The sequence below is a fragment of the Cyprinus carpio genome, chromosome B18 (genome assembly GCF_018340385.1).
Source record: "Cyprinus carpio isolate SPL01 chromosome B18, ASM1834038v1, whole genome shotgun sequence".
In the NCBI taxonomy this organism is placed as follows: domain Eukaryota; kingdom Metazoa; phylum Chordata; class Actinopteri; order Cypriniformes; family Cyprinidae; genus Cyprinus; species Cyprinus carpio.
Window position 1 is genome coordinate 11151450 of NC_056614.1, and position 121896 is coordinate 11273345.

General features: G+C 37.6%; 2 protein-coding genes across 7 annotated transcripts; one reads left to right on the top strand and one right to left on the bottom strand.

The window, feature by feature from the left end:
* The first annotated feature begins 16250 nt into the window (after positions 1 to 16250).
* Positions 16251 to 20493, top strand: LOC109057105 (extracellular calcium-sensing receptor-like). The gene is made up of 6 exons (XM_042743811.1): positions 16251 to 16574; positions 16744 to 17035; positions 17285 to 18112; positions 18256 to 18483; positions 18667 to 18790; positions 19255 to 20493. Exons 1-6 carry the CDS (start codon positions 16354 to 16356, stop codon positions 20166 to 20168), a joined length of 2607 nt encoding a protein of 868 aa, XP_042599745.1. The 5' UTR covers positions 16251 to 16353; the 3' UTR covers positions 20169 to 20493.
* Positions 20494 to 34158: 13665 nt separating this feature from the next.
* Positions 34159 to 120646, bottom strand: LOC109109131 (phospholipase C, eta 1). 6 transcript variants are annotated; one of them, XR_006157043.1, is made up of 26 exons: positions 120452 to 120646; positions 113626 to 113737; positions 82016 to 82162; positions 77363 to 77606; positions 72203 to 72332; positions 71059 to 71229; positions 69929 to 70022; positions 67924 to 68127; positions 67703 to 67823; positions 65406 to 65577; positions 62259 to 62366; positions 58917 to 59078; positions 56282 to 56344; positions 54208 to 54293; positions 52732 to 52829; positions 52355 to 52534; positions 50488 to 50595; positions 50222 to 50346; positions 50046 to 50130; positions 49792 to 49938; positions 49240 to 49319; positions 45221 to 45280; positions 43994 to 44351; positions 38931 to 43004; positions 36788 to 36997; positions 34159 to 36712 (listed from the first exon to the last, which is right to left on the bottom strand). XR_006157043.1 is itself a non-coding variant. In XM_042743804.1 (25 exons), exons 2-24 carry the CDS (start codon positions 113702 to 113704, stop codon positions 43378 to 43380), a joined length of 3030 nt encoding a protein of 1009 aa, XP_042599738.1. In that variant the 5' UTR covers positions 113705 to 113737; positions 120452 to 120645; the 3' UTR covers positions 42864 to 43004; positions 43360 to 43377. The 6 variants fall into 6 exon arrangements, 3 of the variants coding, with proteins under 3 accessions (XP_042599736.1, XP_042599738.1, XP_042599737.1); XR_006157045.1 differs by lacking the exon at positions 45221 to 45280 and having other exon boundaries at positions 120452 to 120645; XR_006157044.1 differs by lacking the exons at positions 113626 to 113737; positions 120452 to 120646 and adding an exon at positions 109312 to 111120.
* Between the last annotated feature and the right edge of the window lie 1250 nt (positions 120647 to 121896).

Sequence of the window (121896 nt, forward strand, 5' to 3'; positions counted from 1 at the left end):
CGTTTACAGACCCCGACAACCTCCGTAGTTACATTTAGCCACTTGTTAGCAACTGCCTTTTTAAAGAAAAGAAAAATTGTTAAATAATAACAAGGGTATATTACTGATGTGTTTCATGCCATAGAATGCTGATGTGCTGACTCAAACTTAACCTTCTCAGCTTGAGCTGGACCAGGACTGAATGAGCTGGTTTCCACTACAACACCGTTACCTGTTAGTACTGTACAGTATGTTTTTGCTAGGACAGATTTCTGTTTTAAATGCTCAGCAAAACTCAAATACATGACTGACATCTAGAGGACATACATATTAATTATTGCATTAATATTTATTAGTACATTAAAATTCTCTCAGAATACAAAATAAAATAAGATACAAAAGAAACAAAAATATATTACATTTATTTTACTAGAAAATTTTTACATTTCAGGTGTTCAGTCACTTTTGACCGCAAAGACTCAAACTGTGACTCCCAAATGAGGAACACCAGAGGGTTAATGTACTGATGGAGTGCATACTTTGGCTAATTGTTTAGGGCTCTTCTTTCCCTGCCCTATTGTTTTCAGAAAACAAGCCTGTTAGATAAATCAGAAAACATAACCCCATTGTTGAAAGGTTTTTACACTTACGCACACTTTTACACCAACCAGGGCAGCTTTTCACGTGGGACATCTGGATGCGCTTGCCTAGCAAGAAGGTAAGTCCCAGATTACATAGTGGCTTTAAGAAAAGAGAGAGAGCAGTGAAAAATCCGATTTCCACCATCAGGGCAATAATTAAGAAGTTCCAATCAACAGAAAATGTTATGAATCTGCCTGGAAGAGGACATCTGTGTATTTCGTCCTAATGCACGTTGAGAAGGAGAGTTTGAGTGGCCAAAGACTCTTCAAGGATCACAGCTGGAGAATTGCAGAAAAACGTTGAGTTTCGTGGTCAGAAAAGCTTTTTAAAAATTATCAAACAGCACCTACCATATGTTGTTTGGGAGGGCTTCAAGAAAAAAAAAAATAACATTCACAAAAAATACGTCACGATGTGAATGTTCGGAAATGAAATAAACGTCAACGGATTTCCCATACTTAGGGAGTAGGGAGCAATGAACACGGTGCAGGGATCGGAACTCAGTTCATGGACGTAGCTCTCTTCTAACAAGCTGGTTATATGAATCAGGTGTGTTAACTAAGAGAGACAAGCAAAATATGCAGAGCAGGGGGGTTCGAGCACTGGGATTGGGAACCGCTGTGGTAAGGGGCAGTGACATTTCCGTCACATGCTGGAGGCATTAAACCAATCACTACACACTGGATAGCTGGTCAATCATTGTACACCTCGCTTTTCAGAACGATGAGCTTTGTAAAAATCGGCGGGGCATAGAGGAGCATAAACACATTGCATTACACCAAATACACAAAATAATGTTCTTTTTAGCAATGATTTTTAAAAATCACATAGAATCAATAATTATACTTATATAAAACATAATAAAACAAAGCTTTCAATATCAGGGCACACAAGACAGAGATACAGAAAACAAACAGGAGTACCAGGTTAGGGAACAAAGAAGGCCAAGGAATAAAAATGAGTTTTTAACCTGGATTTGAATGCAGCAATGGAGGGGGCATATCTAATATCCTGGTGGAGCTGGTTCCACAAATGTGGGGCAGCAACTGCAAATGCTCTATCACCCCTCTGTTTAAGCCGTGAGAGCGGCACAAGCAGGAGCCCTTTGTTTGAGGATCTCAGTGACCTTTGAACTGAGTATGGCTGTACAAGTTCGGTGATATAGGTTGGGGCAAGCACATTTAGTGCCTTAAACACAAACAATAAAACTTTAAACTGAATCCTAAAAGGAACTGGGAGCCAATGCAAGGCTTATGCCCTGGCACATATACTTCATTACCTGATGCAGTGTGAGGAGGGGAGAGGACCATTCAGTGGGAACAGATGTGCCAGTATAACAAACCTGAAACCATGGTAGTTAGGAACCACAAGAGCTGATTGTGGGGAAAAAAAGAAAAAAATGTGCTCTATATTAATTCTAATTTCACATAAACATGTAATACCTATCTTGCCTACAAACTGTACAGCTAGTTCACTACCTACAGAAAGTGAACTTCACCACAGGCTTTGGGGATCATGTGTCATTTGATAAGAATGGAGATGCTCTGGCCATCTATGATGTGCTGAACTGGCAGCCGAACTCTGATGAATCAATAAGGATCTACACAGTCTGTGTAGTAAATGAAGTGACAGAAACAGGGATGGTGCTTACACTGGATGAGGATGCAATATACTGGAACTTTCAAACCAAAAAAGTAATAAACTTTGCATGTCAATGTCATCTTTATTGTCAATATATAGTGTAAACATGAGTCAAATCTATAATAAGACAAATGAGAATTAAACAATAGAAAGATCAGGTTTATCATTATGTACATGTTTGTCATTATCACACATGATGGGAAAACATGACTAATAACAGCTGATGTCTCTTTCAGCCCCCACACTCTGTGTGCAGTGAGAGCTGCCCCTCAGGTACCAGACGAGCCACACGGAAAGGCTTTCCTGTCTGCTGTTTTTACTGCCTGCCATGTGGAGATGGCGAGATTTCTAATACAACAGGTATGGTGATTATTGTTGGCAATTTTACATCTTAAATATAATATTTTTGTAATTATACCTTGGTCTGTATGAATACTCGATTCTGATATCTAAATAAAACGGCTAAAACCGTTTAATGCACAGATAGTTCCAAATCAGCTAAATCACTGTTTAATATTAATGTGCTGCATTAATTGATGCAAGCAAACACCTGGTGTCCCATGGCTTTTATTAATAAAATAGTCTAGATACTACATACTACTGTTAAAATGTACAGTGTGTCCAAATGATTTCTGGTCCAATATGGATAAAGATAAGTGTGTCCCCAAAGATGTAGAGTTTCCATCCTATTAGGACCCCTTGGGCATCTCTCTGACCACTGCATCTCTGCTTGGCGCCTGCTTCTGTGCTCTTGTTTTGGTCGTCTTTGCGCATCACCGTAACACCCCCATAGTACGTGCCAATAATTCAGAGCTCAGCTTCATGCTGCTGGTGTCACTTAAACTGTGTTTCCTGTGTGTGCTACTGTTCATTGGCCAGCCACAACTGTGGACTTGTCAGTTAAGACATGCTGTGTTTGGCATAAGCTTTGTCCTGTGCATCTCCATTATCCTGGTCAAGACTATGGTGGCAATAGCTGTGTTCAAGTCATCTCGGCCAGAGGGCAAAGGAGCGATAAAATGGTTTGGAGCAGCACAACAAAGATGCACAGTTTTGGTCCTAACAGCTCTTCAGGTTGTTATATGTGCAGTCTGGCTATCAACTGCCTCTCCAACAACACATAAAAACAACCAGTATATCTGCTCTAAAATAGTATATGAATGTGCCATCGGCTCAGTGGCTGGTTTTTCCATGTTATTTGGCTATATTGGTCTTTTAGCAGCAGTAAGTTTTCTGTTAGCCTTCCTGGCGAGAAACCTTCCAGATAATTTTAATGTTTGCCTTTTCTGCTGATCATCTGCACCCCACACTTTCAGAACCAATGGTTTAGGGTACATTTTCATCAAGCAAATATGACATTTTCTGCAATGCCTTCTTTTTGTTTTGTATTTATTAACATACATTCAAATGCTTTAAAATGACACTGTTTATTAAACTTCCTTTACTTGCTCATCCTTGTAAAATTGCTTGATAAAATTGTCTTAATAAATGAATTAGGAGAAAAGACTTTTATCAGAACAGCTTGATTTTAGAGACAAATCAAAAACTTTCAAACACGATTTATTTAAAACGTGTCCTTCCTATTAGAAATGCATTTGAATTATTAACATTAGTCATGTTCGTCACCTTGGAATTATAAGGTTCTTTCTGCATTCTGAGCAGTTTTGAGATACTGAGCTTTAAAGTTGTTGCATTCCATATACTTTGTAGATAGAACCTTTTTGTTTTCTAAATAAAATGTCCCAAAATGTATACAACTTTTAAAATAACACATATTGTAAATAGGTTGTCACAGAATAAGAATAACTCAATTTTGACAAAATATCAGATAGAACCTTATAATTCCAAGGTGACGTTGTAGTAACATTAAATATTTCAGTGCTTTTGGCAGTATATGCTACCAGCAGTACACAGAGCTAAAGGTGCGTTATGTTCATTTGAAGGAGACTGTATTTATTATCAGAGATGGAGTCTTGATCTTGTGTGCTTGGACATCTTGAGATAATATTAATCCAGTCTTGTTCTACTGAGAAGATGCAAAGGAGAAGATATATGTCCACAAGAGGTCCTCGATGTACAAAGATAAAAAGTCAAATCAGGTTCGTTTGCAAATAAAATGTTTGTTCAAAAGAAAAAAGAAAAAAAAAGATGAGAAGGCTCATCCTTTCTATAAACTTTTGCCTAGCATCTTGTTATCACTCTGCCAGGCTAAATCACATTATAGTTCTTCATAAAGAACATATTCAGATATGAGCCTTTACTGTTAAAATTATAGGCCAATGGTAATGTTTTTAGACGACTTAAACAATGGCTAAAAACAAAACAGCAGTGCTTACATAAATAGTTTTCTACCAGGTTATTGTTTGCTCCAAAGCTTATGTAAATAATTCTGAATGTTTTTTTTTTTTAAATCAATTGTTGAGCAAGTACATAACCAATCAGTGTTTAAAACTGTTTTAATCTCCTTACCTTAGCCCAATTTACAATAGTAAGCTTGTAATAATGTTTTCTAATTTGAGTGGTCTGGGTCGTTTGTATTTTCATCATCTGTATACATAAAGAAGAGTCCGGCTAGTGGGCTATATTGTGTGTGTGGATGCTGCAGGTGACGGATCATTTGTAGCCTCTGTAGATCATTTGTACAGCAGCTAACTAAATGGTGCACGATGGCAATTAAAGTCAAGTCAAGTCAAATCACCTTCTATCTATATACAGTAGGTGGCCAACCAGAATGAGCTTTTTGCCGCCACGAGAGCCGTCGCCGCCACGTCTGCAATGTGCATTTGCAACTTTTGACTGCTGAGTGGCACTTTAACCACAAGTTATCAAACAAGCGCATCAATGCACATTTTCGCAAATAGCCGTCAGCTTTGCCTAGCCGATGTGTTACATTTGACTCCTGTAGTCAGGGAAAATGAAATAAAAACACTGTAGTTAAAATATTTAAAATTCACAGATGAAAGTTTAGTACTTATGAAGTTATGTGCGTTTCTTAGAATGAATTCAAGCAGGATAAATGTCAAGCCTATGAGCCTGTGCTTATATTTTCTCTAAGCTACACAGTATTACACCATATTTTAGATTTGAAACATTTAATACGTGTGCAGTATTATTTATATAATATGAATTATTTGTTATATTATCCTAAAGAAATGGTGGTTTACTTTGCATCTGAGCATTAAAAGTGGTAGCCTATTTTAGTGAGCTAGGCTACATGGATTTATATGCAAAATGTCAATATTCCCACATATTAGGCCTATATTTGTCATAAATACATTTTTAATTTATATTTAAAAATTCCTTTAATAAAACAACACACATTTTTGTCATGCACATACTTTGTTATTTGTTACCTGTCCTTTATTTTGACAAATAACTTCTTGGCAAAAGACATCTGTCTGTACACTGATTATGAAATTGTTGTGTGTTTTATAAATTATTTCCTTTATTTTAGTAAAACGTGATGCACTGTATAATTTCGCTCCCATTATTTAGGCCTAATTAAAACAAGAAACTAATAAATTAAACCTGCACAATCTAGCTAAATCATTGAAACTCTAAAGAATGGACGGATTAATAGACGTTTAAACTCAAGTTCTGTCATTATAATCAACAAAGTGCACACGATGTAAAAAAGAACTTAATTAATTGGCAACTTGATTGATTTTAAAGGGAGCCTTCTTGCTTTCATACAATTTAAGTAAAGTAAAAAAAAAAGGCAGCCGCATTTAAATGCAGGAGTGTATCATATTCCTCAAAATATCAGAGTGCAAGATTTGCGTGGCGCGCATGATGCTGAGTGCGACGCGCAGCATTTATTCTTATTTGTCTACATATTTTATCCTATTTTTTTTATTTATTTTGGATAATTGCATGTAAAAAATGATTTACTTTGTAATGCATATGCAAAATGTGAAACTGCAATCTTATTCGCAGTCTATAGCATTTTATAATTATTTGTACAATAATATTGAACTTAACCTGCTTTGAATCTTTATTATTTAATGCAAAAGAGATTTATTAAAACAAGTTTATAAGAGGCATGCATCCGTTAAATCTTGAACAAGAACAATGAATGATCAATGATTTGGAGCGGCATAGGCCGTTAGATCATGTTAAAACGTCAAATAGCCTTCAATTTACAGGTTAAAACTGCATCTGTCTCGGGTTGTAGACTTATGAGGATTTATTTTTTAATGCAGATCCCATACTGTAACCTAAGAGAAATGTGCTTTATTATCATTCATATTCAAGTGTTTGTGCAAAAATGATTAATGCGCATGCATGACAGGGAGGTGCCCTCTCGATCACTTGATTTTTTTCCTGATAATAAAATAACTTAAAATTGGGGTGTCTCACATACATGAGAAATATATCTACAGAAAGTTTGAAATGTCTTCTTTTAAATGATTATATGGATTATAGATGTTCATTTAATATAAACGTGCGATTAGTTGAATATTGACTTAAATGAGCGACTACTAGTAACTAGAAAAATCTTACGTGGGAGGCAGACCTATTAAATACCCTCTAGATATCTCTGTTAAAGTTTTTAAAGCATTTTATATGCATTTGTATAAATTCTGCTTTCAGAACGGTCCAAAATGGAGAGATGCCTTAACATTGATTTTTCCTCTGAAACACAAAAATGAAAATTTAAATAAAATTTATATTTTATGTTTTGAGAATGGTCAACCCTTCTCCATTCTGCAGATATTGTTGCTTCTGGTTTGTGCATTGAAAGTCTACAAAATATGTTGTCTCCCAAAACCTTGGGTCTTTTTGTCATGTCCATAACGCACGTGTATTTCCCAAATAAAAAAAAATAGCCTTTAAAACACGTACATAGACGGAAACTTTTCTGATTTCTGGACTCTGTTTGGGATTTAGAAAAACATAAAGAGATGGTTCAGTATATTGGTAATGAATACATTCTGTGAGAATTTATATTTCAGGTTTTGACTGCGAATGTCACATCAGTACACTGCAAAAAGTTTTTCAAGCAGTACTTCATCCAGTACTTCATCCAATTAATAATTTTTCTTTCAATTTAATTCCTGAGATAAAACAAAAACATATTATATTGTATGTAATACTCTTTAGGCCTATGCAGTTGCAAAAGCCAAACCAAACAAGGCATGAAAACACTTTGTCTAAACCTGCTCTGCAAGTTTGAAACCCTCATAAGACACTGTCCACATGAATGAGCAAGAGATTCACATCTTTATTTCAACCCCCACAAGCTATACAGAACTACCCCCAAACCCCAACCCTCTCCAGCTAGACTGGATTCAGTAGCTACTGGTTGCTTAGTGTAAAATGGACACACTCTATCTAAAAATAAAATAAAAAAAATGGTGTAACATAAATAGGGTTGGGAATCATTAGACATTTTCCGGTTCCGGTTCTGGTTCTGCCTAACGGTTCCGGTTCCGATTCCGGTTCCATTAAAATCATAAAACAGCTATTAAAAAAAATAGTGGTAAGGGTAAGGAAAAATGCACAATAATCAAATACTCAATGCTCAATACTGTTTATTACTTACTGTCAACTTAATTTAAAGGTTGTCAATGTCAAAATTCAACATATATATTACAGTATACAAATTTCCTGGTTCCGATTCCATTTAAATAAACTATTATTATTGTTTTGTTTTTTTTACTATTTTACCTTCATTGAATGTAGTGTTGCTGGAAGGTAGTAAGTAATGTTGATCTGCTAGTCCATCAATCAGTACGTGCTTCAAAGTTGATGTTTTTTACACTATCAATAACATTTTGCTTTTCAAGCATGAAAAAGGTTGGCCAAATAGTCCCTTGAGGGCTAAGACACTTCTTCATTTCCCTAAATTAATGAAATATAAACTGTTATACTTATAACCATGTATACACACACTCCATAAAGCCCCTATTTTACAAATAATAATGCAGTCAGGAGATGATGTGATGCAATGAGTGGTTTCCACATTTTTAAACATTTAAAATGCATGAAAATAAATATTTTCTATCACTTTGTTTATCACTTTTGAAATTACCTGTATAGGGCTGTGACGGTGGCCGTGACAACCGCGTCACCGCGGTGGCAGCCGACCACTGCCACCGGCGGTAGTGCACGTGACGTCATGCATTCTATAACAAGCATAATACAAACTTTTGTATAAAAGTGTAACAACAGTAATAGTTGCAAACTGTTTTATTTAGACTAGGTTTGAGCGCAGAAAAAAAATACAGTTTATGCATTCAGCCATTTTAATTTTGTGTTGGGCAACCAAATATTACATTGCCGATCTGGAGCCATCTCCATTCATGTCACCCATCCGCGTTTGTACAAGTTCCCGTGATCGCAAACGCCTGGCTGGTCAGGTTTGGTGAGGGTTTCTCCAAACTGGCCAAATACAAACAACGAGACTGTGATAAATGAAAGATGTTAACAAGAAATGTGGCAACGATTCCTATTTCAAAGAGAGCGCGTGCAGAGTTAATGCGCCCCTTGCTTGGCAGCGGAACAGTGAACCGTGTCTACACCGGACGCGACACCGCCGCATCGCAAAAGGTTGAGTCTGTCTAGTGTCTACACAGGACATTTGAACTCTGTGTCAGTAACTCATAAATAGAAAGAGGCAGTTTACTGTCGGGGATTTCTCATGTCGCATCGTGCCCGTCGTGCCGCATCCAGTGTAGCATCACTGATTTTTGTTTAAAAAAAATGCTTTGTTGACTGACATTTCACAAACCTTCAGCTTTATATATATATATATATATATATATATATATATACATATATATATATATATATATATATACTTGATTTAACTTGAATCTCAATACTATTAAACTGACTTAGACAAGGAGTCTAAGTTGAAACGGGTGAAAATGTCAGAGTGCTTGTTAAATAGCTTAACCTTTTCAGTGGTGAGTTTAAAATATTCTAGCGGTCCCCCCAGAGTGAGTTTTTTTAAGACGACCATTATTTTAGAACGTTCCCCTTACTGTTTCCATGGCGACACGTCAGGCTTGTCACGTGACACACCGCGTCTACGATAACACTGTATGACAGATGGATCGCTTTTATTTCGTTTTTTTCCTTTTTTTAATTTCAAATATTCACAAACTTGCATACCATGTCATGAACAATCTGATATTCCGATTCATAAATATGTGTAAATGAGTGTGTTTGGTCGTTTAAAAACCTTTCTAAATGATCTTGATCATGATCTGTAATGTGAGACGGGCGCCGCTATGTTTGTTCGCGCTGCAGTTCAGAGAGTCCTGTCAGTCGGATTTACAGCATGTGAATTCATTAATTTCTCCCGAAATACAGGTAATAAGTGTCCGGTGAACTGGGTGAAGAATAAAGTGATCTTTATAGTTACTTACAATATGTGTATCTGATATGAATAAAAAACATCTGCAAATTAAATTTGAATGGATTATCATTGTTGCTTCCATAGACATATGCGTGTATTTTTCAAACTCTAAATGTTTTGTTTTACTAGTATTTATTTGTATTTAAATGTCTGAAACTTAAAATATGCATTATGTGGTTAATAATACTGCATAGTTGTGATAATATGACAAGAGCAGTGCAGGTCTGTCTCTGGCTCAGCGCCAGCCAGCGAGCGAAAACGCAGTTTGAATTTGGCAGTTATGCGACGTCACCGAACGTTCTAAATCCCATATGTGGGACCATACCCCCAGGGGCACGGAAATAAGAATCCCATATGTGGGACCGTACCGCTCAAAAGGTTAAATTATCTTGTATCTTGTATAGTATCCGAAGACCTTGATTGCATGTTACCATGAAACTAACAATATAATTTGATTGTTTTTAAAATGAACAATTCTTGTATAAAATGGGACAGCAACCTTTATAGCAAACATTTTTAAATTGTCCACAAATTAGCAATGCGGGAGGCAGGTTCTGCGCCAGAGCGCACAAAGTGAATGGGCATGCACAATTTTTTTGTTTCTTAAAGTAATTTTCAGATGCAATGAAAAAAAAAAAACCCCAGGATAAACACAAACACAAAACTTGTAAATAGTTAACAACATAGCCTAGATTAACCCACAGTAACAAAATTTAACTGATGAATTTGTTATCCCAAAGTAACAAATTTTAACCGATTAATCACCTATTACCCATTCAGGTTGTCCACCTACTGAAAAATGTTTTTCATTATTTCATTTCATTTCATTATTTCTCTGTTATCAGGATGAGCTCTGCAATTAGCAGAAACAATTTGGTGGTCCAGCAACCTAATCATTGGATTATTTAATTAACCATTTCTGTGAGGTATTTGATCATTCCACTGACTTCTCATCTGTGAGTGAAAAACTCTATCACCTTAAACAAGGCAAAATGTCTATTCAAGATTACTCTCTGAAATTTCGTACTCTAGCAGCTGCTTGTGGCTGGAACGAGCGCTCTCTCCTGACCACATACTGTCAAGATTTGAATCCCCAACTGCGGCTGCATCTCGCCACCTATAGTGACACCATTGGATTAGAGAGATTCATCCAGACTGCCAACCAAGTATCCAATAGAATACGACATTGTAATGAAGAACTCCAGGTTACTCTTCACCACCAGCCAGAGTGGGAGAGTGCTCCAGAACCCATGCAAATTGGCAACCACCCGACTTCCGTTCACGAAGAGGCAGAGGAGGCTGGCCCAGGGTCTCTGTTTATACTGTGGAACAGCTGGACATGCTATCCTTTCATGTCCAATTTGCCCCCCACGATCTGTGGTAAGTGTTATCCAGGAACCTTTTGTTGATAAAGTTCCACGCACTACTTCTACATATTTCAGTCTCTGATAATTCCCTCTCTCTCTCTCAGCACTCCTCGACTCTGGGTCAGCTGGAAACTTCATCTCCAGAAACCTCTGCCACCAGCTAAGGCTTCAAAAACCACCAACCAAAACCACTACCAGGTTCTATCAATAATCGGTAAACCCCTTTGTCAACGTGATATAAGATTCAAAGTGGGACACGTGCTGCTTCGAGTTGGGACTTGTCATCAGGAACGTATTCACTTATTTGTTCTGGAGCACTCCACCACAGACATCATACTGGGTCACCCTTGGCTCAACCAACACCAGCCTGAAATATACTGGAAGACTGGAGAGATCCTGAAGTGGGGCGATCAATGCTTTACGGAATGTTTCCCTATGCTACCCCTCAACTGTCCATCAAGGTTCCTCTAGAGAAACAGTCCGTGAACATACCCACCTGCTATGCCCCCTTCAGTGACACGTTCTGTCCCAAAAGGGTGACCCAGCTACCACCACATCAGCCAGGGGACTGTGTGATTGACCTCATCCCAGGTGAGCCAGTGCCCCATGGTATAATCTATCCACTCTCCATACCTGAGCAGAAGGCCATGGAGGAGTACATTGAGGAGGCTCTCCACCAGGGTTATATTTGACCATCCAAGTCCCTTGCTGCTTCAAGCTTCTTCGTAGCCAAGAAGGACTGAGGCTTGTGGCCATGCATAGATTATAGAATCCTAAACAGCAGTACAGTCAAGTTCCGTTACCCACTTCCCCTTGTCCCAGCTGCTTTGGAACAACTGTGTGGAGCCACCGTGTTCACCAAGTTGGACCTCCGCACCACCTACAACCTCATACAGATACGTGAGGGGGGCGAGTGGAAGACCGCCTTCATGACTGCCACCCAGAGGCGGACAGTAGTGAAGTATTTTTACTTTACTCAAATAAATTTTAAAAATTATCTGTAGTTTATCTTTTTTTTTAGTTGTTAACTTTACTTCACTACATTCCAAAGCATAATGTCACACTTTTTACTGCACTACATTTCATAAAAGTTGTTGTTTGTTTTTACCTTTAGTACTTGAGTATAAAAATTGAATACTTTCTTGTACTCAAGTAAATCTTTGAATTACTTTTTCTTGAGTAAAAGTAAGAAAGTAATAGATTTCTAATGTAATTAAGTATTAAATGATATTTAATATGAATTGTAGTGCAGTAAAAAGTACAATATTATGCTTTGGAATGTGGTGAAGTTTTTCTAAAGAAAAAACTCTGATAAAGTACAGATGGAACACAAGATTGAGGAGATGGGGCGCTTCCTCCGGACCTTCAGTCACAGCCACCAGAACTCCTGGAGCCAGTTTTTAGGCTGGGCCGAGTATGCCCAGAACTCACTACAACAACCAACCACTGGACTTACCCCATTCCAGTTCATACTTGGATACCAGCCACCACTGTTTCCATGGTATGGGGAACCCACGGATGTACCATCTCTCGACCACTGATTCCGGGAGAGCGGAAGTGTCTGGGACGAATCTCATCATCACCTACAGAGGGCAGTGCGAGAACAAAGATTCCAGGCGGATGCTCGACGGGCCAACACTCCCAAATACCAACCAGGACAGTTGGCTTGGCTTTCCACGTGGGACATCTGTATTCATCCAACATTCCATGTGTCACTCCTTAAGCCATTTCACTCACCTCAGTCTACTTCCTCCACAGAGCCTGGCCAGACAGTGGAACCCCCTCCTCCGGTGGATGTGGAGGATGGCACCATATACTCGGTTCAGGAGATTCTGGACTCCCATTGCCGTGGTGGACATTTGGAATACTTAGTGGATTGGCAGAGCTACAGACCTAAGGAATGGTCCTGGATTCCACGAGATGACATCCTTGATCCAGCTATCCTCACTGAATTCTACAAATCTCATCCTGACTAACCAGCGCCCCGAGGAAGAGGGTCAGAATTGTTGGTACCCTTGATATGATCAAAGGCTGTGAAAATAAATCTGCATTGTTAATCCTTTTGACCTTTTATTTAAAAAAATCCTAGAAATCTAACCTTTCATTGAAGAATAAGAATTTAAAATGGGGGAAAGTATTATTATTATTTTTATTTTTTATTTATTTTTCTCAAATACATGTTGGACACAATTACAATTTTGAACACACCAGGGTGATTATGAACATGATATTATCCAGCCATGGCTTCCTTTTTCACAGAAATATAAATAGGAGGAAAAACAAAGGCCAAAATCCAAATTAATCACCCATCACAATGAGAAAAAAAAAAGAAAAAAAAATATTTCTGATGTGCAGCAAAAGATAACTGACCTTCCCAAATTATTCCCATTTCCACCATCAGGGCAATAATTAAAAAGCCTTTTAAAAAATCATCAAACAGCACCTACATCGCCATATGTTGTTTGGGAGGGCTTCAAGGAAAAAATCAAGAAAAGAACATTCTTTCACCAAAAAAAAACAATCTCCAGAATATTCGGTTGTCAGACATGACTGAAACTTCAAATGGGACTAGCTTCTATGATCAGATGTAACTAAAAAAATAAGCTTTTTAGCAGCAAACCCTCAAGATGGGTTTGGTGAACACTGGGATAAAAAAGTACCCCATGTGTACAATGAATTATACTGCTGTGTTTTTAAAGGGGTCATATGATCCGATTTCAATTGTTCCTTTCTCTTTGGAGTGTTACAAGCTCTTGGTGCATAAAGAAGATCTGTAAAGTTGCAAAGACTAAAGTCTCAAATAAAAAGAAATATTCTTTATAAAAGTTAAGACTTGTCCACGCCCTCCTAAAATGGCTCATTCTAACACACCCCCACATGTCTACGTCACAATGTGGGAAGATTTGCATAACAGCACCCAAATGTTCACACAAAGAAAGAAGGCATAACTTTTATTCTCACTGTTGCCGCTGCCATGCTGTGGAGACACTGTGTGTTTTGTTGTGAAAGCGAAACTACTTTGTTTGGCCTTCCAGAAGAGGACACAACTAGAAATCAGTGGTTAAGTTGTATTTACAACACTGTTGTATTCATCCCAAATATTCAGATGAAAGCAGCGCATTTTACGGAGGATGAGGATTGTTTCCTGTGAGAGTAGCCTACAATGGTGGTGTCTGTTTCTATAAAGTGAGGCAGTTCCAACTTTGCAAGGACAGTCTGCCGCTTCTGACTCACAGTCTGTAAGTACATTTACATATTTAAAGAATTTGCCACAGATGATTCAAACAAGTGTTTTCAGCATTGTAAAGTACCTAGATCTTGTTGTTTGTTGTTTCTCCGATCACAAATGCAGATATGGTTTCATGTTTACGCAGCACAATACACAATGTGTAAAAAGACAGTACAAGTCATTATAATCAGTAATTATTTCCCCATTGGATGCAACAAATGCCTTATTTATAATGGGTTATATTGTTTTTGTCTTGTCACGCTGGGACACGGCATCACAGTATGGTAAGGCAGCATTTGCCAATCCCAGTCCTCTTATCACGTGCAACGTTTGTTCTATTCGACCGTAAGTGCCCTGCGAAGTGGACATCACCAGATATTCCACCATGATTCCAGTTCGAGACGAGTGTATATGTTCTATTCAAAGGGCACTAAAGTGTGCGAGACATGAATTTAAATTGTATTTATTTACAGATGTCACACTTGTCTGTATGTGAAGACGCTGGAGGCAGCAGCGCAAATCCATGAATGAATGTCCATTTCCCTGCTTAGGGAGTAGGGAGCAATGAACACGGTGCCGGGATCATAACAATTGGAACGCAGTTCATGGACGTAGCTGTCTTCTAACGAGCTGGTTATATGAATCAGGCGTGTTAACTAAGAAGAGACATGCAAAATATGCAGAGCAAGGGGGGCTCGAGCACTGGGTTGGGAACCGCTGTGGTAAGGGGCAGTGACATTTCCGTCACACGCTGGAGGCATTAAACCAATCACAATGCACTGGATAGCTGGCCAATCAGTGTACACCTCGCTTTTCAGAACGACGAGCTTTGTAAAAATCGGCGGGGCATAGAGGAGCAGCAATAATGTACATTATATGGAAAATAATGTGTTTTTTAACCTTAAACCGCATTAACATATTGCATTACACCAAATACACAAAATAATGTTCTTTTTAGCAACGTCATATGACCCCTTTAATATTGGGGCTTTAATGTGGGCCTATATTTCTGAGAAATAGAGGTTTCCCCAGCAACGGCTGTACACAAAACAGCAATGAGCTCACAAATACTGCTTTATCAGACATTACATGCAAGATGAAATGAAAATGACATAAAACATTTCTAAAGATAGCCTTCCTTCAGAAATATGGTGATATAAAAACACCCGCGCCTCGTTTTGATTTTTAAACGTGCCGTACGTGCTCATGTTTATTCAGCGAAGCCTTTTGGAAAATCAGTCATTATTGATATTGTGGCGCCACAAATAAATAAATGTATGGGAAACATATCACACAGCACAACCACCTGAGCCCAACATCAGTATACTCATCACTTTAACTTTCACTCTTGCGATTGTAGCAAGCACTAGCCAGACTGATAAACAATCACAGACCAGAAGTTAACTTCAGGCCAGGCGCATGCGCCTGATGAAACCATCTATAGAAAATTAGTGGGGTGAACTGAAGAGGAGAAGCACCATCATATTTTTAATAAAAGATCAAAAGGATTAACAATGCAGGTTTTTTTTCTCAGACTTCTTTGATCATATTTACCAAGGGTACCAACAATTCTGACCACGTGTATGTACAGTATATATGAATGTGTGTGTGTGTGTGTGTGTGTGTGTGTGTGTGTGTGTGTGTGTGTGTGTGTGTGAATGTGTTAATTATTCAGTTTGATAAATGACATTATTCATCCCTTATTTTTGCCATCTAATAGCATAGGTGTATCATGGTACAGCCATAGTACATTTTTTGTTAAGGCAGGTCTCTCTTTTTATTGCTTGGCAGAAGTTGAATGCATAACTGACATTCAGAGAAAATTCTTAGCGGAACACTGTTAAGCAGAAGATTTAGACCATTTAGCTGAAAAAAATAAAATAAAATGTTTCTAAACAGTATATTTAAATAAGCCAATTCCCATCCAATTTCATAGCAATTAAATGTGCATGCATACATTACCATTATTCTATTAGTACTGTTTTCTTGTCTATGTTGGGAGGGATGGGAGGGTGACGTCCTGATTTCAAGGCATGCCCACTTGGCACTTGCTCGCTTAGAGCAACACCCCACACAACCTTCATAATAAATTAATCAGCTGTGTGGGTGACTGGCTCAGAAATAGAGAGATGTGGCTCACTCTGTGTATTTTTCTATACGTGTCATTTAACTGTATATCAGCAGCTTCAGACCTCAGATCAGGTACCTGTTTGCTAAGGGGACATTTTGATTTAAATGGATTGTACAAGGATGGAGATTTTATACTTGGAGGCCTGTTTGAGGTTCACTTCTTCACAGTGTTTCCAGAACTGAGTTTCAGAACAGAGCCAGAATCACCATACTGTGAAATGTGAGTCAACTACATAGAGAGGGTAACTAAATTAAGGGTCCTCCAATGATGTATGCACTTTGATGTATTTGTAATGTATTAATGCTTATATTAATTTGTTTTTCAGTTATTAATATATTTGATATCACTACATGTCAACATTTATCCTATTTTATTTTATATTTCATAGATTTAATATGGAAGGTTTCCAGCATGCACAGACCATGGCTTTTGCAATAGATGAGATTAATAAGAATCCCAACCTACTGCCTAACATAACTCTTGGTTACCATCTTTATGACAACTGTGTGATGCTAGGAATGGCATTCCGGGCTGCCATATCCCTGGCTAGTGGTACAGAGGAGTCCTTCTCCAACCTCAACTGCACTGGCCCTCCTCCGATGGTTGGAATCGTGGGGGATGCAAGTTCAACTCCTTCCATTGCAATTTCCAGTGTTCTGGGGCTGTTTCGAGTACCTATAGTAAGATGGGATGAAAAACTAAAAATACACTGTATGCATATTCTTGCATATTTAAGTTATTATTATTATTATTATTATGTTCTTTTAGCTATATGTATATCCTGAGACTTTTATAGGGTTTTAGAAGGTTTTATATGGTTTTTATCCTGTGTATAGGGTTGTTGTTTTTTTAACTATAGTACTGAATATTTTTTGTTGATCTTTACTCTATTTCTCTGTTCCTAACCCCTCTCCATCTTCCCTAATTAGGTCAGTCACTACGCCACCTGCTCCTGTTTGAGTGACAGGAAAAAATACCCCTCTTTCTTCAGAACGATTCCCAGTGATGCTTTCCAGGTACGGGCTATGATTCAGATTTTGATACATTTTGGATGGACTTGGGTTGGTCTTCTCTACAGTGATGATGACTATGGCGTCTACGCTGCTCAGGCCTTCCAGCAAGAAATGCAGCTGTTTGGATATTGTGTTGCTTTTTCTGAAATCCTGCCCCATGATAACAACCTAAGAGATATTCAGCGTATAATGGGAGTGATTCAGTCCTCTACAGCTAGAGTGGTGATAGTTTTTGCCCCTTCATCTTTTTTCATTCCTTTGATGGAGGAGGTGGTATTGCAGAACATGACTGGCAGGCAATGGATTGCAAGTGAAGCTTGGGCCACCTCTCTTGAATCCCACACACCACGTTTCCTGCCCTTTCTGAAGGGCACACTGGGCATCGCTATAAGGCGTGGAGAGATCCAGAGGCTTCATGACTTTCTGTTACATGTTCACCCCAGCAGTGACCCAAGAAATAATATGTTGAGGATCTTCTGGGAGAACATGTTTGAGTGCAGTTTTGAAACTGGGGCTAAAGAGACAGATGGAGAGCAAGTGAAAAAGGTGTGTACAGGACAGGAGGATCTGATCATCACAAACACACCATACACTGATGTTTCAGGATTGAGGGCATCGTATAATGTGTACAAGGCAGTTTATGCCCTGGCACATGCACTTCATGACCTGATGCAGTGTGAGGAGGGGAGAGGACCATTCAGTGGGAACAGATGTGCAGATATAACAAACCTGAAACCATGGCAGGTAGGAACCACAAGTGTAGTAGTGATTCTCTCCAGGCATATAAAAGAGCTGAATGTGGGGGGGGGGAAAGGAAAATATGTGCTCTATATTAATTCTATTTTCACATAAACATGTAAAACCTATCTTGCCTACAAATTGTACAGCTAGTTCACTATCTACAGAAAGTGAACTTCACCACAGGCTTTGGGGATCATGTGTCATTTGATAAGAATGGAGATGCTCTGGCCATCTATGATGTGCTGAACTGGCAGCCGAACTCTGATGAATCAATAAGGATCTACACAGTCGGTGTAGTAAATGAAGTGACAGAAACAGGGATGGTGCTTACACTGGATGAGGATGCAATATACTGGAACTTTCAAACCAAAAAAGTAATTAACTTTGCATGTCAATGTCATCTTTATTGTCAATATATAGTGTAAACATGAGTCAAATCTATAATAAGACAAATGAGAATTAAATAATAGAAAGTTCAGGTTTATCATTATGTAATTGTTTGTCATTGTCACACATAATGGGAAAACATGACTAATAACAGCTGATGTCTCTTTCAGCCCCCACGTTCTGTGTGCAGTGAGAGCTGCCCCTCAGGTACCAGACGAGCCACACGGAAAGGCTTTCCTGTCTGCTGTTTTGACTGCCTGCCATGCGGAGAGGGCAAGATCTCTAATACAACAGGTGTGGTGATTATTGTTGGCAATTTTGCATCTTTTAATATTATATTTTGCAATTATACCATGGTCTTTATGAATACTCAATTCTGATATCTAAATAAAATAGCTAAAACCGTTTAATACACAGGTAGTTCCAAATCAGCTTAATCACCGTTCAATATTAATGAGTTGCTTTAATTAATGCATGCAAACACTTGGGGGGGGGGTCACTCTCTGCACACAAATACAAACTTGTCAATGCTGTCCCGTGGCTTTTATTAATAAAATAGTCTAGATAATACATCACTACATTATATCCCACAGCAACAAGGTGTAAAATCACTATTTTTAAAGCAGCAGCTTCATTGTTTGTAGAAAGACGCGCAGACACAGGTAATGCATTGTTGTACATTACAATCGTTTAATTAGCCCTTACTTACAAAATAATTTAATCTTACGTTTTCATCTTCTCTTTTTTCTCACTCACAGATGCTGTTGAATGTATAGTGTGTCCAGATGAGTTTTGGTCCAATATGGATAAAGATAAGTGTGTCCCCAAAGATGTAGAGTTTCTATCCTATGAGGACCCCTTGGGCATCTCTCTGACCACTGCATCTCTGCTTGGCGCCTGCTTCTGTGCTCTTGTTTTGGTCGTCTTTGCGCATCACCGTAACACCCCCATAGTACGTGCCAATAATTCAGAGCTCAGCTTCCTGCTGCTGGTGTCTCTTAAACTGTGTTTCCTGTGTGTGCTACTGTTCATTGGCCGGCCACAACTGTGGACTTGTCAGTTAAGACATGCTGTGTTTGGCATAAGCTTTGTCCTGTGCATCTCCAGCATCCTGGTCAAGACTATGGTAGTAATAGCCGTGTTCAAGTCATCTCGGCCAGAGGGCAAAGGAGCGATGAAATGGTTTGGAGCAGCTCAACAAAGATGCACAGTTTTGGTCCTAACAGCTCTTCAGGTTGTTATATGTGCAGTCTGGCTATCAACTGCCTCTCCAACACCACATAAAAACAACCAGTATATCCGCTCTAAAATAGTATATGAATGTGCCATCGGCTCAGTGGCTGGTTTTTCAATGTTACTCGGCTATATTGGTCTTTTAGCAGCAGTAAGTTTCCTGTTAGCCTTCCTGGCAAGAAACCTTCCAGATAATTTTAATGAGGCAAAGTTCATAACTTTTAGCATGCTAATCTTTTGTGCTGTGTGGATTGCATTTGTTCCAGCATATGTGAGCTCTCCAGGGAAATACGCAGTGGCTGTAGAAATATTTGCCATTCTGGCTTCCAGTTTTGGATTACTGGTGGCCATATTTGCCCCAAAGTGCTACATAATCCTTTTACATCCAGAGAGAAACACAAAAAATGCCATCATGGGAAGAGAAACACATAAGAAATAGTTTTACATGTCTGTGATGTAAAATTTTTAACTCTTACTTAACACTATCATATTGTATAGAGTCATTCTCAAACTCTTTTGGTTATGCTCCCCGTGTTGCCATGGCTGTTTACCTTTTCTGCTGACCTTCTGCACCCCACACTTTCAGAACCAATGGTTTAGGGTACATTTTCATCAAGCAAATATGACATTTTCTGCAATGCCTTCTTTTTGTTTTGTATTTATTAACATACATTCAAATGCTTTAAAACGACACTGTTTATTAAACTTCCTTTACTTGCTCGTCCTTGTAAAATTGCTTGATAAAATTGTCTTAATAAATAAATTAGGAGAAAAGACTTTATCAGAACAGTTTGATTCTAGAGACAATTTAAAATCTTTCAAATAAGATTTATTTAAAACATTAAAACAGAATTATTTACATAAGTCCCCTTGGAATTATAAGGTTCTTTCTGCATTCTGAGCAGTTTTGAGATACTGAGCTTCAAAGTTGTTGCATTCCATATACTTTGTAGATAGAACCTTTTTGTTTTCTAAATAAAATGTCCCAAAATGTATACAACTTTTAAAATATCACATATTGTAAATAGGTTGTCACAGAATAAGAATATGTGAATAACTCAATTTTGACAAAAATGTCAGATAGAACCTTATAATTCCAAGGTGACGTTGTAGTAAGCTTTATGAATGACGTGACATACAGCCAAGTATGGTGACCCATACTCAGAATTCATCCTCTGCATTTAACCCATCCAAAGTGCACACACACAGCAGTGAACACACACATACACACCGTGAACACACACCCTGAGCAGTGGGCAGCCATTTATGCTGCGGCACCCAGGGAGCAGTTGGGGGTTCGGTGCCTTGCTCTAGGGCACCTCAGTCATGGTGTTGCCAGCCCGAGACTCGAACCCACAATCTTATGGTTAGGAGTCAAACTCTCTAACCACTTCCCCCAAAAATATTTCAGTGCTTTTGGCAGTATATGCTACCAGCAGTACACAGAGCTAAAGGTGTGTTACGTTAATTTGAAGGAGACTGTATTTATTATCAGAGACGGAGTCTGGATCTTTTGTGTTTGGACATATTGAGATAACATTAATCCAGTATTGGTCTACTGAGAAAATGCAAAGGAGAAGATATATGTCCACAAGAGGTTCTCGATGTACAAAGATAAAAAGTAAAATCAGCTTCGTTTACAAATAAAATGTATGTTCAAAAGAAAAAAGAAAAAAAGATGAGAATGCTCATCCTTTCTGTAAACTTTTGCCTAGCATCTTGTGATCACTTTGCCAGGCTAAATCACATCATAGTTCTTCATAAAGAACATGTTCAGATATGAGCCTTTACTGTTAAAATTAGAGGCCAATGATAATACTTGTCATAGCATAACTATTTCGTGTTTTAAACCGCGCAGGTGCGCGAGAGTGGAATCACCAAAAATCGAAAAAATATACTTTCAAACATACTGATAAACTAACGTTAAATATAAAAATACTATATTTAAAACAACTAGTTCATATATAGTCGGACGCAACTGTCATACCGCACGTCCTGTGACAAATTTGCGCACGAAAGTTATCTGTCTAAATGTTCTGCAAAATCAGTCAATGTATTCTGGCATTTTTCATTTGGGCCAAGGGTGTGTAGAAAGTGGCTAGATCAGGGGTGGGGAACGTCCGGCCTCCGGGCCGTATGCGGCCCGCGAGACAGTTTGATCCGGCCCATCAGTGAATTCAAAATCTCCCTTCTTCTTCTTCAAAAAAAAAAAGCCTAGACAGCAATTATTTTTCCTGTGATAGTAAATGACAAAAAATATATAATAAAAATAGAAATATAACATTATAGATAATATATAATAATGTAAAACAGGTTTGCCTGTCCGGGTCACAGTCTGCGTGAACACGCAATATGCACGTAACATTCACGGTTGTCGTCACTGATAAAAATCATGGCTACAGGCAAGAAAAGAAAAGTAGATGCAGAATGTCGTGCTTTTCAAGAAAAATGGACAAATGATTATTTTTTTGTTGAAGTCAAAGGCAAGCCAGTCTGCCTAGTTTGTGGGGATGTGCTTGCAGTGATGAAAAAAGCCAATCTCGAGCGTCATTACAGCTCAAAGCATGCTAAACTGAATGCGTTGCAAGGACAAATGAGCTTGGATAAAGTTAACAGTCTTCGGCGGAGTTTGGATGCACAACAAGCAGTTTTCACAAGACCACATTCTGACAGAGAGAATGTTATTCATACAAGTTTTGTGGTGAGTGAGCTAATAGCTAAGAAACTGCGACCTCATTCAGAAGAAGAGTTCGTGAAAGAGTGTCTTGTTGCCGCTGCGGAGCTGCTAGTGCCAGACAAAGTAAAACTCTCCCAAGGTGTCAGTTTATCTTAAAGAATTGTCGCAGAACGATTTACTGATAAATAAATGATGCAAGACATTGAAACAACACTGAATGAGACCGCAAAAAAAAAAATCCAGTATTTCTCTCTGGCCTGCGATGAAAAAACAGACATAACCAACTAGCTATCTTTGTGCGTGGAATTACCGCCGAGTTTGAAACGAATTTGCTGTCTTTGCAAGTGATTGGTGGTACTGATGGTGAGTATTTTTTTGATTTGTTTGTTTTGGTTGTTTTGGAATTTGTTTTAATTTTCATTTGAATTACCAAAGTTAAGTGGCCTTGCCACAGATAAAGCTCCAGCCATGCTTGGCCCGCAAAAGGGACTAACTGCATTGGTCAAAAAAGAAATGAGTCGTCTCAGGCTTGATCCAAGTGATTTAGTTGTATGCCACTGTATCATACATCAAGAGAGTCTTTGTGCACATTCCCTGAAGCTTCACAGTGTAATGACAACTGTCGTTTCCACCATAAACGTCATCAAAAGCAGAGGGCTAAACAGCCGCCAGTTCAAAGAGTTACTGAGTGATCTCGAGTCTGAGTATGGAGATCTGGTTTACCATTGTGAGGTGCGATGGCTGAGTCGTGCAGATATGCTCGCACGCTTTTTCAATTTGAGGGAAGAAGTAAAACAATTCATGGAGATTAAGGGAAAACCTGTTGTGGAACTCAGTAATGACATTTGGCTGTGTGATTTGGCCTTTATGGTGGACATAACCAAGCACCTGTCAGAACTGAATGTCAAACTCCAAGGTCCGATCCGAACCAGCTTCTCAGCTCTCTGCTTTCAAACGTGAAATCAATTTGAGGCGAAATTAAAGCTGTGGCAATTTCAACTAGAACAGGGTAACATTGCGCATTTTCCTACTCTACAAGAACAAAAGCCTGCTATGACAGATGAGTATGCTGGTGAGTGTGCAAAACTGCTTCAGGCATTTGAAGAGAGGTTTCAGGACATGAAAAGTAAACAAAATGAACTAAAGATTTTTGCTGCGCCATTTAATGTGGAACCATCTGACGTGCCTGACAACCTACAACATGAAATAATTGAGCTACAAAGCAATGACGAGCTCAAAGCAAAGTACAACAACCTCCCTCTGCTTGAGTTCTATAAACTGTATGTATGTTGTGAAGATTTTCCCATTCTGAGGAGACATGCGCTGAAGTTTGCATCTCTGTTTGGGACGACCTACTGCTGTGAGCAGTTCTTTTCAAAACTGACTCTTTGCAAAGACTCGATTCCGCTGAAGACTGACTGATCCAAACTTGGTAAACCAGCTGCGAGTAGCATCGTCATCACTGTCATCTGACATCAGACGCCTGGTCAAAGAGAAGCAGTTCCAACCATCGCATTAGAGAGGTTAGTGATATATATGTTCAATAATTTAGTATGGCCCTTGAAGGATGTTAGAAAAGTGTAAATGGCCCTTGATAGAAAAAAGGTTCCCCACCCCTGGTATTGATATATGTTTTGTTTAGTTTGGTATGTAGAATCAATTGTTTGGTCCTAAAAAGGACCAGAATAGGGCTAGCTATTGTCATACATTTGGCTGAGATATGGCTATGCCATGGGCCATATGTGGCCTGAGTTCTGGCAACCAGACCTGGTCCAGTCATGTACCATAATTCATTGCTGTATTTGGGCCAAGTGAAAGTGGATTGTGTGGCCCATCACTGGCCCAAACCAATTTTGCTATGTGGGTGGTGAAAATAAATTGTAGATTTCATTTAAAGTTTAACACTAAATATTGGACATAAACGAACACTTTAAATACAAAGTATTTAAAACAGGTAAGTTTATATATTTGGAGTAAAGTTAAATTGAATGGATGCATCAGTCATACAGCGCTCCGGACCGCGCGCCGCATGACGAGTCCGATGCAACCCCAACAGAAACGAATGAGATGCATTTTAACATAACTGTGGCATTAAACTCAGTTAGTGAGGGCTTGTTTAAAATATTGCACATATATAGGCCGTTCAGATTACTTATTAAAGTGCAATGAAGTACCTTATATCTGCACCTCACTTTGGAGAGGTGTTCTCTTCACGGATGAATCCCGGGTTTCACTGTACAGGGCAGATGGCAGACAGTGTGTATGTTGTGTGGGTGAGCGGTTTGGATTGAGTGGCCCATGGTGGCAGTGGCGTTATGGTATGGGCAGGTGTATGTTATGGACAATGAACACAGGGGCATTTTATTGATGGCATTTTGAATCCACAGAGATACCATGACGAGATCCTGAGGCCCATAGTTGTGCCATTCATCCACGACCATCACCTCTTGTTGCAGCATGATAATGCACGGCCACATGTTGCAAGGATCTGAACGCAATTCTTGGAAGCTGAAAACATCCCAGTTCTTGCATGGCCAGCATACTCACCGGTCATGTTACCCATTGAGCATGTTTGCGATGTTCTGGATCGCGTATACGACAGCGTGTTCCAGTTACTGCCAATATCCAGCAACTTCGCACAGCCATTGAAGAGGAGTGGACCAACATTCCACAGGCCACAATCAACAACCTGATCAACTCTATGTGAAGGAGATGTGTTGCACTGCGTGAGGCAAATGGTGGTCACACCAGATATTGACTGGTTTTTTGGACCCCCCTGGACCCCCCAATACAGTAAAACTGCACATTTTAGAGTGGCCTTTAATTGTGGATAGCCAAAGGAATACCTGTGCAATAATCATGCTGTCAAATCAGCATCTTGATATGCCAGACCTGTGAAGTGGATGGATTATCTTGGCAAAGGAGAAGTGCTCACTAAGATTTAGACAGATTTGTGAACAAAGTCTTAGATCTTTGAGTTAAGCTCATGAAAAATGGGGGCAAAAACAAAAGTGTTGCGCTGATAATTTTGTTCAGTGTAAATAGGAAAATAGTGTAAATAGTGAAAATAATGCAAAATTACATTAGTTAACACTCACTTTTTGATTTCAGTGATGTCATCATCCAGCTCAGTTCAGTTTAAATAGTATCTGTACAATCAAGTCGATGATATCGCTGCATATTAAGTGTCCCCAACTAAGCAAGCCAGAGGCGACAGTGGCAAGAAAGCGAACTTCATCGGTGACAGAATGGGAAAAACCAGGCTCAGTCGGGGGGCCAGTTCTCCTCTGGCCAGACGAAACCAGCAGTTCAATTCCAGGCTGCAGCAAAGTCACATTGTGCAGAGGACTCAACTGTTTCCTATGGTCTTGTCCTGGTGGCCGTCTACGAGACAAGGTCTTCACTGGGGATCTGTCTCTGGGACTCATCTAGTTGTCCTGGTCTCCGCTGACATTCAGGGCTGTAGAGGTCATCTCTAGGTGCTGATCGTCCATCTGGGCTGGATACGTACTGAATCCGGATGACTGCAGTGACCATCTGATCTGGATACAGACTGGATCTGGTGGCTATGGTGACCTCGGAATAAGAAAGAAACAGACTAATATTAGCCTAAATGCCATTCTTCTAACAATGAAGCAATTACATCGGGTGTTCTGGGAAGTGTTCCCGGTTCTGGTTGTCCTAATTAATGCAGCTTAAAAATCCTTTAACAGATTTTAATGAACACTTTAATGCGCACGATCACACCAGTGTGATCAGTCTTGGCTGGTCCCTAAAGCGTACGATCACACCAGTGTGATTAGAACTTTCAGTTCGTCACGTCATCAACTGCTGAATTTAAATCCACTTTCATGCTTTGGCTGGCAAGGAGCCAGATCGGATGTGCTGAGCACTTGTCATATGTCACAAATATTCAGTGTTTTTTTTTTCAACCATATAATGCTCATTTTAGGTTTCAGACATTTAAATTCACATAAGTACTAGCAAAACCATGCATTTACAGTTTGTAAAATACACGCTGATGTCTATGTGAACAGCAATAATGATCCTTACAAATATAATCTGACGACATGTTTTTATTGATATCATATACAGATTGTGTAGGTAACTATAAAGTTTACTCTGCTCTTCTCCCAGTTTACCATGAGGAAAGGATGAATTTGCATGTTGTAAATCCCACAGCTTGGATTCAGCGCAAACTAACATGGCCGCGCCCATCACCCGGTATAGATCGACCAACACGGTCAATATAAAAGTGTTTAAACTACCAAATAGATTTACTTGCACATATTTCAGAATCGGAATATCAGACATTTCATAATATAGTGAGCATGTTTGTGAATATTTTTAATAAAACAGGCAAAAAAAAAAAAAAAAAAAAAAAAAAAACAATTGTCATACAGATCTATTGTGGCTGCGTTGTGTCACATGACGAGCATGACGCGTCGCCATGGAACCAATAAGACGATACATTCTAAAACAATGGTCGGCTAAAAAAAAAATCACACTGAAGGCTCAGCTAGAATATTCTAAACTCATGTGCGAAAGAGTTAAACACATGCAAGTGACCAAAATTACATTCTATTCCAGTTTTAACCTTCATCTTTCCCTCTTTTTGTAACAAATGTTTACCTCATGGGTCAAAATGGCCTGAAGGCCTAAAATGAAACTTTTTTTTTTTTTTGGTCCAGAAAGCTTATATTGATCCATTTTTTCAGGGAGTGACATGTAATGTACGAGTCGAAAACGCTAGGCACGTTAACTTTCACTGAAGCTGGCGAACGATCTCAGCTTCAGCGCGGAAAGTGAGGAACTAACTGATCTCTGCTTTGTTACAATTTGCACATATTTGTTTCATCGCGAACGTTGAACTGCCTTCAAAACACGCTAAAGGAGTCGCGCGATAACATGCGTCATAACTACGACACGGCATTAGTTCTGGCTTTTGTTCACACAGCACTCATTCCGGGACTGAACCCGGCAATGTTACTAGGTCTCCAACCCGGGATCAATCCCGGGACGTGTTTGCGTTCACACAGAAGGCGACCCGGCAATGTTCTGGCAATTTTCCGGCTCCAACGTGCAGTGTGAAAGGGGCTTTAGAGTCTTAAACTCTCTTTCATAACTGCTTTACCAGCATTTGGATCATTCTACAGAAACGTCCACTTTTGGTATGGCAAGATGTCTTAAAATGCACTTATTTTTATAACATTTAAACTTAGACCACATTATTAGATTACTTTTTGACTTTATGAATACACATAAATTACAGCTTTTTTCTCTCTTTTTTGTGCATTTATTTAAAGACCACATGTACCATTTTTTTTGTCACTTGTGTTACCTTAATTCTTTGGCAATTTTAAAGGTTTTTATGAAATAAATATAATATTATAATATTGTTTTATTTCAGCACATGTAGACAAAGTTACAGAAAAATAATGATAATGCTATAAATAAGGAGATTGTTTTATTTATTTAAATCAGGTTTGTTAAAAGTGTGATTGAATGATGTTAGTTCATTTGCACAACCATGTATTTGCTATAACAATGTGTGTATTTGAAAAAACAGTTATAAACAAGTAATGATGCAATCCTTTAAATCTTAACTCTTGAGTGTAGCAGAATTAAATGGATGTAAAATTATTGTCCCATGTGACAAATTCTATTTAATGTGACTGAAAAAAACAATGTAACACCAGTGACACAATGAAACACCAGTGACATACAGTACATGAAGACCAAAGATCCTTATTCATCAACTATAATTATTAGATGAGACTAAATAGTTGAATTTGGCAAATAGTGAAAGCAGTTAGTAAAAGAACATGAACATAAAATGATCTTCACTGCTGTTACCCATAATGAAGGTAACACCAGTGACAATTTTAATGAAAAAAATGCATTTTTCAAAATTTCTGCTGTAAGGTATCAAACCACATGTTATCAGTCATGGTATGCTCACTAAATTAAAAGCAGTTGGTAAAAGAACATGAACATAAAATGATCTTCACTGGTGTTACCCATAATGAAGGTAACACCAGTGACAGTAACACCAGTGACAATTTTCATGAAAAAAAAAAATGCATTTTTCAAAATGTCTGCTGTAAAGTATCAAACCACATGTTGTCAATCGTGGTATGCTCACTAAAGTAAGTAGTTTAATCCATTTTTATTGTAGGTGTTTTTATTAATTTGTTTTATTTTTTTTGTTTTGTTTTACAATTCTCTAACAATTCTCTAACAATAAAGCAGGCCATTCCAGTGACTTCAACTAAAAACTGAGATGACAAAATTTCTGATTACTAAAAAGAGACCGTGGACTTAACATGGGCTTGTTTTTCATAGATCTTCAGGAAATTTGAAGGAAGCCAAGTGATGTCATAAATGTGATTTTTATTTCAAAATAAATTATTTTTGTTATACAGTAACACCAGTGACTCCAGGGGACCACTACTTTTGTTATTTATTTATTTATTTATTTATTTATTTTAATGTCATTTACATCATATATTTGATAGTTAAAAGGTAGAAAAACCCTTTTCTTCCACCTCAAAATAAAGCACTTTCCCTCTGTACAAGGCTGTGTGGACGAGCAGTTTTGTGGTGCTTGTAATTCTTTATAATTAATCAAAAACACATATTGCCATATTGGTGGCTCAAGAAGAAAAAATAAATAAATAAAAGTTTTTCAAGTGTAATATTTATGTAAAGGCTAGGAACAGAAAAACTGACATTTCCATAGAATGACCCATTTAATAAAATTAATTTTTACATCTCTAAAAGCTGCGATTTTTACAGGGGTTTGTAGATATCAACCCACCCTACCCCATGTTTTGAGTATAATATAAGTTATAAGTTGTGTGAAAGGTGACAATGATAAATTTTAGGACATATTCATAGCAGGTTTTGAATTAGCTGTATTATTATTATTACTACTAGTATTACTTTTTCCGTTTTGAAAATTGACTTTTGAAAATTGGACAATATCTTCAGGACAGATTTCAGAAGTTCTTGCACTAAATGAATAACAGAAACAAACATGGATGTGACTCAGAACAACTTTATTATAGGGAAACAGAATCACAAGATTACAAGATGGCAGTGCGTCCACATGCAGGGGCTTCTGTCTGTCCCATCAGAACGGTGTTTTCGTGTTTTTTGTCTTGTGAGTTGCAGTGTTTTTGTACGTCTTCATTGCATCTACCTTTCTTCAAGTGCGCATACAGTCGTGAGTTTCTGCTGGATGTCAGCAGAACCACATTTTTAGAGTTAAACTCCACGCACGCGGAAGAGCTGTGGGACCTCGGTCTACTCCGAGGGCCTACACCATTACCGACCCCCACTACTGCATCTCGCCCATAGCGGAGGCACCACAAGTGGCATGAGAGGAAGCAGAAGAGGAGTAAGTGTGGAGGTATCCGGGCTAGGCTAATGGCTAACCCACACAAGCCAGCTATCCCCACCATCATACTGGATAACGTATGCTCTTTGGACAATAAACTGGATGAAATCTGATTACTACACTCAACTCAGAGGACTGTAAGAGACTGTTGTGTTTTTGTGTTCATGGAAACATGGCTTAGCAACAGCATTCCAGACGGTGCTATTCAGCTCGATCAGCTGACGTGCTATCGATCGGAGAGAGGTCTTGTCATGGGAGGTAAAACCCGCGGCGGCAGACTTTGTGTTTACATCAATGACGCGTGGTGCCGCGATGCTGTTGTGGCCTGCTGGCCGTTCTATCTACCGAGGGAATATACAGCCATACTGCTCGTTGCTCTAAACATTCCTCCGAACAACAGCAACAGGAACAATGCACTAAATGAACTGTACCAGCACATCAGTGAGCAGCAGACAGCCCACCCTGATGCTTTTCTCATCATAGCTGGGGATTTCAACCACGCAGACTTAAAGAGTGTGTTTCTAAAAGTACACCAACACATTAGCTTTCCAACACAAGGTAATAACATTTTAGACTTTGTTTATTCCACACAGAGAGGAGCTTACAAAGCCCTCCCCCTCCCCCACCTTGGTGCCTCAGACCACATCACTGTAATGCTAATGCCTGCATACAGGCCGCTTGTTAAAGTCGCCAAACCAGTTCACAAACAAATTCAAGTGTGGCCGGAAGGGTAGTCAGAGGCTCTTCAAGACTGTTTTGACACAACTGACTGGAATATGTTTAAGCAGGCTGCCACACACAATAACACCACAGACCTCCAAGAGTACTCAGAGACTGTCACCGCCTACATCACCAAGTGTATTGATGATGTAACAGTCACAAAGACCATCACTGTCCTGGCCATACAGAAGCCGTGGATGACAGGGGAGGTCTACAGACTCCTGGAGACGCGGAACGCTGCCTTCAGAGCTGGAGATGAGGTGGGCCTGAGGACGGCTAGGGCCAACCTATCCCGTGGCATCAGACAGGCTAAGAGACAGTACTCCAGGAGGATAGCCCATCATTTCAGTGACAGCCTGTGGCAGGGGATACAGACCATTACAGACTACAAGCCCCCACCGCGGACCTGTGACAGCAATAGGCTTGTTTGAGATGAGCAGAATCTGCGCAGAACTGATCACCGGTGATCACCGCGAGATGCATGCCGGTTAGAAAAGTGTCCGAGTTATGTCCGCCTTGCTCTGATGTCATGCTGACGTGTGCCAAAAAACTTTTTTTTATTTTATTTTATTTTTCTCTTAATTAGAATTCTTCTTTGTAATTTTCACTTTATTCTATTGTATGCTTGTGTGAATTAATAAATCAATCCATTAAAAATATACATGCACACATACATATCTAAATGGACTGTTTAGCCCTTATGCCTCATCTTTGTGTGGTTTCATCTGAGAAGTGTCAGGGTCTGGCTTAAAACAAGGGAAGAAATTCTGAAGAATGTTTGCTACAAAACAGCTTTGACTTGCACAGTATGGAAAAATACCATGGACGTGAAATGGTGGCAGAAACCTGCTTGTTTGCAAACATTCTTCTAAATTTCCTCCTTTGTGTTCAGATGAACAAAGGAATTGATGCACATGATGACAAAACAGTGGTATTTCGATTATATCCACTGCGTCTGCGATAAAAAATGTGAATGTGATCTCCTTCGTTTGCAGGAAACCAAAACAGCGAGATTCGGGAAGTGTCCGACTTCAAAGGTCTTTTTGACCCCTCCCCTTACTGCAGCCACCTACTCTCGCCTACATTTCAGGCGAGGCAAGGCACATCTCAAACAAGCCTAACATCTCCCTGCTGAACGAGCTGAATGCCTTCTTCGCTCGCTTTGAGGAACAAAACAGCACCACTGCACAGAAGACTCCACCTCTTCCCGGTGACCAGGTGATGACGTTGACCCCAGACAGCGTGAGGAGATCCTTCAGCGGGATCAATGCACACAAAGCTCCGGGTCCTGACAACATCCATGGGCGTGTACTGAGAGACTGTGCAGTGGAACTCACTGATGTCTTCACACGTCTCGCTTAATCAGGCTGTTGTTCCCACATGCTTCAAAGCTACCACCATCATTCCAGTCCCGAAGAAGCCGTCTCCATCCTGCTTCAGTGACTACCGTCCTGTTGCACTTACTCCCATCCTCATGTGTGCTTTGAATGGCTAGTCATGCACCATATCAAGTCTGCCCTCCCCACATCCCTGGACCCCTTCCAGTTTGCATTTTGGTCAAACTGCTCAACCGATAACGCCATCGCAACTGTCCTCCACTCAGCACTCACACATATAGACAAAAAGGACTCATATGTCAGAATTCTGTTCGTAGACTTCAGTTCAGCATTCAACACAATCATACCTCTACAGCTCATTTACAAACTGGTCCAGCTGGGGCTCAACACTTCGCTGTGCAACTGGCTGTTGGACTTTCTGACTGGAAGACCTCAGGCAGTACAGGTCGGTAGCAACACATCCAGCACCATCTCACTGAACACTGGGGCCCCCCAAGGATGTGTGTTGAGCCCCATCCTCTTCACTCTGCTGACCCACGATTGCACACCATCATACAACTCAAGAAGACTCTTCAATGCATAGTGAGAGCAGCTGAGAAGTTCATTGAGGGCAGTTGCGATGGCGTCATCGGTCGGAAAGGGTCCAGGGAGGGGGTGGGGGGCAGACTTGATATGGTGCATGACTAGCCGTTCAAAGCACTTCAAGAGGATGGCAGTAAGTGCAACAGGACGGTAGTCATTGAAGCAGGATGGAGACGGCTTCTTCGGGACTGGAATGATGGTGGTAGCTTTGAAGCATGTAGGAACAACAGCCTGACTAAGTGAGATGTTGAAAATGTCTGTGAAGACATCAGTGAGTTCCACTGCACATTCTCTCAGTACATGCCCAGGGATGTTGTCAGGACCCGGAGCTTTGCGTACATTGATCCTGCTGAAGAATTTCCTCACACTTTCTGGGGTCAGCATCATCACCTGGTCACCGGGAGGAGGTGGAGTCTTCTGTGCAGTGGTGTTGTTTTGTTCCTCAAAGCGAGCGAAGAAGGCGTTCAGCTCATTCAGCAGAGAGATGTTGCTGTCACAGGTCCGCGGTGGGGCTTGTAGTCCGTAATGGTCTGTATCCCCTGCCACAGGCTCTGAGTGTCTCTGCTGTCACTGAAATGATGGGCTATCCTCCTGGAGTACTGTCTCTTAGCCTGTCTGATGCCACGGGATAGGTTGGCCCTAGCTGTCCTCAGGCCCACCTCATCTCCAGCTCTGAAGGCAGTGTTCCGTGTCTTCAGGAGTCTGTAGACCTCCCCTGTCATCCACGGCTTCTGGTTGGCCAGGACAGTGATGGTCTTTGTGACTGTTACATCATCAATACACTTGGTGATGTAGGCAGTGACAGTACTCTTGGAGGTCTGTGGTGTTATTGTATGTGGCAGCCTGCTTAAACATATTCCAGTCAGTTGTGTCAAAACAGTCTTGAAGAGCGTCTGAAGACCCTTCCATCCATACTTGTATTTGTGTGTGAACTGGTTTGGCGACTTTAACGAGCAGTCTGTATGCAGGCATTAGCATGACAGTGATGTGGTCTGAGGCACTAAGGTGGGGGAGGGGGAGGGCTTTGTAAGCTCCTCTCTGTGTGGTATAAACAAATTCTAAAATGTTTTTACCTCTTGTTGGAAAGTTAATGTGTTGGTGTATTTTTGGAAACACACTCTTTAAGTCTGCCTGTCTGAATTTCCCAGCTATGATGAGAAAAGCATCAGGGTGGGCTGTCTGCTGCTCACTGATGTGCTGGTACAGTTCATTTAGTGCATTGTTCCTGTTGCTGCTGTTGTTGTTCGGAGGAATGTATACAGCAACGAGCAGTATGGCTGTATATTCCCTCGGTAGATAGAACGGCCGGCAATAAATAATTATAAACTCCACCAGGGGTGAGCAGTGTTAGCAGAACACAACAGCATCGGGGCACCACGCATCATTGATGTAAACACAAAGCCCGCCGCCGTGGGTTTTACTGCCCGCGACGACAGCTCTTTCCACTCCATGGCATGTCAGCTGTTCGAGCTGAATAGCGCCGTCTGGAACGCTGTGGCTAAGCCATGTTTCCATGAACACAAAAACACAACAGTCTCTTACAGTCCTCTGAGGTGAGCATAGTAATCAGATGTAATCCAGTTTATTGTCCAAAGAGCGTACGTTAGCCAGTACGATGGTGGGGATAGATGGCTTGTGTGTAAGTTAGCTGTTAGCCTAGCCCGGATACCTCCACGCTTACCCCTTTTCTGCTTCCTCTCACGCCACTTGTGGCACCTCCGCTGTGGGTGAGATGCAGCAGTGGGGTCTGTGATGGTGTAGGCCTCCGGAGCAGACCAAGATCTCGCAGCTGTTCCGGGTGCGTGGAGTTTAACTCTAAAAATGCGGTTCCGCCGACATCCAGCAGAAACTCACGACTGTATGCGCGCTTAAAGACAAGTAGACGTGATGAAGACATACAAAAACACTGCGACTTACAAGACAAAAAACACGGAAACACCATTCTGTGTGGACGCACCGCCATCTAAGAATAATTGAATTTAGTATCAATTTAGTAATTGAGTAATGAATTTTGCCTCATTAAAATTATCTGGAGGTTTACGGGCAAAGACGGCCAGCAGGAAACAGACAACAGCCAGAAAGCCAATGTAGCCTAGAACACAGGTCGACTACCACAACTGACCCAACTCAAGGATAACCTTTGACCCTTGGATTCCAAAATTACGGTGAGGTAAATGTGGACTGACAGAGAGCCAAATGGCACCGATAACCACCTGAACACTGGTAAAGACTAGAACACTCAGACCAGAAGACTCTTCTCGTTTGGCTCTTAACGAAGGCGGTCACATTTTATCTCCCTCTCCTCCCCTTACCTTCCCTGCTTGGCTTCTCTCGTCTCGTCTATTGTCTTATACTTTGAGAGACTCTCTCTGCACTGCTCTCCAAACTGAAACTGAAATCATGGATTTTATCAATTGGTCTCTCAACGCAATTGACACCATCTTCTCGACGAGAAGCTTGGGTTCGGGGGAACCTGACTGCCCTGCCGGAACGTTCGCAGCTGGCTACATGATGGACGCGTGGGAAATGCGGGTCGTGTGTCTGGCGTCTCTTTCCGTGGAGGACATTGAAGATATCTACCTATTCGGAACCATGATAACAGGTCTTCTGCTGATTGGATTAGGCTTTGCCCTGGTTTATCGAAGAATTCAGTGAACGGGAACAGCTGTCCAAAACCTCACAGGGCTGCCCGTTGTGATTGGAGCAGTGAGCAGAGCGGTCAGCACTGAGACTGAGACTATTAACCGCAATATGGATAACATCACGGAGAAGCAAAGTCATGGCTCATGGCTTTGCAAAGTCAAATGGATCAATTTGGGACCAGAATGGACTAAGAGAGTAGTCGTGTAAATTGGAATGTGGCTACTCGCCCCAAGACCAAACAACCCTAATCTTATCTACTTTCGACTCCCCTCAACCAGCACTGGCCTTGGCCAAGGCTGCTGTTGGAATAATAACTCCCCCGGAAGAGCACTGCAGTGAGACGCTCTTGCGTTCCTACCCCCACTTCCACAGACACCTGCTGATTGTTGACTCTGTCTGGGACCTGATCAAGGTTGTCTCCATGGCAACTTACTGTGTATCGCTATCACAATCCTGCGGACTGAGGCACCTAGATTTGATGCCAGGAGTAGCAACTCTCCAGGCCTACATAAAAGAACTTTTACATACATACACACACACACACATACACATACACACACATATACAGATATGCATTCACCCCCCCACCCCACATCCCTCGCCTTCGCCGCTTTGTACCGCCAGTCTGTGACCAGTGCCGAGAATGGCTGCAGGACCGGATGGCTGCTTGCCTGCACTGGATTACCTCAACACCCCTCTTCCCCTCCCCTGTTGCAAAGTCGTGTGTTTATGCTGTATTGATTATGTGCTTTTGTTGCTGAGGTGTTTTTCCTGTTCTCACATTGTACTCCCAAAGGAGCATAGTCTGGGGGTTATTTTTTTTTCTCCTCCCCTTCCTCATGTTATGCTGTATTTCTTCCTCAATTCCCTGTCTTGTCTACCCCCTTGTCATATTGTATGTATGTTGTGTATATGTATGTATGTATGGACAGGTTGATGGCTAATTTCACTGGTACTTGTGACTAGTGACAATAAAGGGCTACTACTACTACTAACACTTCCTCTCTGCTGACCTGGTCCAAATCATTTGATAAGAGCTGAGGATCCAGGTCTAGTGGAGTGAAATGCAACTAGAACCACAATTGTCTTGACCAGAATACAGGAGATGTACAGGACAAAACTGATCCTGAAAGCAGCCTGTTGAATCCTACATGACCAGAGTGATAGCTGGCCTACAAACAGAGTTTGAGAGACAGAAGAATGAAGCTGAGCTCTGAGTTGTTGCTTTAACTATCAGACTGATCTTTTGGTACAGGAAAATCACAGCCACTGTGATGATACCCAAAACAGCAACACTTATCAGCGTGATGCCCATTGTTTCTCTAACGGAAAGGAACTCAGTCTCATGGGACACACATTCATTTCTGAAACTATTAGACCAGAACACTTGAGGACAGCGATAACATTTTATTGAGCCTAGGGAAAAAATAAAAAGAGGAAAATTAAAGCTTTATGGTATTTAGTGACTTTAGAAATTAGTGTTAGGGAACTTTAATGACCTACTCTATTACTGATTCCCCCTCGGTACAGAGCAGGCAGTCAAAACAGCACACTGGCAGACCCTTCTTAATGGCTTTATGTGTCCCAGGGGGACACTCAGAAGTGCACATGGACACAGGCCTCTGGAAAAACATATTACACAATATATTACACCTTTTTATATAATTGTTTAGATTTATATTAGAAGCCCATCTCACCTTCCTGGAGTCTTCAGGCCATGAAATGGCAAACTCATTAATAATGAGCTGGTTCCCATCCACTCTTCCAATGGAAATATATATAAGCAAACCATCAGGAGCTCTCTGCCAGTTCACCAGGTTATAGACAGGTGGGATGCTGTTGTCCAGGAGATAAAACTCCTCTCCCGACTGAGTGGTGAAATGAACTTGTCCAATGTGCTGTAAAAGCTGAACATGTCAGGAAAAGAGAGAACATTTAATATGTTTAGAACAACCATAAAATTTATGTTTATTTATTTATTTATTTATTTATTTCACAAAAAGGCACAGTGTACATTAATTAACATTCATGAATGTAAATTAACCCAAATTAGCCCGAAGGCTAGTTTTCATTGTTAGTCCCTTTGCCAGATGTTATTAGGCCAAAAAACTAGAGAAATAAAAGAAACAAAAAAGGAAAACAATAACAACAAACTACACAATACAACCAAAACTTATAAACAACTCTTTAAAATACAATTAAACAAATTATACAAAATAATAATAAAAAATAAAAAAAATAAATTAATGATTAATAATAATAACAATATGTAAATATAAAAAGCAGCTTATCAAGATACATAAACAACATTAATGTTCACATTGTTGATTATGAAAAAAACATTTCTTAAACGTATTCTTAAATGAGTTAAATGATAATGATGTGATAGAAATATAAACTGATACTTAAAATGAAGAATTTAAATGCAGATGTTTAAAACTAATACCAAATACTTAAATGTGAATAAATACGCTTTAACTGAAAAGTTCACTCATATAGAAGAAGTGTCCGCATATAAAACAAACACTCAAATTGTGTTCATTTGAATAAGTATGTAATTAAGGTTCTGAATTTACATATGCTTTGAGCTGGCAATTTTTTTTTACTGCTCATTCTTTAACAGTCCTTTTAACCTTATACTTATGCTGTTTTTAGACATAATCTGAATAAGAGTAGGAGATAATAAATTATTTAAAATACACTGAAAGAGTATGATTTTCAGTTGATTAAAATAAAATATTTAAATGAATATAAAAAACTAAGATACTTTAAACATCAAACTTCTTGTAAAAAAGATTTCTTACTGTGAAATAACTTGTTTGAAAATTAAATTGTACTTGCTTTCTTCAAAATAAATGCCAGTTGTATAGTTATTAATATTTTGTTATCTGATGCAATGATATTCATACATTTTTAAATGTCTTTTTCTAAAAAAAAAAAAAAAAAAAAAAAAAAAATAAAATAATAATTTTTAAAGTCTCATAAATATTATTTAATAGTAGCAAAGCATAACTTGGATAAAACTTTTTTATATAGAAATATAGTAAATAATGTAGGAATAATGCAAATACAGTAAAGATTGTCTTGTATATATATATAGAGAGAGAGAGAGAGAGGTAGCATTCTGCAGTTAGTAATGTGTTAACAACATCTCTATGTTTACATCATTAGCATGTTTTGTGCTTTTAAAAAAAGCCATTGAAATGTAACATGTTACAAAAAAGTGACTGCAGATAAATCTAAATTTAACTTGAGATCAAGATATCTTAAAATGATGGGGTAAAAAAAAAACATGGGTAAATTTTTTTTTAAAAGTATTTAAATTGATAAACTACAAGGGTAACACTTTACACATAAACTGCTAGTTAATGCATTAACCAGAATTAATTAACAATGAGTAATGAATTGCAATACATGGTAATAATAATAATAATTGAATAAAACAATAAACAAAAATTAATACAAACTTAAAAATAAATCTATAAACACATCAATGAACCAATGAACATAAATACATTTTTTTTGTGTACAAAGGCACTTTTCATTAACAATTCTGTTAACCTTAAACATGAGCTACGATTATACATAACCCAAATTAATCAAATAATCAATCAATCAAATAAATAAATAAATAATATTAACTGAATGTATGAAAGTATTAATCTCATTTATTAAATCTTTGTATAGAAAATCCTAAACCTGCAGGGAAAATCTTAGAGAACAAATTCAGTACACGTTTATAAAATATTATTCTGCCAAACACATCAATACACAGACTCCATGTACTTGACAGGTGTGGAGAGAGATGGGAAAGAGAATGAAAAAGGGCATATCACTTACCCTAAGCATGGCGCTAATTCAGTTTTTCTGGTGAAGCTCAGGTCAGGAGTTGCAGCAAGGTTATGTTATGTACATTAATGAGAGCACCAATAATCACATCACCATCCTGGTAGAAACCATCACCGTCTAAGTTCTGTGAAGCATCCAAGTTCACACACTTTTCCTGCAGAGTCTCTGTCTACCACAGAAAACCCCATCCCAGCCCCACACACTGCACACAGTTAAAGCACCAGCTCAGAAAGTGGGAGCAACAATAGGACTTGTACAGGCATGGCAAAGTTTGGCATTACCAGCACCCTTGTGCATCAGTGTAGGACAAGAAGAGATATTTCTTTTGACCACAGTCCCAAAAGAGCAGAAGAAAAACAAGGACCAAGGAAAACAACATGAGGCAAAACTGCACCTCCTCTGAGTTACAGAATTAAAAACAATTATATTTTTGATGGGTTCACTGTTAAATAGAGCTGCACAGGGACATTAAACATTCTTGGAAGTGTGGGGCAGAGAGACACAGTTATCTTCAGACTTAAAGCAACAAAGCCCCATCTGTGAGAAAGCCTGATTTTTTTAATTACAAACTCTCATCTCAACAAAACAATCCTGTCTAACATCAGAATGAGGCTGTTTTTGTGTTTGCTGTTACTCAGAGACTAACAATATCATGGAATACCGCAACCTAGTTTACAGCTTTTTGCAGCCAAGGAATGGACATTTGCATCTAGGAGGTAAATATATGAGGCAATGCCAAAACAGAAATAAAAGAATATAGCATAAAAATTACAATTGGATATACCGTTATTAGACAAGCAGATAAGAGAAACCACACAAAAATATATTTTCCTCATAGCATACATTTCCTAATTTTATTGCATTGGTAGGAAAATGCTTACACTCATCTTGGATGAGCAACAATAAAAATAACAACAGACTAGATGTCTTTAAGCACAGAGGAGTTGAAAAAAAAAAACATATTTTTGTCTCTTTAAAAAGAAAACTAAATATTAAGTCTAACAAATGTTATTTTTGCTCTCTGTATCAAAGCAATTATAAAAATAAAACTTTAACCATACAGCTTTAGAATATGAAGAAGAGTTTCAAACATCTTTAAATTCATGACTAATAGAAAGCAAGCAAGTCAGAGCAAGCAGGTAAATGTGCTGTATTGCATTCAATACAACATAATCATTCTGTGCAAAATCAGAGCACAGCATCTACAGGTCTGTGCATAGTCATGCTGAAAATGTTCACGGTTCACATGCTAAAGAAAAAAACATCATAATACTTAAAATTTAAATGAAAACCAATAGTGATTTGACTGAGGATAAATTTACCAACATATGTTCAAACTACACAGACATACAAATAACATAATATGCAGGAAGACTGAATAGAATCAGAAGCCCCTTCATGACTTGGTTGTACTTCATAGTTTAAAAAAGAACAAATAGCTGACAACAACAAAAAAAGTCTGCAAGAAATATCCAATTCAGTTATGTACTGTTATTATTTTTTTTAACCTTGAGACAACACACATTTTGAACAACATTTTTTTTTTTTCCAAGCTTGACAGGGACCACATGTATATAAAATAATTAGTTAAATACAGCAGGAGTGGCACATGTAGGTGACCATGTTATATGCCATATGTACTCAGTTCTGGAAGTGTCCTGCTACATGTAGTTGTAATTGTCACCTGCTGTTTTTGACTGTGCATGTATTTCCTACATGCACAGTCAAAAACAGCAGGTGAGATGAAAGGTCAAAGCCTAAGTAGGAAGAAGACCTCAGGTTCTGATGAGTTGGAGAAGTCAGGAGGGTGTACAGAATCATCATTACAGTAGCGATCTCCGTATACATAACGTAGTGAGGTGCAGGCTCCTTCAGGCAAGCCTCTGGGCTCAGGACTCAGCTGGTCCAGGTAACCAGTGATATAGGAGCCTGTAGAATGCCTGTTCAGTGGAGGATTTTGGGAGGAGACTGGCTTACTACGGAGTAATACTTCCATGGCACCCTCAACAGGCCGTTGTTTGAAGGCCTCCTGCTGTCTTTCGCGTGCACGACTGGCTATATGACGTACACGACTTTGACTGCGGGACGATAGTCGCCTTGACAAAAATGGTGGAGGGTCTTCAGGATCATTGGCAGAGCTCTGAGAAACCAGAGGGGGCACTGAAAGGGGTTTTGGGATGGGTTGAGAACAAGAGGGAAGGGGGCGCACATAGTCTTCGTTTTCCAATGTTACAAGCTTGCGAAGCTGCTCAGTAAAGGGATCGGTGGACTTTGGATGACCAGACAACCTACATATCCGTCTTTGGTCTTTCATTGCAGGAGTGACAAAACTTCGGCTGATTGACTTGTACTTGCTCTGAAAGTTACATGAAATGTCCTCAGAGGTCAGGTCTCCCAGGCTCTTGGACTTGGAGGAAGCTGGAGAGAGTCCATTGTACATCTGAGGAGATGGTACAGAAAAGGCCTGATTGTGCGAAGATGGCTGGGAGTCTTGCGATTCAACTGAAATCATGTTGTAGTCTGATACAGGTGAGTACAAGTCACTCTTTAACAAATTATGACAATCTTGATTCTTTGCAAGACATTCTGAAGACAAAGAGATTTTGTGTATATGCTCTGCCCTGCTGACCAAGCTGTTTTTCTCTCTTGTCTCCTGGTGCCTTCCCTCTGTGGCATCTATTCTGTGGTCACCAAGTGTAAAACTCCCGGAGTCATTATAACAGTTAAACTTCCTTTGCTGCGATTTGTTAGTAAGGTAGGTGCTAGAGTTCAGACTTTGGTGAGGAGATTTGTAGTGTCTGTGAAAGGGTGATGTGTCTGTGGAGTATGAGTGAACAGGAGAGGGACTGTATGAGGGTTTGTGGAGATGGGTTGGTTCAAGTCTTTGTACATGACAGGGGGAGGTCTGGTTTAAACTGTGAACACTTTTGAACCTGTGAAAAGAACTAAAAGGGGTCAGTGTGTTATCTAAGGGATCCCCATCTACATTGATCTCCACCTCCATCAGACTGCTGCTTGCAGAGTCTTGGCACAGCAAGAAGCGGTCTGAGGCTGTGCTGTTGATTGAGGTTTCTCTGTATCCTCCAAATTCAAAGTTTCTGAAGGAACCAGTGGAATGGCATTCGCTGCCATAGTTTTGCTTTAGATTTCCACATGCAGACCATTCTAAAGTCATCTTGTTGGGTGAGGATCCCTTGCTGACCACAGGAGAACCAACCAAGTCATTGTGAAAGTTGGTTTGACAAAGGCTGTTTGTAGGTACAGGAGAAAGCACCTCCTCATCCAAGATGGTAAAGAATGCAGGTTCAGTCGTTTCAGGACTAGAAGGTCTCTCGGTTAGCTCTGAGGTTGCGCACACAGATTTTTGGATAAGTTTTAGTGGTGTACTGGAAAGCTCAGTGTTGAGATGAAGAAGGTCAGATGGAGGAAGAAAATTTTTCATTGGTTGTGAGTTGGATGGAATTAGGGAGCTCTGCTCAGCAGTGAGCTCAAATTGGCCAATCAGAGCAGATATGGACCCACAGGTGTCAGACTCGTTCTCTAGTGAGACAGCGTCAATAAGGCGAGAGAGAGCACTGTCCTGGAGGGACACTTGACTCTTCTGGTCTGGCAGAGTCATTCTAGGAGAGAATTTGGTGATGGTTCCTGAAGATGAGGAAGAAGAGGAAGTCAAAGAATACGTGGCTGCCTTGGGTGTTAGAATGTTCTTTTTAGGGGCTTCCAACTGGCTTAATTCTCTATGACTTACTTCACTAAGTGAGCTACTGCCACCATTACACTGATCTGCAGGACCTGACAAGTGGTCTGCTGGCACTTTGGAAGAACATAATTTATCAGCTTCGGTCTGGGTGAGACCACCTCTTGAGTGTTCCTGGTTAGAATTACCCAGACTTTCCCTACTGCCCTCAATGATCAGGTAAGGAGTTTCTTTTGTATCTTTGGGCTCAATGTTACAGTCTTGAATGCGGTCAGCTGAAAGGGCATGGACATCAGGTTCTTTGAAGGCAGAAGTTTCAAAGAGGAGATCCACTGAGATAGATCTGGGTTTCTCACCGAGGAAGGAATCTGTGGAAGACATTTTATAGGAGATGATTGTCAGTAAAAAAAGAAAAACACCCTCACTTACCTTCACACACCAAAATCAAACACACGCCACTCTAAACACAGGACAAATGGAATGTACCACCAAGTATGACTGTGAGAAGGAAGTTTGACAATGGCACTGTGTAGGTGCATGGGGAACATCCAGGTATTTGTTGAACATCCTTTTTCAATTTTTTTTTTTTTTTTTTTTTTTAAAGTATTTTTTTTTTATTTTATTTTTTTATGAAACAAAACTAAGTAGTTCAAAAACATTGGTGCAATGGCTTAAAACTGGAATGTTTTAGGTGAGTCAACCTGAATATGGCTTGTGGATTACCTGCAGGGGTTTTCCTAGTCAGTTTTCTACTATAGAGAAGCACAACAGTAAAGACAGAACAAGACAAAGGCAAGTTAAGGTATTAAGAAAGAAAGCCTGCATGTCTAAATACTTCAAAGGGACCAGTAGAAGAACTAAATATAAAACTTAAAGGGATAGTTCACCCAAAATAATTTTTACTATTTTTAAATATCTTGTTATCTTTTTTTATGTACTGCGCAGGAATGAAGGTCATAAAGGGCTGGAACAAGGCTGAGTAAATTATAGCAGAATTAACATTTTTGGTGAACTATCCCTTTAAAAGCACTGCGAAAAAATAGAGAGCCTGTGAAAGTGTTAAATAAACAATTAAAATATTAGTAGAAGTGAAATTATAGAGAAATAATGAAAATTTGCATATAATTTCTTCTTTGAGATAACAGCAAAGGCTAATGAAAAAATTATTTCATTATTAAAATTAATATTATTTGGATTTGACTGAAACGGAAGAAGCAGCAACTGTCAACATCCACTCTAATTATGCCTCATAGCTAGAGTAATAATGTAAATTATTGCATAGTGTAACAGTTTTCATTCTGATTCATTATGACACAGTCCCTAAGGGGATGTCAAGGGAATTGTTTAAGGAACTTACTAACGACTGTGTCAGCTCCAGGATCAGGGCCCTCCTGATCTGGGTTGGACAGGCTGAGATGACTATGTAGGAGCTTATCCAGGGGCATGGATGCTGGGCGGTGTTGGAGGGCTTTTCTGTTTCCTACTCTCTTCTCTACACAAGTTGTTTGAGGCTCCCCAGTGCTGTGCTTTCTGTCACTTGTAGCTTCAGTCAGTGGCATCTTTATCTTTTTGCGGCCCTTAGCAGGGGCACTGGCAGTCCTCCGAAGGAGGTGGTCGGTTATGGATCGCTTACGAGGTTGAACTCCGATATGCGTGTCCACTGAGGACTTGGAACTTTTATTAAATAAGCCTCTAAAACCTCGCAGCTGACGACCCTGAGAAACAGACAGTGATAGAGAGAGAATTCAGCATATGATATTTATTTAAGCCATTTAACCTTCTGGGACCCAGCAAAAAAAATAAAAAAAAAAATATGAGAATGATAAATGCTGCATAATTTTTACTTCCTAGTGTGACATATGAAAATATTTTTTTTTCTTGTATTGTCTAAAGATAACATGACATAGGTCACACATGATTTAAATTTTTTACTTGTAGAGCAAAATAATATATTTCTTAAAAATTATACTAACTAACTAACTAACTAACTAACTAAATATTAGCATTTTCTATTTCTGTAAAATCAAGATGAGAAAGTGGAAGGCATATGATATTCTAAAAATCCCATGATGTCTACTGTATAATGAACCATATTTACATATGTGATATCAAAGAAATTATTAAGATGTTTTGTTGGTTGGTAGGTTGTTATATAAATGTTTTCTCAGAGAAAAAAACATATATGTGATGTGTCATGTTCATTTCAAACAGTCAACTTCAACATAATCTCACAATGAAAATCTTTGTATAGACCACAAACAATTGTACAAACAATTGCATTACTGACTAAAGCCAACAGATGGCAGCATATTCATTTGTAACCATTAATGATTCATTTAACCATCTTTCATATTTCTAGCCTTCAAATTTTAACATTTATTTCAAGAAGAAACAAATCCAGCTTTAAAACCAAGGACAGAACTGACCAAAACAAAATTACTTACAAAACAAAAACAGCTGGACAAAATAAAAGACGTGTCCATACAACCGCACAGTTACAACAGCTTAGTGTTCACTGAGCAAGAACAGTTTGTCACATCGACGCTCATGCAGTATCATGCAGCACACTACATAGCCAGGGTACCTTATTAGCTCCTAGCAAGTGCATTATGGTATAGCTTGGGTTGAGGACTAAAGGACTCCACTGGAAAGTAAAAAGGTTGGAGGAACTTCAATGAAATGTCAACAGGGGGAAATATCATTAAAGGTATTTTGCTATTTGAGATCCGTTTTTCTGTTTTGAGATGGAAATTAGACACAAATGAGACAATCACTTGTTTGGTCACACTGCAGTAGAAATGGACAGAAACGACAGCTTGCATAACATATTGTTATGCTAACTAGCTGAGCTTTTTAACACCTTTTTATTCAATCAAAACGCCACAGTTCCTGGAAAATGTCTCATTAGTAATGAATACCCAAGAGAAAAATAAAGATTCTTATACGTATTTGAAATACATTAATTTCATGCTAAGTATACTAGAAATACATTTTCATATTTATGTACTTAATAAAATGCCCTGCAACTGTACTTTTAGTATACTGAACTGGTATATTTAAAGTCTGCTAAATTGGAACAACTAATTTTGTACTAAATGCACTTTAATTGTGCGGAAATAGTGCTAAATCCAATTAAAGATATACTTAGTATTAGTGCTGTCAAACGATTAATTGAATCCAAAATAAAAGTTTTTGTTTACAAAATAAATGTGTGTGTATTGTGTACATTTATTATGTATATATAAATACACACTCATGCATGTATATATTTAAGAAAAATGTTATGTTTATATAGTAAATATATTTATATATAATATAAATTATATGAAGTATTTGCATGTAAATATTTTCTAAATATATACTGTATGTGTGTATTTATATATACATAATAAATAAATACTGTACACACACATATATATTATGTAAATAAAAACGTTTATTTTGGATGAGATTAATCGTTTGACAGCACTACATGGTATTGTGCTAAAATAGAACTATTGCAAGTATACTTAAGGTAAACTTGTGACATTAAAGTGACATTAAAACACATTTTAGACTTAATATCAGTAAGTCTTGAGTTATCTGTCAGTAACTATGTTAAAAGATTTGAACTATACTTAGTATAAAATAAATGTATTTTAAACAGGGCTCTGAACCGGTTCAAGGGACAAAAACAAAAACCAGAAACGAACAAAATTTTGAAAGAAACAAACTAAATCAAATGTTATAGTTCCGAAAATGAATGTGCTGAGTTTCAGTTCATTGTGACACTATCCAAAGTTCTCCGAAAGGAAAACTAGACAACAGAAAAAAAGTTTTCTTTATTTAACAGTTTATTTAGCAAAAGTTTTGAATGATGTCTTGCTTGTATGACCATATCGCGCCGGCACCTCTCACACACACAGACACAACATATTTTTGCGACATTGCAGCCTATTCATTATCAAAACAAAATACAGAAATGTAAGAAATAAATAAAGAAACGTATAAAAAGTAACACTGCTCCGTTGGACAATCTGTTGTGTTCAGCGTGACCACCTCCTCACTGTGCTGATATAGCCGATGTGAAGGATGATGTTTTAAATTGATGCGAGTGCAGTACAAAGCCTAGCCTATAATAAATAATATTTTAGCATTCAGATACATCGCGAATATGTAAACATTTGGATTCGTGCCAAATAAGAGAGGTAGCCATCAGTTTCATCTTAAATTAATTTGTTTTTGGATTGATAATGTTATAATGTTTGTAAACATTTTGGTTAGGCGGCATTTTAACCTACATTAGGCCTATTTCTGAATGTAATAATAAAATGTAACATGAGCCTATAGCCTAAACATGACAGGCTATGTTTGTTGGTTTTTTTTATTCTCAAAATGCAATCTTATACAAGTAGCATTTTTTTTTTTTACAATGCAGCAAACATTTTTAATCTTAAAAAATACTTTAATGTCTTTAAAGTGTTAATGGATTTTTTTCTTTTGTTTAGTATCCTACATTTGGCCAAAATCTAGAAAAGAAAGGTGAAAAGTACAGCAGGTTAAGATACCAGATTTTTTTTTTCTTTTCCTGTTTGAGTAAAGAAAATTATGTACTTTATTATTATTATTAGCCTATTATTGTCACACCGCTGGACTCATTATGTTGTTTTCCCTCCACATGTTTTCCGTGTCCCTGTTAATTAGTTATTCCATTCACCTGTGTTTCCCCAATTATCCTGTCTTTAATAGCCCTAGTCCTTTCTGTTTGTGTTTGTTGGTTCTTGAACGTCTTCCATGTGCTCTATGTTCCCCATTTGGATTATTAAAGACTCTCGTTTCATGAATTCATCGTCCCTCGTTCCTGGCTTTCTTGTGTAGTGTAGACAGAAGTTTGTACCATTTGTACCCTCCGTTTTGTTTCTGTTTTTTTCCCAGTGTTTTTCTTTCCGTTGTGTCCCATGGATCCCCTCCTTTGCCCGGAATACCACCTGCTGGAACAGGAGGAGAAATCGCTCGGGGCCCACACCAGACTTTTCTGGGTACTGGCAAGCCTCACCAACTACCCGGACGACGCACTCTGTGCGTTCTACGACACCAGTTTGAACATCGCATACAGAGCGTCGTCGTCCGGGGATGGTCCCCGAGTGAATTTCACCGCCTTTGTGGAGTGGACACTGGTGAGAAATGGATCTCCATTCCCCGCCGGTTCCCAGGAGTTGATTGCTAGTGCCACTCCCGATCCAGAGCCCCCCCACTGTGCTGAGCTTAAGGCCGAGCCCACCGATGATGGAGAGCCAATTCTTGCCAAGATCTGCGAGCCAGCGCAATACCGAGCGACTGAGTGGAGGATCGCCCCCGAAGGAGTGCCCAAGCCATCAGACCAGGTGCAAGAGCTGGCTTCAGAGCCCACCACGAGGGAGAAAGCAACAGACGGTGTGAGTGCGGGGAGGAGCTCTGCCCCCTGCATGCCGGCTGAGGGTGAGCTGAGTATGGAGTGGTGTTGGTGCCAAAACTGGGAGGGGGATCTAATAGACTGGGAGTCTGAACTGGAGATCGAACTGCCCCCTCTCCTCTCTCCGTCGTTCCGCTGGTCCCGTCCAGACCTCCTTCATCCTTGGTTCCCTTGTCCAGCCCTGAGGGGGTTTCCGGTCCTTCAGTGCCTGCTCCTTGAACGTGCCCTCCAGTGCCTGCTCCTAGAAAGTGCCCTCCAGTGCCTGCTCCTCAAAAATGCCTGCCCTCCCACCAGCTCCAGCCTCCTCAACCGCTGTCATCTGGCAGCCCCTCTGCTTGTCCTCAGCCCACCATCATTGCGGCGCGAGCCCCGCAGGACTGCCATCCTCCAGCGTCACCCTGGTCGGAGTCTCCCTCACCCCCGCCTCTAGCCTCCAAGGCCTGGACTCCGTCTCTGCCCATAGATCCAACGGCTCCACCTTGGCTCCTAGCTCCCTCGCCTTCACCGTCAACCATCAATTCATCAGCTCCACCGGGCTCCCTTGTCCCTCCGGCTCCACCATCGACTCTCCTCTCCTCTGGCTGCGCCTTGTCGCTCCGTCCTCCCACCAGCTCTACCTTGGTCCTTAGCCACTCCAGCTCCACCGCGGATCTCCGGATCTCCGCCTCCGCCGCCAGAGCCCTCGGCTCCACCCTGGCCCCCCAGAACGTCTTCCATGTGCTCTATGTTCCCCATTTGGATTATTAAAGACTCTCATTTTGTGAATTCCTCATCTCCTCGTTCCTGGCTTCCTTGTGTAGTGTGACAATTATAGGCAAAGAAATTTGTTTTAAAAAAATAATGTTATTGACCGGTATTTCTTCTTCTTGAACCAGTTTCGGAATGGTAATAATACTAAGGAACGCAGGAACAGAAACATTCAAATATCGATTCTGCTCTGAGTGAACCGATTTTTTTTTTTTTTTTTTTTTTTTTTTAAACCCCTGATTTTAAATGTTTTTTTTTTTTTTTTTTTTTTTTTTTTAACCCCTGATTTTAAATGTTTTTTTTTTTTTTTTTTTTTTTTTTTTTAAGGTAGGAACTGATCTAATTACTAAGTGAATGAAGATATAGTGGCTGTGGATCTTTATCAGACTGATTAGGTACAGCTGTCTGTGTAGGTATAAACTCACCTTCCCATAGATGTCATGCACTGTGATATGGACAAAAATCGATGCCTCTGTCATTCCTTCCAAATAAACATGTCTATATCCTGCAGGAGTGGGAAAGAGGAGGAATGATTGAAAATGGGATGGAAGAAAGGCATTTGCATTTGTGAGAACATTCAGAGAGTGAATGCAACAATTTTTTTTTTTTTTTTTTTTTAAACATGTTGTCATTGCTTTAGCACAGAAGCATGTCTTCCATCGCTGAGACCGTGTGACTGCCTGTGTGAGAGCAGAGAGACTTCAGCAGCACCTCAGGCCTCCATTACTCTAATGACATGCTTCACATGACACCACTCCGAGACACAGGGGCCTGCTACTATCACACTTTACATGCTATTTACTAATGACCCTGAGTTCTTTAGCTCTCCATCTCAGTTGATCTCAGTCTCCTCATGGTCTTTTTTGTCTTTTTAATCTGATTATATCAGTTATATATATATATTTATATCAGCTGATAATGTGAGATGTCCAAAAGTACCGATAATTGGAGAGACACACACATAGTATTTCTCATACCTGGCATGAGACTGCTGAAAGATACGGTTCTCTGGCCCACAAAGTCTCGTCCAATGGGGTCATGATCCCAAACCAGGAAGCGTACTAGAGCCACCTCGGGCATGTGAAGGGTGAAAGACAGAGTCTCTTCCCACACAGGGTTAAATCCTGCATTCACAATCACACAAAAAGTTAACAAGGGTTAATGCCCCAAAACTTTATTTCTGTTCAAATAAACTCAACAAATCCCTGGACACATGAGAACAAAACTGTACCATTATCATCCACAACTCTGGTTTGTTCTTTACAGCAGTCCACCGGAAGACCAATAATCTCCACCTCAACGAAGGGATCAATGATCTATGGATGAAGTCCACAAACGTCAAATGTATTAACTGCATTTCAACTCTGAACCCGATTGGAAATATACTCTTAGGCAGCACCTGCTTACCTCACCACGGTCTCCCAGCATTGAATCTGGAGGTTTAGGCAGCTGCTGTCCACTAATTATTTTTATCACCAACTGTTTCTTCGGATTTGCAGGGAGTGGATCATCATTCAGTGGGTTGAAGGAGCCTGGAATAGAGTCCAACACAATACCTAGAGTAACTGAAGAATTACTTGACACTTAAGTGTTAAGTAATTCTTACAGTTAAGTCTTTAGTGACAGAGTGGTCTTATGTTAAATGTACCAGTATTTGGAATGCACAAGTATACCTTTACACATCGGGCCAGGTTTGAGCACATAGCCACTGCCTCCATTCACCATGAACTTGGCTCTGTTCAGCTGCATCATACGTCCATCAGTCTGGTAGTTTAAAGCCACTGTGGGTTAAAAATAAAAATAGAAGAAAAACCTTAATTCTATTTTCCAAACCTTTATTACTTTACTTTTTAGTCCATTTTTCTTTCTTTCCTTCTATCTTTCCATCCTTCCTTCATTTATTCAGGATTTTGTTTTTCAATCAAATAATTCCATGTATTTATTCAGCCGTATAAAGCTAAATAAACTGGATGGTTAACAAACTGGATGGTTATGAGGTTTAGTAAACGTTTTATTCAATAAACAATCAGGGGGCAGAACTCAGCTGCTGCTCCACAAGTTCCAATTTACTCTTGTTTATTGGACTCTTATAATGGCACATACACACATACACACACACACACACACACACACACACATCTGCATTTGCTATGCTTCTGCATCCCCTTTTCCATCTTTTTGTGTCTTGGTCCTGGTTTAATTTCTGATTTACTTTCTGTCTTCACCCTCTTTCTTCTAGTCTATATGATTCATCACTGCTTCTTTTCTGTTAGCTGCCTCATCATTCACACTCAAAATGCTAAAAAATGTATGGGAAAAAAAGGAAATATTATTATGTAAAATGAAAACGGAGTTATATCTACTACGTTATTTCTACAATGGATCAGAACAAACTGATACGGACTAAATTCAGAAGAACTGTGGCAACGTCTCCAAGATGCTTCAAGAAACCTACCTGCAAAGCTGTCTGAAAAACTATGCACAAGTGCACCGAGGGCAAAAGCTGCTTTAAACGCAAAGGATGGTCACACCAAATGTTGATTTAATTTAGTTAATAGAAGTTAATTGATAAAGCAAATCTATTTATGACATTCTTTTTCATAGCATCCTCATTTTACAACAGTACTGTAGCTTTGCAAGTAGGTTTTTTGAAGCATCTTGGAGATGCTGCCACAGTTCTTCTGGATTTAGTCTGTCTCAGTTTGTTCTGTTTCTTTGTTATTCCAGACGGACTGGATGATGATCAGATCAGATCTCTGTGTGGAGCACTGGCTGTTGTCAGACTCACTGGATTATTACAATTAATGGCAAAATGAATGTTTGGAAATGTAAATGGATTTTTCTTACTGACACTACAGCAAAAGAAAACCATTTTAGCTGGTTAAAATACCAGTGTTCTAATAATTTTGGCAACTGCTGTAAATTATAGAAATGCACTTTCACTAATAGGCTCTGACATTTGCACCACACTGTATGTGTGTTTGTGTATGTAAAAGCTTTGTCGCTCTCACATGAACATTGTGTGTGCATGTGAAAAGTGAATATGTGCATTTTCTTACATGACTTGCACAATTGGGCCAACCTGTCAATTGGTCTGCACAACCAAGACCCAGATACGCTGACAAAATAGGGTCAGAGGGTCAGCTGGGTCATAGGTTTATTTGGCAATTTTTATTTTATGGATCAAAATTTTTACATACCATACCAGATAGTGAGCTTACAAAAATCACTGAAACTAATGTGAAATTGGACTGGACAAGTTTATTTATGGAAGGATCCTGAATAAGCATAACACAATGCTTGTTGCTTAGACAAGTGTACCCACTGTCATATAAGATACATAATAAAATTAAATGTTTAGCAAATTAATATTGATATTTGTTTTTTGTAAGCATTCTGTGATATACTCTACAATAATGACTTTGTCAATATACAAAGTGTATGAATGAGGGAGACAACGAATGAATATTTTTAAATGTATGCATGTTTGTATCTCTGTGAATTTCATGAGTGTTTGGACGTCTGTGTGTCGTTCCTCACCTAGTTGGCATCCCATATTCCAGTACGTTTGTGGGTTAAAGTTACTGGAGTCGATCCGGTAGGCAGAGGGATAGATCCGAGAGAGCTGACGTTGGTTGAAATTTAAGAAGCGCTCAGATCGATGGTGCACCAGGTGCTGAGCTCGTGTCTCACTAAACGACAGAACATTATAGGGCGATCCTGAGAAAGAAGGTGCAAGAAAGCTTGGGTTAGATGCATGTCCTTGCAACAGCCTTTGCTGGAAAATGGAAATTGGTGGGTTGACATCATTCACGGCATATTTTTACAGTGAAAGCTATTTTTTTAAACATCTATATTGCAAAGCCTTGACAGCAGGGATCAATAATCAGATATGGTAGAATAGGAAAATTTCTCACCCTCATCTAAACACTCCTGAGAGGCCACAGAGTTGGTGAACACCACCAGATCTGATAGATCTCTACTCAGCTTTATCGTTTTCCTTCTTCTTCCACCTCTACAAAGAGACACAGCAAAATATAGGCAGTTTGGGAAACGGCAGGAAGTTACATCAAAGACCAGCACAACAGAGATACAACCTTAATGGATAAAATAAACGAAATGGACTACAAGTACATAAAAACAACAATGTTCTGCAAAAATCATTTTATTAATCAGTATAGAATTAAAAAAATTATATGTTTTATATCAAAATATTAAGCAGCACTATGATTTTCAACACTGCTAATGATAAGAAATGTTTCTTTAGCAACAAATTAGCATATTACAATCATTTCTGAAGAATCATGTGACACTGAAAACTGCGGTAATAGCTGCTGAATTTTCAGCATTGCAATCACAGGAATAAATGACGTTATAATATATTCAAATAGAAAACAGGAATTTTAATTTGTAATAATATTTCACAATATTTTGTTGTGCATTTTTGTTCAAATAAATGCACCTTTGGTGAGCATAAAAACAAAAAACATTTTAAAAATCTCACCAACCCCAAACTGCTCTCGTAAATAAATGAAAATGTACTCATAACTGATTATTCAATGCATCTTCAAACACTTCACATGCAGTTTGAAATGACTGAAATGCAAATATAAGCTCAAACAGCATCCTGTTTAATCACTCACTGCATCCTTACTGCACATGTCTAGACTAGGAAATCAGTGTGAAAATAAAGATAAGAAAAGCCCCTTGCAGAGTGATGGTTCCATTGCAAATGACATTCCTCATGATGTTAATGTAGCCCATTAAGCATACAAATGATGGCAAATTCTCATTAACCTAAGACACTAACAATCTCTTCATGACTGCCATATAATGAGGTGAATTTACGAAACAGTTGTACCACTTTTTTGATTATTGCAATGCATTTCAATGTAAACATTTTCAGCACAAACTCGCCTGCAATGCAAATTAGGCTCATTATACAGTAGATCGTAGTGACTTATGCACAAAACTCAGGTCTATTTGCCAATTAACGCAGGTGGTAATTAGAATTTTATGTGATATTATTATATGTTTTACACTTTTTCTAGCAATAATGGTAGCAATAATTCATTAAATAATGATGAAATGAAGATTTGATTCAAAAGTCTGAATCACAGTGGTGAAGTGATACCTTTTGTAACATAGTGCTCAGTGCTTGTACCTTTTCAGAATGTGTTTCTAAAGCACCAAATCAGCATATTAGAATGATTTCTGAAGGATCATGTGACACTGAAGACTTGGGTAATCATCAGCTTTGCCATTGTTACTAGTTAATTTGTTGTTAATTTGTTGTAAATTAGATATAAAAAAAACATATCTAAAATGAAATGTAAAAAAAAAAATCTAATTATTTAAAAACCATCAAAAAAAAGACATAAACACATTCACACCTGTTAAACTGTCCACCTGATGGCTCCTGCTGCCCGTCATCATCTGTCTCAACACTCTGACATTTCAGCCTTGATTTGGAGTGCCTCTGTGGAAACACACATAAACGCACAGCAAGCTAAATAAGTACATGGAGCGAATGTTTACTCCTTTGCTTTAGATGGGAGGTAATGAAATTCCTCCTACACACAACAGAGAGGAATAGAACAGCTCTGGCCTGTTTTAAAGGGCATACTTAACATAACCACATGAGTCTGTGTGTAAGCAAGGATTAATACTTGCCAGACGTGACTAGTGTCCCAATCATGTAACTTTTTTAGGGCCACGAGGAGCTGTGTATAACAGCTAGAGTAATTACAGGCTTTTGGCTCATTACTTACAAAAGAAGAACCTTTGAGACCTCATAAACACACACGCAAAGACAAATGTCGAGAGTGGGAGGAAATATCATGCGCAAATAAGAGGCATGCCTGCCTGCTTCCTGTAGGAATGACAGAGAAGATGGATGTGATCTACAGGAGATGAGAAACCGCAACATAACTCTGACAACCCTGATTGCACTTTAATAAAAAATCAATAAAGTTTAGACGGCCCAATACAACAGCCAACGATTAAACTTATGGGGATGCGACCGCAAGCCTTGTTTACTCACTTCATTGATTTGCTATTGAGGTGTTGAATTACACACCAACCAGATTCAATATACGAGATGGAGATTAATAATGCTTTCAGCGAGTTTTTATGCACAGGACGAAATATGAGAATACCTGAGAATGAGCTCAGAGCTGTCATTATCCGTGCACACAATCATATGGGATCTTGAGGGATAAATCACTATCAGATATCAAGTCAGCAGGTGTGTTTAACCTGCATCCTAACAAGGCATCCTAGGTGTATATGACTTTCTTCTTTAAGACGAATCCAGTCGGAGTTATATAAAAAATTTTCTTTGATCTTTCAAGCTGTTTAATGGCACTCAGCGGGTGTTGCAGTGCTTCAGCCTAAAAGAAATGAAATAAAAAGCACCCATCCATCAAAAAAGTTTCACACATGGCTCCGGGGGGTGTACAAAGGCCTCCTGTAGTGAATCGATGCATTTTTGTGAGAAAAATAGCCATATTCAAAACATAATAAGTACTTTAATCTAGTTTGCGCCAACAGTTGTACAGGGAAGCAGCTCCAGGCTGATGGGGTCGTGTTGCACATGTGCCAGTGAGTCTTGTGAAAACCAACGTTTGTTTAAAGGAGCAAAGGAAGCAACGTTTCCTTACTTTAACAAAGGAAAACCAGTCTCCTCTTGGTTTATATCGAAATCCTCCGACATTCACCTTTACAAATCCTCGTTTTGTACTTCTAATTAGTGCACGTTGTTTTGTTTTGATCTCTCCCCTGCGCTTCCGCTTTTGTCACTTCTGAGTGACGCATGTGCAACACCAACCTCCATTCTTCATCTGCCCGGAACTGCTTCTGTGTACAACAGTGAGCGCAAGCTAGATTAAATTGATTATTACATTTTAAATGTGGTTATTTTTCTTACAAAAACGCATCGATTCGCTACAGGAGGCCTTTGTTCACTCCCCGATGCCATGTGAGACACTTTTTTTAATGGATGGGTGCTTTTTATTTCACTTCTTTTGGACTGATGCATGCAACACCCGCTGAGTGGCATTAACCAGCTTGAAAGATCAAAGACAATTTTTTTTATATAACTCTGACTGGATTAGTCTGAAAGAAGAAAGTCATAAACACCTAGGATGCCTTGAGGGTGAGTAATTTATGGCCTAATTTTCATTTTTGAAAATCAATGTCTATCAGATATCTGATTAGAAGGACTGATGCATCTTTATGATCTGTTTCATGCTTTAATCAATCAATAGCAATTGTTCTTTAAATCTTTCTGCCTCTGGGTAGCGAAAAGTACATACTTGTGTAACATTTGAGACTGCAGACACACAAAGATGACAGGAAACAGGATAGTCCTGATTCTGGAGCAGAGACAGAGAAAATGGAGAAAGAGAAGGAAAGAAAGAGCGAGTGACAGGGAGAAAGACAGAAAAAGACTGCCTTTATTCTGACCTTGTGCTTGAGGTTGCTAATGAAGGAGCGGCTCTGGGATTTCTTCATTCCATCTTTCGAATTCTGGATAACACACACACACACACACACAATATATTATAATAATTTCACATATAATTAAAAAATGCACAATACACAAAATGAGATGTTTAACAAAATGTCTAAGCTGCTATTTAGTTGTTAAAAAAAATAATAATAATTCTGAGTGTAACCAGGGGCTGCCAAAGCTCCAAAAAGGACAAAAAACATCATAGGTGGCATAAAAGTGGTCCATATGACTCATGGACCAGGGTCGTATATGAACATTTTGGTGCCCTTCATTATTCCCTATTGGTTCATATTGATATTAAAAAATAAAAATACTAATTGCAAGATGTTTTGAATAAAAATAAATTTACATTTAAATAAATAATGCACTTAAAACATTTAAATAAATAATTAAATATGTATTGTTGAATGGAAGATGTATTAAATGAAAAATACGTTTTGCAACATTCTGTGGATCAAATAAAAAAAGTCAATTAAATTAATAAAATAACACATTTAAGGGGGTAAAAAAGCTTTGGTTGTTGAAATTATTTCTAGTTTACTAAATCATGCATTATATTGCTGATGCTCTCATTCATTTAAAAATTATATAATTTCAGTAAACACTAAATAATTGTATTTATGATCACTGTCTTTCTGATAACATTTGAATATATATTCATTCTTATACTAATTAAAACTATTATATAAAAATTTGTATATAAAATATTAGCATATAAAAATATATAAAATAAGTACATTAAAATACTTTCAAAATGACATGATTTGTTGGAATCGGACAAAACATGACTGAGCTACACCTGTTTGAATTCGACAAAGTCAGCAAAGTCAGTTCTGAGAAAAATCAAGTTGAAGTTTTCTGAAGGTTTCAAAGCAAAATCACCTAGCAACATTGCATTGTTTCCTCAACTTCCTTTCTTAATATTAATTACTATATTAATAATCACAATATAGGCATGTTTTTGTTTTTCTTTGTTATTAAAAATAAGAAAAACAACAACAGTAGAAGAAATATAAGAAAGAAACAAATAGGCCTAGTCCATTACTTTTTAATTTTACATCTAAACAAAAGCATTCAAGTGGGAAACAAATAATAATATGTTGTAAATATCTTTTGTGTGTTTTTTTTAAATATATTTTTTTTTTTAACTACAAAAGCAGTTCAATCAAGAGCAGCTATCTTTTCTTTTATTGTTTGATTAACATTAATGAGACAGGCGGCCTATAGCCTATAGTAGCTAAGTCCTACTGCACGGATCTAATATGTTACACATCAGATGTTTTTCCCAATAGTTCCCCAGACGTTCACTTAAGACATAACTGATTATGTTTGTGTGAATAGCCTACTTAAATACTGCAATTCTGTATATACAGTATATGTATACTTATCGGGATCACGTGCTAGTGAATGCACTGTTATGTGCGTGATTCATATATCAGTCAGGGGCAGCGCAAGAAGAGAAAAAGGTACTCTTCTTAGAAAACATACAGTACAAATAAAGATGATTTTAGATGTATTACTATTACTATTTGGAGCTTTAGGATCGCTAGACGAGGGCTTAATGAACTCATTTTTGTGAAAACCTGAAATTAGATTTTTCTATATAGTATGTCTGTATAGCTCAAAATTAGACTCATTTTGCCAGCAGGGGTCACAAATTATTTGCTAAAATGCAGAGGGCGTTCGGGGACTCATTGGCACCCTCTTGGCACCCCAGTCAATCATCTAGTCTGCCTATGCCGGAGGTTCTCAACTGGCCCTTTAGATCCACTTTCCTGCAGAGTTTATCTCCAACCTTGATCAAACTCACCTGCCTGTAACTTTCTAGTAATTTATCACTAGTATGTAAGGAACAGGATAATATCCAGTGGTTATTGTGTATTTTCACTGCATGCAAAAGAGCAGCTTGTTCATTCTACAAAACCTTTGTGTTCCACTGTAAAAATATAGTGATGGGTTTGGAATAACATAAGTGTTTGTAAATGATGTCTTCATTCCCAGTTATGATTGAACTGTTTCTTTAAAAAGTATCTAATTCTAACGCATAGACTTGAATGTCAAAATCTGTATTTGTGGACATGCGGTCAGAGAGACGTTTTTACATTCAGTTATGCATAAAATTAACACAACAGTGACTTAAAATCAACTCCAGACAGACTCTAAATTTCAGAGCTTGCTCAAACGGCTCTCAGTTTTTTTTTTTTTTTTTTTTTTTTTCATAAATATTATGCAGGAACACTGGAGGGGAGAGAAAATCCCTCTGTGTGTTACAAACGGCACATTAAAATGAATGTTTAGAGTGCAAAGTCTAATAATAGGGCAAGAAAAGAGGCAGAACGAATGCTAATTAAGGGATGCTCCATGTCTTTTTCTGGATTGCAAGACTAATGTGTGGGCACTGATTAGGTATTCTAATTCTTCCTTTTTTGTTTATTTCATTCTTTAGAGCTTCCTATTTCAGTAGGGGCTGAAATGGGTTTGTGTCTTGTTGTTTTAGGTGCTGCTTTATGCAACATTACATCTTTACACAGAATTTGGAGATCACACAGACTTCAGAATGTAGAATCACAGTTAGCGCTACTTTACCTTGCGCAGGTTTCTTTGGATTCCCTCATGGGTGGCACGGAGCAGCGCTCGGATAGAGAAACTGTCCGTGTCCTCTTTGTCCCCAATTTGAGACTCTTTCATCAGTGAGTCTAGTTTCTTCCTGATGTGGGACTCCACCTGGTGCTGACTGGACCCATTGGACTGAAAATCAGTAAGCAGAGTATCAAAATCTGCAGTTCATAAGTTATCTTTTTAAGATAAGAAATTAAGAAAATAGCATCCATTATTTATAGGAAGAACTTCCACACAACAAACTTAAGATATAAACTTCTTAACTGCCTTAATAAATCATATTTACAGAACAGAAGCTCTATCTTGCATCAAGCTTGATACAAACTTTTCTTTTTCCTTTTTTCCTCAAAAGAATTGAATAGCTCAAGATTGTATGTTGCTTCATAAAAGCCTTGATAAACAGGTTTGTAGATCATTTTCATTCTGTTTTTAAATGACTATGACAAAAATAGGCTCAACACTAAAACTTCTATGTACACTTTTGCTATGCAGAAAAATGCTGCTTACCCTTGTGAAAAATAAGTATTTTTAAAACTACTGAATGTGAACTTTTAGTATACTTCAAATCATCAAAGTACTGCAAACCACTTAAGTGTACTTAAAAGTAATCCCTCAGCTGCACTTTTTAATAATGTCCAATATTTAAATCATTATGTTCTAATAATCTTTTCTAGAAAATACTTTGTTTGATCTTCCAAAAGAGGACACAACTAGAAATCAGTGGTTAAAGGGATAGTTCACCCAAAAATTACAATTCTGTCATCATTTACTCACCCTCATGTCGTTCCAAACCTGTATGAATTGCTTGCTTATGTTGAACATAAAAGAAGATATTTATAAGATTACTGGTAATCAAATCCCAAATCCCACTGACTTCCATAGTAGGAAAAGAAATACTATGGAAGTTACTGGGAACCACCAATTGTTTGATTACCAGAAATCTTCAAAATATCTTCTTTTATGTTCAACATAATAAAGCAACTCATACAGGTTTGGAACGACATGAGGGTGAGTACATGATGACAGAATTATAATTTTTGGTGAACTATCCATTAAAGTTGTATTTACAACACTGTTCCAGAACAGTTCAACCCAAATATTCAGATGTGTGCAGCACATTTTATGGAGGACTGTCTCCTGATCCTGGGAGAGAAGACTACAATGCCGGCTAACTCACAGTTTGTAAATACATTTACATATGTAAAGGATTTGCCACTGATGATTCAAACGCGAGTTTTGAGCAGTGTAGAGTAGCGCTTGTTGTTTGTCGTTTCTACGATCACAAATGCAGACATGGTTTTATGTTTACGTGGCACGATGCAACGCAATGCGTAAAAAGACAGTATAAGTCATTATAATTATTTAATTATGTCCCCACTGGATGCAACAAATGGCATGTTTGTAATGGGTTTTATTGTTGTTTCTTGTTGTTCCGTTTTTTTGAAGTGTTATGTGCATGACTTTTTGTTAAGGTGTGTTGAATTTCCGTCACACGCTTGAGGCATTCGGCCAAACACAAAGCACTGGATAACTGGCCAATCAGAGCACACCTCACTTTTCAGACCGATGAGCTTTGTAAAAAACGACGCATTTCAGAAAGGGGGGCATAGAGGAGAAAAAAATAATGTACAGTATGTGGAAAATAATGTTTTTGTAACCTTAAACCACATAAACACATTTCATTACACCAAATACACAAAATAATGTTCTTTTTAGCAACATCATATGACCCCTTTAATAATAACACAGAATAGTATACGCACTATATTAGATTTGGATCAGTCTCTTCTGACCGATACCCTGATCCAGCAGAAAAGGCCAGTATCGAATCGATACCGATACTGAGTATCAGATTGGCACACCCCTAACATGCAATATGAATTCTGTAACTTTTTTATTATGAGTACCAAAATAAATATGCACTGCCAGCGTAGTGTGAAAGAGGCCTAATCGATGTGTGTTCTCTCTCTCTCTAAATTTCAATGGCTAATCATGAGTCATTTTATTAAAAATCAAAGCCTGGCATACTGATCTGAGAGAGCAATAAAGGATGAGTTCTAAGTATTATAAAAGCCAATTATGCAAATAAGAGGTTCAGTTTTGTTTTTGTTTGAACAGGTAAATTGATTTAAAATCTGTCCTCAGAAAAAGCAGCCATAATGGCCCTCAACATACAGCAGTAGCAGCATGTATCTTCCTGACACGTTTAAGTAGGCATGTAATGAGATGAAGCATAAAAAACTTTTAATTGGCTCCCAGCAATGACTTGTTGTCTGAGTGGATCATTAAACATTAATTACTCCTAACAAAGCAACATGAGTATTTTGCAAGGGTTCATAAAAATGCTATTAAAGCATTCTTCATTAAAGAAGACAAAAATACTTACATAGGAAACCAATCTGTTGTTAATAAACGCGTCTGGGAAAATAAATGAATGTGTTAAATATCTGGACAAATTGCTGGACTGATTGTAAAGGAGTCTCTGTTAATGGTAGCGCTGCTGGATGGATCTTTTGGCAAATGGCCATGTTGTCACACAAAGACTTTCCGCTGCCTATATAGAGGTGTTTCCACACAAACAAAAGCTTGCCAGGGGTTCGGGCTGTGATTGATTGGCTTTTAGAGACTGACACCAACAGCTCACTGTGAGCCAGAATGGTGTGGGTTCGGGCTGTGATTGATTGGCTTTTAGAGACTGACACCAACAGCTCACTGTGAGCCAGAATGGTGTGAGGAAGCAGCCAGACAAAATACTGGCTGCATCAAAAATGAGAGATTTTCATAGAAGCAGAGAGAGATGCAGAGGATAACATGTGAAAAGAAGGCAGCATAGCAGCACATGGAGAAAGGGAAACAACAGCTGGAGTAGTGGAAAAGTGAAAAACGTAACATTTAAAAGTGCAACATGATCTTATCTGTAATTTTAATAAGGTATTTGTGTGGTTGCATTTTTATTCATTTGGATTGACACTGATACATACAATATCAATGTACAGACAGATTAGACATGTTCACTACTTATCTGGATGCAAAATGAAAGAGGAGTGCCACAGATGAGGATTTTTATTATTATTATTATTATTATTATATACTCTTCTACATATAAATGAATAATTTGTTTTAGTATTAAAAAGGGGTTTTATTGAACAGGTTTCTCCATTATGGGACTGTGTCAGAGCGGTGCAGCGATACTGTAAAGTTGTAAAACGTTAACATTTATGATGAATGAAAATATAAATGAAATTACTCTACTGAGTGTGTATAAATATGTGTGTGCTCAATCCTGATCGGTGTGTGTTTCAGTCTTACCATGCTATTCTTCAGCTTGAAGTCATCTTCAATCTCATCAGCACTGTCGTCATCAGACACCTCACCCTCTTCAGCATCTGCAGACAAGTAAGGAGGAAGACGCTTCCCCTATAGACAAGAAAAGATGAATGAATGCTTCCATAATCCTTTTTTATGGTATTTGTCAGCAAACAACCTCATTATTGAGTGTTTTTTAACTACCGACACCACCTCAGATATTGATACTAGAATTTAATCCATACTAATGACTGCTGGACACAGGTGAAGTGTAGTATGCAGTCTTAAGTTCAATGAAGAAACATTTTCTTACAAGAAAGCCTGAAATCTGATGTTTTGTTTTAGTTTTGACTCAGTAACCCTGTCATTTCATTCCTGATAAGATACACAACTCACTTTCACCCGTCATTCAGACATTTAACAGCCAAGCCAATGACCCACAATGCACTGAATCTGTTAGCCTGAGATTAAACAGTGTCTTAGACACTTCAGAGCACTGAAACCCGTTTAAGGGTCAGTAAACCTAAAACTCTGAACACAAACACTTGTCTCCTCCTTGACTGTCGGTCTCTCTCACAAACACATTTGTGTGAGGGCTAGTGGGAAATAAGAGTTGCTGGTGGAGGGACAAGATGGAGGGAAAATCAATCCCCATGCTTTTGACCTCCAGAGTTTGCAGGAACACATGATGAGTGCTCTTGTCTGGCGGAGGGAGCTGACATTGTGGCACGTTTAAGTGTGTGTGTAATCAAAGGAGACCCGTGTTCAAGTGTGGGGGGATTTACTCAAGTGTGCTCCAATCACAAAGGGTCCCTGCTGGGTTTAAGATTCTGCCGTCACTGTTTGCTCAACTGGGAGGGTCCTGTAGTGTAGCAGGCTGGCAGTGCCATCTGTCTTGACCTGTTTTACTAATGCCAAGCTCCTCGCTGGCACAGTGACGTTGGTATTTACACAAAGCAATACTCTCTTCTCATGTGATTGACCACCTGTCATCCCATTACATCCTTAAGTAGTTTAGCTAAAATTAAAATTCTGTCATTGCTTACTTTACAAGGTCTAAAAAGAAAAAGAAAAAAAACACAAAGATGTCCATGCATTCTGTGTCTTCTGAAGCCACATAAAATAGCTTTATGTGAGGAAAAAAGTAAAAGTTTAACTTTTTTAGAGCTTGACAGTCCACAGTCTGTTTTCATTCTATGGAAAAGAGCAGCTATGACATTCTTCAAAATATCTTATCTTATGATGAAAATGAAAAAGAAATGGCGTGAGTAAATGATGACAGAATCTCTTTCTCCACCACCTCGCTCTTTTTCACACAATCCATCTCTATTTTTCTGTTGTGAAATGTTATATTTGCTGAAGCTCTTAATCATATCTGGAGGATTCTGTAAAGGTATTAAAAAAAACAATGGTTCTTTAAAGGTTCTTTACAGATAGTAACAGTTCTGTGTAGAGCTAAGAACTGTTTTATTATGATATGATTATTTTTTTTTTTTTTTTTTGTTTTTTTGTTTTTATTCCTGATGATGTTTTCTCCACACAACGTAATGTTATAATGTACAGAAAATGACCACTAAATTACCCCAAAATGGAACCAATAATGTACATAAAGACACATTATAGAGGATTGTGAAGATATATCACTGGAACTTGGCGTTCATTACATTTATTTTGTATTTCTATTTTGTGTTCTTTATGTTTGTATTTATTTGTTTATGCATGTGAAGAATTAATTTACAAAGACAGATAACTCAGTTTTTATACATTTTCATAAATCATGTTTTTTTATTTTGTTATCATTGTTGTGCATCTCCGAGCAACACTCTTTACTGATTGAATCCATGTTTTTGAATGAACTGAGTAAGCCAATAATACAGTAACCTATCTTTACTGTCACTTGCTTCATTTCTGAATGAATCAGCTGTTTTAACAAATTGGTTGAATGAATGACTGTATGACTCTTTCATGAGATACATATTTTGAGTATCATTTCATTTTCGTGTCATTTCATATTTGATCATATTTCACTTTTTTCAATATTCAAAAAACTAATATTAATGAAGATAAACTATTAATAAAAAGATTGTTCATAACACCATTAACAATCTATACAGTACTTTCAAAGCATGATTCTTTATGTAACCTTAAAAAAGGGCTTTAACACAATAATGTTCACATAATTTTTTGGAAGATTGAGGTGTTGGTTGCATAGAAGTTATCAATGCAAGAGTTGTATCATTGTGTGTTCTTGAAGACATGGTTTATGAGAACACAAACATCTATAATGTCTTAGGTATTACAACATAAACATGGGCATTACAGTGTTAACACTTCCTGTGTCCATGTAAATCAAATGGCTTAATTTTTTTTAATTAAAAAATGGCAGAAGCATTCTGTGAGGGTTATGTTAAGGGGTGGCGTTATTGTCAGAGAACAGGAAATATGATTAACTTAGTATGAAAAAAATATGCCTATGGAGAGTCTCTATAAAACACATACAGAATACAAGTGTATGTGTCCTTCCCAGCTTGCTATGACAACCCCACTCCTTCACTTCTGTATTACAGCTCAACTTTCTATCTTCTAGCCCATCTCTTTCTTACTAACACTCATTCTCCCTTCACACGTTCTAAATCTCCATTTTTTCCACCAGAAAGAGAATTTCATCACTGGCTGGTCTTTCAATGCCAACCATTTAAGGGCTTATCAACCATAAAAATGTGGATTTGCAAAACTTCCAACAAGTCTGTCCAACTGGATAACTACATTTCTTTATGCAGTACAAATGCCACAAAAACTTTTGGTCCATTTCCAGTTTCTTATATTTCTAATGGCATTTTATTAAACATTTTCATCTACTGCTATATTTTGTGACTTAAAACTTTCAAATCATTATGTAAATTAACTATTTTACTTGTCTAAAATCTGGAAGTCCTGTATACTGGTATTTTTTTGGTGAATAGTCAATACTGTGCTGGTTCACCATTTAGACCAGCACCAAAACAGAGCTAACTAGTCCATACCAGCATGGAAATTTAAGTTGGGTTTAACAAAAGACAGAAAGAAAAGAGAGAATAGTAGACAAAAGCAGGAAAGGGGGAAAAATATATATAAGAAATGGATAAAAGGTGTCTCCAGTTCATGCCAAACCTTTATAAGTATCTTGCCCTTCAGTGAGTTAGGACTGGGGAGCTGCTTTGGGTCTTTGTTCAGAGCTTCGCCCACATCCAGCTTGTCTCCGAAGATCTCTTTCAGGTGCTGAGCTATCTTCTTCTGCTGCTGAATGTTGCAGTGATTCTCTATGGACAGGATCACGGGGAACCTGACGCAGCAGGAGACAGAAGAGAGGAAGGATTAGGGTGACAGTAATCACAAACCAGGGAGCAGCTAGAACAGTCAGCAGCTGCTCCCTGCCTCCAGAGCCTTCCCCCGACATTAACCTTTTATCCGTATTTCTTTCATCTTGACTCATGTTCACTGTCATGTGCTCTTTCTCTCCATCTTTTGCCATCTCACTCTTCCCTTTTTCCTGTCTGTCTGTTTTTTACTTTCCCTTGCTGCTGCATGATGTCTGGCTGTTCTATTTACTTCATCTGCACACTCAAACAAATCATACTGACTTTGGGTTTTATTCTCACTCACAGTCTGAGATCTTGACTGAATATTCTAACAACAGCTCTAACAAGGGGTTTCCAAAAGTATGCAAGAAAACACCACACATTTTACAATGCAAAAATCTTTCTCTTAATCTGTGTTTGTGCCTTGTTTACCAATAAATCTAGCGAAACATCCATGAATCATGATAAATTGGAAAAGTAATAAATATTAAGATATTATACATATGTGCAGTAGATACCGTGTTTTCAGAGAATAAATACCTGTTGAATTAAGTTCATTTTTCTTACACCACTGTTTAAGGTTTTATTTAAATAATTAAATAATTTCTTATCAATTTTGCTTATCCAGTTAATTTACCTTGTTTTAATGATGTTTAGATATTTTACCGTAAAAGGGTTCTGACACATTTGGTCAATTAACATTTTAAGTACAGATATAAAACTATTACACTTCTATATTATCTAATTATTTAAAGCCGAACCTAAATGTATAAATAAAACAAATACGTACATACATACATACAATATTCATTATATACGTTTTAAAACTTCAAACAAAAACATTCATTAAGTAAAAGATGTGTTGTGAATTTGATGGCTGCATGTGATGATGGCTAGGTGATCACAGAAATGTCAGTGTGGAAAACAATAATTTTTTATTTAATTATTAATTTAATAATAATAATAATAATAATAATAATAATAATAATAATAATAATAATAATAATAATAATAATAATAATAATAATAACAATGGTGTGCTCCGTGAAAATGACAGAATTAGATTCAGACAAGCTATACCTGAATGTCAGATACCTAGGAATCAGGGAAACCCTCTAGGTTTAAAAAGCACTACATTATAAACAACATTCCTCTCGCACACAAATACACACATACACGTACACTAACCATGAAAAAAAAAATGCTCTGAAAGAGGGAAGATGAAAGATAAAAAGATGCCCTGTAGAGCTACAGTGATAGCAATGCTGTGTCAGCGGGTGTCTTGGGATTTGGTGAGTGTAATTTGCATGTGATGTGCATGTGCTAAAAGGCTCATTTGCTCCATTATGTTGAGCCATTAGCTGAAACAGGTGGCTGTTTAATGATAAAAACCATTAAAGAAACAGACGGGTAGTTTTCTTGAAGCATCCAGACTCTGGTACTGAAAGATCTCTTCAGTTATTACTGTACCTCATGGTGATAAACAAAAAATTTTCCACAACAAATTAAATAGAATTTTTTTGTCATGCACCTCACTTGATGCCTTGTCTGGTAATAGTAAGACAAAGCAAGCATAGGGACTGCAAGCCCATCTGAATTGTTTTTAAATTAACAGTCATACATTAACATAATATGTGACGTTTCAATGGTATAATGCTACCTTGCTATCACATAATTCCACCAAGTTGTATGATATTTAGTGAAACATTTGTCTTTTAATCTTCTATTATCATGATTAAAAAAAAAAAAACTTTTTTTTTTGTAAAATAATATTTAAAACTTTAAGTATATACTTTTTAGGTCTAATAACCTTTATAACAACATTTTTAGTAGTGTAATGAAACAACAGTCGTTATCTCATGTGTACATCAGTACATCAGAGTACTGTTCCTTACTTTAAATATAAAATTACTTTAAAACTTTTAAAAAGTGAACATACAGTATGGTTTATTTAAATGAGCTTTAAATGGCTTCACTATGCCCACCAGGGATAGTTTCGAAATGCTACAAAGAAAATGATGATTGATTTCCTGACATCAACTAATGACTGATCATAAGCAACTATCATAAAAGAGAAAAGAAAAGCCGAAGAGAGAAGGAAGTACGCACTCATTGTTTACAAAGGCATATTTGTTGATGGTCTCAATGACAGATTTAAAGGTGATTTTGGAGGTCAGAGTGTAACCGTGTTGGACCATAGGCTCCCCGTCTGGACCATCCCAACAGTCCACTGTAACACAAAGCATAGTCACAAACAAGGCTCTAAAAATAACTGATTTACAACCACTGGAAAATATATATTAGACATATCCACAGGTGTTATCTCTTACCCTCCACACAGCGGCAGCCGGCCTGCAGGACCCAAGCATACATGTCCGTCTTGGAGTGGGACAGCAGCTGATCTCCAGTCAGGTAGGTGTTGTGGGAAGAGGCTATGAAATAGTTACACAGAGGCTGATCCATGTCTTGATTGACGTCGTTGTGCTGAGGGTTGAACACATCACAGACTGGGCTCCGCATGTAGTTGGTGAACCCTAGATAGTGAAAGCAGACCCAAAACAGCTGTATATTTTTTGCTTCTTTGAGCCGTAAATTATATAGTGCTACAGAATCAAAAACAAGCCAAAAATAATTAGTAGGGAATGTATTTGGTGAGATTAAAGTTTGGGCAAATCACAAATAATGCACTGCTAAAATATCAGTTGTTACAACCATACACAATCAACTCAATCAAAGACAAAAGGGGTGATGGCAAAATTGCAGAGTGCAAGAAATGGCGAGATGATTCCAGTGACGTTTTAAAAGCCTAAATGTCTTGCTCTCTTTTGAAAATGCAGTTTTTAGACAAAAAGAGAGTTGTGTGCAAGTGGTATGCAGCAGATGTGTGCTGAATAAATTAGTTTCAGCTTGACAAGCCACACTAATGGAAAACAAGTCACTAAGAAACACATCATACATTCATTTATGGAAGCGGCACACACACATAAACAAAACAACTATTGCAAATTTGCAATAAATACCATGTATAAAAAGGACAGATTTATAGGCCCTGTTTACGTTTGGTATTAAGATGATATGTTTTTCACAATCCAATCATGTGAACAATGCTAAATACAGGTGTAAATGGGATCTGAAATGTTTTGAGATTGGCCACTTCCAGAGGTAGTCGAAAACACACTTGACTGGATTTTTTCGCAGTGTAGACGCTCATGTGGTCAATTTGTACGAACATCTACTAAAGAATGACTGCTCTCTGACTACTGACCTAATTCTTAAACAGATGGGATTTAAACTACCAGCTTAAATCGTAAGTGTGGTTTGAAGACGAAAAAATTTAAAAAGCACAGTGTTCTACTAGTCCTGACTCTAGCACAAACCACAGCATTCAGCATAGTTCTGTGGCTGCAACAAAAGCTGATGCCCACTGTGTCATATTCAATTGTCTCCTTCATATGTAAATTGTACAAGCTTATTTTGCAATATTAAATTGAAAGATCAGAAAAGGCCCATGCATACACCTGCCCATATATACACCCTCCCCTCAAATAAATCAGGAAAGTGGTCAAAAAGAGAGGGATTAAAATGGCAAGTATAAACAGAAATATGTCTCCCTTGTCTACTTGTGATCTGATTGACCAAAACACAGACGGACAGACAGACAGTCAGAAAGATAGACAGATAGATAGATAGATGATAGTCCATAGTCTGGTCTGACCAGAGGATTAATAAGGGCTCACACACAGCAGGCAGGATCAATCAGTTCCACCAGCTTTGCTCTAACAAGAAGCCAAGCTGAACTGAAACCCTGTGTCTTATTTAGCTTAAGGGGAAAGGGGGTGGCCAGTGCTTCACCGTCAGTGGACAGTGCTCATGGACCCAATCAATAAAGCTCCAAAAAGATCAGATGAAGTAACACTTTGTAAAATGTAAACGGTGAAGGCATCTCTACTTTCTGCCACAGCTATGGAGTCATGTATTCTATATTCTACAGTAGGCTGGCACTTAATAGAGACACAAAAGCCAAACAATAAACATGACAGTTTCATGACACAGCTCACTGTTTAACTGGAGCTGGTTTAGCAGTGCCTTCAATAACCTTTATTGATGTTGAGCTTGTTCTGTTCTGAGATTAGTTTGGACCTTAAAGGAATAGTTAATAAAAAAATGAAAATGTTGTCATCATTCACTCACCCTCAACTCATTCCAAATCTGTATACATTTCTTTCAACAGTTGTTGAAAGAAATAATATCCATTCATTCTGTCTGTTTTCTTCAATAAATATAGGAAAATAGGGAGGGAAAGAAAAGCTGAGTGTGTCCAAACAAAGTCCTCACCTTCAATTCCAAGAACTCCATTCTGCTTGTTCTCCTCAGAGACTTCAAACTTATTGATTATGTCGAGACAGTACTCAGGGGTCACATTGGACATCTGTGAAGAAGCAGAAAAGAAATGAAAAGAGAGGGTCAACCTCATGTCACTCTTCCAGATAGGATCCATAGCATGTCAATCATTTTGGTCTCTAAGGGTCACCTCCTTTTAAAGTAAGATCACAAAAAATCCTCCAAACTGCCATTCTGTCACTAAATGATGAAGCCTTCTGTTTTGTCTGCACCCTTTCCCTCTTTTCACAACTTCCCCTAGGGCTTCACGGCCCGTGCGTGGGCAGAGAGAGGGAGCAGGGGCACAGAGAGGCTTTTTCAGCATCACACTGGGGCTGTTCATAGCCTCAGCTGGAAAGCCATTATAGTGGCTGATAGAGAGGCAGAGCCTTTTACTTTCTGAATCTTAAAGAATGCCCAAGAGCTGGAATACTGAGCTGGAATAGGGAAAGAAGTATAATAAAGGGTGCAACACAAAAGAAATGCAGAAAACAGAGCAAAACAATATTGTGTATATACACACATACTCATAATAAATATAGAAAGTGTTGTTTACAGTAGTTCTGTATTACTTGTGTGGGTTTTTAATGTAAGAACCAATAGGAGAAACTAAAGCCATACTAAAGCCTATGTAAGGCTTGGATGACTTTTTTTTTTTTTTTACATGCAAAATACAATTTTAACTTGATGAATAAGGAGCTTCAACTCCTGTCTAATAGTGACAAGGCAACTTTGGACCGTTTCACTATGTAGACAGCACATAATAAAATGCAAGAGCTTGAAAAGGAAAAGGAAGAATCTAAAAGCTTGACATCAGAGGCGGTTACAGAACATCAGTCAGGACAGTGCTTATGGGATTTACATTTAAAACACTATTTTAAAAAGCTTCTGCAATAATGTATGTTCATAAAAACATGAAAATATCATAACTAGACATGGTCACTGGAACATGTGTACTGGAATTTAACATAGATACTAGTTTCCATTCCAGATGAGAATGACATATAAATATGGTAAATGAGAAGAGACACAATATTGAATGTGAGAGGTCACAGGTTTTGATCAGGAACAGATATTACACTGACCTTTTGCTCCACATGCAGAAAGTTGCCAAGTTCCTCTGCGGTCAGGTGATCCTTCTTCTCACTGAAACACATGAGCAGCAGATAGAGGTCTCGCCTTAATGACATCATCTTATAGAAGACAGTGAACTCCTCAAACGTCAGTGTGCCCTGCTGGTCATCAGTGTCTGCTTCCTGTGAACACATGCAGAGAAAGAACAAAGATACATAATAGTTTTCAAAGAGAAAAATATCCTTAAATGCCTTTACTATCATTATGCATAAAAGGAAGATTACATTAAAACATAAAATATAAATTGTCTCTTCATGCCTGTTCAATGCATTAGTATAAACTGACCTTTTTGAATAACAGTCTAAGTTTAAGTGAAAATTCTTCATTTTGTCACCTATATTACACCTGCTTTCTGCACAATTCTCCTTTTCTCTTTAACTGTCAAAAGTACTACCGCTCAGTATTAGCTCAAATTCAATGTCTTCCAAGTTTACTGATGCAAAAACAGAGATACAACTTTAATCATAGGTGCTACTGTATATAGAACACAATGGTGTTAGCACAGCTCCACTGAACAAATAGTACAAAGAAAACAATGTGATATTTAAAATTATAATTTGTACCTTGCCTTGGGAACAGCCTGAGCCTGATTAAATCACACTTTCTACAAAGCAATAAAAATACTGACTGAATTTCATGAGCTTTAGATACCATTTATATTAAAAAGACAGTTCACCCCCCAAAATTCTCTCATTATCAACTCATGCCTTTCTTTTCTTAAATTAATATAAAAACATAGAAAAATCTTTATAAGTTTACATAATGCAAGAGAACAGGTTCCCAAATAGTGAAGCTACAAAAAGCTACATCATTACAGTAATCCATACAACTACCAGCATATGAATCGATGTCTTCTGAAGGGAAACAAGAGGAGTGTGCAAGAAAAATTCTAATTTTTTACTTTTTTCGTTTGACGTAAACGTAAGCTCACTTCTCATTTGAGCTTCAGATTGTGTTTATATGGACTCGCAGAGACTGATTGTATTACTAAAAATCTTCATTTGCATTCCTCTAAAAAAAAATAAAGTCACATTTGATGACTAAATGAAAACATTTCACTTTAAGGCTTCCACTGTTCCAATCTTCCCCACATACCTGGAACATCTGTTTGACTTTTCTGCGAGGCAAGTTGACGTTCAACTTGTGTAAAAGCTGGTAGATTTCTTCAATGTTCAGAAGACCATCTCCATTCTTATCAGCCTCCTCGAAGGTCTGCTTCATCCACTTACAGCAGCAAGGTTAAGAGAAATGACCACCAGAGAAAAGGCTGGACAATGATGCTACAGAATAAAGTTACACTGACATTTATTTTGAGCAAATGATTTTCAGGATGGCAACACAGTTTAAACAGAAAAAGTTATTCGCAAAATGAAAATTTTGTATGCTTCTCATTTCTAGTCTGTCTCTTTAAAAGAAACCTGATTAGAAACATTATTATCTGTATGACTTTTCTGCCTGTGCACATCAGGAGTGGATGAGCTCATCCTTCTCTCTTCTCCGAGCTGTAACACAATTAGTTCTAATGCACAACTGAGAGAATCACATAGCTGACAAACACACAGTACGGACACCGTTTTTATTGTGCAAGTGTGCACTTTCATTAATTTTTCACGAAAAAAAAACAAAAAAAAACAGCCATCCTGACAGCTGAAATAAGTAAAGCTCTGTTTTAATGCATCAGCCCATCTGTTGAGTGCAACTGGGCTGCTTTATTTGTCTCGTAAAGTGAAAAGATCCTGAGTTATGAGATGTTGAAAACAAAGAGCTGGATCTCAATCTGCTTAAAGGTGAAAGACATTTTTGTGTGGATAATTTTTTTTTTTTTTATGTAATACTGTATGTAATTTTGATAAATTTGCTAAGGTATTTGCAAATGTGTGTGCATATGGGTACGGAGGAATATTTTTCTGTATGCGTGATCAGTAGTGAGAAGCTGTCATAAAATAGATCATCTACACTTTGGAAGAAGAGATGTCTTGTCTCATGAAGTATGACAGTTGGCAGAGAGCCTTGATGGATGTAATTACAGGCAGGAAAGAGGCAGTTCTTCTGTTACTGAAAGGAAAACAATGAGAGGCTACTTGGAAGGGTCTGCAGACAAGGGACAGACTTTGAAAGTCATCCAAATATAGCGGTCGATTCAGGTAACAGTGGCACAATTAGGAGGCTAATCAGAGGGGCATTAACATTTAACTACCGCTGTATGAAGCAGAATATCTATTTTATATTACATGCCATTAAAATTTCTATGCCTGTGTTCCTGACTGTGTGTGTGATAGAAATAACTGGCTGTTTTTTTTAGGGTCTTTCTATTGATTCTTAAAATGTAAACTTGTAACTCTGTGCCAGTGTTTCCTGCTTTTTCAGTCATATTATACAGGTTTGCAGCGGAAAAATAAATGTGAAAAGATGTGTATCACAAAAAAATTGCACATATTAATGCCCTCATGGGCTATACACAGTAACATACAAGAAAGTCGGATTCACATACAAATTAAGCTTTTTCATTCTTCGTAATTAATCAGAAGCATACAGAGCAAACTGTGTAGTCGGATTCATAAACAACTGACTTTTCACTCAAAAAAGACTTGTGTTGGCCACCTTACAGTGGGTACGGAAAGTATTCACTCTATAAATTTTTCACTCTTTGTTATATTGCAGCCATTTGCTAAAATCATTTAAGTTCATTTTTTTTCCTCATTAATGTACACACAGCACCCCATATTGACAGAAAGACACAGAATTGTTGACATTTTTCCACATTTATTAAAAAAGAAAAACTGAAATATCACATGGTCCTAAGTATTCAGACCCTTTGCTCAGTATTTAGTAGAAGCACCCTTTTGATCAGCCATGAGTCTTTTTGGGAGAGATGCAACAAGTTTTTCACACCTGGATTTGGGGATCCTCTGCCATTCCTCCTTGCAGATCCTCTCCAGTTCTTTCAGGTTGGATGTTAAACGTTGGTGGACAGCCATTTTCAGGTCTCTCCAGAGATGCTCACTTGGGTTTAAGTCAGGGCTCTGGCTGGGCCATTCAAGAACAGTCACGGAGTTGTTGTGAAGCTACTCCTTCGTTATTTTAGCTGTGTGCTCAGGGTCATTGTCTTGTTGGAAGGTGAACCTTCGGCCCAGTCTGAGGTCCTGAGCACTCTAGAGAAGGTTTTCGTCCAGGATATCCCTGTACTTGGCCGCATTCATCTTTCCCTCGATTGCAAACCAGTTGTCCTGTCCCTGCAGCTGAAAAACACCCCCACAGCATGATGCTGCCACCACCATGCTTCACTGTTGGGACTGTATTGGACAGGTGATGAGCAGTGCCTGGTTTTCCTCTCCACACATACCACTTAGAATTAAGGCCAGAAAGTTCTATCTTGGTCTCATCAGACCAGAGAATCTTATTTCTCTGTTTTTTAGCAAACTCCATGCAGGCTTTCATGTGTCTTGCACTGAGGAGAGGCTTCCGTCGGGCCACTCTGCCATAACGCCCCGGCTGGTGGAGGGCTGCAGTGATGGTTGACTTTCTACATCTTTCTCCCATCTCCCATCTGCATCTCTGGAGCTCAGTCTCTCACCAAGGCTCTTCTCCCCCGATAGCTTAGTTTGGCCGGACGGCCAGCTCTAGGAAGGGTTCTGGTCGTCCCAAACATCTTCCATTTAAGGATTATGGAGGCCACTGTGCTCTTAGGAACCTTAAGTGCAGCAGAATTTTTTTTGTAACCTTGGCCAGATCTGTGCCTTGTCACAATTCTGTCTCTGAGCTCTTCAGGCAGTTCCTTTTTTAATTTATTTGACAGTGACCGTGCACAGTTCAGGCCCTGTACCAGAGTTAGCTGTACATCTAATTTACATCTGTGGACCTCATGATTCTCATTTGCTCTGACATGCACTGTGAGCTGTAAGGTCTTATATAGACAGGTGTGTGGCTTTCCTAATCAAGTCCAATCAGTATAATCAAACACAACTTGACTCAAATGAAGGTGTAGAACCATCTCAAGGATGATCAGAAGAAATGGACAGCACCTGAGTTAAATATATGAGTGTCACAGCAAAGGGTCTGAATACTTAGGACCATGTGATATTTCAGTTTTTCTTTTTTAATAAATGTGCAAAAATGTCAACAATTCTGTGTTTTTCTGTCAATATGGGGTGCTGTGTGTACATTAATGAGGAAAAAAAATGAACAAATGATTTTAGCAAATGGCTGCAATATAACAAAGAGTGAAAAATTTAAGGGGTTCTGAATACTTTCTGTACCCACTGTATAGTCTGCCAAGTTTTGCATCATCCTCAGTCTGAAGACACTTTAAAGTCTTCTGCTTGTCTGGTTCTCCATGATTATGTTTTGAAAAGGAAGGGCACTGGAATCACTGTCTCTTTATGCACAACAATAAAACGGTCACAGTTGAACTGGCGTCTAGATTGAAAGTGAAATTACCAACGGCCATATGCTGTGTTTCTACTGTTATGGCAGATTATAATGACTGCCTCCTGATGACTCACGCTTCTTTAATGAGAATAACAGACATAAACATAAGGGAGGAGAGGATGAGCAGCTCTGGCTTTTTATCTCCTTTTCCTCTAAGGCCGGTCCTTTCATGTGAGGCTGTGCTTCTGTAAGAACTCCCTGCAGACGAAGACTCCCTGAGGCAGTGAACTGCTCACAGACAGACTGACTCAAAGAGCTCATGCCATCTCCCTCTTCATACATCTCTCTCTTTTGTAAATCGCTCTAAATCAATCAGTCAAAATCGATCACAAATCCTTCCTTGTCTCTCTGCCTCCAACTATTTATCCAATGATGTATGCAACTCCTCCTCAATCCCTCCATTAAATGATTATTTTAACTAAAAATGAAGATTACAGTGTGTTCTGTTCTTTTGATTTCTGAATCTCAAAGCTGCTCTTTTACAAACAACAAAGCCTGTGGCAAAAACAGTAGTCTGTACAAACTGCATGCTCTTTTTCAAGTCTTCCAAGGCCACATGATAGTTTTGTATGAGGAACAGAGTAAAAATTAATAATAGTAATAATAAACATTTATATATTGTAGGTAGGCACTGAAGGCACTTTACATGGCAAAATTTGTAAATAAATAAATGTTAGAAGTTAGTAAGTTCTTGTTTTATCTGCTTATTTATTTATTGCTTGCTTGATTAATTGAAATAAATTAAGACTTATTTTAACATTGATAATAATAAGAAATGTTTCTTGACAACACAGTCTCACTCCCAACTTGTCACATATTGACGCTTGGTTGACGATTGATTTGTGAGAGACATAGACGCGATCACCATCTCTGTCTGCCGTAAAGCTGAGATCCAGTCTGTGTGTGCAGTCTGTGTTGCCAAATTCAAAAAATTCTGTCACACCACGGGAGTATCTTTTTGAATGAGATGTGAGCATCTTAACGGAGCAGGATCATTTTCACCAATTAAAACCTTATGTTTTACTATCTTCTTTGCATAAAGATATCGTATAGCTTCAGAATACTTGGAATAGCTCAGGAGTTTTTGCAATAAATACCTGTGACTGTACTTTGATGCTACTTGTTTTATATTGTTCAGAAGTGGGCATGTTTAGGATAGGGGTGTGGTTAGGTGCTCCAATGAAAGTATACATTTATATAAAATTATTTCTTACAAATGCATACAAATCATTAAATTAAGACAAGCAACTGGAAACAGTGGAGGACCCTGCACATCAAAAAGTGATGCTAAAAGGATACCCCTGTGCATTGAAAAATGATCCTAAAGGGGCCAAAAAGGGACGCCAAGGGGTCCTGACCAAGCGTCAATATGTGATGAGTTGGGAGTGAGAATGTGTTCTTCTTGAGCACCAGATCAGCATGTTTGTATGATTTCTGAAGAATCATGTGCTGAAAATTCACTTCCATCACATGTATAAATTATTTAAATTATAATTAATAAATTATATTTTTAAATATTTAAAATGTTTCAAATTTTTTTAATTTTAATAATATTTCAAAATATTACTGTTTTTACTGCATTTATGATCAAAAAAATGCAGTCTTGGTGAGCACAAGAAACTTCTTCCAATAGCATCAAAAAGTCCTATTGGCCTGCAACTTTTGAACGGTAGTGTCTAATTGCAAATATGCATTTGTTGCATGACAAAGAGCAGTGTGAACATTTAACAAAACATGTCTTTTTTGTGCTCCCCAGAAGAAACAACATGAAGATGAGTAAATGATTACTGTAATAAATGTATCCATCCATCTTGCAGTAAAGGATATTGGTCATGTGTGCGCTGCCGCTTAGCTAGTGAATCTTCATCACTGATACCGGCCATCAGATATCGGAGTCCGGTCACCCATGTCCTCGCTTCCTCTGAATTAGAGGTGACCAAGTCCAGGGATTCCATGTGATTGCCATGGTAAATAGTGAAACAGCAACTCGGATCAAAGTTCCCTTCTGCATGGCGATGGAAAATGTCAGACTGACGACCTTCTGTGACCTTGTAGAGTGAGTCGATGGTGACTGGAAGGGAGAGAGAAAAGAGAACATGATCTTTGAACCCCTGAAACAATGAGCCACTAGCTATGGATGACCAACACGGAGAGATACATTCATTAGCAAAAGCCTTGCCAGCAGCTATCTGACCCACATTACTCCACTACAATAAAAGATTTCCTTGGGTGAAGAGTTCAATTTAAAATGAAATGAATAGAAACTGAAGTGGAAATGGTGTGTTAATGATACTTATCTGATTCTGTAACTGAATGAACAATTATTTGGAGTAGCAACATCTGACAGATATCACCCCTACTTCCCCATGTTCCTTATGTTTGTCTCTCTTTTCACTTTTAAAGCATTGAAGCATAACAATATGTAATTAGATTTCAGCACTATTTCCTCCCTTATGCCTTTTGCTCTCTGTTGCTCTCGTTATTCATTACTCTTTCTTTGGTTTCCCATAAGGGAACCTAGGCTTTAGTGTTGGCTGCTGAGTGTTTGTTGTGTTGCTTTACATGAAAGCACAATTCTTGACAGCCTCTGCAGGCACTGTGTGCTTTCTGTCCACTTCAGTCTTATCAACATCTAAACCCAAACCAGCATCTGAATCTTTTCAGCAATCCCCTTTCAAAGGGATATTTCTTTTTTTTTACAGAATCACGTCATTTCAAACTAGTATGCTGGTTTTATTTCAACGAAACACAGAAATTTCATGCAAATCTTGCCATATAATGACAGGTCAATTCAATTCAAGTTTATTTGTATATTTGTAGCTTAGTTCATAGTGGCCACAGCAAAAAAAAAAAAAACACGGAAAGGCAACATAACAGTTTGATAAAACCTCTTTTGTATCTTTATTCCAAGTCTTCTGAAACTATCTAGCTTTGTGTGAGGAACAGGAACTGATAATAAACCATTATTTCACCCCTAATGTAGCAAAAATGTCTTTTCAATGTCATGAACACCAAAAGCATCATTAATTCTCGTGTAAAGTAAGAAAGATTAACCATTAATAATGAATTCAATAGTAGTTTAACTCAATAAAAATTATGTCATCGTTCATTCTCTTTTGTACTTAAGAGGATTAGGGCCAAGCGATAATAAAAAAATTAAACCATCTCGAGATTAAAGTCATTATAATATGAGATTAAACCTGTTAAATTACAAGAAAAATGTCGAAATATAGTGTTGAGATTAAACTCTTTAAATTTCGAGTATAAAGTCATTATGTTTTGAGATAAATGTCAAAATAAAATGTTGAGAATAAACTCTTGTAAATTCTCTTGTGTTTCGAGAAAAAAAACGTTGAGAATAAACACACTCGTGTCATTCATTTCATCTCGTTGGACAAAGTCAAAAGCAGTGGCACAGGTTGGAGAGTAATGCACAGAGACAATGCGCGTGTTATGCGATCAACTAAAAGTGGCACAGTGATACTTGTATGAAGCGCACTGCACAGACCTTTAGTAGCTCTGCCTAAAGACAGCGTAGCGTAAACTCAGAACAAATGTGTTTACTCGCTGATTTCGCAACCACTAAACAGCGCTGTGAGAAGCGTTCGAGTTTGGAGCAGAGCTCTCCGATACAAACCACAGACTCTGCTGTGATTTAAACACATTTAAAGGCAGCTGAAACAGCGCTGCATTCTCAACAATACTAATGCGGAAAACAGAAGAAACACTGAGACAACAATCCAATTAGATTACTTTGATTAGATTACTTAAGATTACTTTGTCGTTGTGTTGTTTTATGGCAAGAGCTGAGTAGATTTGACAGAAAATTTTCCTTTTGTGTTCAACTGAAAAAAAAAACCATGCAGGTTTAGAATGACATGAGCAGAATATAAAATTTTCAAAATTTTTAATTTCTGAGGGAGCTACTCCTTGAACACAGATCTTTAACACTTCATGTTATAATAATCTTATTAAACAGCTCCGCATGTGTTCTAGAAAGCCAAGTCACATCAAAGCCATTGATTCCAGTGCTGATCCCTTAACCTGACAATGAGTTGGGTACAATCTGTCTTTTTTTTTTAATTACGCAAATGGACTAACAAAGAGGCTTATCTTATGAGAGCAATTCACAAACATGACAGCAGCAAAACAGAGAGAAAGTGAGGAGAAAGGGGGTAAAATGGAAGGGACAACAGCTCAAGTTTTTTTTTTTTTTTTTTTAACCATACTGTGTAATAATCCACCCATTTGGGCTAGGTCAGATCAGCTCCGTTAACAAAAGCCTAAAGTGAATATGGAGAGGAGTGAACAGGATTTATTTCCAGCACACTAACAGCTCATCCAGGGCAAAAAGGAGCGCTTATGCAGAATTCACTTCAACCAAACAAGCAGAGTGGAGCGCAGACACAGATGGTGAGAGAGCGGTGTGTTTCTGGAAGCCCCTGGCCTGTGATTCATACACAGCCATTATGTAAGAGAGGAGAACTGCGCTCAGACACTCAACATATCAAAATCTACATGGGCTTCTTTGATAGAGAAGCAGAAGAGAGCAAGTATTACACAGAGACTAAAAGAGGGAGAGGAAAAGAGAAAGGGAAAGCCAGTGAACAAGAAAAAGACATCAAGAAAGTGACAGAGAGAAAGAGATCAGTTAACCACAGATGTGGAACATTGAAAGCAGATTGTTTCTGACTCTGATTTGTCACTAGCTATGTTTCCATCAATAGAGAATATAATACATGCAAAAAACAATTTAATTAAAAAATTTAAATTAAGAAATGGAATAACGCAAAAAAGATTGCAACTATTCCATGTTTTCAAGAGAACAAAATTCTATTGGAAACTGGAGCAAAATAGGAAAGCTAAATTTCTGAATTTTTGGGGCAAAGTCATATGACTTTGATGCACAACTACGAAATGTATTTAGTAAATATGTTTGCAATGCATTTTTTATGCACATTTTGGACATTTTATTTGCATCTTATTCCATACAGCATTTTTATGCAATATCCATAAATATAAATAATTCTGCTATTCTGTGGCGCATCTGTAATTTTTTTATTTTTTTTTGCTAATGATTGCAATTTAAATTCTATAACTGACTTTTGTTCTTAAATAAATATGCTAGCTTCCTTTTATTATTTCACTCCATTTTCCTACTCCACTTAATTATTCCTCATATAAGATCATTTTAACTGAAAGCAAAATATGTTTCAAAATATGTTAATTTATTTATTAAGTAGTTGTCTGTCAGCAAATAAAATTCTCGATCAATCTGTCAAGGTTTATTTTCAGATGACTGCACACAAATCACAGTGATATTTTAAAATGTATATACTTTTTTTCTTATTAATATTCACAAACATACTCACTATATTATGAAATATCTGATATTCCATTTCTAAAATATGTGCAAGTAAATGTATTTGATAGTTTAAACACTTTTATAATGACGGTGTTAGTTGATCTATACCGGGTGATGGGTGCCGCCATATTAGTTTGCCCTGAATCCGAGCTGTAGGATTTTCAACACATAAATTCATCCTCCCCTTCCAAAAGACATTAAATTAAGTCTCCTGTAAACTGGGAGAAGAGCAATCTGTATATGATATCAATAAAACATGTTGTCAGATTATAGTTGTAAGGATCATTATTGCTGCTTCTTTAGACATCAGCGCATATTTTACAGACTATAAATGTATGGTTTTGTTAGTACTTATGTGTATTTAAATGTCTAAAACCTAAAATAAGCATTATATGATTGAAAACACTGAATAGTTGTAATAATATGACAAACGCTCAGCACGTGCGATCTGGCTCCACGCCAGCCAAAGCGCGAAAGCAGATTTGAATTCAGCAGTTGATCACGTGACGGACTGAACGTTCTAATCACACCGGTGTGATCGTATGCTTCAGGGACCAACCAAGACTGATCACACCGGTGTGATCGTACGCGTCAAAGAGTGTAGATACAGGATGGACAGGCAGGATGCACACGTAGGGACACAGTACACCGGACAGAAAACCGTGAACAGAACACAACTTAAGTAGGTTGGCAAATGAAGATTAACTAGACACACCTGAACCAAAAGACATAATGAACGGGAGACAGAAACTAGGTCCCACAGAGCACATGGGGAAAGAAAACACAACAAACAGGTCAGGGGTATGGCAAAATTATTATTTGAATAAACTTTACTTTGATATTTTCAGTTTTCATTTATGGTTAAGATTTAGTTGTTTTGTTATGTGCTTTTATGTGTTTTTCTTTGTTTTATTTCTATTTGACTTCATCTTTATTAGCATTTCAACAAACTATTTCAGTCATAAAAAAATTATTAAAAAGTAATAAGTTATGAAAGGTTATTAACAAAAGTTATTAATAATAACAAAACTGCATCATTATTTCCATATATAAAACTAAATCTCTCAGCTGTGTACATTCTTATGTTTACATACATCCGTGTGTGTTTGACTTACTCTTGGCTTTCTCACTCTTGCGAGACGGTCTCCAGCGGATGCAGGAACGGTGTTCATCCAAATAGAAGAGTCGGACCAGACCTTTAGAACCGTTCTTCAGCTTCACCATCTGAGTCCCCGACTGCATCACACTCATGCATCGCTCAACTGCGAGTACAAAATAAACACACACTTACACATTGAGTGGGCTGACGCACACTTAAACAGCGAGTTGAAAATGCAAAATGGCATAAAAATGGATTCTGTCACTACAAATAAGTAACAGTTGATGGATGGAGGTTATAAATTGGCTGATAACAGCACTATAGATATTTTAAATAGTGTGACAATGGGTGCCATTTTAATTGTTACACATGTAGAGCAGTTATGGAGTACACTGAGTGGTGGGATATGACAAAATTAGATAACTGGCAGGGTTTGCACAAATACAACCAAGGCACAAAAAAAAGAAGAGCTTGAAGAAGGTTCAGGAAACCCTGCAGACAACACTGAAAGGCCTGTGAGAAGTCCAACAAAAGCCAAAATGATGCAACACAGCAGAGGCTGCCTGCAACCCAGCTTATCTTCTTGACTGAGTGAGATGGCAACTCCCTGTCCTAAAGGGCCACTGGGACAAATCTACTGACAGATCTGAAGGTCTCTAAATAAAATTTCTGCCTCAGCTGAGGCTGGCTTGCTGCAAAGACAAACACGAGAGGAGAACATGTGTATGTGTGTATGCAGCATGGTTGCTCCTCCTTCAAAATCACTTTGCACCATGTCACCAGTGTGGTTCAGTTCAGCTCCTCCATCAGAGGGCTAACGAGAAGGGTATACAAAGACTGAAAACTCTCCCTCCAAACCTGCTCCAACATTTGCAATACTCTCAAGTATTACTTTATGCTGTCAGTGTGATTTCAGGGTGAAGTCACCAAGGAGAATCGAAAATGTGACATCGAGCAGATAATAGTTTTGTATGTGAAGTGCATGTATGTTCTCCATCTGACACGATTGAAGAGGGATGGCCTGAGGGGGTGGTAGAAAGAACAAGCTCTTGGATGATATAAAGTGAGGGTGGAATGTGATATTGACAATGATTTATACAGGAGACAAATTAAATTGATACACTGTATCCAAACAAAGAGCAACTTAATTGTTCAGAAAATACAACATAAATCAAAAATATATATATACATGACCAATGCCTCCATGTAAAATGACTAGGGATCATTTTTATTAAACAAGGCAAATTAGTACGATACCGCAATTCCAAAACACCACAGATGGGAGGGGAAATTTCTGCAGGTGATTTACAGACAACACGCAAATTAAATAACACAGACGTATAATGACCTATAATCTACCAAGAGCAGCGCAAATTACCACCTGGTTAAAGACATGCTTTTTTGGAGGTGTTAAATGATTGCGCAAATACCAGTAAATGCATTTGAAAGGGAAACACATACAAATGCTTATTCAATAAGGTCAGGCGAAAAAAGATTTTTATTTAAATTAAAATAAAATTAAATTAGCCTTCTCAGCACTAATTCTTCACTGCGCATCTTTACTAAATCCTGACAGTACTATTTTAAAACCAAAAGACGGATTACGCTGGCGCAAGCTTTTAGTAAATCTGGCCCTATGTATTAATAATAGCTTTTTCCCTCACAAAAAAATAAAAATAAAATAAATGAAAATGAAAAAGAAAATTCTGTCATTATTTTTTCACAAAACTGATTTACTTTCTTTTGTGGAAAAGACAAGGACACTAATTGAATTGACCCTTCGCAAGAACCTGTCCTCCATAGTTACTATTGCTACGTCCGAGACAAGACAGAGCAGGTTACTTCTGGTATGAAACATGTAAGAAATTTTAAAAAAAAAAAAATACCGTTTTGTGGCTCTTTAATGTGTCGTGACAGATCACTGCAGCGCCTCAGTTCAAGCGGCACGTGAACCAATCATCTTTTCAAATTTACTTAAAATCCGGGTGAACTGGAAGTTGCTGCCGACTTTATTTCAGTGTCGTGATGTATTTTCAGCTGAAACGGAATATTGAATAGAGGACATGGTTTTATGTTTGCACTCCTCCTCTCTGTCTCTCACTCATAGCAATCTAATGGTTGGAGGGGTGTGTTTAAGGATATTCTGCCCAAGCCGTCAAACTGACGTCATCAGAAAAGGATTGCCATTCCAGAGCGGAAGTAAATGTTCATATTTTGATTAAAGATTACGAAGACAATTTTTTTTTTTTCAGCAGATTAACTTGCACGGATTGTTTACATCCAGACTAGCAATGTGCGCTAGTAAAGTAAATTTTGATTTCATGCGGACTTTAAAGCACAAAATAAACATGAATGAACATCAGAACATATTTTATTTCAACTGTGGAAAGACATCATTATTTTTCAAGTTTAAGTCCACAGAAGTTAATGTACTCTCCTGTCTGATTTGTTTTTCGGACAAAATGGTGGATTTGGATTTATGATTGGACAGATCGTCTGTCAGTTAAGCTCTTTGCTAAGAATCAAATTAAATGAAGAATAAAGTGGATGTTATATGTGCTAAGTGTTGTAGTTAGCTAAAATAAAAACGATTAATAATTGTTTTTGTTAATTGAAATAAGTCTGAAAATTTATAAACTAAAAATTACGGTATATATAAATATTAGATGAGAAGAAGGAAAATAATTTGAAGTTTGAATAATTTAAAAAATAAATTTAAAAATACAACAGCACATAGCAGAATGACTAAAACATGAACTGAAATAAAAATTAATATGTGTGAAAGATATATTGAAATATGAATCATTATCCACTGAAAACGTACATTTGATCAAAATCCAGAGTGTTGTGTTTTCAAACCGAATATATCAATATACACAATTGCGAATCTGGTGTGTGGTTTTTTTTTTTAGTCTTTATACTAACTAAAAACTTTCATAGTATGGAAAAGAAAGTTTAAATCTGAAAATTTAGTGAGTAAATTACAACCAAAAAGAAAAAATACGCAGCTCTGTTGAAAAGATTCACAAGAGCACTGTTACACAAAATCTTGAGTGTCTCTGTACATGCACAACTTCCTGATGCTCAGAAAATACCTTCTAAACATCAGAGATCATTTAACACCATATATTTGCATAATACCCCAGTACTTTGGTAACATTACAATCTATTTCAGTTCTTGTCGAACACGCTTGTAGACAGCAGTACTGGGAAGGATATAGATCAACTTGAGCAGGGTTTAACATAATTGACAGGACAACTGAAAAGGATTTGAAAACTAATCTAACTCTCAGAAAGCAATGTCAACAGGATGTAGATGCACACACATATTAACAGATGAAACACGCTTCTTTGCTATAGATGATTAGTAGAACATAAGGGACGCAGGCTCAGACGCTTTGTGCCAATTCACTGTCTGTGATGATGAAGTGGAATTAACAGTCCTGAAATTAATTGAGGGATAAAAAGGCTGAAAATAGAGTACAGTAGAGAGAGAATACACAAGATAAAAAAAAAACTCCTTATGCTCTAATTCACACAGGATAGGCTGCAGGTCACTTAGTAAAGATGCTTATGATGAATCCATGTTAGATTTGGGTCTCCGGGTAAAAACAATGATTCTGACCCAGATTATAGAGGTCAGACACTGAAAGATCATGTTGTTCATTGATCTAAATCTACAAAGAATCCAGAATTATCCCTCTCTACCTTCTATCCCTTCCACCGACTCATCTATTCACCCAAAACGAGAGCATAAGAGTGGCAGCACCTCTTCCTGTCCCAACCAAACCTCCGGCCCACTTTCACTATCAGCACTTCACAGATTGGGACGCAATCCACAATCCAATTAGATTTGACATGACCATGAAAGACAATGCTTTCTATTCCCCCTTTGAAACACCCTCTAACCCTTGTTCTTTTCCTTTCTCACCGTCTTCAAACACTGACATTCACTTTGCGCCCAGATTGAAGACTGAAAGAAAGAATCAGTCCATAACTTGAGGGTGATTTTGACCATCCGCACTGAAAAAAAGTGGTTCATCTAAATTAAGTCAAAAATATTATTTAACATCAATGAACAAACCAGTTTAAAAGCTTGGAGCTGGTATGCTTTTTGTTTTTGAAAGAAGCATTTAATTGATTAAAAATACTGTAAAACAGCGATGTTGTGGAATATCCATTGAATTTTTTTAGATCTTCTTTTTTTTTTTTTTCAATTTAATATATTTCCAGACTTCAGTGTCACATGTTCCTTCAGAAATAATTTTAATATGCTGATTTAGTACTTTTGAAAACAGTTGTGCTGCATAGTATTTTTGAGAAACCATGATTTTATTTTTTGTATTTTTTTTTTGTAATTTTGAAAACAGTTTGCCTGAACACACCTCTTTTTTGGACCAGCACACCCATGGTTTGCATTTGCACCCCATTGCGCCGGGTGTATGATAAGGCCCGTAAAGTGCAGAAAACCTTTTTATTTTACTGTCTCTCAGCATGTTTGTGGGGTGTCCTAACCTGCAATGATAAAGCAATAAGTTATACTGTATATCATGTTAATCTTACAAAAAAAAAAAAAAAAACAGGATTTAGAAAACAGGATTCAGAGATAGAAAAAGGAGAGAGATTATTAAGTGCACGCCCTCTTTAAACAAGCTCTTCCTGTTATGAAAGATTCAGGTCACTCTCCAAAGCATATTAAGATACTGTGACAGAATAACACGCTCTCTGGTCTTATTAAGTGCCTGGCCTAGTCTGGCTTCCTTTATTTTTTATTTTTTTATTCTTCGTCTTCTTTTTAGTCTAGATACTTTTAATCCACTCTTTTGCCTTTGTGGCATCTTGTCCAGATATTTGGATCTTATTTTCACACCAACAAGTCCTCTGTTGTTCCACAGTTTTAGAACTAGAAAGTGAAGTAAAAACAGAGAAACTTTTTGAGAAAAACTGTCAAACAGCATCCAGTAAAATCAGAATATATTCACAGATAATAAAATAAAACTCGATTTTCTGTCCAGAAAGTTTCTGCACACACAGAAAACTTTCCCAATACTTTTCTCTCCTTCTCTCTGTCTCTTATAAACTTACAGTGTTCATAAAGTCACTGTCAGTGAGCATTACTGTGAAAGAAAACTATTGATTTTCATTTTCATGAAAGCAGTGGCTCCACCTTTCCCCCGCAACATACTGTTTGTTCTTAAATAAACCCTCTCTCAGGTTCTCGCTCTCCCTCGGGGTCACACTGTATGTCTGCGCCTCCAGCTGGGTTTCAACATAAGTTTGCAGTACATGTTGCAATACAGACGTGAGCAGCAGCAAGCTACATTATAATCTCTGAGGGAATGGAAACACTAGTCATGTTCAGTGTTGGGCAATTACTCTGAAAATGTTATCAAATTACTGATTACTGATTTCTCCTTTTAAAAGTAATCACGTTACTGTTCTGATTACTTTATTTCAAAAGTAATTAGTAATTAGTTACATTACTAGTTACATTACTTTTTTCTCCATGAAATTTATGAAATCCCAGCATACACGCTCCCAATAAATATTTGTTATTAAAGCGTCAACATTCACAGTACACTGTTATTTTTGACTAAAGAAAGGGCTGCTGCATGCATGGTCTAGCTTGCCAGAATTCCAGCAAAGAGCGCTGTATTTATAATGTCTAAAAGACACCTCAGTTCATCATAATCTCACAAATCTTTGTTATAACACAATAAATAAATGCATAATTAATCTTTCATAATGTCTACAATTTGTGTGTTATAATGAGAGAATTCGTGAGCACGCAAATTTCAGCACTGCATTTCTCTATGATGCAAACACATTTCTAAATAGTTTATATTTTATATTAGTTCATGTTACCTTTGTGCTATAGATGAATAACAATTAATTTGTTTTAGATATTTTATGTTTAGATATTTCTATTTTGCGGGAGTCCCGTGAATCATTTTATTCTCCCACATCCCACATCCCACACACACACACACACACACACACACAAGTCGCTGTACTTGCATATCAAGTCTTGTCCCGCGCTGCACTCTGTTGAGTCAGGTATCGTGGGAGCAGGTCTCTAATCCACTGGCACTTGATTCACAATGCATGTGCTACATACTTTTTACAATCTCTAGATTATAAAACACTGCATTCTGTCAGCAATGTAACACGGCAGTAACATACAGAGACCTTGGCTTGTAATCAAATTACAGTAATGTGTTACTAAGTAATCCGTTACTGTCCAACACTGGCCGTGTTACAAAACCTAGTGAGCTGCTTACCTAGACAGGATGTTGAAGGGATTGTTCACCTAAAAACTGTTTACTTCATTTACATGTCGGTACAAACATGTATGGCTTGTTTTTTTGTTGTTGTTGTTGCCATCTTTTTTTCTGTTTTTGTTCATAAAATGAAGTCAATGAATGCAAACTCACTGAGGGGAAAAAAATATATACAAAACAGCAATGAGGAAAGAAGCATTTTGTTTCAATACTGAGAAATATACCTAAAATTGTTTAATCAAGTAAAATATTAATTATTCTAAGTATTATATGCTTATTAGTGTCACATTCTTAGCTTAGCAACATGTTAACATCAAACCTGTTTTAACCTTATAGTTAAAACAAACATTTCATATTTTAAACAAAAAATTTCATATCTTGAAATAAAAAACCCTAACCCTAAAATAAAATAAAATATTGCAGCTATAGTTTCATAGTACCATTTCTCATTTTGATTTAGTTTAACTTGATGACAAAAAAAAGACAACAAAATTATTAAATATTTAAAGGGATAGTTCATTTAAAAATGAAAATTCGGTCATCATTTACTCCACTTGTAACAAACCTGTATCAATTTCTTTCTTCTGCCGAACACAAATGATTGACAGTAGTCATTGACTTCCACAGTATTTTTTATTTTTTTTCATACTATAGAATTCAAAGGCTACCATGAACTGTTTGGTTATCTACGTTTTTCAAAATATCTTCTTTTGTGTTCAACAGTTGAAAAATATTCATACATGTTTGGAACAACTTGAGAGTGAGTAATGACAGAACTATCCCTTCAAGTACAATTAAAATGAACACATAAGATATACACATAAAAACTAGTTTAAAACATTAATAAAAACTATGAAGTTGTTACCTAAACAGAGCATCCCAAACCAGCTACTCTTTAAATTCAATCCCGGTTATGATGCTGTTTCAGGCTAATTCACACTGCACCAACAGACGCCAACCAATGGAGTCAATCACTAGATAAGGCTACATCATTTCGCAGACATTCCACAACCCAACAAAGGCTGACTGAATGAGCCCGTAATTCAAATTAATTCGTATGACCTCACTCGTACAAATTCATACAATTTTGCTAAATTGTACATATTTTATGAGTTGCACAATTCGTATGAATTTGTACGAATGACCTACACCAGACATGTCAAACTCAAGGCCCGCTTTCATGTCTATTATTAATGGCCCGCTGGTATATATTGCTCATACAAATCCCATAATGCACTACAATAGTTACCGTGCGGTCATGACCTCCAATCACCAAGCAACAGATCGCAGCACCAGCCCCTCCACCCTGCTGCACTGTTACCATAGCCTACTCATCAGTGTTCAGCAGATAAATGTTTCAGTGCTTAAAATATCCCCAAAAGAAATGGCCAAACTAAAAGTGGTTTATGAAAACAGGGGTTTTCAAAACCGGTGGGAGGCAGAGTATATGTTTGTTGACATTGGAAGCAAACCTGTATGCCATGTTTGCGGTGGTAATGTCTCCGTAATTAAAGAATATAACATAAGACGGCACTATAAATGACACGAGGACAAGTACAAAGATCTCAACATAGAGCAGAAGCTACAGAAGGTAAAAGAGCTTAAAAAGAGTCTAGTGTCACAGCAGACTATGTTTACAAAAGCAAAATCGTAAAGTGAAGCTGTCGTGAAAGCTAGTTATATAGTGGCAGAAGAGATCGCGATATCCGCCTGGCCATCTACCGAAGGAGAGTTTTTGAAGAGCTGAATGATTAAAGTGTGCGATGTCTGGTGTCCAGTCAAAAAACAAGCATTTTTAAATGTATGCCTAAGCAGCAACAATACCATTGCTGATCGGGTGTGTGAGCTTGCCACTGATTTAAAAGCACAGTTGATAGAAAAGAGAAAAAACTTCATTGCATACTTCCTTGCTGTGGATGAGAGCACTGACACAACTGACAATGCACAGCTGGCAGTCTTCATCCGTGGAGTGGACTCCAGTTTATGTGTTACAGAAGAATTTTTGGGTATAAGTCAATGTATGGCAGAACCAAAGGAAAATATATATTTGAAGAAGTATCTACATGTGTAAATGACATGAAAATGCCCTGGGACAAACTCACGGGACTGACGACTGACGGAGCACCCGCAATGTGCGGGGAAAAAAATGGACTAGTTGGAAAGATGCAGGAGAAGATGCAGAGGGAGAATTGCACATGTGAGCTGACAGTTTATCACTGCATTATCCACCAAGAAACCCAGTGTGGTAAAGCCCTTAAGATAGAACATGTAATGAGCACTGTGACACAGACAGTTAACTTTATAAGAGCCAGAGCCTTAAATCACCGCCTATTTTAGTCTTTTCTGGAGGAAATACATTCTGAACTTGGTGACGTACCTATCACATAGAAGTCAAGAAAAAGTGCTCAACAGATTTTTTGAGTTGTGCAAAGAAATCTGTCAGTTCATGGAAAGTAAAGGAAAAGACTCCATAGTTATCCGGGATGAAAAGTGGTTGAATGAGATAGCATTTCTGTGTGACATAACTAAGCATCTTACTGCACTAAACCTCCAGCTTCAGGGACGGAACCGTGTGATCACGGACTTATAGCTTTTCAAGCCAAGCTACGCCTGTGAGAGATTCAGATGCAGCAAGGAAATTCACTTTCCGTGTTGCCAAACAATCACAAACTAAGTCTACAATGCTGCATACCCAAATGTGCATTTTGTTGATAAACTGAGCACACTTCGCGCTGAGTTCACACAATGCTTTGCTGACTTTGAAGCTCAGAAATTTAATTTAGAATTGTTTAGTTATCCATTTGCAGCTGACGTGGAAAAAGCACCTGCATTCAGATTGAGCTGATAGAACTGCAGTGTAATAGCATACTCAAGGCAAAGTATGACATTGTGGGGCCCGCACAGTTCCCCAGCTTCATTCCCAAAATGATGCCTCAACTTCACTTACAAGCTGCTCGAATGCTCTGTATGTTTGGTAGCAGTATACCTGTGTGAGCAACTTTTTTCTTTGATGAAGATGAACAAAAACGCACACAGAATTCTTCTCACCGATGAACACCTCCACTCCACTCTCAGAGTTTCCATAGCTCAGAACCTGACCCCATTTCACCAGCTTGTTTATATCTGAAATGTTCTCATTTTCCGTGAATGTATTGTTTATGAAAAATTATTTGAACAAAATTATTATTTTTTTTATTTAATTTATTTTATAAAATTTATTATTTTATTATTTAATTTGTGTTATTGAGAAGATTTACAGGATTCTGGCTGTTCAAATTCAGAGTTCTGATTTAAACAAAAAGTCATTTTAGTCTGTCCAATAAATGTAAATCTGTTTGGCCCATGACTTACACTGTGTTTTAAATTTTGGCCCCTTCTGTGATTGAGTTTGTCACCCCTGACCTACACCTAATAGGGGTGTGACAATAAATCGATTCGTGGATCGATTCTGCGATTTTCCAAATGTGCATCGCAATTCTCCCTGGAATCGATTCTGAGCTTAGTTTTTAACAGCAGATGGTACCCTAGGCATTTAAATGCTCACGAAGAAAAGCACTTCTGCGTTCAGCGCAGTCATGTTAGTGGTTAAATGTACTTGCACCTCGGCTTTTATGCTTTTATGACGCAAGATTAATGTAAACAGCCCACTGTCAACACTCTTGTAATTTGCTTCAACCTTTTCGAACTTTAAGAATGAATATCTTAGGTTCAAGTGGTGTGTGTGTGTGTGTGTAAGGAACTGGAAGCAAGTAGAGTAAGGCTGTTTCTAAAGCACACAGTGCCATCTGCTGTTAAAAACTAAGCTCAGAATCGATTCCAGAGAGAATCGCGATGCATTCAAAAAATCGTAGAATCGATCCACGAATCGATTTATTGTCACACCCCTAACACCCTTACCCCGCCCCTAAACCTACCTGTCACTGGGGTATACACAAATCGTACAAAGTCATACTAGTAAAGTCTTACGAATTTGTACGAATTAGCCACCTCATAAAATATGTACGAATTGGTGGTGAGATAGCATTGGACTGAACATGTTCATTCAATGTAAAAAGCACAGACTAATGCCGACAGGGGAACACTGGTCCGACATAACCCAACGAATGTGTCTATTGCTGTTGAACAGCATTTGTGTGTGCAGTGTGAAGCTCCCTATCTAGGCAGCAGACACCAAAGACAACTAACCAGCTTGAGATTCCCTTTAAAACAAGAAGCTTTTTGTACTTTGCAGCAAATGTTAATGCAACATATAAACAAAGCATTTATCTTCTTTTGCTTTTTTGTTTAGCCTCCAACTCCTGGTGAGTGTTTTTTTGAAAAATGTTGACATTATGGATCAGAACATCTCTAGGCTGCTGTTCCCCTAGCAAGCAAAACTATACTTTGGATAAATAGTTCAACCCACTTTAAGTAACACTCACACATTTTTATCTCACAGATAAAGACATTTTGTGCTTCTAACAGGTTGCCATACAGACTTGTTTTGAAGGACCAGAGGACTGTGTGCTCTTGTTGCGGACTCATGGGATTCTGTGGACCCAAACAATTGTGATTGGAATTTTAAAAAATATGGAAACAACACAACCAAGGGTACATCAACTTCCACAAGGACACTCGACAGAGGATACGTGCTCTCCACCTGACTTAGTATGAAGGGTGTGAAGGAATGCCCAGGAGGGTCAAAGGTCACGGACAAGCACATGTTCCCACTCTTTTTTAGTGCTCCTGTAGCTCAAGTGGTAGAGCATTGCGTTACCAAGCGCAAGGTTGGGGGTTCGATTCCCCGGGAACACATGATAGATAACAATTGATAGCCTGAATGCACTGTAAGTCGCTTTGGATAAAAGCGTCTGCTAAATGCATAAATTTAATTTTTAATTTTAATTTTTTTATTGCATTTAAGGGTCATCAATTAGATCTCTAAATTAAGAAATCCATTTTAATGAGTGGTCAGAACTAATAAACAGTTAATGAGGGTCTCTCTCCCTCACTCATTCATCTCATTCCTGCATCTCTCTGTCTTATAGTCTCTTGTCCTCCTCTTTGGACTCTTATTATTGTTATTATCATGAGTCTCTCCAGCTCATTTGAAACAAATTAGTCTCATGTTGAGTAAACCTTCACGGCCAATTACTGCGCTCTGCACAGTGGGGATCTTGAGGGAAGGAAACGTGTTCATTAGGCTGCAGAGAGAGGTGAGAGAAGGAAAGAAGGAAAGGAAGGAAAGAAAAAACACTTGAGAGAAGGATTGACAAGAGCCCCTCATTTCCAGGATGCCAGCCTCGCCTGCCACTTCAAGACATGATAATAAAGAGTTAAAGAGATGATTTAACTGTACTCTGGGGCAGAACTTTGAATTAAATTAATGAATTTATTAAAAAGAAAAGTGAATAGTAAACAGAATAATTTATTGCCTGTACATATATTTTATTATACAGATTTTTAAATAAATTCCAGCATGTCACACCACAGTGAAGTAATATTTTAGATTAAGGAAGAGTTTTCCCTCAATAAACTCCTAATGTACTAATATTTAATATTTAACTTATTAATAGTTAGTGAGATAGTTGTTAAGTTTAGGAATGGGGTAGGATGCAGAATATGGTCATGCAGAAAAAGGCATTAATATGTGCTTAATAAGTACTAATAAACAGCCAATATGCTAGTAATATGCATGCTAATTAGAAACTAGTTAATAGTGAGAACTGATCCTTCAAATAAAGTGTTACGAAGTAAATTTTTATATCTTGGTATAGATATTATTTTTCATATTAAATTATAGTATTGCATTGCTAGAATTATTATAATATCCAAAGTTTTATTTATATTTAAATAATATTTAACATATTATTAATATCATAATATATTTATTTACTAGTTATACTTAATTTTTCATTTTACAACATGGAATCATGTTGGGGGGTGAGTTCAGAATTAATAAAAATATGCTAAAAATCAATCAAGACAAATTACCATTACAAAAGTAAGAACAGATATATCTCTAGCTCAATTATTCATGCACCATTTCTTGATGCAGTCCACCTGGTTGTTTATCAAAGCTATTGGCTGGGAACATACTTATAGTCCTATATTTGTTCTGTGGGACAGATGGATTTAGGCAGGACTGTAGCTTAGCAGAGCATCACAAAGCAGCCAGAGAGGAAAACAGAAGCTTAATTCAGAGGCCAGCTGAGAAAAATGGAAAAGCACAGCAAAATTTAATTTACAAGACTGTAGTGTCACTATTTTTATCTGCTTTTGACCTAGGAAAGTTAAAGATGACAGGAGGGAGAAGAGATTGAAAGCGTAAATAAGACAGAGAGTGTGTGTCCTTATAGGTATTGGAGGCATACGAGAAGTAAATGTGTTCACCAGATCGGTGGTTGAAGATGAGAGAGCAGATCAAAGCAGCCTGGTGAGAAGTACAGGGAGATATCAAACACTGAATAATTGGGTCGTAGAGGCTCAGGCTCTGTGAAGCCTAAATCACAAAGCACTGTGTGTTCAGAACCATCAGAGCAGGAACACAAAACAGAGGATGGAATGGATTTTGCAGTGAGTTATGTGGTCAGGGGCTTGAGCAAGGTTTTATGTAATTGATATGTGGTTATGTTTTTGATGTTTTTTTAAATTTTTTTTATATATTGTTTGTGTATTACAGGGCTGTCAACAGATTCAATAATTCAATTTGTTTAAAATTTGTATAATTATTCTTAATGATATTGCATTTCAGTATTAGTATTATTATTATCATTGTTGTCGTTATCATTAGTTCAAGTTCTTTAAATAGAACTTGGAACTTTTATTATTTTATTAAGAATAGTTGTTTTTTTTGTGTTTTTTTATTTTTTTTTTAGAGATGTGCTGTGTTTTATGTGTGTTTTATATTTTTAAATAAATAAATATGCATACTTGCTTAGCATATGTACAGTACAAAGATGTTTTTGATGCTGAAGTATGATAGTCGTCTCATTAATGCTTCTTCAAAAATACAGTATTTTATGCTTGTTCAGCTACCATGATAGTTATATTTCACCATACAAAGAGTGTAAATGACTGACTTTTATTATAGGTCCCTTCTGTGTTGATAAATAGATAAATTACAAAATAAACAGTTATAATATCAACATATTTAATGAATCATATGCATCAATGCATTAACTTTTGCGCTCCACATCACACTGGCTGAACTGCTGAACTGTACTGAGGAGCAGCTGGGTAAGGTCAAGAAATTTGCTAAATTATGATTTTCTAAATTATGTTACATATTGTACATTAAAGACTTTTTTTTAGTTTTCTTTCTTTCTTTTTTTAAGGGAATTTAAAGTAAGTAAAATATGTTTTAATTTTGTGTACGTCTCATTTAAAGGGATAGTTCACCCAAAAATGAAAATTCTGTCATTAATTACTCACCTTCAAGTCAACTCAAAACTATACTGATTTCCTTGCTTCGTTTCTGTGCCTTGATCGTGGTAATATCCTTGCATGTCTATGGAGCTCTCAGATTCCATCAAAAATATCTTAACTTGCACTCCGAAGATGAACAAAGGTCTTACGGGTTTGGAACGACATGAGGGTGAGTAAATAATGACAGAATTTTCATTTTTAGGTGAACTAACCCTTTAACACCCCAAAACTGTAGCATATAAGCATTACATCAGCCATCAGTCAAGCAGCTGTCTAGATACCAGCATCAGTATCAGCTACTGAAAAACTCATAACAGTCAACCTCTAATCATAAGCACTGTTATCTTGATCACCACCAAGATCATGAGAGATCAGGTTAGATTATAACCAAAGCAACCACATATCGCCCCCTGCTCTTTCCACAAGAAGAGGATAAAAGACTCCCTCCAGAAGGCAGATCTGAGCCACTGCCAAGTCTGCGAGATGGTTTAGCAGCACTGTCATAGCGTTCACAGTGCCTCAGAGCGCTGTGAGGAAGAGGATCTGGATGGGGAACATGTCACACACACACACACACACACCAATAAAGCAGATTAAACTGTGTATGTGCACAGTCTGTGATATAAATCCACAACAATATATCTGTGCAAGCTCTGTGCTCTCATTGTTCAGTCAAATATCTGATAATAGACTTGCTCCATTCTTACCAACACTTCAATTTCATCTCATCTCATGCATCAAAATCTGATTCATTTTACACGTGCTTAATTAACTCAACCTCAAACAGGACAGACGGGAACAAGCACTCATGCAGGAACAAATGCAGCATTTAAAGAGGATGTCAAGGAAATACTTTGGTGTTTCTAAAAATCTGTGCACCTTTTCATAGCACAGACCTTTCTTGAGCTTAAAATAGCCGAAACGCTGGTTTGTATTTACATTTGTAGGAGAACGCTGCATTTCAAGCCATCTGTTCCATAAAACAGACGCTTTCACACCAAACATACCAACCTGTTTTCTGCACACACCATTCTCACACCCTCTCTTGGGCTCTGGATCCCTGAGTAGATGTCTTCCACTATTTCTGAGAGGTGATAATAGGCAGAGCATCATTTTTGCTCTTTTTCAGTTGACTCTCATTTCTGATGCAATGCACCGGTAAAAATACAAGCTCACAAATGTCAGTCTAATGAACATACGAGCTAATTTTAGGACTCAGAGCAGGGAGTAGGAGGTTAGTGCTTTCAGCCCAACTGACAGCTGGAAAGCCATAAAACAATAAAGAGCAATAAGAGAAATTGATTTTGAGATCTGCTGCTGCATCATGTATCTCTGGCTGAGCAGTACACACATAAACACAAATACAGATAATGCTGATAATAAGCTGATTATTATATGTAATGATATATATGTATATTATTATATGTAGTATATTATTATTATTATTAAAAATCCAGAAACAAATCAAAAATCACACTTTCCACAAAAGTATTAAGAAACGCAACTTTTTCAACATTGATAATAACAAGAACACATATCAGCATATTAGGATGATTTTAGGATCACGTGATACTAAAATAAATTATAATCATATTTAACAATATTACTGTTGATATTTTTATAAATACTTTGTTTTTATTAAATAAATGAAGTTTGAGTGAGCATAAGATATTTCTTTCAAAAAATAAAAAATGAATAAATACTGACCCCAATCATTTGAATGGTATTATTTACAGTACACACACACACACACACATATTCTGGCTAAATAAAATAATCAGTCAATATTATAAAGTACAGTAGGAAAATGATATTCACTTCAACAGTGATAATAATGTATTAGTTCTAAAAGAAAAAAAATGTATTACAGTTTCCACAAAGATATTAAGCAACACAACTGTTTTCATCACTGATAGTAAGAAAAAAATTTACTTGAGCACCAAATCAGCATATTAACTATTAGACTAGGGCAAATGTAACCTAAATGTAAAATTAGAAGGAACTGGCATGAACAATTAAATATCCAAATGACACAAATAAAAAAAAAATCAATAATATCAGCTGATAACCGATACATTGTGCATTCCCCCACACACATACTCTTACAAGAAACAACTCACCTATATATGCCAAACGACACTTTTGTGGCACCGCCACACTGCCTCCAACATGGTAGAACCTACGGGCCAAAAGAGATGCCACGTTGGCCATGGCCGAGCGCTCTGATGTCAGGAAGCAGGGTCCCATGCCATAAGAACACAAAGGTGACCGCTCGAAACTGAGTGCCATCCCTGAAGAACTCTCTCTTGCTTCCTTCCCTTGAGACTGCAAGCCGCAACCTCTCTTTGAGTGTCCACATCTAAAGCCCACTTCTTTACCCAGTACCCCTCACTCCACCCTCTCTTTGCTCATCTATCTTCTATCCTGCCAGCTATTCACACGGAGCCTTTGAACCTTTGTGACAGTAGAAAGCAGTACCGAGCAGGGATTTACACAGAATAGCTAATGTATTGTTGTGGGGAAATGTGCATGATGGTGGGGCTTTGAATAGATGTGTTTTTATCCTAGAGGGTCAAAGTGAGCAGCATAAGTAATGGAGATGGAAGAGAAAGCAGATAATGTTAATGGTATGACATAACACGAGTACAACTCGTGATCCCACAAAATCTGATGAGGCTTTTTTGTATTCAAAAGGACACGTGGAGCACAGGACGCATAAAAACCAATACAACAATGCATAAAGAATCCAGTGCGGGTCAAGAAAGATGTAACTTTAAAAAGACAGATCTAAAGTGAGCTCTTTGAAAAACCTAAGAGGGGGATTTAACTTTACTCTCTCTGAGGTCCATTGATCTGAACTGTGCATATGGAGTGCAAGAGTGGAACTGGAGGGGAAGTCACTAATTTATTGAAAACTCCTCCACTCCTCATGATATCAGCTGAACATCCACTATAAATCATTTAGTCTTACAATTTGCAATATGAATGACATCTTCACATCTTCAAGTTCTTGGTGTCTTAATTTTCTCTTGCTCTTCTGTCCTGCACATGCTAGAGCAGGGGTCAGCAACCTATGGCACGTGTGCTAACAGTGGCAGGAAGAGGGATAATCGCTTGGTGTCTTAATTTTCTCTCGCTCTTCTGTCCTGTAATTGTTACACAGCCTGTTAGGAGCTATAAACACTATTAAAGTGTGAAAATTTACTTGTGCTAGTCTACGGATGCGCGCGAGACTGCTGCACATACTAGGCGCATCTAAACAAAGCCTCAGTGGTCTAACAGTGCTCGTCAGTGTCAAAATGACTGAGATGGGGTTTACTGTTCACAGAAGCAGAGTGTGAAGCATCAGTTTAACGTTAAAGATGAAGTAGCGAGGTAAGATGAAGCTGCAAATCATTTAATATTAGTCAACTTTTAACAATATGATTTACGATAGAAATAAATGACCAACATTTACATCCAGTGACGCAAACTACTCAATTTTTTTTTTCTCAAATATGTCATAAATAGCAGTGAACGTTCGGACTAGGGGTGTCCTGGGATTTTAATATAGTGCTCATAGGCTACATGCTCTATAGCAGGGATGGGCAACTTTTATAGTGACAAGGGCCAGCATTTTTTCTCCTTTATACCTAAGGGCCAGATTCCTAATCCAATTTCACACACCTTTTACATCGTCTTACTCAATTTCCTATTTATTGAAAGAAATTCGATTATAATTAATGTAATTTGTTTTTAAAGATTTTATTAACTATAAAACTTGGCCAGTTAAGCTAATTCAGAAGGGAAACTTTGTTATCAGTTGATAGCAATTGACATACAGAGAATTGAAATCCTGGTTGGAGATAGTATTAACATTATAAACTGAAAGCAATCTAAACGTGACTTACATTTCAAATATTTTAAAATTGATCATCCGAGTCTAAAATCCAGCGGGCCGTTGCTAAAAGACACTGCGGGCCATATATGGTAGTTTCGGTTTCTTATAAGCAAAAATAGATTGCATTAGCGCCCCCTTTTGTCGGCTGTCAACCTCACTTTATCTGACACTTTTTCTTTGATGATGATGAATCAGCCAGGCCGACGACCGTTGGATGGATGGCCGTTCTGGACTTCTCCAGAACATCCAGATGGCCAGTCCACCCCTGTACATTTTCATCATGACTAGATAGACACTGTGAGTTTGTCTTTACTATACACGTTAGATGTGACCACCTCATAGTAACAATCCTGTCAGATCGTTCCTCCTTTGAGTGAGAGTATAACGTTACAGGTCGGCCGATCTGGGTTTGTGGTTAAAGTAAACCATTTCGACATGTTTCAGTGTTGTTGTTGCTCAATGCTCAGTGATGTTGTCTGGGTGTTTGACAAAAGTAGAGTGGGACGATGGTGGTGCTCGAGGTGGTGACTGAAGGTAGTGACTGTGTGGTTCTGACGGCAACCTTTTACGGAAGTCACAACGGTTGGTGAAAAATCACAGCTACTTTATGCAGGCTGTGTGCATTTTACTATGGACTGACTGTTTTGAAACTTATATGGTAGTTAAATAGCCGCTAGACCTCAGTTATCGTGAAAAAAGCCAGGAAATTTCTGTTTTGACAATATGGGCCCTTAAATGCATTGGCCTTGTCACACACATATACAGTGGTGTTCAGTATGGTCACACTGTATATCTGTTATTCAAGAAACTTTTGAAAAATTAAAAAAAACAATTTAAGAAAAAATCCTCAGAAACTATTTGCATGAAAATCAAATAGGCCTATTGTTTTTTATCGTATCATTTTAAAATGTGTATTTACTGTATAAATACAAAAAACATTAAAAAAGAGGGGGGTGGGGGTGTTGGTACAGTGGTTAACCAGAAAAATTAAAAATGGCACGTCATGCCGAAAAGGTTGCCAACCCCTGTGGAAGAGTGAAGATGAATTTATCCAAATATGAAATTGTATTAATCTGTGGCACTGGTTTTTGATCTATGTGTCCTGACCGCTGGTCAGATGCAGGAAGACGTTCTTCTCAGACACAGCAGGCAGAAGGCCCGTAATGTGGCATTTTAACTCTCTTGACCCCAAAGACTCTTTTGAGGTTAGAAAAGGGGAAAGATTAAATGGACAATATTTTTGTAGGAGAATCTGGGTGCTCTGCAAAAAATAAACTCAATCTGGTTGTATTACACTACATCACAATGGAAAATCTTCAGCTTCATCATACATATTACCAAGGTATTTATTTATTTATTTATTTATTTTGTTTTTTTGGTGCATGCACATGGTTGCAAGGTTGGGAAAATTCACTAAAACACTGGGCAGAAAACAGAAAATGTATCCATTTTGGAGAAAAGCTTTAATTTAAATTCTTGACATCTGGCAACCCTAAGCATGACAGCTTGTGGAGGCTTGTTACCAATGCAAAATAATGATCAAATGAGACTTCTTCTTTTTTTCTTTTTTTTTTATAAATAAACAGCAGACCAGTATCACAGATGATGAAGCTTAATTATTCGAGAGAAACACGATCATGAATAATATACAACAAATCGTGCAGTCCCAATAGAACACACTCTTAAACTAGGGCTGAAACGATTCCTCGAGTAACTCGATTACAAAAAAAATAATTTGCCTCATGGCTTCGTTTAGTCCATTTACTGTGACTACACACGGAACACTGTGTTTCCCCACAGACCATTATTACTGACGCACAACCCGATAAATGCTGGTTATGATGATAGATGATTTTGAAGGGTACAACTGATGGACACTTCGGGCTCCCATGATCCTTTGCGCAGATTATTTGCATGATGATGTCCCCTCCATGTGGGCACGTGATGATGACACAGAAGGGCACTTTAAGAAACAGATATCTGGTCCCCTACACCCTTCAACCCTTTGAAGCTCTCACTCCGGAGGGTAAACCCTTTTAAGGAATTAGGGCATAGGGATGAGCCCTTCCGAATGGAACACAGGGTATGTTTTGTGAAAGACTAAGCGCCATTCATGTTGATTGTCTCATTCTCTCTCTGTGACACACACACAAACGAACACACAATTAAGCCCGATTCGGACGGTAATTGTTTCTCATGTGGACATCTGTAAAAATAAATGTACATATCACCTCAGTGATAAAACTTTTGGATTCGAATGGCGATCTATTCACAGAGGAGGGGTGAGTTCTGCGATCCTACGAACCTGGGAACGTGCTGCTCACGCAACTAGTCACATAATTGTCTGCTGTAAACAAAATGAATTTCATTTAAAAAATGTATTCTTATTATTGTGTAAAATGCATTTAAAAATACTTATTATGTAAAATGTATTCTTATTATTCCAAGCATATTTTACGACATATAATCCTATTTATTATTTTATTTAAATCTCCTGTTTAAAAAGACGCGCTATAGTTGTATATAATTATACGCAATATAGTTATGTAGCCTATACATCCATTTATAATACACATTTTAAAACTGTATTGCATACCAGCTGCTGCCATAATAAAGACTCATTTCGAATGTTTGCGTGCTTTTCTTATCTTTCTGCTCCCAGTCGCTGTGAGCAGTTATGAAGTGTTGTTCTTTTAAATACTTTCCAACATTTCAGAAATAAATAGGTGTGCAAATTACACCGAAGTACAATAGTTAACATACCTTACAGTGTTCGGGAGTGCTCAAAAAGGGTTTAAGCACTGAATTTAGAATCAATTTCTTCTTGTAAACTCAGAGATGTGGATTCGGACAGCAATTAAATTACCACACAACCTCAGTGTTTGTCAAGAAACAGTAGGTAATTTGGCTGGGGATTTTTACGGGGGTGGTGAGAGAAAAACACTGACATCCTCGATTCTGACAGCGATTAAAACACCGAATACCCCTTTGTAAATGGTAAAAATCACTTCAACCCCCTGAGAAACAATTACCGTCCGAATAGGGCTTTAGTCAACATCACACAAAAAGTGCCAGTTTTCACCTCTAAAAATCAGCATGATTACAAATGTGATACTGATTTTATGCAACAGTTCAATAAACAAGAAGAAAATATTAAGAGACTTACGTTTTAGACACCATATTGCCTGTTTTGCTCTTTTTTGCCAACAAAAAATAATTCCAAACACAGTTTTGCATCTCTGAGCAACATGATGGTCATTAGTTCCTGAATGAATCAACCGTTTAAATGATTCGGTTCAATCGCAATGACTCACTTATTAACAGTGACTTGCTACCACCTATTGCCGGTTTTAATTTTTACATTTAAAGTATCTTTTCATTTTTTAAATAATTGTAAATATCAGTATTCAATGTTTTATGTTTAAAATAAAATATTATTTATGCATTTGTAGCTGCAGGTTAAATGCATTCATGTCCCTCTGAGCTAAATTAAGGCCTACATCTAAATGCTTCTTCAGATGCAGCTTTTGTGTTTCCTCTGCATTGCAAAGATTAATTTTATTTACTGATATCATTTGTTTGGTAACAGCCCAAATATCTAATTATTCTAATTGACTGATTAAATGTACGAATTTGACTCAAAAGATTATGCAAACTTTTAGAAAAAAAAAAGTGTTTTATAAAGGTAAAAATACCCATAAAATGTAAAAAATGTTTAAATAGTTAAACTTATTGGAACAGATTAATTTCTATCACTGCTGTGAACTGACCAGCACACATAATATGAAGGATATCAAAAACAAGTTGTTCACACACACACATACCCCCCCACACACACAATAACACACAAAAAACAGAGACACACACAGGTTTATTATATAGATATTTATAATTTCATGTTACAGAAAAATGTGTTTAGAAACTGTGTAATGACTCTTGTTCTTGTTCCAATGTACCTTACTGGCCACGGGTTTTTTTTTTTGGTTTTTTTTTGGTTTTTTTTTTGCCTCTTACAAAAGCCTCAAAGCCTTCCAAGAATGTCATGCTTGAGCTTTAGTTAGGCTGAAACTTGAAGGTTAAGTTGCACGACATAAATGCAATGTTTAGGTGTTATTATTATTTTTATTACTATTGTTTTTATTTATCCCTTAGTTTTAGTTTGTAGTGTTTACCTTTTTTAAAGTAATGTGAAACTGATTATTTTTATATTTCTTGATTTATGCCTTAGTTTTGGGTTGTAATTTTTAGCTTTTTTAAAGTAACGTGAAATTGATTTTTGCATTTTTATTTTATTTTTTTATTTATATTTATATTTATATTTTATTTATTTATTACTGATATATTTGTATTTGCATTTTGAATGTAATTTGGCAATTAAATGAATTAAATGGGTTTATTTTTAATGGTTATTAACGTATCCAATTTCAGCAATAAAAATGCTCATTTTTCTAAAAAGGAAACAAATTAGTTGTTTATTTTAAGAGACATCTCTTGTATATTGAGTATTGTCCTTTTATAAAGAAAAAATACTTCTTAGCCGATTACTTGATTAATCGATGGTAATAATGTAATGGTCACTTCACACACAATTACAATGAAGGGGAAGTTTACAAGCCCCAAAAAGGACACAAACGAACAATAAAAGTAGCCCATATGTACTCTTGATTAATCGATGGTAATAATGTAATGGTTTTGTTTGAGAAACAGACCAACATTTACGTTGTTGTTCAGAGGTAGTCAGATTCATGAACATATAATTCAGATCAGTTTTGTGAAGTTAATCCACCAATTCATTGAAAAACAATTACAATGAAGGGGAAGTTTAGAATGCCAAGGAGGGATAAAAAAGAGTTGTTTTAGTTGAATATTTGTACTAAATTTTTTTTTTTTGTTTGTCAAAGCTATTGTATGGCTTCAAAAGATATATAATGCGGTGTCATATTAATGCATGGACCGCTTTTATGGTACTTTTGTAGTATTTTTTTATGGTTTTGGAGCTTGGAGCCATTTCAGTCCTCATTCTCTTTCATTATGTTGAAAGAGTGAACTGTACATTCTACAAAAACTCACTTTTTTCTGTTTTATTGGTGAATTCTAAAGAAAATTTGGTTTTTTTGTTTTATTTTGAAGAAGAAAAGCCAAATTGGTTTAGAAGATTGAGTAAAAGATGTGTGATCTTTTTTGATTTGCACTGCCAAATATCACATACAAGACAGATTATTTTTCATCTGCTTCCGTTATTAATTTGAAAAACTTCTGCCAGGGTAATCAGAAAAGCTGAAGGTATGTCTTGTGGGAATCGAGGGAAAATATAGGAAGCAATTAAAGACCAATGATAGAACCCTTGTGGACACCATTCGAAAATGGTTATTCAGAAAAGCTGAAGGTATGTATTGTGGGATCCTGGTGGTCAATGTTCCAAATGGTGGATCCAAAAAGAGGAAATAACCACTTATCACATCTTCTCTGTCTTAATTAGCAACAATGATGATATTACTGCCTTCACTCACACTGCACCACCATGCTTTCAACAAGAACCCCCACCGAGCCCCCACAATCCATCAGAACAAAAATAACTGTGCGGGATCTTAATATATTCATGACTGCTGCTCTGACAGCATTCCCTCCATGCGTTCCTAGTATTGACATCAAAGACGCACTGTAAGGCAGGCTGGTGTTTGGGGAGATGCTCAGTAAGGTTTGAGCCAATTGGGGAAGCCCCTCCCCTTTGCCCCTCCCCTTTGCCCCTCCCCTTTGCCATTTCTCTTTACCCAGCACATGGATGGTGCAGAACTGATACAGATATCTCACACAACAGAACGAGTACCCCTGTGAACTGTCTAATCTTCTCCACTTCAGAAAGAAGGGCCATGGAGACGCACTGAATGGAAATTTGCCTCCAGCTTGGCTCTAATGGTGCTTGTTGTTCAACTGAAGCTTATTAGCTTATACAGAGTGGATGATAATAAAGACCTATGGCTACATTCAACATTAAGATGAAAAGTCATGTCCATTCTCTTGAGCTCACTACTCTCAAGGGATACCTTAAGACAGCAATAGGGGCCACTGTACATCCCCAAAACAACCTCTTACATTTACCTCATTACACCAAGTTAATGGATGATTAAGCTTGTCTCTTATAATTTATAAAATTCAATTGACAGACACTGAGACAAACCATCTACACAGACAGAACGGAGTAACGACAGTCAGTGCACAAGGGAGAAAGTAAAAAAGGAATGGAAAGGAAATAAAATAAAAGGAAAGGAAAGGAAATAAAAGGGATGGGTGTATGCAGGTGAGGTCTGAAAATAAAGGGAATACTGCAGTGAATCATCATTATCTGAGAGGGAAAGCATTTTTTCTTCTTTTTTTTCATAAAAAGACCTATTTTCTCTTTGCATGGGGAGTACCAAACAGTCACTGCACTCAAAAACAAACATAAACTTACAAACAGGAGCAACCTGTTGACATTGTATATAAAGGAAAACAGCAAGGTCATTCCATTGTGGTGCAGGGACTAAACAGCTTTTATTATTGCTATTCTGGTATTTTACACACTAAAAGTAACACAATCTATCTTTCTTTGTATTATATTTTATAAGCAAGTACAGATACTAGGGATGTCCTGAGCCTATCTCAAGGATCTGGATCGGACCGATCAAGCATTTTTTTAGGGTTGTTCAGAGTATCTTTCATTGTTTTGTATTGTTCGTTTTAAGGTTTTTTTTTTTTATTTTTCTAATGGTCAACTTGGATCAAGTGTGACTTAATAACCAACCACATTACAGCCTTGACGTAATTGAATTTCAGTCAGAGTTGTGTGACACTCAATTGCCGTTTACAGATACCATAGGAATGAATGAGAAGTGCCGTAAGCTGAATCCCATCTGACGCAAAAAGTCAGTGACTTCTCTTATAAAACGGCATTATTTTTTGGTGAAAACTCTAAAAACAGTTCAATCCAAAAGTATTGTTTAGTGTAAAACATCCTGAAGATTAGCCAATATGCTGTCAATTCATGAAATGATAAGCTGTTTCATCTAAAAAGCTGTTTATTCAACGTAGTGAAGCCTCTCCTCCATTGACATCCATTCAAAAAAATGGCCTCTGGTCTCCTTCCCCATGCCACAGTGCTAGCATTAGCTTCCAAAAGAGGATGATATCCGCTTCGTCATGCCTGGAGCTGATCCGTGCTGGTCACTGAGGAAATACATCAACTTTGCACTGTGGATCACCGAATCGGTTTTCACCATTGACGAAGCGGAGTCCAGCCCGGGGTTGTCACATGTGGTTGCCACACGCACAAGGTACACTCCTTCATAGAATCCGCCTGCCACGCCGTTCTCAAGCTGCCCGCCTCTGCTCACTCAATCCTTCATAGAATCCGCCTGTGCCTCCGGCCTCCGCTCACTCAAGGCCGCGGTGTGTGATGCTGTTTCGCAGAGAAAGCGAAACTACTTTGTTTGGCCTTCCAAAAGAAGACACGACTAGAAATCAAGTTTATATCACGTTTATAATGGGTTTTATGTTTATGTCTCATCGCTCCGGCTGGGACACAGCTTCACAGTATGGTGAGGGGCGTAACATTTCCATCACATGCTTGAGGCATTAGGCCAATCACAATGCACTGGATAGCTGGCCAATCACAGCACACTTTCAGACCAATGAGCTTTGTAAAAATCAACGCGTTTCAGAAGGCGGGGCATAAAGGAGAAACAATAATGTACAGTATGTGTAAAATAATGTGTTTTTTTAACCTTAAACTGCATAAACACATTTCATTACACCAAATACACAACATAATGTTCTTTTTAGCAGCATCATATGACCCCTTTAAGGTTGCAGGCTTGCCTTCCAGTGGCTTTGTGTGCACGTTCAGCTGCTATTAAAACCAAAAGAAGAAGAAATGTGTGTGAGTCGCACAAGAACCAATGAGGTCTGTTATAGCATGTCACAAACGTTTGAGCTTCCGTGTTCAATGTAACTGATGTGCATTTTTGTAATGATCACTTATTCGTTTATCATTTACTGCCTATCTGAGACATTGCTGCAACACGTTGCTGTGGGTTGAGTTTTGCTTCAAATATGTCTGACAGCATGGCGTTCTGACAATGCAAGCTTCATGCCTTCTAACCTTATCTTTACTTTTTTTATTTTTATGTTGCAATTATTCTGCTTATTGTATATATATATATAAAATACATCAGTAGTCCCAAATGTCTTTATACAGTATGTGCAGATATACATAGAGAGAGTGTATCTTATGAATACACACAAACATGCATTAGTTTTACTCTCTGTACAACTCTGTATACACTGGATTGATTTTTAATAACTTGAATGTAGCCTACTTGGATTGTGCATCAAACACTAGGAATATACAAGCATCGGATCGGGACTCGGTATTGGCAGATGCTCAATATTCAATGACTCGCATCGGATCGGGGGCACAAAAAACCTGATCGGACATCCCTCACAGATACGAAGATTTAATGCGTTTGGCCAGTATTAATTTACTGCTATTCACACTTTCAGCTTTTCAATATTAAATATGTGACTACTGGTAAATTGCACTATTATAAAGAATAGCACCCAAAATATCTAATGACAGTTTAAATCCTTTATCAAAGTCTCTAACAGTATGACAAGAATAACATAGGGCTAAAAGAATTGCAGAAAACACCAAAGGAATGACCCTAGGAGACCCTGGTCATCATCACGGCTCATAAACACCTTTATAGTTCATTACATTTAGCATTGTTTCCCTGTAGTCAGAGGCAGAGGTGATATTTTCACCTAGAGCACCACTAAAGCACTGCGCCCCTCTCTCAGACACGTATTTGATCTCATTTCATTCTTCTGTGTTTCTGACACTATATGCAACCAAAATTTGCTTGGTTTTGAACCCAGAAATGTTGGTGTCAAAATCATGAAGCAACACATCTTAAATGTAAATCTGTATAATTGTTTCACAGTGTTTGCTTTGGTTACTAGCAAATATGCATACCATGAGTACTATCACAAGGTTTTCAAAATATATTTACATTCATGCATTTAGGAGACACTTTTATCCAAAGTGACTTAGACTGCACTGAAGGTATACAATTTGTCAGTTGTGCATTCCCTGGGAATTGAACCCACCATGTGCGTTCAGTAATATCAGAATCATAGGTTCTTCACCTCTGGAATCCCATTCTAACTGCAGCTCATGACACAGATGGCACCAAACACTAACCATATCCTAATAAAGCAGGGCTTTAAGGCTGGAGTACAAATCCCATTTATTTTATAGCTCCAAAATGCAGATTGAAATGCTCTTCATAATGAACCGTAATGGTTTTAATGTAATTGGTATAACAAATCAGATCCTCAATTATAAAATCATAACATTAAGTTTCACAGCTTGAGAACTAAATAGATGGCAAACATTCAATTAGCCACAGCCTGTAGATTCGTTTTAGAGCGGCATCTCTCACCCCCTCCCACAGTCCACAGAGTACAACAGCATTCCGATGTAGAACCCTGGACAGCGCTCCTCTCAGAGAGCATAGCATTTAAAGTCAAGCGTATACAAACCGCAAAATACACACTGCCAACATCACTTATATTAAAATACCTCATATATAGTGTCTAATTGGTTAGCCTTAGTACCTAATAATAAGACAAAATACCGACCAGAAAATAAACAATAATAAAAACAGTTATGTGACTGATATCATAGCAGCGTAATGCATGACTCACCCTTCTCAAAATTGATATTTTTCAAAACTTCCAGCTCTGCCATTATAGTTGATAACAGGTAAACACCGCATCAAGACCGAATCCCTGTCGGTACGACGATCAGAAAACAAAATGCGCGCTTCGGAATGCAGGTGTCACTGCATTCTTCCATTAAATATAGGCTATCTGTAATAGGACACCCTTCCTTAGGAATTTATATGCGGTTACATATTAATAAATAGATGTTGGCTATAAATTTTAAATGAATCATTTTAAGAAATCCATTTGATTCGCGTAATCAATGCGCGCGGAAAGGAGCTCTCCAATCTGCGCTCAGTGAGGCGCGCGCGCTCCTCTTCTCTCACTCGCGCTCGTTTCGCCTCATTCTCAGTGACTGATCTCTGCACGAGGCATGTCTGTGCTTCTTTTCTGCACATATTCGCGAGCAGGGGGGAGGGGGAGACGAGGGGATGTGGATGTTATAAAAGCGATTAAGAGGTCAACATGTAGTCTAACTCTTAGTTTCCTTAGTGAGTCTGTCTTTTAAATCAAACAAAGAGCAAATTACTTGAGGAGTCGTAGATCACCTGAGGCGCATATGTCGTTTAAGGGATAGTTAACCCCCTCAAACCCCTGTAATTTCCTCAAGTCGTTCCAAACCTGTATGACTTTTGATGATATGCAGAATCGTTCGCTTCTATCGCGTCTTATACGTCGTATCACCTCTATACAGAAGAAACAGACGCTTGGAAAAACATGAGGGTGAATACATGACAGACTTTTCGTTTTGGCGTGAACTTTGGCCAGTATTTGTTGTTCCAGCAAAAAGTTATTCAGAGAAGCATCAAAGTTGTCTAGCAGCAACTATTGTTTTGTTAGGGAGAATTCAGGTAAACTAGATCACTTTTTGACACTGATTTATAAAACATGTCCCAATTTACCTGAAATCATCCCCCTTTCACAGGTATTTAAGAATAAACCGATTAACACCATCTGATTTAGTTTAAAGTCACGTTTCTGTGATAATAAATGAACTCTCTCATCACATCTTTACAGACTGATGTGCATTGAAGCATGGTTGAGAGCTATTAGTGGAAGGTTTCTAAAAGATTAATATGTCATAATGTATTTTTCATTGATCTATGTGCTGCAATGTTGGACTGCAGACAGTGAGAGGAAATATGATGTGAGAAATTTGTAAACAGATTTTCAGCTTGCACATAATGGCCTTCATTACACATATACCACAAATTGTAAAATAATTAAATAAATAAACATTTGTTTTCGATGCTTCAGTGCAAAGTTCACGCAACAATATCCTGTCATTATTTACTCCCTCAGGACGTTCCAAACCTGTATGACCTATTCTCTACTTTTATATTTATGCTTGTAAAAAGTGACTTACACTGCTTTCACGCTATACATTTACATTTTATCAGTTCTTGCTTTCCCTAGGAACCCCTGACCCCACACTTTTCCTGTGTGTGATAAAATAAACTACCGTTTCTTATGCGGGAATCCAAAAGATGTTTTGTAGAATGTTCATACTGCTCTTTCAAGCCTCAAATTTGAAAAAAAAAAGAATAATTAAAAGTAGTCAATATGACTCATTTTCTATATTCCAATTCTTTTGAAGCCATTCTGTTTTCTATTTTAATATATTTAAAAATGTAATTTATTCCTTTATTTGCAAGCGTCCACAATCATATATTTACTGAATGCAATCGAGCAGCATGAACATTCTGCAAAATCTCGCATTATATGTTCCACAAAAGAAAGTCAAAGAAGTTTGGAACAATATGAATAAATAATGTATAAATGCAGATATATAAAACGTAAAAAATGATGACAGAATATTTTTGGTTGAACTACTCCTTTTCACATTTATTAAATTTGCCTTAATATCTGACAGATGTTAAAATCACCTCTATCCAGACTAAAATGGCTGTTAAATATGCTCAGTGTGATGTACCAAGTTAAATATGCTCACTCAGTGTTTCAGCTGGCGAGCACTTCACTGTGAAGTCTCCGTCACACTCATCCATCACACAAGCATCAGTGACAGATGGAAATAAAGCCTCATAAATATAAGCAAGTCTGGATCTTGTTGCTGATTCCTTTGAGGGTTTCATATTCACAGCACATAAATAAGCCGAATTTGTGTGTTTGTGTGTGTGTTTGTACCCTTAAAATGCTAAATGTCGAATGGGACATTGTTGCGGACTAAAAGAATAAATCCCGATGGATGTAGAGTGAAGTAGATGTTCCCAGAGCTGTACAGTAGTTTGGAATAAAGGTGAACCAATCAATATTGTCTGAGGATTCTGTTAGGTCAGTATAATGTTAGGCTTCCCTGTTCTATTCATGTGTGTATTGTGTGGCAAGAAAATGTGTCTAAGGCGCTATCAAATTTGGCTGGCCAGGCATTACTCGGGGAATCAAAGCACTAATCGATTTACACACACATACACAGCTCTTGGTTTTATTTTACAAGTGATTCGTATCACATAAAACCGCTCATATTTTCTAGAGATGCATATAAACTTGATTTCCACTTCATCATTACTCCTTATTCTCCTCTTTCATCACTATCTCCTCCTTAATCATTATTACACTAGCCATCTGAGAAAAATGAGCAGGCAAATGACAATAAAACAGTGAGAGACATAGAGTGACACACAGTTTGAGAGGAAGCCACTGGAAACCAGTGCAATATAAAAAGGGACCTGTGGAATTGAAGCAAACACAGGTTTCATAAGCTTAAATCACTCACGGAGTGAAAATGTTTAAAGAATGAAAACTGCAGCGGTGCAGCCCAGCATGCCACGCAAGAAGAGCCAGACAAAACACCTCCTTCAGACAGACAGGCGGGCTGCAGCCCACAGGGTTGATGGACATCATGCATCAACTGCCCAGCCACTAAACAACAATCACGCCTCTCTCAGAGTAGCAAACACACCGGCATACCAATACACAACTGCATCTCGTTCGTGTCAATATATGCCACTGGAAAATGGGTATGGTAGTAGATTTTTATTCAGCAAGGAAGCATTAAATGGATCAAAAGTAACAGTAAAGGCACGTATAATGTTATTTATAAGAATTTCTATATATTAAAAAAATAATAATAATAATTTCTTTTGAAATTTCTATTCAATCTTGAAACAAAAAGACTGATTTCACAGAATATTACGCTGCACAAATATTTTAAATATTGATAAGAAATGTTACTTGTGCACCAAATCAGCATATTAGAATGATGATTTCTAAAGAATCATGCTACACTGAAAACTGGAACAATGATAGCTGAATATTCAGCTTTGCCAGCAGAAATCATAAATTAACACAGATGAGCATCTTATAAATTAACATCATAGATGAAATTGGAATATATATTAAAATAGAAAAAAATATTTAATTTTTTTTTTAAATTTCACAATATTAGTATTTTTTGTTGTTGTTGATTGTTTGTTTGTTTTTGTATCAAATAAATGCAGCCTGGAGAACTTGAGATTAAGAGATTTCTTTAAAAAAAAAATCTTAACCACAAAGTTGTAAACAGTAGTGTATATTTATCTATGGAAGTTAACATTTATTAAAATAATGCTCATTTTCATGGAGAAAAGAAAAATTAAATTCCTTGATATTTCTAGATTTTGAGCACTAACTTTTGTATTCAACATAGATATATATATTCAATATTATTAAATAAATGTTATATTCAAAATAGAAATGTACATTAAATTTCAAGGCCTGGAAATTATGACAAAAAAATAAATGTGGTCAAAAGGTAATTTAAAGCATCTGATGAACATATGAAGATCTGCGTCTAGCTTTAGGTAGGTTATAACCTTTAGCATTTAATAATAAGAATTTATTGCCTGGCTCTTAGCACATCTGTCAATACTCCCTCCTTTACCCCCGTCTCCAATTTGCACGTGGCAAGGCTGGACAAATCTTTCACTTTCAAACTATCTGTAGCTATTTGTAGTATATTTCTGTCAAGCTGTCAGTTTTGCGCTCAGTGATGTGGCCTTGGGGACACAGTCCCATTTAAACAAACGTCATCAAGTCAAGAAGGACTGATTTTCTTTCCTTTCAGTACCGAAGATGGCAATCCCCAAACAATCCAGCACCAGCGCTTTATTATCATCATGATGTGAGTTACAGCACCACCTTGTGTATACCAGTCCCAAATGCATCTGATGGTCAAGTAATCAAAAACCACTCTTCACATTTCCTGAGATTTGGAGAAGTGCAAAATTCTCAGTTCTCGTATTGTTCTGTATAACAACGGCACATTACGATATATCCATCATACAGACATAAACCTACCATGGAAGATACTGTTGTCAGCCAGAAAATGGCGGCAATACTGTGGGCTTCCATACTTGTCCATCTTCCTGTAGCTCATGATGGGATCCAGGAAGGATGGAGAGCGGAATATCTGTAACGGAGAAAAAAAAAAAGATGTTTCATTTATGTTGTTAAATATACAGTATAGCTTATCAAACAGCATCCAGCAATAAATTAAAATATGCATTTTGCTTGTATGAAGACATATTCAACTGATAAAGGTTTTGACCCATGTGCCGTGACAGCTAGACGTTGGTGTTCAGTCTCACATCTCGTCAGGCACAAAGCGCTCTGATTGGAAATGACAGGTGCAGACCTACAGTTACAACACTGAGTGTACTGATGGGATTACAAAAGAGATTGTGGAGAAAGAGATGAGAGGGACAAATAAGCAGGGAATGAAAAGGAGTGTGTATGTGTGTTGGGTAGAAAGGGACTGAGGGCTGAAGGTGCCCTGAGAGAGTTTATTACACATCCATGGCCATTATAAATGCAGAATACATAGGTGTGAAATGATTTGTTAAGATTTTTAGTTACTTGCAAAACAGTGAGGAACTTCTCACCTAGGAAATATAATTATTCTGTCCACAGGTGGTCTTCAGCATTAAAACAGATACATTTTTAAGGGGGAGAAGATCACTCTTAAAAAAGTAAAAATAAAATAAAATAAAATAAAAATAAAATAAAGTGAGAAACGGTAATGCTCAATACAATCGCTATACGACTGAATGGAAATCCTAGCTTCCCATAAAAAATAAAATAAAATAAAAATATTGCTTTGGATTAAATAAGATGCAATTTAGCCAAAGCTAAACTGTTTGCCTTTGGGGATCTGGGTTCCCACATCTCTCCTTATACGGTCCTATCAGTTCTTCTCAACTATCCTACAAACAAACAAACAAATAAATAAAATAATTAAATTAATTCATTTATTATATTATATTATATTATATTATATTATATTATATTATATTATATTATATTATATTATATTATATTATATTATATTATATTATATTATATTATGTTGTATTATATTATATTATATTAAATTATATTATATTATATTATATTATATTATATTATATTAGGCTATATATAAAACATTTTTAAAATGTGAAAAAAATAGGAGAGGAAATGTAAAAAAATAGCCAAACTTTAGAAAAAAAGAAATAATCCACACTATACACAGTACATACGAGCATTCTAACAATGTCTGTACGTGTGTGTGTGTGTGTATTACATTGCATTACATTACATCATAAAGTCTTAATTGAATGCATCTTTGCTGAATAAAGGCATTATAAAGCATTAATTTCTTTAATTTCTTTTGAAACACTGATAATAATAATAATGATAAATGTTTCTAGAGAAGCAAATCAGAATATTACATTATTTTCTAAAGCAAGCAGAAGAGACTTCTTTTAAAAACATTCAAAAAAATAAAAAAAATCTTACATTCTAAAACTTGTGACACTTCCATAGATAAAAACTTTGCTACCCATAACTGGTGGAATGAAGAGCATGTGGAGTCGGATCGTAACAGAAACTATTCACTCTAACCAGAGCCCCCCACAAAGTCTATGCGTTTGACCCTTTGGCCTCAGTCTGCACTAATTTCCTGAAACAAGCTGAAATCAGACACTAAAGCAGGAGCCGACAGGGGTCTTGCTTTTTCCGGAACTTTCTCCCTCAGGATGTTCCCATAAATCACCAGCAGACAGACACGCAACAGGTGCTGCTGGAGAAAAAAACCTAACAGAACAGTAACAGAGATGCAAATGAAAAACTGTTACTTTAAAACTTACAATACTGTACAGACGGTTCAAGAAGAGACTCCATGGGAGGTATTTCAAAGAGAAAGGTCAAAATCAGGGACAATGTCATATTCAGAGCATCTCTGATGTGTATGTGAACCACACTGCCAAGATTCTAGACAAATTGACAAAAAGGCGGATCAAAACATGCTGTAAATGCGATCCATATGACCCTGGAGACCTGTTTCAAACCTCTCACTCCATTCAGCTCATCTGGTTTCTCTCATCTTGTGATTTGTCGCTTCCTGTCAGAATAGCAGAAATATAAATGTGAGGGTAATCAAAAGCTGTCACATGTGCTTGAGAAATTTATTCCTGTGACTATGAGGCACATTAGCTATGGGATAAGAGGCTAGCAGCCCCTTTCAGCAGGCATTATCCACACAGAGGGAGCAAATTGAGAATGATTATAGTGTCAGAGTGTGGTAATGTGAGCGCTTGGCTTTTCAATAAACCATGCTGTTTGTACTGTCATAAGAAAGTCCCATCTGCCCCTGAGGAACACAATCTGGTTCGGTGGCGTCCCATTATTAGGAAGTGGAAAAAAATAACCTTCTTGGATTATGTAAGGCCTGCGTCTCTAGCTTCTGTTGCAAAAGCAAATCAAGGATGGACTCATTTCAGTAACAAGGCTCATTGAGGGGGAGTTTGGTGGACAGTGGTCATATTTCTGTGTAGAAAATCAATACAAATCACTAAAGGTTTTAGGCGCATTCACACTGACAATTAAATAGCTGGATGTTTGGCAACTTGCTGTGTTGTTGGCATTTTCTATTCAGTTGCATTAACCATATCTGGGGGTAGATCTCATTGGTAGGCACATTTGCCTAAATTTAATATGCAAAACTTTGTAGTATTAATATCAGTCTCTGTCACTGATGTCACCTCCAATTGTAAGCCCTTATCAACATCAAATGACTTCAAGTTGGTTTTTCAGTGTAAACACTTACTGTAAATACCCCTTTAGTCTTCAGTTGTGCATTTATCTTCTCAAGTAAGAAATTAGGCACAATTAATGATATTTATCTCTCCTAAATTGAATTTTAAAACACTTGGCTGCATGTTACGCAACTTTTAAAGTCATCAGATTGCTGTTCTTTCACACTACACAACAGTCTGTCATTGCTCATCATTTAAAACACATTTCACTGTACAGGACCTGGATCGCAGACAGGTCTAGATATTTAGTATCTGCGATGCATCAGTATTTCTCTTAGATTGTGTCTTTGATAATTCAAGCACAGTTATTGTCATTGTGAATTGTGTAGTGTGTGAGTGGTATAAGTGTATATAACCTGACAACAACATTTGCATGATTAAAGGTAAACGGTTCTCATATCTGGGGTAACATATCAACCTTAAATAAACTTTCAAATACAAATGATAATTTAGCTTATACCCAGAAAACAACAAACTGTCATCTCACCAGTATTTTATTTGTGACCCTGGACCACAAATCCAGTCATAAGGGTCAACACATGAATAAATAAATAAGTTTTCATTTGTTTTTGGTTTGTTAGGATGAGACAATATTTGGCTGAGATACAACTACTTGAAAATCTGGAATCTGAGGGTGCAAAAAAATCTAAATATTGAGAAAACTGCCTTTAAAGTTGTCCGAATGAAGTTCTTAGCAATGCATTATTACTAGTCAAAAATTAAGTTTTGATATATTTATGGTATGAAATTTACAAAATATCTGCATGGAACATGATCTTTACTTAATATATTGATGATTTTGGCATAAAAGAAAAATTTATCATTTTGACCCATACAACTCCTTAGTACTGACTTCACTTAATATTCATACAACCCTGCATTGCTGAAAATGCTACCAGGTTTTAGCTACATTGGTTAGCCAGACAATAACACAAAATTAATGGTGATGATAGGTGATGAACAACCATTACTGCAATTTTAAATACATTTTTAACTATAGGTAAATATTTACATAGTAATTTATTGGAGACAATTTCTGCCTCAAAAATAAAGGGAATTAAGAGTTAAATATAAAGTAAAAAAAAAAAATAATAAAAATAAAAACTCTCAAATATATAGTCATCATTATGGTATCGATATTTTAAGGTACAATTCTCATTATTTACAAACCATTAACTATAACCTTTGCCTCAATAAACTTATAATTTGCTACTTATTAATAGTAAGTTAAGATTTAAAGTAGTAGGTTGGGAAGGATTAGGGATGTAGAATATGGAAATGCAGAATATGTGCTTTATAAGTACTAATAAACAGTCAATTGTGTTAATAATAGACATACTAATAAGCAACTATGAGAACTGCTATACTAAAGTGTTATATATATATATATATATATATATATATATATATATATATATATATATATATATATATATATATATATATCAAAACACACTTTAGTATAGGGACAAATTCTCACTTATCATCACAATTTTCATAAACAAAGTTGCAATTGCAAGATAAAATCAGAATTGGTGAATAAAAAGTCAACTAGTAAGATATAAAGTTAGAATTATGAGAAATCTGAAATATGATGTTCAAATAATTAAAACATGTATTCAAGCTTTCAAGAAAGGTCATTAATAAATCAGTGTGTATGAGAGAGTTTGAGCACAGGGGATTGGGGTGACTGCACTTAAAATAGATTTAACTGTGGGGGTAGAGCCTAACCCCGTGACCCCACACCCCCTCTGACTGTAAAGCAGGACACTTTCCCCCTAGGAGACCCCTCTTTAGAGCCCTCCCATATCCTGCAGAAAAGTGGACGGCCTCTCTCACTCTCTCTGTCAAGAAGAATAAATATCAATCCAGCTAAACTGCTGACTCATGTTTCTGCATTATCATCTGTACCTAAAAGTCTGTCTCACTCACAAACATATTTCTAACAGAAAATGCTGTTATTTTATTCCCAGAATCTGTCATCTCCGAGAGCATCACAATATTTGCTATAGATCTCTTCAAGCTTTTGTTTTCAGTGCCCACTTGCTCCCCCCATGGAACCCCTCCCCCTTTCCTCCCACTACCCCAGCTATTATGCATTGAATTTTCAAAATGTTAAATGTATAACAGGTCTCCTAGAAGGTTATAATCACTCTTTAAAAACAAGTTAGTTATAAGTTACTTAGAATAGAGAGCTTTGTTATGAATGATTACCAAACTTTTGGAGAACAAGACACAGGTTACTTACAACATGCATCGCTATTAGAAAAAAAAGGGTATACATAGTTGAGGGACCAGAGTTTATATTGATAGAGAGAGAGAGAGAGAGAGAAAGAAAGAAATTCATTATCTGCAAATCTGTACCTTTTAAGTCTGAAAGAAATGTCCATTTCCAAAAAGTATATTAATCATGATAAAATGTCCCTGCCATTTTGAGTTTTCAGTATGACCTTGCGATGGTCAGGTGGTACAAGTCGGAGTTCTCTTAAGTTGTATAATGCAAGTTCTGCATGAACATCTCAGAATCTTGTAATTACTTATGGTTACTCAAACCCTGAACAAAAGCACCTTAATGATGGCCACTAGGAAGTGCCTGCATTAAAGTGGCCCTGACAGAATTCTGACTGATCTGCTAGGCTGAAAATTAAACACTCAAGTGACAAACAGATCAACTTCAAGAAAAACTAGGAAGCAAAAAAGTTTTTAAAGTTTAAAGTGAACTGAATGAATGCACTAAAAGGCTGAAACATTCTTGGCTTGGACTGATACAGTAGAGGCAGGCACATTTACTATGAACCAGAACTAGTGACAGACACTGGGATCTGTTTCAGTGCCGCCGAGGACTGACTTCACTGAAGCCACACTGAGAACACAAAGAATACAGTTAACATGTCTTGTCTTCTGTTCTCAGAGAATAAAAGCTGAATAATTAATCTGGTCTCCGCTTCCACACAGAAGCTTGTTTGCCGCCCCACACTACACCCGAGCAGGGGAGTAAAATGATACGCTGTGCTTGGAAAACACTGGAGTCATTTTACCCCACACGTTCCAATACACAGAAATATGCATCCACTTTGAATAGAAGCTCTTTGCAGTGACAAAAACAAGATTGTCTCGGTTGCAAAACCTAACCTTTTCTCAAGTATGTGTCTGACATTTATTTCACTATAATGTGATGCTCTATATAGGGTGTCTTGTGTAAATACAGGTCACTTAATCACTCAGCTAAAATAACATCAGTGTATCAATTTATAATAATATTTTTTTTTTCAAAAGTGATTTCAAAGAGATTAATCAGTTATGGGTTGAACCTCAAGAGTGTCATCTTTTTTATTGAGCTCCATTTTGGCAGATTTAGAGACAAAGACAGCACACAATAATTCTAGGTCCATATTTATCTGGTTAAAGTCTGTAAATAATATGTGGATTTGGGGAAATGTTGAACATGAGCAACAGTGATTGTTGAGGCTTCAGAGAACAGCACACACCCAGATAAATCTACCAGCCTGCAAAGTCAGAACGTTCTGTCAACAAGTGTTTGAACATGTTTTGACAGACTTACCCTCTGAACATTACATATAACACAGAGCAGTCACCTCTGCACATGAGTGGGGATTTGAACAAATGCCCCCTGGATACTGTAAATCCCCTCCACTGGACCTGAAGACCACCTGAGCTTTTGCTTTTTTTTTATGCCACCCTCTGGATAAGTAATGCATTTATAATGTCATTTCAATTCAACCATCTGCCAAACTGTACACCAAGAAGACTATATAAGTTAACAATAAGCCTAAATCCACTGTTTAAAAAGGTATTCCTAGGGTTTTTAACATTGCACAACAAAGGTCTATATATATATATATATATATATATATATATATATATATATATATATATATATATAATCGTTCACTGACACTTTATAATAGAGACAGTTCATAAGAGTGTCTCTTAGAGAAAGGAGATAAAAGAGAAAAAAGTGAAACTTCGCCTGGATGCCGTTCAAACGTGCACCTGCTCTCAACAAACAATGGAGACAAATCACTTACTTCAGTTTCTCTCACTCAAGAGTTTGCTTATAATTCCGCTTTGGTAACAAAGTCAGCCTTGACTCTTTTCATGGAAACATTGTGTACTTATTTTCCTCTACACACGCGTCTCCAGGGTTCTCCTTCCCATGTACAGTTTAACTGTAAGTCTCCGCTCTCATTCAAAAGCTCCGGACTGGTGACTGACCGGAGCCGAGGGGAGCAGCCGCAAAAACAGGTGCGGACTTTTAGGAACGGACTGACAATGCGCGACTATAAGCAGGACCAAGAAATATCATCACGCGACAATTAATACGGTATTGTCGGTTCAGTTTGCCAGGAATATTAATCCGTTCCGGCAGCATTTTAAAGGCATGTTTCAACAAAACTCAAACACTGAGAACTTACACGTGTACTTTATTTATTTATTTATTTCAAACAATGTATAGGGACAGATTCTCACTATTAACTAGTTTCTTATTGGCATGCATTTAATAACATATTGGCTGTTTATTAGTACTTATAAATACCATATTCTACATTCCTAATCCTACCCAATACCTAAACTTAACACTTTCCTTTAATAACTATTAATTAGCAGCAAATTAGGAGTTTGTTGAAGCAAAAGTCATTGTTAATGGTTTGTTAATAGCAAGAATTGGACCATAAAATAAAGTGTGATCGAAAGTTATTTCTATAAATGAATCCTTATATTAGGTATTATTGAAAAATAAACAGGATAAAATAAAGTAGTATAACAATAAAATAAAACTCCTTGCTTGTTAGAAAACATTGGCTATATTTTTGGCCAAACTGAATAATAATATAAACTATGACATAAAACATAAAATGTGAAATGTACTTACTATTCTATTCATAGATGTAATATTTTTAAATACATTTGCATTTCAGTGTGCTATCACAAAACCTAAAATGTGAGAGTTGAGGAGCTTCAAATTCCAAGCTTAGAATTTGATACAATTAAGAAGAGAGGAATTCTGTTCCCTCTCCTGCATGAAAACATATAGGGCATATTTTATATCTCAAACTCCTTCCACAGTTTCCACAGGTCTTTCTGTGTAACCGCCCATGTATTGAGTCTGGGTTCAAAGTCTGCTAGTCTCATACCCAATGCACCTTTACAATTCAAACCGTCTGTCCAATAAGAGTCCAGCATCTCTGCCGTAGTCGCAAGGGACATTTGCACAACAAAGGCTGAAAGGAGGGGGCAGGCAACTTCCCCGTTCATTCCCTCCCCCTTCTGCCCATTAGAGTAGATAGACTATTGCCATTGAGAACTGAGGCGAAAACAAAACCCCTATCAGAGGACCTGTGCTCTCACTGTTGAGCAAACCACTGGGAGGGCCATTAGATGTTAGTTAAGTGTTGTTGTTTTTCAGAAAATGTACCCACCAGGTATAATTTTGAGACAATAAACCAGAATGACTTCTATTGTGTTGAGACAT

Excerpts from the sequence above, each read along its gene's own strand:
- LOC109057105 (XM_042743811.1), top strand. The coding sequence starts at position 16,354 with ATGTGGCTCACTCTGTGTATTTTTCTATACGTGTCATTTAACTGTATA. Across the intron at positions 17,036-17,284 it reads GGCTGTTTCGAGTACCTATA|GTCAGTCACTACGCCACCTG; the intron begins GTAAGATGGGAT and ends TTCCCTAATTAG. Across the intron at positions 18,484-18,666 it reads GGAACTTTCAAACCAAAAAA|CCCCCACGTTCTGTGTGCAG; the intron begins GTAATTAACTTT and ends TGTCTCTTTCAG.
- LOC109109131 (XM_042743802.1), bottom strand. The coding sequence starts at position 113,704 with ATGAGCTACAGGAAGATGGACAAGTATGGAAGCCCACAGTATTGCCGC. Across the intron at positions 82,163-113,625 it reads TGACAACAGTATCTTCCATG|TTGAGCGATGCATGAGTGTG; the intron begins GTAGGTTTATGT and ends TTGTACTCGCAG. Across the intron at positions 54,294-56,281 it reads TTAGCAACCTCAAGCACAAG|AGGCACTCCAAATCAAGGCT; the intron begins GTCAGAATAAAG and ends GTGTTTCCACAG.